The 144,179-nt window shown below is 38.5% G+C and overlaps 1 protein-coding gene across 5 annotated transcripts; it reads left to right on the forward strand.

Annotated features, from left to right (window-relative positions):
• The first annotated feature begins 526 nt into the window (after positions 1-526).
• CTH (cystathionine gamma-lyase) lies at positions 527-83,490 on the forward strand. 5 transcript variants are annotated; one of them, XM_049879565.1, is made up of 12 exons: positions 527-794; positions 920-1,093; positions 5,114-5,195; positions 7,572-7,667; positions 9,369-9,478; positions 11,833-11,964; positions 15,283-15,340; positions 15,792-15,869; positions 17,331-17,483; positions 19,348-19,469; positions 21,074-21,126; positions 25,025-25,808. In XM_049879565.1, exons 2-12 carry the CDS (start codon positions 926-928, stop codon positions 25,200-25,202), a joined length of 1,230 nt encoding a protein of 409 aa, XP_049735522.1. In that variant the 5' UTR covers positions 527-794; positions 920-925; the 3' UTR covers positions 25,203-25,808. The 5 variants fall into 5 exon arrangements, with proteins under 5 accessions (XP_049735522.1, XP_049735524.1, XP_049735525.1 ...); XM_049879567.1 differs by adding an exon at positions 83,011-83,490 and having other exon boundaries at positions 775-1,093; positions 25,025-25,163; XM_049879568.1 differs by adding an exon at positions 26,356-26,475 and having other exon boundaries at positions 775-1,093; positions 25,025-25,163.
• The last annotated feature ends 60,689 nt before the right edge of the window (positions 83,491-144,179 follow it).

Below are 144,179 nucleotides of genomic sequence, written 5' to 3' on the forward strand. Positions count from 1 at the left end.
GTAAGGATTTGAGGCTCCATCAAGTTTTACAAAGCCACACCATCTTTCTCATCAGGGAGAATTTCTTCCAGTACTTCAAAAGATAACGATGCTTGAAAAAACTGCAAACTTTGAACGCCTTTAAGGAAGCTGCAGGAGTTCTGCTTAGACGCCTCGGCCACAGTAGCTTCGCTATTACTTAAGGAAAGTATCACCCTCGCTCCGGTTCCAATCATCAAAAGCACTGAGTCATTACAGAGTTCAGTGTACCTTAAAAGGCAGGCTGCTTGCGATTAATGAGAATCCAAGCTGCAAACCTGGCAGCTCGGGCCACGGTTGTCAAAAGGAGTTTCCATTTTGTTTTAGGGCACTGTCGTTTGCGTCCGTCAGTACCGCCCCCAGGACAAAGGGTGGCCGGTCAGGGCCACTGGATGAAGTAAGAGGGGCTGACTCGGTTTCAACACCAAGCCCGCCTTTCTCCACTTCTCGAGCGAACCTCCCGCTGAGGTCACACAGACGCCTGGGGGCTCACAGGAGCCAGCACAGCAGCTTCCTCAAGGACCCACCCAGTAGGGCAGGACTCAGGAATTTCGCCCGCAGAGACCAAAGCCACGTGAACCCACCGACTCTGGCTTCTCTCGGCTTTCGGCACTGGGAAGGGAGGTAGCGGCGACGCTCTAGGCAACGCCTATGCTGCCAGCCAATGAGGAGCGGAAGCTGCGCCGGGGCCTTCGCTGATTGGGCCGAGATGTCTACGCCCCGCGACAACCACCACCCATCAGGGTGGCTATTAAAGTCTCAGTACCAGAGCCGCGGTATGCGTTTGGGTTTGCGGGAGTGCTTATTCTCCCTTTTTTCCTAATTCTGCTTTCTCCAACCCTGACGCCTTAGTTTCCGAGTTTTACCTTCCTCGCTCTTTTCCTCTTTTCTTCCTTCGCAGCTCAACATGCAGAAAGAAGACGTCTCCCCACAGGGTTTCCTGCCTAGCTTCCAACATTTCGCTACGCAGGCCATTCATGCGGGTCAGGAACCGGAGCAATGGAACTCCAAGGCTTTGGTGCCCCCTATTTCACTGTCCACGACGTTCAAGCAGGGGGCGCCCGGTAGACACTCGGTGAGCTGGGCCTGGGGCCATTAGGGGTGGGTCGGGAAAAGAGAGTTGGCTTATAAAGTAGAAAGGCAAGCGAATAATTTTTAATATGGCTTATTTTTATACACTGGAAAAACACCTCGAAACGATATTTCCTGTACTCGTAATCTTCCTTGCAGTGAAGTTTTGTATTGCATGGCCCAACGATCACATCTTTTGATAAACCAGACGGAGGGAACAGTTTGTCAAATAGTTGCGCTTGAAATTCATGTAACTTTGCAAATTTTCAATTTGAAAACTAAGGGCCGTAATGTTCTAGAATTACCATTAGCAGCAAAAATTATAGCGGTGTAGTAAAGAGTCGGAAACCCTGGTGGCGTAGTGGTTAAGTGCCACGGCTGCTAACCAAAGGGTTGGCAGTTCGAATCCCCCAGGCGCTCCTTGGAAACTCTGGGGCAGTTCTACTCTGTCTTATAGGGTCGCTATTAGTCGGAATCGACTCGATGGCACTGGGTTTGGTTTTTTGTTTTTTTAGTAAAGAGTCAGATAAAAAATTTAAGGGTCTGATAACTTGCCTGTAATGAAGATCATTCCCGATTGATGAATTGAGTAATTAATAGTTACTGAGTATTTACTGTATGGATACATTTTTTTAGATACATACTTATATGTATTATATCCTGTGTATTACATGTATTATCTCATATAATTGTAACAACCCTAGTCTGAACTACAGTCTCATTTTTCCAATGAAAAAATTGAGGATTAAGGTTAAGTAACTAGCCTAAGGCCAAATGGCTAGTAAGTGATGAAGCTGGGATTCAAACTCTTTTCTAGAACTGTCCACGTTTAGCCACTAGGCTGTACTCCAGTAATAATAGCAATAATATAACTCATTGCATCATTTAAGCAATGTGGCTTAGTGCTTAAGAGTATAAATTATGTAGTCAGAAGACCTGGGTTTGAATTCTGGCACCACCTCTTTTGAGCTGGGTGACCATAAGCAAGTTACTCAAGCCTCAGTTTGATCCTGTGTAAATGGGTAATAATAGTACCTAGGACATAAATTGTTGAGATGAATATAAAATTGCATGGTGCATAAGTCGTATTTAACAGCCTGATCAGAGGTCAGGGCAGGTATTAGACACTTTTTACAGAAAAGGAAACTCGGAGTCACCCATAAATGACCTGTGCCAGGCCTCTGGGAGCCCTGGTTAAGAGCTTTGCTGCTAACCAAAAGGTCGGCAGTTTGAATCCACCAGCCGCTCCTTGGGGCACTTCTACTCTTTCCTGTAGGGTCGCTATGAGTCAGATTCCATTTGATGGGAACGGTTTTGGTTTTGATCAGGCCTATGAGAGAGCCCCATTTACTAATTGCATAGCTTCCTCGCCCCCTTTTTATGGCATACTTAAAGAATCTTAAAGTATTTAAAAGTTGCTGAGTTTTACAAGAAATCATTTAAACTGCGTAGATCCCAAACCTTTATTATGCTTCAAAAACCTCTTTAACATATTACATAAGTCCAGGAAAATTCTTAGACTTAGCCCTTTGTTTTGTGAGGTGTAGTTCTAAGGGCATTTCTGTAGCTGGTTTAAGATTCTCCTAGCTCCTGTATTTTGGAATCAAAGTATGTACACAACCTGTCTTCCAAGCATGCAGTTTTTCTTGGTGTAAGGTTTAAGTAAGTCTAAACTTTGGAACTAAATACAAAAGTTAACCATTCAGTCATGATAAACCAAACCAAGCCACGCCACGCCATGCCACGCCACGCCAGCCAAACCCAGTGCTGTCGAGCCAATTCCAACTCCTAGCGACCCTATAGGACAGAGTAGAACTGCCCCATAGAGTTTCCAAAGAGCGCCTGGTGGATTCAAACTGCTGACCGTTTGGTTAGCAGCCGTAGCACTTAACCAGTCCACCACCGGGGTTTCCTCAGTCATGATATTAATAAATAATGGTTTCACAAAGCCATCAGGGTTAGTAAAACCTACAAGACCATGCTTAATAGCTTTAAAAAATCAATTAATAGCCCTAAAGGGAATTTGGGAAACCCTGGTGGCATAGTGGTTAAGTGCTATGGCTCTTAACGAAGAAGTCAGCAGTTAGAATCTGCCAGGTGCTCCTTGGAAACTCTGTGGGGCAGTTCTACTCTGTCCTATAGGGTCGCTATGAGGTGGAACTGACTCGATGGCAGTGGTTTTTTAGTGGGTTAAGGGAATTTGAAGTGCTACGAGTAGGAATTGACTCCATGGCAACAGATTTTTGTTGTTGTTGTTGTTTGTTTTAGAGAGTGATTGAATGGGCCTGAGAGTGGACATTTGCCACTGAACCTTCAAATATTCTTTCCTGCCCCTCTACAAAGTTAAATATCTGCCATAAATATTTATAGAAACATGGGTAGCTTACTGTGGCAGTCACCATATGAATGCAAACATTTTTTTCTCTCTGGAGGGTATATAGCTGCAAGTAATGCCAAAGAGGTGATGTTGGGGTATGATAAGGATGTCCTAGATTCCTATAAAATATGTCTACTCAGTTTGACAAGGAGCCCTGGTGGCTCAGTGGTTAAAGTGCTGGGCTGCTAACTGAAGTGTCTGGCAGTTGGAACCCACCAGCTATTCTTCCGGAAAAAGATGTGGCAGTTTGCTTCTATAAAGATTTATAGCCTTGGAAACCCTATGGAGCGGTTCTACTGTGTCCCGTACAGTTAATATGAATCAGAATTGACTTGATGGGAATGGATTTGGTTTTGGTTTTAGTATTCAGTTTGACAAAAACAAGGAAACAAACAAAGCAACAAAGCATTTTTTAAAATTATTATTATTAGAAACCTTGAGAACTGCTCTGTTTTGTTAGTGTTAGTGTTATATGAGGCGCATACCACACACAGCAGTTGCTGGTTCATGGCGACACCATGTGTTTCAGAGTAGAACTGTGCTTCATAGAGTTTTCAACGGCTGTGACTTTTGGAAGCATATTGCCAGACTTTTCTTCCAAGGCACCTCTGAGTGGGTTTGAATAGCCAACCTTTTGATTAGTAGCCTAATGTTTAACCTTTTGCACTACCTAAAAAAACCCAGTGCCGTCGAGTCGATTCCGACTCATAGCGACCCTATAGGACAGAGTAGAAATGCCCCCATAGAGTTTGCACTACCTAAGGACCCCTTTATATGAAGCAGGGGGAGGAAAGTATAGGACTTTTAGTCAGTGTTCAAATCCTGGGTTGAATTCTGGCCCTGACCCTCCCTAGGTTACTATGATGTTTGGCTTCAGTTTCCTCAAAGCAGGTCGTGAGGATTAAATAAAACGACTATTTGAGCACAGCTTTTTAGTACAGTACCGTACATGTGAAAGGAACATAATGCAAATTTTAAAAGTATTATGTGGAGCTACCTTGCTCAGAATTACTTACTATTTTTTTAGTCACGTTTATAGAACCAAAACCTGAACTTGGAGCATTTGAAGGTTCTATTCATTTTTTCATGTTGTGTGCTAAATAAAACTTTGCATTATTTCTTAGGACCTGAAATACAGGTTGGAATTAGGTTCTCTGTTAACTCATGTGGTGCCCCTTTTCCTAATGTCTCCAGATTAATGGGTAAAGGTGAGTCTAACAAAATAACAATGCTAGTAATAAAGGCTGTCATTTACCCGGTGGTTACCATTTGCCAGATTCCATATAGAGAATTTATCATACATTATCTCATTTTGTCCTCAGAACAATTTTACAAAGTACGTGGTGTTATCATTCCCATTTTACAGATATTGAGATTGACTCTTGGAAATATTAAGTAACTTACCTACTGGCACACAGCTCTTACGTGGCAGACACAAAATTGTGATCCAGTTTGGTCGACTTCAGAGCCTCTCCTTGTCGTTACAGCTGTAACCCTGTCATGGCTCTGAGGGCACCACATGCCATGACTAAACAGTAGAGTATCATTGTGGCAGGCTGAATCTCAGGGTAGTTGTGGAGATGTCTATGTTGGGACTCTGGTATTAAACTAAGTCTTTTAGGATGAAATTTAGCTTCCTTTCTTCAGGGTTTTGAATATAGCCGTTCTGGAAATCCCACCAGGAATTGCTTGGAAAAAGCAGTGGCAACGCTGGATGGAGCTAAGTACTGTAAGTAATTTACATTTCAAAGCTTGTAAAGTCTAGAATGCATTCTTAAGTATGTAGAGAAAATCATGGAAGCACAGAATATAGAATTGGAAGAATATAAAGATTGTTGTCGTTTGTTGCCATCAAGTTGATTCCAACTCATGGCGGCCCCATATATATCTGAATAGAGCTGCTTCGTAAGGTTTTCTTGGCTGTCATCTTAACGGAGGCAGATTGCCAGGCCTTATTTTCCATGGTACCTGTGGGTGGGTTGAAACTGCCAACTTCTTGGTCAGCAGTAGAGGGCAAGCTGTTTATACCACCTAGGGATCTTAAAGTAAAGATTGGCTAGTTCAAAACTCTTATTTCATTCAGCAAAACACTGAATCATTTGTCTAATGTCACACAGCTGGTGTAATATACATAGTGTAATTATTAGGTAAAAACAAACACAAATAGAGGTAAAATGTCAGCATTTGCCATTTAGAATTCATGTAAGTACACTGTTCATCTGACACTGTCACTATAAATAGATAAACATTAACTCAGTTTTATAACACTACCAATGAGAGTATAAACTTTCTTACTCTGATACATTCATTCTGATAATTTGTGCCTGAGAATAGCACCAAGGTATATTTTTAAATAGCTAGGTGCCCTTGGTAATGTGCTCTTGAGATTAGGGATTAACTAATTAAATCTCTCTTTTTTTTTTTAATTAAGGGTGTAGATTGCAGTGAAATCATCTTTATGTAATGTTTTATTGTGTTTTCAGTGAACGTTTACACAGCAAATTAGGTTTCCATTTAATAATTACTACAAAGATTGTTCAGTGACATTGGTTACATTCTTCATATTGTATCAACATTCTCATTCATTCCATTCTGGATGTTTTGTGTACAGTAACTTGGTTGTTTCTCTGTCCCCTTACCCTTTAAACTTTGCTTTAGAGTAATTGGTGACCATTCAGTCTCATGCAGATGATTTTTTAAAGGTGCGCAGTTCTCAGTGATCATATTCTTTATCATATCAGCCAGTCCGTTATTTAGCTGGCTAAAAGGTGACCTCAAGGGGTAGTTTCAGTTCAAGGTTAAGAGAGTATCTCAGGGCAATAGTCTTGAGGAGTCCTCTAGTCAACTAGTCCAGTAAGTCTGGACTTTCTAAGAATTTGAGTTCTGTTTCACATTTTCCCCCCTTCCATCAGGATCCATCTACTGTAGCCCCGATGAGAATGGTCACTAGTGGTAGCGGGCACTATCGAGTTCTTTTGGTTTCAGGGTAGATGAGGCCGGGGTTCGTGTAGACTTTTAGTCCTGTAGGCTAGTTTCTTCTTTGAGTCTTTGGTTTCCTTCTTTCTCTTTTGCTCTGGGTGAGAAGAGACTGGCAGTTATATCTTCTTTATACATTTTTTTAAATAAATGATTCTAAATAAGGTCAGAGTGGAGCTTTGGTGGCCTGAGGTTAAGAGCTTGGCTGGTAAACCAAAGAGTGGCAGTTTGAATCCACCAGCCATTGCTTGGAAGCCCTAAAGGGCATTTCTACTCTGTCCTATAGGCTCACTATGAGTCGAAATCATCTCAATGGCAATGGGTTTAGTTTTTTTTTTTTTGGTTAGTGAATGGAAAATAAGAGTCTTATTTGTCCATCATTATTAAATAAACTTATCGGCCACATCTCAAGTCTGATTTTGAGTTTTTAAAAAATATTTTCTGAGTTGTATATTCGTATAATTAGTGAATTAATCATATCTTGGCTCCATTCCATAAGTTTGAAATTTCTTTAGAATTTGACGCTTTGAAAATGTAAGTTAATTGACAGTAGCCCTTTATCTCAGACTTTTATAAAGAATTATTTCCTCAGAGTGTTTCAGAGAAATGTTATAAACAAGGCAGAATTGATATAACACAAAAATATCTGCCCACATTGTATTTTTTATTTTAAAGACCTTTCAATTTTGCAATAAAAAGGGAGATTCTGTAATGGTATTAATCAGGTGACATCTGGAGTCTCAGAAGAGATGGCTCTCCCATCAGCAGAAAGAAGGAGATAAATGGAACCTTTTTAACCAGTGTTGTTGTTAGCTGCTTTTGAGTCATCCCTCAGCTCACGGCAAAACATAAACTGGTGTGATCCACGAGGTTTCCATTAACTGATTATCAGAAATAGACTTCCAGGCCTTCCTTCTTAGTCCGTGGTAGCCTGCAAGCTCTTCTGGAATCTGTTCAGCATCATAGGAACATGGAAGGCTGCACTGACAGGTGGGTGGTAGCTGTGTGTGAGGTGCACTAGTTGAGAATCGAACCCTGGTCTCCTGTATGGAAGGCGAGAGAACTCTACCACTGAACCTCCAATAGGTCTGACTTCATGGTTTATTCTAACTTGTTTTTTTTATTTTAGGTTTGGCCTTTGCTTCAGGGTTAGCAGCCACTGTGACTATCACCCATCTGTTAAAAGCAGGAGATCACATTATTTGTATGGATGATGTATATGGAGGTAGGTGACTCTTTTTGTTCGTATTGTTTCAACTGATATTTTAAAGAAAATAAAGTGAGTCCTGAATTATATTAATAATGTTACCAGTATCACTGATTGTTGTCTTTTAAAGGTGTGATGGGTACCTCTGTGCTGGTCAGACTTGGCAAAGAAAGAGCATAACTACTTGGGATCCATGCATGTAACAAGAGATTGCTTAATAAGAATTTCATTTAAAATGCTTTGGAATGAGGATATAGACCTTGATCATCATTCCGCTCTAGAGGAGATTGTGTTTAGAAGAGAATGTTCTAGTGTAATTCAAAATTTTTATCTGCAATAAAGATGAACTATGATAAGGGCCATTCTTAAACAGCTTAACCCTGCCTCCTTTTCTTTCTCTTTTTTTTTCCTGGGGGGAGGTTTCAGGGGACCTTTTGAAAATCCATTGAAACCCCCTTGGAAAATGTACTAAGACTAACCACACAACATTTAGCATTTAATTTCAGGGATCTCATAGATTGACTCCTTGAAACCCTCATGCTTTTAAGTTTAAGAACTTCCATTCTAAAGAGCTTAAATGTGAGTTATTTAGAGTGGTGAGTGGAGAAGAAAAGAGGCTTGTACATACCTTTAAGCAAGGTTGATTTTCATGTTCAAAACAACAAAGAATTTTGTAAATATACACGTATGTTCTGCACTCTCCCAAATAAAAAATGTGGCTTCTGGAATGTTACTATCATTTTATATCTCTCCTATTTGAACAAAACTTTAAATCTGTAAGTTTTTTGAAGGAACAGACTCACTTTTATTAATCATTTTCTTTTTTGGAGAAATTTGTACAAGCTTTATAATTTAACTTAGATCGTTTTACTAATTGAATTGAAATGAAAGAAATCCCTTTAGTTACTTTGAACCAACACAATGCATTATGAAAACCTCATGGTAAACATAGGTACAAAGTTCTGAAAATTGCTATAGGTTTTCAATACATCTTTATATTTATTATCAAATCTCATATAAACTAGGGTCAGTCTACATAACATCAAAAGTTCAGTGTATCTTTGGTTATTCAGTTTTTTGGTTGATTATCAATAACAATTTTCCCTTTAAATTTTCATATATAAAAATTAAATCCAGGGCAGTGTTTATAAAAATAAAGATTCTAAGTTGAAGGTTAATCTTCTTTTGGTTTAAAAACCTAGCAGTTTGATTTACATTGTCTCATTTTATCTTAAAGATTTCAGAGCCACATAAAAAGATTGAGAAAGTACAAAGAATATGTGACCAATTTTTTTCTATTACCCAAGTATACACAGAATAAAAATTTGTTTTGAACATTTTATAGACATTGGTTCATTTATTTTAGATTCAAGCACTAGGAAGAAATCATTAACAGAGACAGTGATGTTTCAGGGAGCATGCCACTTAATGTTTAAATAGTAGAGATGATGTGTTTTAAGAATCATTTTCTGCTCCATGCCATTTGGTGTGGATATCAGGTGTGTTTTATTTGACTCTTGAACCTGTAATTTAAAATCCAAGCATCATCTTCTTTACTATGCAAGACAGCCAAACTATTTAACCAAACTAAAATCGCATTTAGATCTATTTTTATTGGGCATTGAGAATTCCTTGTATGTTTCAGATGTTTATACCTATCGGGAACAAACATTTCTTACTACAATGTTCTCCATTTAATCTGATTCTTTTCTGCCTCAGGTACCAACAGATATTTCAGGCAGGTGGCATCTGAATTTGGATTGAAGATTTCTTTTGTTGATTGTTCCAAAACCAAATTGCTAGAGGCAGCAATTACACCAGAAACCAAGGTACTCAGTTAATTTTCAGGTTTGTCTGTTTTCCCTGTAATGTTTTGTTTTCTTCATTCCCTTTTACTACAGGATATAATTTAAATCTGAATAACACATTTTGTTAAAAGCCATTGGAACTGATCAACAAAATTAAGAGAAATCTGGCATCTCCCAGGCAGTGAAGCCTAATTGTTAATAAGTTGAATTCTGGAATAGGATTGAAACCTTAATGCTGTATCATACTTAGTGAAGTATCTTGGCAGAATTATTTAACCAGTCTTGGTTTCTTCCTCTGCAGATGGGTGTTATCTTACTTGCTTTATGGGAAGGTGGTTGTGAAAATTAAATGAGATAATGCATGTAAAATATTTTGTACACTACCTGATACATGATAATTGTTAAAACATTTGTTAGCGGAGAGGATGCAACCCATAACTGCTTTACCCAGCTAGTACCGATAACCGGAAGTCATCCCAAAGACGGCATTAGAGAAAAGGAAGCTTATCAAGCCCCCAAACCCTAAGTACGGTGACATTTTAAGGGTTGTAAGGAATACTTCAGCACAATAAGAGAAGTAGAGAGTGGGGCAGAAGCGATCTTTAGCCTCTGTCCTGGGAAGCTTGTATGCCACTGGAAGGTGTTTTGTGTCTCAGTGAATGACATATGTGATATTCTTGAGACCTCGTTTAAATCCTGAGTGTGTACAAGAAAGACCAGTGTCTTATATAAGGCAGCTTTTTCAAACTTTTTGCTAATGATTAAAGGGTTTGACTTATACTTAAAATTTTGTTGCAGTGGATGCTAAAAATGAAAAATCTTTTTGAGCACAGATAATTAGTTTGGATATTAAGACAGGGGTACGCTTTGAGTGGTTCAGGTTTGTTTTCAAAGGAACTCGTTTATCTTCCTTGGGGGAAAGACAGTTATGAAAATGGCTGATCTGAGTCTAAGGGTGGACAGCAAATATTAAGCCTTGACAACAGAACCTTTTATTGTAACTCTTAACCAACTGGAATTAATACTCCTGGAATATTTGAATCCTCATTTGAAGTAGAATTTTAAAGAGTCTGTGTAAAATTTTCTTCGTTTCTACTATTTATTTATTTATTATCAGTGGCAATAAATTCTGGCCAAGGAGTAATTTTTATAGCTTCTTTAAATAACTCAAGATTCTTGTAGGATATATATTATCCTAACCACCTTACTTTTTCTACAGTAAAACTCTAGGAACAGAGTATTAAAACAGATCTCTTGACCTTTTTAGAAAAGGAAAAATCATTAGTCTTTTAAAAAGAATGTTATAGGTAATTCAATACAGTGACACCTTGATTAACAAATAGAAATATCTTCTTTTCTTTATTCTTTTCGCTAACTGTTGAGCCCTTACTGTGTGCCTGAATTGTGCCAAGTTTTGGTGACATACAGATAAATATGATACAGCCCCTTTCTTAAGTGAGCTGTAGCCGGTGTTTCTGTTGTTCATTCTAAAACTTCTGTTCTTCCTCAAGTCTCAGGTACATTATTTTATAGTGTCCAGTACATCAGAAAGGAGCCCTGTTGGTACAGTGGTTAAGCACTCAGCTGCTAACCAGAAGATTGGCTGTTCGAACCCACCAGTGGCTTGGGGTAGTTCTACTCACATATGGTCATATAGGGTCTCTATGAGTCAGAATTGACTCAACGGCACGCAACAACGGCACAGTACATCAGAATTATTTATGTTATTATCAAGGATATTTTTGTTATCATGGGGATAATTCTCTTTAGTGAAAACTCTGGGATGTATCTTTATACCACCTATGACATTTATCTTTGGGAAGAAAATTCCAGTCCCTAAAACATATCTTGGGATACATCCTGTTTGTTATGGAAAAGAATTACAATAATTAAATTTAGCACTTTTTTGCTCATTAAAAAAAACCAAACCCAGTGCTGTTGAGTTGATCCCTACTCATAGTGACCCTATAGGATAGAGTAGAACTGCCCCATAGAGTTTCCAAGGAGCGCCTAGCAGATTTGAAATGCTGACCCTTTGCTTAGCAGCCGTAGCACTTAACCACTATGCCACCAGAGTTTCCTTTTTTTTCTTATACCATATATATTATCTCATTTGATTCTTACAATAACTATATAAGACAAATATTGTCAACACATTCATAGATGAAGAATGTGAGGAATAAAGAGGGTAAAGTACTTAGCTATGGCCTCTGAGAAATTTGTGGGAGAGGCTAAGATACAGATTTAAACCTCATGTCTTTGTAATCTATACTTTTAATTATATAATGTAGCTCCCAGATGGTTAAAATATATGGGATATATGTTTGTGAAGTATACTTTTACAAAACTGTTGTTATATGCTGAATTATTTTTAGCTTGTTTGGATTGAAACTCCCTCAAACCCTGTTTTGAAGATGGTTGACATTGAAGCCTGTGCATACACTGTCCATAAACAAGGAGACATTATTTTGGTTGTGGATAACACTTTTATGTCAGCATATTTCCAAGTAAGTGAAAGTAACGTTTTTCTTTGGCGTTTTGTTAGCAGACTGCACAGATGCCTGTAATTAGGGAAGGAAGGACTCATTTACATCAAAAGCACTATCAAACTCGTGAAATCTAATCATAATTATTGATGAGACAAAGAATTAAATTGGATCTTTTCTACAATGAGTCGATATCGTTTTAGTCATATGTTAATATTTTGTATTGTGCTTTGTTTTTTAAATGTTCTCTCAATTAAAGCTTTCAAGTTCTCTTAGGATGTGTAGCCTCTAAAGACATGACCTTGTTATGTGACTGCATCTGCCAATGCCTTACACGTAGTAGGGATTTCAGTGCTTACGTATTGGTTAAGAGGAGTCCTGGTGACACAGTGATTAATACTATAGACTGCTAACCAAAAGGTAGGTGGTTTGAAACCACCAGTGGCTCCATGGGGTAAAGATGTGACAGTCTACTTCCATAGAGATTTACAGCCTTGGAAACCCTATGAGGTCACTTTGAGTCAAAATCGACTCAATGGCAGTGGGTGGTGGTGGTGGTATTGGTTAAAGTCAGTTATATTGTTTTTTAATGATATCTCATGTACTTATGCTTATGTATGTATTTTAATCTGGCTAAGCTTTCTATAAAAAAAGGAAAAGCCATAGCATCTCAGTATATGTCACACATACTATTTCTCCATTTCTCTTCCCTCTTTCTAGTTTCTTTTCTTTCAGTGCCCCATAGGCTACACATAGCCTTCTGCATCTTTATCTTATTTGTATTATGAATTCCTACAATGTTTTACATCATAGCTGTATGTACAGTAAAACGTTCGAAAGCTGAAACCTGTGTAAGGCAGAAACCTGTCAGAGAAGGAAAATTAAAAATATTTTCCAGCAAAACAAGCAAGCAATAGAAAACTGGTAAGACTACACCCTATCAAAGACAGAAAGCTTGTGAGGCCTGGAAAAACAAGGCAGTCCAGCTCTCACAGGTTTCACTGTATATATCTATTTTCCATCTGCCCTTTGGCATACACTGCCCCAACCCTTCCATATACCCTCCTTCTTTCCTTTTTTTCCTGATTCTTCCTTCTTCCTGTTTTTCTCCTTTGGTAGATTGTTTTGGGATCTCTCTATAATTGATCTATTGTCTACTTTTTCCTGCGTCTTCTCTCTCCCTTTGCTCTGAATAACCTAAGTCTGTTTCCCTTCCCTGGTACAATTTACCTTCTTCCTGCCCTTTTCTTCCTTCCTGTACTCTGTGGTCATTCTGATTATACTTTCTATAGCTCTTCATTATTCTTCAGGCTTCTTAAAGCTCTTGTTCATCTTCTCCAGTTCTTCAATTTGGCAGGTGTTTACAAGCTCAATTGTTTGCATTTTCCCACTTCTGTGTTGGGTCTTGAAGTTGGCACAAGCTGCTGCCTCCCTGTGAGTGGCAGATTCCGTGAACAGTTTGGGCAATCCTGTTCTCACTTCCTCTGTTTTATTCGGAAGGTACTACCTTGTTTTATTTTCCTTTCCTGATACACAGTTCCTGGTTTATCATATTCAGAAGCTTCATGAACTATCTGCCTGTGGCTTATGATATATCTTTAACTGCTTCTTATATCAGGTAAAGCAGTCTGTTATCAAGTGAAAACCCCCTGGCATCATATATTTGTCCCAGGTGATTTTCACTATTAAATTCTTTATTCCAACTCCATATCCCATGTGCTACTTACATTAGGCCAGCTCAGATATCAAAGGATCTCTTTAACTGAGTCGCAGTGAGTCCTGTGCATTTCCAAAGAGAACACATGAATTTTTTAGCCTGGTCCTGCCCAGGTTACTCATCAGGCTTAGCCCTCTTCCTCCTGTTACTGTCACTAAGATAGGTTCAGTTTTTCTGCCCTTTTGAAGCCCAAATCACATATCTTAGGCAAGGAATTGGAATTTACTTCATCTCACCTTGATTCATTCCAGCTGAATTCATTAGAACCACACCATCTCTTGGTAGCCACTTGTCTACTCTGTATATTGGTTTCACAAAATCTTCACCTGAAAAGGCCCTCTCTTTGTCTTACCCACATGAAAACTGAATATATTCTCTTTCTTCCTTGCCCTTTGTCTCCTGGACCTTCTGTAAGTCTCACAAAAGACACAATGAGCATACCAGTGTAAAGGTTCAGAGGAGAGTCTCTGGAGTCAGGTAGTCTGGGTGTGAATCCTGTCTCTACCAGCTTTTTAATCTAAATGATCATCTCACTTTTCCTGGTCTCCTTTTCTCACCTGTACAATGAGTGTCATAAAAGTCCTGATTTTATTGGGTAAGTGTTTTGTATAGTGCTTCACTGAGTTATGTACAGCATTTAGCATGTTTTTGGGCACATACAGGGATCAATAGATGTTTGCTATCTAGTTCGCTCCCCGCCCCTTTTGGCCATAAAGAATGTTAAAACTAGACAAGACTTTAGATATTATCTAGTTTGATCCCAGAGATGAGCAAACACAGATGTAGAGAGTGCTTTGGGCAATACCTCACTTAAAACATCCTGTGTTTGAAACATGTTAAATGAAAAGGTCCTATAGCTCCCCTACACTAATACCTTCCAAAGACTTCCGAAAACTCTTTGGTGTGTTTTCAGAAACTTCCCAAAACACACACACAGGCACGCACACGCACACACAAATTGGTTTTAAAGAAAATGTAAAAGGAAAGAAGTCGATGATATATTGTTTAGTGCATAAGTTGGTTAATGGATGTAAACAAAGATATTTTAAGATGCAGAAAAATTGGCTGGGAAAACAACTCAAATAAATGTCTTTATAAGTGACTTTACCCTTGGCAAAACTAGTATAATAAAAGAGTAATTAAGAATGAAGTTCTTGGAAAACCAAGTGTGAGTAATCTTAGCATATGTTGTTAGGTTTAAAAGATTAAAAATCTAAGCAGATTAGTTTTATACTTATTGACATAAGAATTGGTGAATGTTTATGTAGACTATTTTATGTGTTTAAATGAGTCATAAAATGCCCATGTGTCTGCTGTAGGTAATAAATTTAGAGGTTCTAAATAAACAGGTTCAGGAGACTTGTTGACCTGGGTTTATCTGCTCTTTCAATACACTTGTGTCTGCTAACTGAATACTGACTCCAATACTCCATACTTTTATTTGGTGGGGGGGGAGAAAAGAGGAAGATAATATCAGAGATCCTGAAAATTTTTAAGGTGTATTTATTTTTGAAAAGGTAGCACTGATTGGAATGAGAATGGAATTTGTAATAGCAAATAAGTGAGTAATGAAGCATATTTTCAAATGGTTTTTCATTTAAAATAAAAAATCTTTCTTTCAGCGGCCTTTGTCTCTGGGAGCTGATATTTGCATGTATTCGGCAACAAAATATATGAACGGTAAGTAAGATCAACACGGCCTGTGCTTTGAATGTTCTTTTCCACGGATAGATGAAAATAGCATAGGGCTTGACATTTTGATCCCTTTTCTTCTACTGTTATTCAAATTTTCTCTGTGCCTCATGTGGAAAGAAAAAAAAAATTCTGATTAAATATAGGATTTCACTCATAGTAGAGAAAACTATTCTCATTATTTATAAGGAGAAGACTAAAATTTACTATACAAGGTTATATTTTTAACTGGATGACGAAGCATTTACTTTCTATGTGATTTTTATTTTATCATTTTATGTATTGCTCTTGCTACTGTTGAATTGAATTTACTTAACCTTATTTTATAGGGCTTTTTCTCTGAGAATTTTAAGTGAAAGGCACTTTTTAAAAAAATTATAAAACGAAGTATAAACATAAATTGTTTAACCTTTCTTTTTTTTTTGCTTGTTTGCTGCAGGCCATGGTGATGTTGTAATGGGCTTGGTGTCTGTTAATTCTGAGGATCTCCATAAAAGGCTCCGCTTCTTGCAAAACTGTAAGTATTAAGAATTCCAGTTCCTCCGTGCTCATAAATATCTTTGATATTTACATTTCCTCTAAGTGTTGTGAAGTGCTAGCATTCTAATACTTTGTGAAGAAATGAGAAATAGAGGGAGATAATTCTGATTTTAGAGAAAGTAGAAAAAATTGAATAAAGATATTATAGTTTAAGCACACTTTTACAGAAGGCTTTTGACACAAGGAAAGAGTTGTGTTATTTTCAAATCGATGTTAAATTTGATCATAATATGGTAAAACTCAAGTACATTTTTAGTTTTAAGACATAACGGATTTTTTTTTTTCTTTAAAAAAAATTGCAATAATGGCTTTCATGTACTGTGCCTTTTATATCTGGAATGGTACCCCCCGAAAAACCAAACCCATTGCCATCGAATCGATTCCAACTCATAGCGACCATATAGGACAGAGTGGAACTGCTCCATGGAGTTTCCAAGGAACACCTGGTGGATTTGAAATGCCCACTTTTCGACTGCACTGGGTTCTGGGTACTTTTTGGTTAGCAGCTGTAGCACTTAACCACTATGGCACCAGGGTTTCCTCTGGAATGGTCGTTAATTTTAAATAGTACTTAAGGTAAAAACATTTTTCAATAGATGTCTAAACAGCATTTCCTGTTTATATTGCTTGGCTTTTCTCAAGTATAGATAAGGGTTTATTTAAAGAAATTTGCAGTTGACAGTAAGATACAAACATAATTAAGAATGAAAATATTCTCCTAGGAAATAGGAATTAAAGTAAAACAGACACTGAAGACAGAAATCAAAGCTTATTGCTCAATAAATGTCATTTTCTTTATAAAAAGTAGGAATGTGGCGTACAGGCCTGGAGGCATGTGAAATCATAGACTGCTTCAGACAAAGGCTAAATGCTGTGTGGAACATTTAGTAACAATGGGAACTGAACTGCCATTTTTCTCTTTATGTTCTAATACCTTTTCAAAGAAATGCAGGGTTAAACTGTGCACTATGTCATTTCATTAAAATCATCGAATATTCACTATGAAGGGACCATTTATGTTCATGTTTGAAAAGTTCATATCTTTATATTTGTATTAAAGAAACAAAAAACAGTTGCCCGTGAAGTTTATTCTGACTTATGGCAACCGCGTGTGTGTCAGAGAGGAACTGTGCCCCACAGAGTTTTCAGTGGCTGATACTTTGGAAGCAGAATGCAAGTGTTTGTGTTTAGTTTCTTCTGAATGTTTGTATTTAGCTTTAATGTATTCATTTCTCCTCCCATTTTAAAGGATATTTCTCTAAGTGCATTTTATGCTTCATTGTTATGCTTCTGATTTGAAGCATTAATTATTCCTTCTGAAACTTAAATATTGGGCTTTGTAGCTACCTTGTGAAAGTCATAACAATGAAGAAGAGGGGTTAGATTTTTCTGAGTTACCCCCTCCCTAAGACTAACCCAGGTTGTGTTCATTTTGTAGCTCTTGGAGCAGTTCCATCTCCTCTGGACTGTTACCTCTGTAATAGAGGCCTGAAGACTCTACAAATCCGAATGGATAAGCATTTCAAAAATGGAATGGCAGTTGCTCAGTTTCTGGAATCTAATCCTAGGGTAGAAAAAGTTGTTTATCCTGGTATGTTAATCTGATTTCTAAGCAGATATGCCGTGGACTAGGATTTTAAGGATTATTCTAAGCTTTCTGTTTTATAGCATTTATTTGGAAATTGGGTACTTGATTTCATATAATTTCATGTTGTTCGTTTACTATTAAACACTGCTGCGTGTCAGGCACTAGGGTGGGTCTCTGGCCCTGTGTTGCCTATGGTCTGGTAGGTGCTTGGATGCTAGAAAACTAGCCTGTAGCTTGTGTACACCTATTCTAAGATTGCTACAATGATTCCACTTTCCAGTTGATTTGCTTACAATTGTTTTGTCAATCTGCTAGTTTGCATTAGCTGTAATTGTTTTCTGATAGAGGTTTGTCCCAAGTTGAGACTTGATATGTACCCTCTAAATTCTCCTGAAGCTCTCCTTTCTTTTTGGATTCCTGCACCTCCCCCAGCGTGTGGAAATACACATGTGGAAAGAGTTAGCAGACTTACATGTTACTCTTGGGATTTATTTTTTAAATCCCTTAAACTATGATAGTCTAAGTACCGAAGTCAATCACTATTTTAGATTCTTTTGGGGTATCTATCCATGTGGTCTTAGGTATATAGGAGAACTAAGACTGGTCCCTATCCTCAAGGAACCTAGATAAGCCAAGGCAGAAACACCTGGGAGGTTAAATGCTCTATTGCACTCTGTGTGAAAAGCTGTTGACTGGTATATTTTGAATAGAGATAGAGAGAAGAAAAGAAGTTTGAGCTGGCCCTGAGGAATGGGTGACATTTGGTAGAAGGACATTGACAAGGCATTTCAGATTCATTCAACAAATGTTTATTACATGTTAATAATGAGATAGGCTTGTATTAGGAACTGGGATCCAATTATTAGCAAAATAAACATAGTTATCTCCCCATGGAGCTAGTGCAGTATATGAGACAGATGTTAAGCAAAACGTTACAGAAGGATATAATTATAAACTGTAAGTTTACAAGGAGGGTGGCCGTTGGGGAGAGTGTTCTGGTTAAAAGGAATGTGCATGTGTAGAAGTCCTGAGATGAGAGTGTGGTGAAAAGATAGCCTTGTGACTAGAGCGTGGTGACTGTACAAAGGATGAATCAAAATGAAATTGGAGAAATAGCCAGGGGCCAGAGCAAGTAGTCAGTTGTGAGTATAGCATAAATCTCATTATGAGGCTTATTTGCAGTTTACTTAAGTGGACAGTGGATCTTTTTTTTTTTTTTACCTGAAATCATACATTTGATGCTGCCTTAGTTATCTAGTGCTGCTATAACAGAAATGCCACAAGTGGTTGGCTTTAACAAACAGAAAGGTATGTTCTCACAGTTTAAGAGGCTAGAAGTCCGAATTCAGAGTGCCAGCTAAACGGGGAAGGTTTTCTTTCTCTGTTGGCTCTGGAAGAAGGTCCTTGTCTCTTCAACTTCGGCTTCCTGGCTCCTTGTAGATCTCCATGTGTCTTGGCATCTATTTTACCACATCTCTTTCTCTGCTCACTTGTTAATCTCTTTTTATATCTCAAAAGAGATTGATTCAAGATCCTGCATTGTTTACATAACAAAGACAACCCATTCCCAAATGGGATTATAACCACAGGCAAAGAAACCAAAAACCCAAACCTGTTGCTGTTGAGTCGATTTTGACTCACAGTGACCCTATAGGACAGAGTAGAGCTGCCCCACAGCGTTTCCAAGGAGTGGTTGGTGGATTTGAACTGCCAACCTTTTGGTTAGCAGCTGAGCTCTTAACTACTGTGTCACCAGGGCTCCAATCACAGGCATAGACATTAGGATTTACAACACATATTTTTGGAGTGACATAATTCAATCCATAACAGATGCTAAAATAAGACTTCGCTTATGCCTTAATTACAGGACTACCCTCTCATCCGCAATACGAGTTGGCAAAGCGTCAGTGCACAGGTTGCCCGGGGATGGTCACCTTCTATATTAAGGGCACTCTTCAGCATGCTGAGGCTTTCCTCAAGAACTTAAAGGTAAACTTTCAAAATAGGTTTTTAAATTGTAGAGGTAAGACTTTCTTTAAACCAACCCAAGCCTGTTGCTGTTGAGTTGATTCAGACTCATGGTGACCCTGTGTGTTAGAGAGGTAGAACTGCATCATGGTGTTTTCTTGTCCGTAACCTTTACAGAAGCAGTTTGCCAGGCCTTTCTTCCACAGCACTGCTGGGTTCATTCAAACCATCAACCTCTAAGTTAGCAGCTGAATACAAACTGCTTGCACCACCCAGGGACCTCCTAACTTTCTTACAGCAATTCATTCTCCCATCCTACTCAGATTAATGTTTTCGTATGTACAGTTCACACTAATAAAACCTGTTTATCGTGAAATTCATTGAGTCAGATAATGGCATGAAACAGTAATGGCACAGCAGCAGATATCTGAATATGTCCATTTGCTTAATTCTCCACATACCATAATTAGTTTGAGAGAGATGGCATATTCTAATACATTGGTTTTGACATTTATTTAAAAGTACATCCTTTTTACAAGTAAAATATTTTGTGAAACCTAGAAGTATTGTGTGATTAGTGCAATGTACAAAGTCTATTCTGAAATCCAGTGGAGCAATGGCTTTCTAAAACCTGTGCTCCCAGGCTGCCTGTGCTTGGGGTTGGAGAAGGGAAGTTTTGTTTCTCATTTGTACAAAGGCAGGAGGCTCTCAAGGGCCCTGGGTGAGAGGCCTATGTAACTTCATAATCTAGGTTTATCTTGAATCCCTACAATAGACTCTCAGGTTTAAATAGTACAGATCTAATTCTGGGTGATGCAAATGGTTGATGCACTCAGCTGCTAACCAAAAGGTTGGTGGTTGGAGTCCACCCAGAGGTGCCTAGGAAGAAAAGCCTGGCGGTGTACTTCCAAAAAATCAGCCATTAAAAATCCTATTAAGCACAGTTCTACTCTGATACACACAGTCACCATGAGTCAGAATCGACAACTGGTAAGTGGTAATGAAGAGAATAAATAGAATGCTGCTAGGTTAGTCAAACCCACCCTGGTGTCTCAAATTTGTCCACCTCTAAAATCAGAATGATAGTAATATCTACGTCATTTGATGTAATTGTGAGAGACATTTTAAAAACATTTGCAAAATTCTATGGCACTGTAGCACTAAATACAAGAACTATGTCTCTTTTGCTACTCCCATACAGGATTAAGTGGATGTATTAATTTAATAAGTGATACATATTAACAAGCAAGTATGTATAATTTCATAGATATTTAGAGATTTTTATTTAAAAGGTAACTGCAGGGCTAGGTTTCAGATGCAATATCCTGGGCTTTTAGAGCTCATGTTACATATTACGAATAGGGCCAGGTCAGGAAGATGTAGCAAATTGACTTTGATCAACTTTTAATATTTTAAAAATTTACACATAATATGTCTAACTGGTGAAATCGTTAGAGATTTTATTCTCATTTTTGTTCTGAGTTTCTTGCTTAATTTGCAGTGTATTCATAATCAATACTGTTCCTCATCACCTGTTCCAGGGCCACTTTATTTAAAATCTTTATTTTTAGACTTTGGTATTTTATTTTACTGGAAGATCTAAATTAATCTTTTGTTTGCTGTAGATATTTACTCTGGCTGAGAGCTTGGGAGGATACGAAAGTCTTGCTGAGCTTCCGTGAGTATATTTCTGTTTTTCTCAGTATTTTAACTTTGATGTTAGTTTTAACGATTGTTTGGGAAATTAATGTGATAAAATCGGGGCAACTCAAGTTATTTAACAACTGCATGTCTCTAACTAATCAGAATGGACTCCAGCACAGTCAGAATGAAAAAAAAAAAAAAACTAAACCCATTGCCATTGAGTCAATCCTGACTCATAGCAACCTCATGTGTTACAGAGTAGAACTGCTCCATAGAGCTTTCTTGGCTACAATCTTAACAGAAGCAGATCTCCAGGCCTTTCTTCCATGGTACTGCTGGGTGGTTTCAAACTCCCAACCTTTAGGTCAGTAGTTGAGCACAAACTATGCCACCAAATCTAGTGGTGGGCTACGAACTGCATCCTTCCATGTTTTGCTTGCTTTCCTGTTCTACCGGAAAGAGATCCCAGCAGTAATTGCAGCCTGTGATCTCTGACCTCTGGTCCAGGGCCACATGCCCTACCCCACTCAGCTTGATTAGAGACTATTGTAAAAGTTGATTTCAAGGCTCCCTGAGAAATAGAGACTGTGTCTCTGATACAATACCTCCTTATCAGAGAAAAGTCCTACTAGATGCTGAGAAACCCATTTATTTTCTCTTCTCCATGGGATAAGGATATGCCGTGGCTCCCTTGTTGTCTATCAAGTAAATCCAAAATCTATCTTGGTATTCCACGCCCTTGACTGTCTGATCCAGTCAATTAACCTAATCTTATCAAAGCACCAAAGGATATTAGAAATAGAAAGCAGCCTAAGGTCATGCGGTCATACACCCTATTTTATAGACAGAGAGACAAAGCTCCAGAAAGGTTAACTGGTTTACTCAAATGTTACACAGAAATATGTTAAAAAATAAAAAATAACACAGGAGTATGCTAGCAACTTCATTCTTAAGGCTTTGTATCAGAAACAGTGATAGGAGGCACAAACATTGAAAGGAGCCAGCACCTGGATTTGGAACGTGGTTCCACCAGTTGCTTAAGCTTTAAACCTCAATTTTTCATCCATAAAATGGGGTTAATAATAAAAATAATGATTATAATTTACTGATTACATTTTCCATCAACCACTCCTGAATTACGTCTTTACTGTATGTTGCTATGCCTCTTAACCTAGTGGTTAAGAACTCGGCTGCTAACCAAAAGGTCACCAGTTCAAATCCAACAGTCACTCCTTGGAAACCCTATGGGGCAGTTCTCCTCTGTCCTATGTGGTCGCTATGAGTTGGAATTGATTCGATGGCACATAACAACAACAGCAACATGACCATATATTGTAATTTTTGCAAGGGTAAATCAACACCATTACCTAATAATTTTCATCTGTACTCATGCACATGGGATGTTTCTATGTTTTAATTTTCATAAACATTTATGAAATAATTATGTTCTGGAAGCATTGTGCTGAGGAGTGTTGCCAAAATTTGGGCACATTTCCTGCCCTCTCAAAATAGTTTACAGTTTATGGGGAGAGGTCACGCAATTTTACATAGTTAAAAAAAAATAAGATGCCCAAAGAATGAATCAGAATAATTTAAGCAACAGATAGGGGTTTCTATCATACTTCCCAGAAGATTCCTGCTAGTAAGTCTGGATGCACAAGAGGGCACAGTTAGCATATAAAATAGGCTTGTTTTTCATAGCAATAAAATGTACAATAACTTCAAGGTTCTCTTCTGCCTTATTTAGGGATTTGCTTAAACTTGCTCGGGCCCAGACACTCCAGCTTAGGCTATAACCCAGATGCCAGTGGACAAGTGAATTTAGGTCAGGGCTTGTCTGTTCTATTACCCTTCATTCTGTGTCTCCCAATTCTGCCGCAACCAGTGCAGCATTGCAATAAGGGAGGAAGGAAGCTGAGCCAACATGTACTAAGTTACAGTCTGTGAGCCTAACCGCACATATTAGCTCTGTGACCTTAGAAACATTACCTGTCCTCTCTACTTCCAAGTTTCCTCAAATGTAGATAATACTGTAAGAGAACATGGGGGACAAAATCCTGAAACTAATGTCTTGATTTCTACTAAATACCCAGTAAGTGCTAGCTACTACAATGAATTATTTTTATTAGGCATCTACTATATTCCAAGTACTTTATACATGTTCCTTAAATTAATGCTTGTTTCAAATTTTTGAAATAGGTTTTAATTAACCAATTTTTATTCATTTCAAAAATGAATTAATGCACATAAATCACCTAGGTAGAGTACCTGCCTTCAAGACAAGCACATGATACAACTCTACCTGCCATTGAGTTGATTCTGACTCATGGTGACCCCATGTGTATCAGAGTAGAACTGTGCTCCATAGGGTTTTCAATGGCTGATTTTTTGGAAGTAGATCACCAGCCCTTTCTTCCAAGGCACCTCTGGATGGACTTGACCCTTCAGCTTTTCTGTTAGCAGCCAAGCATTTTAAATGTTTTCACCACCCAGGGACTCCAAGCATACAATAAGTGATACCAAAACAAAAACCAAACCCAGTGGCGTCAACTCAATTCCAACCCTTAGTGACCCTATAGGACAGAGTAGAACTGCCTGATAGAGCTTCCACTGAGTGCCTGGCGGATTCGAACTGCCGACCCTTTGGTTAGCAGCCGTAGCACTTAACCACTACGCCACCAGGGTTTCCGCAATAAGTGATAGCTATTTTTATTTCAATAAACAATTAGGCTCTCAGGACAGATAACTTTTACAAGTCCTCATAACCAGTATGTGGAAGGGCTGGGATTCATACCCAAGTCTATTGGTCTCCGAAGCTTAAGTTCTTATTTCTATCTGTGCACTTTAAAGGAATTTAGGGTCTGATCAGGGCAGAACATTTTAAGGAGGACGTTGGTGTGTAAAAACTTTATTATGATAAAAGAAGATATGCATTTACTCTGACCACAGCTGAGCTTTTCTTCCCATGGGTCTGAAGTGAGACAGGAGAAAGCAGCTTAGACAGTGGTTTTGCTGGTGGTGTGGAGGGAAAAGATGAGTGTTGGCAGGAATTAACGTGTTAAGGCTTAGTGAGGCTACAAACCTCTCCCCCATGATCTCTTTACCCACAGAGACCGCTCCCTCTGAAATTTGGCATCCCTTATTGTTCAAACTTATTTGTCAGTTGTTATCAACTGTTCTGTATTGTGAATTGTCATACCTTTTAGCTCCTGCTTCATAAACTAGGGGAAAGAAAATATCTCATTCCTTTTATTTTCTGAATTCTTACTCTAGTGCTTGACACATAATAGGAGCTTTACCTTTACACATGTTAATGACGACAATGAGTTGCTAGATAGTTTGGAAAATCCTTCCCGGTCTCTATGTCATTGGTTATACACTGGAATTCCTCATGCAAACTGATAACCCTGATGGTCTTTCCCTGATCTGCCTCAGAAGGTCCAGCTCTGTATTGATCTGTTGATATAACCCAGCCCAGTGCCGTCAAGTCGATTCCGTTGATATAGAGAGAATTAATTCTGGCAGGCTCCTGGTCTAAGAGGCCTCATGTAAATCAGAGTTTTAGGTAGCTGTCCAGCAGGTTAGTTGTAAGGTATATGACTTCTCTCCATGCCCTCTTTCAGGCAGGTCTTAAAATCCACACGCAGGTGGCTGTGTCTTTCTCGCCCTGCATGGGGGCGCTTGATTGGCATCTTTTGCACCTGGGTTGAGCATGCCTTACAGATGAAAGATTCTGGTTTTCACCTAGAATTGTGATTAGAAGAGATGCTTTTCATAATTTCTCATTTTTATCTGTGAAAAAATGTAGGGGAAAACAAAGCATTTGCTATTTGGAATAGAAAAGAATTGAAGCTAATTGCAGTGCATGAGACATAAATATTTATCCATGGACCCAATATAGTGATCAGGAACATGCTGGCTCTTTCTTTCAGGGCAATCATGACCCATTCGTCTGTGCCGAGGAGTGACAGAGATGTCCTCGGAATTAGCGACACACTGATTCGACTCTCTGTTGGCTTAGAGGATAAAAAAGACCTACTGGAAGATCTAGATCAAGCTCTGAAGGCAGCGGTAAGTTTTATTATTATTTGTGTGTGTGCTTGTGTTTGAACCTTGGGAGGGAGGGTCACTACATTGATAATGAGTGGATGAATGATTTCATGGTGAACATCAAAGGTTTTCTCTTCCTGCAATAGACAGGTTATATAAATGGTTGGTAGTATTCAGAGAAGACTTCTTGGAGGAGGTGAAGTCTTTGCCTGAAGGTTTAATAACATACTTTTCTTGCCCATGTTAATACAGCATCCTCCAAGTAACAACTAGCATTCCAGAACTACTGTTGGAGGCTGCTTCTTGAGAAGATCACGTCTTCTGAATAATCACATGGAACGTGAATTTTCAAGTGAAAATTTTAAAGCACCTTGTTACTTTCAAAACTGTACCTTTCCAGAGTTCATCTCTGTTAAAAACAGTTTCTTATTTCTCTTCTTGTAATTGACAAGTTAATGCTATTAATGCCTTTTTCTTTATTTTGGTACACATTCGCCTTTGAAGGATGTGAGATTTGTACTGCTTCTGGTGATCATGTTCTTTTTTTCATAGCTTAAGATTTATTTTGATCATGTTTACAATATAATGGTAATTCATATTTGATGTTTCCTGAAGAATTTAAATTATTAAATGCATGTTCTTAAATCAGGTGTGATTTTTGCATATCGTTGGAAACAGCGATGGTTTACACTTTATTACCATAAGCCAAAAATCAAATACTTGAAAAGCTTACTGTTAAATTCTACTGATTTAAGTTCGTACTTAATATTTTTCAAAAAAATAAATCTAGTTATCAAATCTGTCCCATGGTGATATTCCGATATTATGTGACATTAATCTGTATTACTGGGTTCTTTTGATTCCCAAATATAAGTTTCAGCCTCTTATGCTAATTTTCATAACATCATTGGAATTATCAGGCCAAAATCTTAGTGTTTGCAGATTAGTTATAATTTTTGCACATGACACTTTCCATAGAGAGAATGGCTACTTTTTTAGAGAGAAATATTACTTCTTGTATTTTTATCTGAAAACATTAAATTTATTGAGGCTGGAGGAGAGCCTGTTTAAAAACAAATCTGTTTGATTTAAGTTGATAGTAACTTATTGTCAATAAGCCATAAGTCATATACTTAGATTTTTTAAATTCTGTTATCGTTCTAAAGGCTCTCAGTCTTCTAGTATACATTACGTCTTGCTGTCATTGTTTCAGTGAAAGGAAGCCTATCACTGAGCCTGATTAACACCAGTGCTGTGTAGGAGGATAGTACCTAAGAATCGACACTCTCACATATTGTCTACATTCTGAAGTAAGTGCATAAAACCAGAACCAGTTGCCATAGAGTTGATTCTGACACATGGTGGTCCCGTGTGTGCCAGAGTAGAGCTGTGCTTCATAGGGTTCCGGTGGCTGACTTTTCTGAAGTAGATCATCAGGCCTTTCTTCCAAGGTGCCTCTGGGTGGATTCAAATCTCCAGTCCTGCAGTTGCAGCCAAGTGTGTTGACTGTTTGCATCCCTCAGGGACACCAAGTCTGGAAATTCAGTCTCTGTGGGTGGGCAGCAGCATCTTGAGGCAGGTCATATCCCACTGTGTTTTATGGCCGACCTGATTTCTTGCCATCTCAGGACCTGAGGGCATCTGATGAGCTATAAATCCTTTATTAAGTAACTACCATGCTCTGGACACTGCCCTTCACTGCCTAAGAAGGCATCATTATGTTTCCTAGGGTTTATGAAGTTTATTCATGGTTTTTGGCTATCTGCAATAATGTCTGCCTCCACTAACACACTTCACACAGAGTGTTTAAACATCCTCTTCACAGTACGCCTGGTTTTGTAGAGGAGCATGTCACTAGGCAGCCAGGTTAGATGAGATAAGGCTTCCAGAACACTGTTTTAACTGAGTCGCTTTATAGGGCACATTATGTAAAACTCCATCCTACCCTTGTTTTCACTACATTCACTATTGAAATTCCAAGAGTGAAATTATTATCTCATACCAAAGCCAGTGGGTGCTGTGTTAAGGAGGCACACAGCATTGTTTGTGTTTTATTCAGATAGATGACATTTAAGAGAAGACCTCATTATGGAGAATGTAAAGTGTAATAAGCTTATTTCTTTTCCTTGTGACTCAGTTTGCTCATGTATTTGTACTTGTGAACTTATTCATAGCTGACTTCTAGCTGGTATCAATTAGCATGATAAAAAATGGGTCTTATTCTTCTACTCAGTGTTCTTATAGTACGTTTGCTTTTAGATTTTCAATGAATTCTCTTATAGGTAAGGTGGACAATATGGTCCACTATTTTGGAATTTTGTGCAGAGACTACTACAAGCTCTGAGATGTGAGCGGTGAATAAGAAAGTAACAATGAAATCTTGAGTACTTAGAAAAAATTAAGACATTCTTTTTAACAACAGGGGAGTAAAACAGCCTGGGACTACAAATTTATTTTACGGAGAGATGAAAATCTTAATACCCTGTATTTTTGTAAAGTGAAAATTTTATTTTTACTTTTTATCTATTTATTTTGGAGCCCTCGTAGTGTAGTAGTTAAGATCTATGGCTGCTAATCAAAAGGTTAGCAGTTCAAATCCACCAGCCGCTCCCTGGAAACCCTAAGGGACAGTTCTGCTCTGTCCTACAGGATCACTATAAGTCAGAACCAACTTGACAGCAACGGGTTTGGGTTTTTTTTTGTTTGGTTTATCTATTTATTTATTTTGTATTTTTCTTAAAGTGAGAAATTTTTATAGAGCATAATACAATAATTCATTACTCAAGTGGACCTGAGGAAAATTTCAAGGAAAAGGAAATAAAGCTTATAATGTATTTTAGAAAAACATAAAAGGGAACACAAATGTTTCATTACAAATCTCCTAGGAGTCCAATATTCAAAAAAAAAAAAAAAAGTGGTAAACATAGTTAAAATAAAAGCCATCAAGGAGTCGCAAAGGCATTTTCATTCAAAATAAGGAAACTTATCTTAGGAACTACCTAAAGACAACAAGAAAAATGAATTTCCATCTTTACAACCAAAGAATCCTGATTCCATTTGCTTAATAATACAACTACAAACTTACTTTAAAAAGGCAATTGCATTTGGGAGAGAAATTGAAGATTAGGTGAGGAAAGGATTGTTTATTTTTTCTAATAAACACTTTGATTCAATATTGACTTATTCTTTGCAAAATCAATTTAAATTTGTTCCAGTGAGAACTGTCTTTTAAGTTAGCAATGGTGAGTGTAGTCCCTCCCATGCTTTGATTCTCTCTGCCTTCCATCTCATCTATCTGACCCTGCTGGAAAAAATTCTCTGCTTTTAAGGACTTACATGATTTAACTGACTTCACTAGATAATCTAGGCCATTAGCTTTAATCACATCTGCAAAGTCCCTTTTGCTATGTAAGGTAACATTCATAGGTTCCGAGGATTGAGGTATGGACATTTTGGGGGAGCCATTTATTGTGCCTACCACATCTTCCAATTCTAACATTTTCTTATTTTATGGAAACTAATGTTGAACAAAAGTAGTGAAGGTTTGGAGAAGGAACACCTAGGTTTCCCAAGTTTAGAAACAATTTTTAAATTAGTTCATACCTGTATATAGAAGTTCTTACCTGAGCAGGAGGGTGAGGTCCTGATCACATAGCTGCTTCTACACACTTGAAGATCCTCCTCTTTCTAGGAGTATTCTAGCAGTCTTGAAACTGTTGGCCAAAAGTAGAGATGGGAGTTCTGGCTAATGAGGGGTAGGCTCAGTGCTAGATCTTCAGGTTCTTTTGAAATGGCTTACAACCTACTTGCATACTTTCTAGTCTGAACTCTGGTCTCCCGGTTGCAGAATCAAGCTGATTATGTTTCCGATTGGTTATTCCTCACCAAGATTGAGGCAGTGGTCTACAGCAACATTCTTCCTTCCTATCGCCTAGTCATATTCAAGGGTGACTGAGTCTTAAGATCTGTCTCAGACCTTGGGTTCCTCCTTACTCTTCAGATCTACAGCAACAGACCCACCCCCTGTATTGAGCTGGATATAACCTGGTGGTAGGAAGGAGTAACGTTGTTTAGACCATCACCCCAATTTTTGTGAAGGATAAAATTTATTGCTGTCTAATTGATTCCAAGGATAACCACTCTGAAATACAATCAGCTTGATTCCCTAACTTGGATGCCAGATGTCAGATTTTCTAAACTCATGGAAGAAGTAGATACACCTGGAATGAGAAAATTAGAACCCTCAGACCTGGAAATCTCTTAATTGCCCCACTCATCAATTTGCTGGAAAATATGTTATTTCCAATATGGAAGGGAAGAATTGAGCTAAACAGTTTTAATATAATTATTGTGTACTGGTATTTGATGGCAGTGGATTTTTTTGGTATTATTTTAAGTTGAAAAACCACATATTTGTAGTATTGTAAAATATACCTTGTGCTATGCCTCATATGCTATGCCTATCTTTAGAATACTTCATACATTTTTCAAATACAGAATAAGGTAATGAGTATGGTTTCCAGAGCCATACTGCTTGAATTTGAATCCTGGTTTTACTACTGATATGACTTTGGGCAAATTACTTAATCTCCTCTCTGTTTCTTCATCTCTAAAATAAGACAGTAATGATATCTAACCCATAACCCATTGCCACTGAGTTGATCTGACTCATAGTGATCCTTTAGGACAGAGTAGAACTGCCCATAGAATTTCTAAGGCTATAATCTTTACAGAAGCAGACTGCCACATCTTTCTCCCATGGAGCTGCTGAGGTTAAGACACACGTCATCACCACCCAGATACCAACTCAGATAAATCTCAAAAAAGTAAAATAAATTTGCAAAACTGAAAACAGGGAATGAGAGACATCAATTTGTAAACGAGTTCAAAACAAAAAGGGCGAATAAATGGCACAGGTAAAGAACTTCCATAAAGAGAGGAAATCAAGATGATATCAAGAAACAACAGAGTGTTTTAAACTTAGGGAGATAAAGGTAAATTTTAGAGTAACCACAAAGAAAATTAATAAACCTACTCAACAAAAAAGAAGAAAATCAGTAAACACAAAAACAACAACAATAAAGGAAATGAAAAGAAATTCCATAGACAAAAAGAACTCAGCACAGAAAATTAAGTGGAACAAAGAAACTGCCAACACCACACACACACAGAAAAGTACAACAAATGGCAGCAGTAAATTCATACTTATCCATAATCGCCCTGAATAGAAATGGCTTAAACGCACCAGTCAATAGAGAGTGGCAGAACATATTAAAAAAGACATGATCCATCTATATGTTGCCTTCAAGAGACACACCTTAAACAAGAAGACAAAAATAGGTTAAAAATCAAAAAATGAAAAAAAATATATCAAGAAAACAGTAACCAAAAAAGAGTAGGAGTGCCAATATTAGTCTCTGATAAAATAGACTTTAAGTCAAAATCCATCATAAGAGGCAACGAAGGGCATTACATAGTGATTAAAGGTCAGTCTACCAAAAAGACATAACCATAATAAATATCTACACACCCAATGACAGAGTTCCAAAATACATAAAACAAACTCTAACAGTGTTGAAAAGAGAAACAGTTCCACAATAATAGTAGGAGACTTTAACACACCACTTTCCATGAAGGATAGAACATCTAGAAAGAAACAGATACAGATCTAAATAACACAATCAACCAACTAGACCTCATTAACATGTATAGAACACTCCACCCAACAGCAGCACAGTGCATATTTTTCTCCAATGCACATGGATCATCCTCCAGAATAGACCATATTTTAGTCCACAAAGCAAGCCTCAATAAATTTAAAAACATCAAAATAATATAAAGCATCTTCTCTGACCACAACACTACAAAACTAGAAACAAATAACAGGAATAACAAGGAAAAAAAAATCAGATACATGGAAACTGAGTAACACCTTGCTTAAAAACTACTGAGGAGTATAAGGAATTAGAAATGAAATTTAAAAAAATGCCTAGAATCAAATGAGAATTTAAATACAACATACCAAAAGCTTAGGAACACAGCAAAAGCAGTGCTAAGAGGATAATGTAACAATAAATGCACACATCAAAAAAGAAGCCAAAAAAGAAGAAAGGGCCAAAATCAATAGCTTAACCCTACAACTTGAACAGTTAGAAAAAGAGTAGCCAAAGAAGCCCACAGTCACCAGAAGAAAGGAAATAATGGAAGATTAGAGAAGAAATAAATGAAACAGAAAAATAATATAGAAAGAATTAACAAGACGAAGTTGGTTCTCTGAAAGGATCAATACAGTTGACAAACCACTGGCCAAATTGACAAAGGAAAAGAATGAGAAGATGCAAATAACCAAAATAAGAAATGAGATGGGTGACATTACAACAGAGCCAACCAAGATAAAAAACGATCATAAGAGAATATTATGAAAAATTGCACTCCAACAAATCTAAAACCCTAGAAGAATGGACAAATTTCTAGAAACACACTATCTAAATTAACAGAAACTTAGGTAGAAAATTTGAACAGACCCATAACAAAAGGAGGAATTAAAGAGGTCATAAAAAAAAAAAAAAAAAAAAGCCACAGCCCAAAGAGCTCCGCTGGAGAATTCTATCAAACATTCAGAGAAGAGCAGACACCAATCCTACTTCAACTACTCCAGAACACAGGAAAGGAAGGAATACTCCCTAATTCATTCTATGAAGCCAGCATAACCCTGACACAAAAGCCACACAGAGGCACCACTTAAAAAGAAAATTACAACCTATATCCCTCATGAACATAGATGCAAAAATTCTCAGCAAAATTCTAGCCAATACAATTCAACAGCATATCAAGTGGAATTCATACCAGGGATGCAAGTATGATTCAACATTAGAAAATCAATCAATGTAATTCACCACATAAATAAAAGAAAGGGAAAGAATCACATCATCATCTCAATAGATACAGAAAAGGCATTTGATAAATCCAACACCTTTTCTGATCAAAACTCTCAGCAAAATAGGAATAGGTGGGAAATTCCTCAGCATAATTAAGGGCATATATACAAAACCAACAGCCAATATTATTTTCCATGGATAGAGACTGAAAGTATTCCCCTTGAGAATGAGAACCAGACAAGGATACCCTTTATCACCACTCTTACTCAACATCGTACTGGAACTCTAGACAGAGCAATAAGGCAAGAAAGGGAAGTAAAGGACATCCAAATTGGTAAGGGCAAGTATTTCTCTTGGCAGATGACATGATCCTATAAGCAGAAAATCCCAGAGATTCCACAAGGAAGTTACTGGAACTAATAGAGGAATTCAGCAAAGTGGCACGGTACAACATCAACATACAAAAATCGGTTGGATTCCTCTACGCTGACGAAGAGAACTCCAAAAGGGAAAGCAGGAAACCAATACCATTTACAATAGGCCCCAAAAGGATAAAACACTTAGAAATAAATCTAAGTAGGACATAAAAGACTTATACAAAGATCTAAGTAGGACATAAAAGACTTATACAAAGAAAACTACAAAACGCTTTTGCAAGAATCCTAAAGAGACCTACATAAATGGGAAAAAATACCATGCTCATGGATAGAAAGGCTTAACATTGTGAAAATGTCAGTAGTACCCAAAGCAGTCAATAGATACAATGCAATCCCAATCCAAATTCCAACATTATTCACAATAGCAATGACAAAATAGAAAAATGAATCTTCAGCTTTATATGGAAAGGAACAAGAGCCTGGATAGATAAACCTTTATAGAAGAAGAACAAAGTCGGAGGCCTCACACTTCTTGATTTCAGAACGCATTACACAGCCACAGTAGTCAGAACAGCCTGGACTAACGGAACAGAACTGAGAATCCAGAAACGAACCTATCCAACTATGGACAGCTGATCTTTGACAAAGGGTCGAAGTCTATTAAATGAAGATGAGATAGTCTTTTTAACAAATGTTGCTGGCAAAACTGGATAGTCATTTGCAGAAAAATGAAACAGGATCTATACTTCACAACATAGACAAAAACTAACTCAAAATGGATGCAAATCAGAACTACAATGAGATACCTTCTCGCTCTGGCAATAATGACACTCATAAAAAACACAAACAAAAACAGAAAACAAATGCTGGGAAGGTTGTGGGAGAGATTAAAACCCAAACACTGGTGCTGGCAATGTAAAACGGTACAACCACTAGGGAAAATGGCATGGTGGTTCCTCAAAAAGTTAGAAATAGAAATACCATATGATCCAGCAATCCCATTCCTAAGCATATATCCTAGAGAAATAAAAGCTGTGACACGAATAGACATATGCACACCCATGTTCATTGGAGAATTATTCACAATACCAAAAAGATGGAAATAACCTAAATCATTGAATGTATAAACAAATTGTGCTACATACATACAAGGGAATACTAATCAAGATAAAGAATAGTGATGAATCTGGGAAACATCTCACAACATGAACGAATCTGGAGGACATTATGCTGAGTGAAATAAGTCAATCACAAAAGGACAAATATAAAGACCATTGTTATAAAAAGTTAAGAAAAGGTTTACATACAGAAAGACACATTCTTTGATGATTACCAGGGATGGGAGGGGAAAGGAGGGAGAATCACAAACTAAACAGTAGACATGTTTTAAAAATGGTGAAGGGAAAGACAGACACAATAAAGGGGAAATCAGCAGAAAGTGGCCAAGGCAAATGAAGACACTGAGAGGTATGCAAGAATAAAGGGCGACTATTTTTATGGTAAATACTTAATACTTGGGTGGGTATGGTAAATACTATAACATATACAGAAGCCCTGGTGGCACAGTGATTAAGAGCTCAGCTGTTAACCAGAAGGTTTGCAGTTCAAATCCACCAGCCACTCCTTGGAAACCCTATGGGGCAGTGCTACTCTGTCCTATAGGGTCACTACAAGTTGGAATCGACTTGACGGCAACTGGTAGTACTAGTATAGTAGTATTTAACATATATGATCCTATAACAACAGTAATATCAAACAATAATTTGTGGATGGATACATATGTGTGCTAAATAGATATGGGAGGTCAGAAGGGAGTATACCTGCATGCATATCTAGTTATGGTTATGTGTATTTCTATGCATATATTTGTAGATGCTGCCTGTATATTCATACATATAATAGAGCACATGGGAGCATCGTAATGGAAACATCTTACACAAAGTCAAACATTTCGTGGGACTAAGTTACTGGGCTTGAAGGCTAAGGACCACAGTCTTGGGGGACATCTAGGTCAATTGGCATAACATAGTTCATAAACATATGTTCTATATCCTAGTTTGGTGAGTAGTGCCTGGCATCTTAAAAGCTTACAAGGGGACATCTAAGATACAACTATTGGTCTCTTCCCGTCCAGAGCAAAAGAGAGTGAAGAAAACTGCAGACGTGGGGAACAATTAGTCCAAATGGCCCACGTGAACCATGTTCTCCTCTACCCGAGATTCGAAGAACTAGATGGTGTCCAGCTAGCACTACTGACCACTCTAATCAGGAACACAATAGAGGGTTCCAGTTAGAATAGGAAAAAAATGTAGAACAAAATCGAAATCCATAAAAAAGAGCAGACCAGTCTTACTGTTCTGATAGAGACTGTAGGAACTCTTGAAACTATAGCCCCAAGACATCCTTCTAACTTGGACCTGAAGCCACTCCCAGAGGCCACCTTTTGGCCAAATAATGGAGCAGCCTTTAAAACAAGCACTCCTCGTGGAATGTGCTCCTTAAAATGATCAACTATGTGAGACCAAAAGGGCAACATTTGCCCAAAAGCAAAGGTGAAAAGGCAGAGAGGGGAGGCAGGGGAACCAGAGGATGGAAACAGGGAAACCAGGGTGGAAATTGAGAGAGTGTTGATTCATTGTTAGAATTGGAACCAATGTCACAGAACAATTTGAGTATGAATTATTGAATGGGTAACGAATTTGCTGTGTTTAACTTTCACCTAAAGCACAAAAAATGTTAAAAAACAAAAAAACTTATCTGTCTTATGAATCCTCCACGAATAATTCTAGTACCAGTCTTTGTAGATTCACTCCATTGGAGGAAAATAAATATTATGAAAAAACACCAGTAAGTATAGATAGTCTATAAAAGAAAAAAAAATAATAAGCTTCTGATAAATTGGAAAGCCGTTCTGCATTACTTAAATAGATACTTAAGCCAGTGTAAAATTAGCCCATTTATAACTTCATCACCTATCCTTTCAAATGATGCCCTGGTTGCTTTAAGATAGAATTCATAATGCTCAATTTTTATCAGTTCTTATTTAGGAAAGCCTTCATCCAACTTATTTCAGAGCTTTTTGTTGTTATTGTGATTCTGCTGGCCCTTTCTTCCAGTTTCTTGACAATTTCTTGCCTGATGTTTTCAACTCATTCTCTTTTAAGGTCTTTTTTTTTTTAAATTATTTATATGGAAACCCTGATGGCGTAGTGGTTAAGAGGTATGGCTGCTAACCAAAAGGCTGGCAGTTCGAATCCACCAGGCGCTCCTTGGAAACTCTATAGGGTGGTTCTACTCTATCCTGTAGGGTAACTAAGAGTTGGAATCAACTCGACAGCAACAGGTTTAGGTTTTTTTTTTGGTTTATATTACATGTAGAGCCCTGGTGTTGTAGTGGTTAATGCTCAGCTGCTAACCAAAAGGTGAGCAGTTTGTACTCACCAGACGCTTCTTGGAAACTCTGTGGGGCAGCTCTACTCTGTCCTGTAGGGTTGCCCTGAGTCAGAATGACTGGACGGCAATGGGTTTGTGGGTTTTTTTTTTAATTATATATAGGTCCTCCGGGTGATGCAAATGGTTTGCACTGACTACTAATTGAAAGATTGGGAGTTTGAACCCAGCCAGTGATATTGTAAAAGAAATGCCTGGTGATCTGCTTCTGTAAAGATTACAGCCAAGAAATCCCTATGGAGCTCAGTTCTACGCTGTATGTAACACTTGGGGTAGCTATGATGGGGAATCAACTTGAAGGAAATGGGTTATGGATTGAAATTTCCACCCCCCCGCCCCAGGAATATGTGTAGTAAATCCTGATCCTTATACCTGTGAATGTGATCCCATTTAGAAATAGAATTTTATTTATTTAAATTAGACTATATCAGTATAGTGCATGGACTGTCTCCAGAATATAAACGGATATTCTGGCAGAGCTCTGTATCTCTTTGACACTGCACTCTTCTCCCGTCCTCTTGACCTACAGACCTTGGGAGGTAAATCTGCAGAAGTCTCTAGCCTACTCCCCGACCTATGGATTTTGGACCTGCAGCCCCAGAATTGTGTGGGCCAATTCCTTGAACTAAATTTCTTTCTCTCTCTCTCTCTATATGTATATATATATACATCTCCCTGATTTTGCTTCTCTAAAGCACCCAACAAAGACAAGGTCAATGTCTAGTATAGCAGATGAATTGCAAAACAAGTGTAGAAGGGGAGAGAACATAGTGGATTAGAATTATTTAGGAAGGCAGATAGATAAACTTTCGATCTGGTACCTAGAACCCAAATTCAAATCACTGTGTCCTTAAATGGAAAAGTGATACATACCAACATGATTCTAAGCCTGGGTATCCTAGGAAGGAGACTACCAGATTTCACAGAAAGTTAAAAAATGTCTGCTTTTGTGAGCACAGAGCTGCTCTTTGTGGCTGTACTCGGAAGTAAGCCCTGTTAAGATAAATTCATGCTGCACGTGACACAGAAGTCCACAGTCTGTTCTCACAGGGAAAGAAGATGAATAATCCCATGCAGACACACTTCTGTGTGCTCAGACAAGATGAAGAAAAGCATCCTTTCATGTGGGTGCTTCAAGATGCTTTGCATTGACTTCATACAGCAACATCAAAGCACCTCCCTGTCAAAGGTAATTAACTCCAATTTGCAGAATACAACACAGTCTTTTCACAGATTGCACAGTACCCTGGAGTCTACTGGCCGGTTGGACATGGACACTGGACAACACTTCATTTTTAGTACTGGAACCAAGTTCCTGATGCAGCTTTCTAGGGAGGAAGAGGAATAGTTTCAATTGGAGGCTTTCTAAAGAGCTATGCCCTTGGAGTTGAAACACTAGTCGCAGTGATCTAAGAACCCAAATAAGTACAACTTGAAATTAAAAATCAACCCTAATTCTCAGATAACTGAAGTAAGATCCTAGTGTGTGGGACAATGGTTGTGACAACTCGTATGAGCAGGTCAATCTTAATATTAGATAAAACCAAAAACCAAACCAGTTGTCATCAAATTGTTTCCAACTCATGGTAAACCCACGTATGGCAAAGTAAGATTGTGCTCCACAGTGTTTTCGATAACTGACTTTCAGTGGAAGTAGATCCCCAGAACTTTCTTCTGAGGTGCCTCTGGGGGGACTTGAACCTCCAACCTTACAGTTCGTAGCTGAGCACTAAACTGTCGCTCAGGGACTCCTAGGGTTAGATAAGATAAAATAAACTAATAAAATGGACAAAATAGTTGGGCAACATTAACTCAGTCTGGTGACAGAAGTATTGATGTAACAAACTGCTTCTTTCTTCATAGTATCAATTTATGGCTGTGAAACAATCAAAATGTAATTAAAACATCTTATTCAAGGCAATAGGACTTCTTTTTCAATATTTTGAAAGAGAAACAATAAAATAAGAAAGAATTTCTTGGATCCTTTCTAGTTCTTTTCTAGTTCTACTGTGTCATTTTATATGTAAGGATTTTGATCATTTTAGTGGATGCTGTTAAAAGGCATGAAAACTGTGTGGTGGCTCTGAGCTTTTCCATTATAAGCCGACTTTCCTAGGATTTCTAGATTTTATTTTCAATTATCATATGTGCTTCACACCCAAATTCTTGGAATAACTGCTAAATTTCTACCACTGTCTCTTTTAGGTAGAACTGATTTGAAGTCAGCAAGACTCCTTAATGAATTTCAACTACAGATTATACACAGATCTTTTTTCCAGTGGATTGCTTTGATTAATTCTAATTTTTTTCAAAGTATTACATTTATAAACATTTTTTATATTTATGCAATTGTAAAAGGCTTCTAACAAAAAAGGAATAGCAGTTCCATGTTCTCCTTGCCTGCCACCCTTCTTGTCCTGTTTGTTTTAATATTTCTTTAATATTTACTTTCAAATCTCTAAATAATATGTATATATTACTATCTCCCAATTCATTAGTTTTTAAATGTTATTTACTAACTTTCCAATCTGGTAAATGATTTTTTTCTTATTCTTCCCTATAAAATTATTTTCTTTCTGCTCCATTTCCTCCCTCCCTCATTTAAATTAAGGGGAGAGTTTTAATTATAATAATTATGTAAAAAGTCATCACTGCTGAGTCAAGTAGAGTATTATGATTACGTTTACTTTCTTGCACAAATCTGTGTTCCCAGGAATTGATGATAGCCTCATTTTTTTTCTTTGCTTCATTTCTAGCACACGCCAATAGCTCTATAAAATTCGATGCAATACAATTTTGAACTTGACCAAACTTGCCAGATAACTCCTCAATTCCATACGTTTTGCTGGAGATAGTCCTGTAGCTGTCTCCCAGATCCGTGGCCTCAGCTCCCCTCCAGGCCAGACCAACTGCTCCTTAGGCTGGCATCTTGAAAATTCCCTTCACCACTCTCATTCTGGATATGCTGTTAGCTAAAATATATGTATATATGTATATATATATATATATATTTTTTTTCCTCTTAGTTTACCCCCTTACTTAGTTGAAGCACATTTCTCAGTATTTTTCTGAGGAAGGGCATGGGAGGTAAAGATTTGGGGGCTTACATGTTTGACAACTTTGTTCCATTATAACACCTGATTTATAATCTGTTCTGTATAAAATTATAAGTCTTCTAACTTTCAAAGTTCCTATTGAGAAGTTTCATGCTACTTGATTTTCTGATGCTATTCTTTGTAAGTAAACTTTTTTCCCTCTGGAAAATTTTAAGATTTTTTTTCCCTTGTATTGAAAAGCCATGACAATTAGCCTTGGAAAGAGTTTGTTATAATTTTTTTGAGCCAGAAATTTGGTAGGCTTTTAAAATCTAGAGTCACAAGTGCTTCAATTCTGGGATATTTTCCAGTATTATTTAATTGCTAATTTCTTTCATTCTGTGTATTCTATTCTCTTTTGTTGAAACTTTTATTGGTAGGATGTTGAAACTCCAAGGTTGATCATCTTATTTTTTTATCTTTTCCTTCCAATTATCCATTCCTTTGTCTTTTAATTGTTCTAGGAATTTCTTAACTTTATCTGCCAACTTGAGTTTCTTTTGAATTTGTTTTAATTTAGCCTTTAGAGTTTTAATTTCTTAGAGTTCATTTATATTCTGAATGCTCCATTTTTTTTTTTTTTTTAAATAGAATCCAGTTCATGAGTAATGGATGTTGTACTTTTCTTACCTTTCTAAAAACAATGGCTGGTAACAGGTTAACAGGTTTAGTGTCTAAAGTCTTCTTCTGTGCCTTGCATCATCTCTGTTTCTCCAATGACTTCTTTTTTTTTTTTTAATGTTGGTTTGTTTTGGTCTCTCATGAGAAGACTTTTCTCACATATCTAGTGTTCCTTAGCTGTTAATTCTGGGCTCAGCAATCTACAGTCTGGAACTAAATCCAGTACACCACCTATTTTACAAACCCTTTGCAGGTTCAGTTTCTCCAGAGACTAAATCTTCAGGCTCCTATAAGAGTGAAAAGGATAGTAACCTGTGTAGCCAGCATGGGAGAGGAGGCCATGGCAATCTAACTGCTGCTCCTTTTACAGACTGTTAAATAATTCACCAGTTTGGGGCCCTTTTACATACCACTTTGCCCCTACATTATGGATTATCTGATCTCTCCAATCTCTCCAGGGTTCTGAAAGGCAAATTGACTTGCTCATCCAAAGGGAAATTGCTGTTCCCACTGGAGATGTGAAATTCACTCAGAACACCCACACACCTTCCTGACACTTGGAGAGTCTGGGAAAATCTCAACTATATAACCAAGAAGGAGCCGTGGTGGCACAATTGTTAAACACTTGGCTGTTAACCAAAAGGTTGGAGGTTCAAACTCATCCAGTGGCTCCCCAGGAGAAAGACCCGGTAATCTGCTTCCTTAAAGATTTCAGCTAAGAAAACCTTATGGGGAAGTTCTACTCCATCACATGAGGTCACTATGAGTCAGTACCACCACCACCAACACTATATAACCAAGAGCTGCCATATGTGCTAGAATTACTGTTTTAAGAAGCCCAACTCAAAACCAATACATTCTGGGATTCAAAGATTTACTATAGGAATAATTGTTGTTTCCTGTAGACAAAACTCAGTAAAGATGATTAGACAGATAAATATTAGAAGATAACCAGAATGAAGCCATCTAATAGTGATGTTGCCAAACATAACCCAGGCAGTAATTGGACATGTGCTTAATGACCTTTGAGAGCTCCAGGGAATGTTTTTTCTGCCACCGAGGTGAAGATATCACTAACTACATCGCAAATAGCCAAGAATATGGCCAGAGGAATGACTTTCTAGTTAAGTAGAGGCCTCTTGAGTTATCATACTAAATTAGCGGATATTAGAGAAGTGATGCTAATGGAGATCATTGAAAATAAAGAGAACACTAATATTAACATCTACACTAACAAACTCCATACCCTAGTCTGAAAACTACACCAAGCTTAGAAATGTTGCCTTCACAACATGTAAAACATTTCACCCAATTTTGGTTCTAGTTAGCAGAGTTGGGGGGGGAGGGGAGGATTTAATAAACAATGACTGAGAAAATACAGCAATCACAGACTCCCATTCAGAAACAATATTTTGGAATGCTTAAGAGGCACTAAAAAAAAAAAAAAAAAAAAAAAAAAAAAATTTTTTTTTTTTTTTTTAAGAGGCACTAAGTACATAGTGGAAGTATAAAACAAGAACCTTGCTTACATTAAGCCTACAGCCTAGTATAAGGAGATAAAATGTGGTTATAAAATGGTACAACCACTATGGAAAATGGTATGGCACTTCCTCAAAAAGCTAGAAATAGAAATAACATATGATCCAGCAGTCCTACTCCTAGGTGTATACCGTAAAGAAATAAGAGCCATGACACGAATAGACGTTTATACACCCACTTTCATTACATCATTATTTACAATAGCAAAAAGATGCCCATCAACCTAAGTGCCCATTAACAGATGAATGTATTAACAAATTGTAGTACATACACACAATGGGATACTATGCAAAAACAAAGAATAATGACGAATCTTTGAAACATCTCACAATGTGGATGAATTTGGAAGATATTATGCTGAGTGAAATGTCAGTCATAAAAGGACATATATAGATAACTATTATAAAGTAACAACAAAAAGTTTACACACAGAAAAAAAAATTATTTGAAGCTTACCGAGGGAAAGGAGGAAAAATCACCAAGTAGATAGACGACATGTGTTAATGTTGGTGAAGGGAAAGGCAATACACAATGTGGGAGAAGTCAGCACAACATGGCCAGGACAAGAGAGGGCACTGAGAGGAATGCAGGAATAAAGGGCAACTATTTTTTTTTTTTAAGGTAACTACTACAGCATAGATAATCCTGCAACAATAGTATTAACCACTGATAATTTATGAATGGATATATAGGTAGATAGATATGCCAAAAGATGTGAGAGAGTGTAAGTGAGCACACCCACCAGCAGATACAGGTTTGGTGGTAGATATTTCTACATTCACGACTATAGGTGCTCCTCATATATTAATATAGACAATAGAGCACACAAGGTGCACAGTCAAGGAAACCTCTTAGATGTAACCAAACACCACATGGGATGAAGTTCCTAGGCTCAAAGGAAAAGGACAATAAACTTGGGGGACATCGACATCAATTGGCACAAAATAGTTCATAAAGACAATGGTCTATATCCTACTTTGGCGAGTTGCCACTGGGGTCTTATAAGCTTGTGAGCTGCCAACTAAGATACAACTATTGGTTCCTTCCCATCTGGAGCAAAGGATAATGAAGAAAACCAAAGACTCAAAGGAGCAATTAGTCCAAAGGACAAGTCAACCACATGAACCACAGCCTACACCACACCAAGACCAGAAGAACTAGATGATGCCCAGCTACCTCTACCAACCAATTGACTAGGATCACAATGGAGGGCCTAGACAACATGGGTGCTGTAAACAAAAGCACCATGATACCCCTCTGCAGCAAAAAACCAAAAAACTAAGTAAAACAAATATAAACATCAACCCTGGAGAATTAAGCACCACATGAAGCAATAGAGAACTTGATCGAGCACCAAATGGAATAAGAAACTGACAAAGAAGAGAGAATGAGAAGAGCTATGGAGTAGAGGTACCCTGCCAGCTAACACAGCACGGAGTCTCCATCTTGGACTACAGCCACCAAGGGACACAGGCAGGGTGTACAGGAAGGCAACTTCACAGAGCTCCCAGAAGGAAACAGGGCAACCAACAACCAGGGATGTATGCTTTCCCATCCCCACCCTACTTCCTTGTTTGTGGTCTCTGCCTCTTTCCAACAAGCATGGTCACTTGGTGCGAGAGACACCAGCTCACTGCCACCTGGATTTGCCACTTGAACCTCAGCCACCAAGGACCACTGACAGGGAGTATAGGAAGGCAACTTATGGAGCTACCAACAGGAAACAGAACACCCACTCTGCACATTGCATCCTCTCCTTTCCTGCCTGCCCGTCTGCACCATATGCCAAGTGCCATGCTCCGGAATGGCACCAACGTGGTCCCCCAGGCCCACCCTGCACTGCCTCCTGGCTATGCCCCATTGGCCCCAGGCCTTGTAACAAAATACCCATCCCTGCCCCTCAACCCCCGCTGGACACATCCTGCTGCACCATAGCTGAGTGACTGGCCCTGTCCACCTGGACAAGGTGGTGAGAAGTATCATGCTCATAGGTGAGCAAGAAACAAAACAAGCCCAACCCACCTGCCCAGACATAACCAAATAAAACAAAAAAGCAAGATGAAACAATCAAATCTACAATCAAAAAACAAAGAAAATAATTCCTGAATGTCCTAGAGACAGCAAAGAATATCAAAACATATTTAAAAAATGGAGAGGCTGGCTCCAGAAAGCTACAAAAATAAAACATCAGATGATCTTCTGGTAGAAGAAAAGACACTGGAACTACTTGATAGGGAATTCAAAATTCTAATATTTAGGATTCTCCAACTGATGAAGGAAAATGCAGACAAAAATATGTAAAAATAGACAAAATAATGGGTAATACAAACAAAATCAGGGAAAACAGAAAAAGGAATGGAAGATTTCAGGAAAATAATAAACCCAACCCAGTGCCATTGAGTTGATTCCGACTCATAGTGACCCTATAGGACAGAGTAGAACTGCCCCATGGAGTTTCCAAGGAGCGCCTGGTGGATTTGAACTGTCAACGCTTTGGTTAGCAGCCATAGCACTTAACCACTATGCCACCAGGATTTTGTAGGAAAATAATACAGGAAGAAAATGTCAAATTTATTATTTCTAGTTTTTTATTTATTTTGAAATTTTCTTCCAGGAAAATAATACAGGAAGAAAATGTTAAAATAAATAAACAACTAGAAATAATACAAAAACAGCAATTAGAAATACAAAACATAAACAACAAGATTTCAGAAATGGAGAGTGCAATAGAATGTTTTAGGAGCAAATTTGAAACAATGGAAGACAGGAGCAGCAAAATTGAAGACAAATTCTTGTATATCACTTTGTTTGAGGAAAATCAGAGAAAAGAATGAAGAAAACCTGAGAGCAATGTGGAATAAAATCAAGAGCAAAAATCTGCATGTGATCAGAATTCCAGAACAAGGGGAGAAAATAGAAGACACGAGAGGATCATTGACTATTTCCTGACAGAAAACTTCCCTAATATCATGAAAGATGAGAAGTTGACCATCCAAGAAACTCAGTGAACCCCATATAGGATAAACCCCCCCCAAAACACAAAAGCTTATCATAATCACACTTGCTGAAATCAAAGACAAAGACAAAATACTGAGAGTAGCACAAGAAAAATGCAAAGCCACAGACACAGGGGAAACAATAAGACTAAGCTCTGATTACTCAGCAGAAACCACGCAGGCAAGAAGGCAATGGGATGACACATATAAAATTTTGAAAGAAAAAAATTGCCAAACAAAAATAATATATATCCTGCAAAACTCTCTCTCATATATGATGGCGAAATTAGGACATTTCCAGATAAACAGAAATTAAGGGAATGTGTAAAAACCAAACCAAACTTACAAGAATTATTAAAGGGAGTACTTTGGTTAGAGAACCAACATAGACAACAACTTGAATCTAGGACCTAAGACAACATCAGCCAGATACCAATCTAGATAATGAACTCTCAAGGATAAAACAAAACTAAAAAATTTACAACAGGGAACCAGAGAAGTCAACCTGAAAGTGACAACAATAAAAGAGGGAATAAACTAAGTAGGTATAGAATTTTCAAATGGAGAGGAAGTCAAGTTGTTATCAAGCAATAAAAGACTGGTTTAAACTTAAGAAGCTAGAGGTAAATTTCAAGGTAACCACAAAGAAAGTTAACAAACTTACTCATCAAAATAAAGAAGAAAAACATAAAGTCTCAGTAGATACAAAATCTATCTATTGCTAGGGCAATAAGGCAAGAAAAAGAAATAAAGGGCATCCAAATTGGTAAGGAAGATGTAAAACTATACCTATTTGCAGATGATGTGACACTATATATAGAGAACTCAAAGGACTCCACAAGAAGACTACTGGAACTAACAGAAAGATTTCAGCAAAGTAATGGAACACAAGATAAACATACAAAAATCAGTTAGATTCCTGTACACCAATAAAGAAAACTGTAAGAAAGAAATCAGGAAGACAATATCATTTATAATATCCCCTAAAAAAAATAAAATCTAACCAGGGACGTAAAAGACCTATACAAAGAAAACTACAAAATGCTATTGCAAGAAACTAAACAACACCTAAATAAATGGAAAAACATAATCATGCTCAAGGATAGGTAGACTCAACATTGTGAAAATGCCAGTTCTATCTAAAGCAATCTACAAAAACAATGTGATTCTGATTCAAAATACCAACAGCATTCTTTAACGAGATGGAAAAACTAATCATTAACTTCATATGAAAAGGAAAGAGGCCCCAGATAAGTGTGGTGAAAAAATACAACCCTGACACACACCTTTCTTGACTTTAACCACGCTGTATTACCTTATTCTGTTCAAACGACTGCCTCTTGATATATATACAGGCTTCCCATGAGCACAATTAAGTGTTCTGGAATTCCCATTCTTTACAATGTTATCCATAATTTGTTGTAATACACGCAGTCGAATGCTTTTTCATAGTCAATAAAACACAGGTAAACAACTGTCTTAGTTATCTAGTGCTGCTAAAACAGAAGTACCACAAATGGATAGCTTTAATAAAGACAAATTTATTCTCTCACAGTCTAGTAGGTTGCTGTTGTTGTTGTTAGGTGCCGTCGAGTCAATTCTGACTCATAGCGACCTTATGCACAACAGAATGAAACACTGCCCGGCCCTGCGCCATCCTTACAATCGTTGTTATGCTTGAGCTCATTGTTGCAGCCACTGTGCCAATCCACCTTGTTGAGGGTCTTCCTCTTTTCTGTTGACTCTGTACTCTGACAATCATGAAGTCCTTCTCCAGGGACTGATCCCTCCTGACAACATGTCCAAAGTATGTAAGACGCAGTCTCGCCATCCTTGCCTCTAAGGAGCATTCTGGCCGCACTTCTCCCAAGACAGATTTGTTCGTTCTTTTGGCAGTCCATGGTATATTCAATATTCTTCGCCAACACCACAATTCAAAGGCGTCAACTCTTCTTCGGTCTTCCTTATTCATTGTCCAGCTTTCACATGCATATGATGCAATTGAAAATAACATGGCTTGGGTCAGGCGCACTTTAGTCTTCAGAGTGACATCTTTGCTCTTGAACACTTTAAAGAGGCCCTTTGCAGCAGATTTGCCCAATGCAATGCATCTTTTGATTTCTTGACTGCTGCTTCCGTGGATGTTGATTGTGGATCCAAGTAAAATGAAATCCTTGACAACTTCAATCTTTTCGCCATATATCATGATGTTGCTCATTGGTCCAGTTGTGAGGATTCTTCTATTCTTTATGTTGAGGTGCAATCCATACTGAAGGCTATGGTCTTTGATCTTCGTTAGTAAGTGCTTCAAGTCCTCTTCACTTTCAGCAAGCAAGGTTGTGTCATTTGTATAACGCAGGTTGTTAATGAGTCTTCCTCCAATCCTGATGCCCCGTTCTTCTTCATATAGTCCAGCTTCTCTGATTATTTGTTCAGCATACAGATTCGATAGGTATGGTGAAAGAATATAACCCTGACACACACCTTTCCTGACTTTAAACCAATCAGTATCCCCTTGTTCTGTCCGAACAACTGCTTCTTGATCTATGTAAAGGATCCTCATGAGCACAATTAAGTGTTCTAGAATTCCCATTCTTCACAGTGTTGTCCATAGTTTGTTATGATCCACACAGTCAAATGCCTTTGCATAGTCAATAAAATACAGGTAAACATCCTTCTGGTATTCTTTGCTTTCAGCCAGGATCCACCTGACATCAGCAATGATATCCCTGTTTCCATGTCCTCTTCTGAAACCAGCCTGAATTTCTGGCAATTCCCTGTCGATATACTGCTGCAGCCATTTTTGAATGATCTTCAGCAAAATTTTGCTTGCATGTGGTATTAATGATATTGTTCTATAATTTCCACATTCAGTTGGATCACCTTTCTTGGGAATAGGCATAAATATGGATCTCTTCCAATCAGTTGGCCAGGAAGCTGTCTTCCATATTTCTTGGCATAGATGAGTGAGCACCTCCAGCGCTGCATCTGTTTGTTGAAACATCTCAATTGATATTCCATCAATTCCTGGAGGCTTGTTTTTCGCCAATGCCTTCAGAGCAGCTTGGGCTTCTTCCTTCAGTACCATCGGTTCCTGATCATATGCCACCTCTTGAAATGGTTGAATATTGACTAATTCTTTTTGGTATAATGACTGTGTATTCCTTCCATCTTCTTTTGATGCTTCCTGCATCATTTAATATTTTCCCCATGGAATCCTTCACTATTGCAACTCGAAGCTTGAATTTTTTCTTCAGTTCTTTCAGCTTGAGAAACGCTGAGCGTGTTCTTCCCTTTTGGTTTTCCATCTCCAGCTTTTTGCACATGTCATTATAATACTTTACTTTGTCTTCTCGAGAGGCCCTTTGAAATCTTCTGTTCATTTCTTTTACTTTATCAATTCTTCCTTCTGTTTTAGCTGCTTGATGCTCAAGAGCAAGTTTCAGAGTCTCCTCTGACATCCATCTTGGTCTTTTCTTTCTTTCCTGTCTTTTCAATGACCTCTTGCTTTCTTTGTGGACGATGTCCTTGATGTCATTCCACAACTCGTCTGGTCCTTGGTCATTAGTGTTCAATGCGTCAAATCTATTCTTGAGATGGTCTCTAAATTCAGGTGGGATATACTCAAGGTCATATTTTGGCTCTCTTGGGCTTGCTCTGATTTTCTTCAGTTTCAGCTTGAACTTGCATAGGAGCAATTGATGGTCTGTTCCACAGTCGGCCCCTGGCCTTGTTCTGACTGATGATATTGAGCTTTTCCATCTTCTCTTTTCACAGATGTAGTCAATTTGATTTCTGTGTGTTCCATCTGGTGAGGTCCATGTGTATAAAAAAAAAAAAAATGTGTATAGTCGCCATTTATGTTGGTGAAAGAAGGTATTTGCAATGAAGAAGTCATTGGTTCTGCAAAATTCTATCATTAGTTCTCAGGCATTGTTTCTATCAGCAAGGCCATATTTTCCAACTACTGATCCTTCTTCTTTGTTTCCAACTTTTGCATTCCAATTGCCAGTAATTATCAACGCATCTCGATTGCACGTTCGATCAATTTCAGAAAAATAGAAATCTTCTATTTTTTCATGTTTGGCCCTAGTGGTTGGTGCGTAAATTTGAATAATAGTCATATTAACTGGTCTTCCTTGTAGGCGTATGAATATTATCCTATCACTGACAGCGTTGTACTTCAGGATAGATCTTGAAATGTTCTTTTTGACAATGAATGCAACACCATTCCTCCTCAAGTTGTCATTCCCAGCATAGTAGACTATATGATTGTCCAATTCAAACTGGCCAATACCAGTCCATTTCAGCTCACTAATGCCTAGGGTATCTATGTTTATGCATTCTGTTTCATTTTTGAAGATTTCCAATTTTCCTAGATTCATACTTCTTACATTCCAGGTTCCGAATATTAATGGATTTTTGCAGCTGTTTCTTCTCATTTTGAGTCATGCCACATCAGCAAATGAAGGTCCCAAAAGCTTTACTCCATCCACGTCATTAAGGTCGGCTCTACTTAGAGGAGGCAGCTCTTCCCCAGTCATCTTTTGAGTGCCTTCCAACCTGGGGGCTCATCTTCCAGCACTATATCAGACAATGTTCCGCAGCTATTCATAAGGTTTTCACTGGCTAATGCTTTTCAGAAGTAGACTGCCGGGTCCTTCTTCCTAGTCTGTCTTAGTCTGGAAGCTCAGCTGAAACCTGTTCTCCATGGGTGACCCTGCTGGTATCTGAATAGTGGTGGCATAGCTTCCAGCATCACAGCAACACACGAGCCTCCACAGTACAACAAACTGACAGATACGTGGGGGTCTAGTGGGTTACAAGTCCAAATTCAGGGTGTCAGCTCCAGGGGAAAGCTTTCTGTCTTTGTCAGCTCTGGAGGAAGGTCCTTGTGCTCAATCTTCCCCTGGTCGAGGATCTCAGGCACAGGGACCCCTGGGTCCAAAAGACACGCTCTTCTTCTGGTGCTGCTTTCTTGGTAGTATGAGGTCCCCAACTCTCTGCTTGCTTCCTTTTCCTTTTATCTCTTGAGAGATAAAAGGTGGTACAGGCCACACCCCAGGGAAACTCCCTTTACACCTAATCAGGGAGGAGACCTGAGTAAGTGTGGTGTTGCAATCCCATTCTTATCCTCTTAATGTAAAATTACAATCACAAAATGGAGGATAACCACAATACTGGGAATCATGGCCTAACCAAGTTGACACATATTTTTTGAGGGACAGAATTCAATCCATGAAATACCATATTTCTGGTATTCTCTGCTTTTAGCCAGGATCCATCTGACATCAGCAGTGATATCCCTCATTCCATGTGCTCTTCTGAATTTGGCTTGAATTTCTGACAGTTTCCTGCTGATGTACTGCTGCAGCTACTTTTGACTGATCTTAAGCAAAATTTTACTTGCGTGTGATATTAATGATGTTCGATAATTTCTGCATTCGGTGGATCACCTTTCTTAGGAATAGGCATAAATGTGGATCTTTTCCAGTCAGTTGGCCAGGTAGCTGTCTTCCAAATTTCTTGGCATCAAATCCTGGAGACTTGTTTTTCACCAAAACCTTCAGTTCAAGTTGGACTTCTTCATTCAGTACCATTTGGTTCATGATCATATGCTACCCCCTGAAATGGTTGAACTTCAACCAATTCTTTTTGGTATAGTGACTCTGTATTCCTTCCAACTTTTTTCATGCTTCCTGCATCATTCAATATTTTCACCATAGAATCCTTCAATATTGCAACTTGAGGCTTTAATTTTTTCTTCAGTTCTTTCAGCTTGAGGAATGCTGAGCATGTTCTTCCCTTTTGGTTTTCTATCTCCAGGTCTTTGCATATATCATTATAATACTTTGTCTTCTCTGGCTGCCCTTTGGGATTTTCTGTTCAGCTTTTTTACTTCATGATTTCTTCCTTTCACTTTATGTACTTGACGTTCAAGAGCAAGTTTCAGAGTCTCTTCTGACATCCATTTTGGAAGTTTCTTTCTTTCTTGTCTTTTAAATGACTTTCTGTTCTATGTATGATGTCCTTGAAGTCATTCCACGTCTCGTCTGGTCTTCAGTCATTAGTGTTCCATGTGTCAAATCTATTCTTGAGATGGTCTCTAAATTCAGGTGGGATGTACTCAAGGCTCTACTCTAGATCTCACAGACTTGTTCCAATTTTCTTCAGTTTCAAGTTGAACTTGCTTGTGAGCATTTGATGGTCTGTTCAGCAGTCAACCCCTGGCCTTGTTCTAACTGATGATATTTAGCTTTTCCATCTTCTCTTTCTACAGATGTAGTCGATTAGATTCCTGTGTATTTCACCTGGAAAGGTCCATGTGGATAGCTGCCATTTATGTTGGTTAAAAAAGGTATTTGCAATAAAGAAGTAGTTGGTCTTGCAAAATTCTGTGATGTGATCTCTGGCATGGTTTCTATCACCAAAGCTATATTTTCCAACTACCAATTTTTCTTCTTTGTTTCCAATTTCCACATCCCAATTACTAGTAATTATCAATGCATGCTGGTTGCATGTTAGATCAATTTCAGACTGAAGAAATTGCTAAAAATCTTCAATTTTTTCATCTTTTGCCTTAGTGTCTGGTGTGTAAATTAAAAAAAAAACTTATAGTAACTGGTCTTTCTTGTAGGCATATGGATATTATCCCATCACTGACAGCGTTGTACTTTAGAATAGACCTCGAAATGTTCTTTTTGATGATGAATGAAACATCATTCCTCTTTAGGTTGTCATTCCTGGCATAGTAGACCGTATGATTGTCTAATTCAAAATGACCAATACCAGCCCATTTCAGCTCGCCAATACCAGTATTGGAGCCCTAGTGGTTAAGAGCTAACCAAAAGTTCAGCAGTTCTGACCCATCAGCTGCAACTTGGAAACTCTATGGGCCAGTTCTACTCTGTCTTATTGGGTCATTATAAGTCAGAGTTGACTCCATGTCAAAAAAAATTGTTTTTTTAGTTATTTTTTATGCCTAAAATATTCATGTTTATGGGTTCCATTTCATTTTTGACAATTTCCAATTTTCCTAGATTCATACTTGGTACATTCTACATTCCGATTATTGATCTCCCATGTGTCTGGTTTGACATACTGTGGGGGCTTAAGTGTTGCTGTTATGCTGGAAGCTATGCCACTGGTATTCAAATACCAGCAGGATCACCTGACAGACAGGTTTCAGTGGAGCTTCCAGACTAAGAAAGACTAGGAAGAAGGAACCAGCGGTCTTCTTCTGAAAAGAATAAGCCAGTGAAAACCTTATGAATAGCTGTGGAATATTGTCTGATATAGTGCTGGAAAATGAGCCCCTCAGGTTGGAAGGTGGTCAAAATACTACTGGGAAACAGCTGCCTCCTCAAAGTAAAGAGGACCTAAATGATGTGGATGAAGTCAAGCTTTCGGGACCTTCATTTGCTGATGTGGCATGACTCAAAATGAGAAGAAACAGCTGAAAACATCTGTTTATTTAGAGATAATAAAAAAGCCTCAATGTAAGACACTTTTTGAATAAAATCCCCAGGAACAATTATCTTTCCACCACCATGTACCCCAAATAGACCCTGGGATACAACAAAAACAAAGGAAGATAAAGTCATATGGCATGTTCAGGGAGAATAAATGTGATACTGGTTACAGAAATAGATAAGGCAGGTATTATGGATTAAGTTGCCACCCCAAAGAAGATATGCTGAAGTCCTAACTCCTGTATCTGTGAATGTGGCCCTGCTTGGGGAAATAGGATACTTCATTGTAGATTTTGTCAGTTTGGTTAACAAAGTCTTACATAATAGGGTGAGTCCTAATTCCTTACGAATTTTGTCTTATGTAAAAGGAGAATAGACACATTATATATTGCCTTCAGGTCAGTTCTGACTCATAGTGACCCTATAGGACAAGGTAGAATTGCCCCATAGGTTTCTAGGCTATAGTCTTTACAAAAGCAGACTGCCACATCTTTCTCCTGCAGAGTGGCTGGTGGGTTCAAACAGACTACCTTTCAGTTAGTGGCTGAGTGTTTAACAACTGCACCACCAGGACTCTTCCACATTTGTATAAAACAAACAAAAAACCCCTTGCCATCGAATCAGTTGACTCATAGCAACCCTATAGGACAGAGCAGAACTGGCCCATACGGTTTCCAAGGAGCATCTGGTGGATTTGAATTGCCGATCTTTTGGTTAGCAGCCAAGCTCTTAACCACTGCACCACCAGGGCTCCGACATTTTTATAGCTGGCACATATTTCCAGAGCAGTTCAAAACAGGCCACTTGGCAGTCTTATTGATAGATAAGGAGGGTTGGGCTCAGAGATTAGATAACTTGCCTAAGGTCATGTAATTTGTTAATGGAAATATATTCAGGACTGTATCCCATGCAAAACTTGCACCAAACCCTTCTAGGACATTCTCTACAGTTACTGAGAACACCAAGCATTTAAGAAAGCTCAAGCAGCATAAGAAGGCTCAAGCAGAAGTACTTAACAGGGGCCCTCAGAAATAGAGTTGATGAAGGACTTAAATGCGTCTGGAAATGGAAGGAAGGATGCCAAGGGGACATGATGTAGAGGTGAGTCTCCAAGGGTGAGATTTCCCAGTTGACAAAGTGAGGAGAAGGGGTGTCCCAGGAAGGGAAATATGTGTTAAGGAAGAATATGAGAAAAGGCTTGCTCTAGTGATAAAATTGGAACTTGCGTGGCATAACTGGAACCCAGTGTGGGTAAGATGGGAGGTTGACCAGGACAAGTGAGCCTGCTGGATCCTCATAGGCTGATCCTGACATACTAAGGAATATGGGAAATATCGTCTCAGAGTAGGAATTTATGTGTTAAGATGTGAATGTGAAAGACACATCTCCCCCCAAGGTCCCCTAGAGAACTCTCATTTTTAAAGGTTTTTATCTTCAATTGACAGACTTAAACTTTATTTATTTGCCAAGTCTTTGGAGATATGCACAGAAAGATAATACTTTTTTCTACCTTACTCCAAAACTATTACCTGGAGCATCTTGAGTATAATTATTGGTAATATTTTGAAACACAATTTTACTTTAAGTTGGAAAATTTTCTTTTAAATTAAATTTTATTTTTTGACGAAGTAATACATATGCAAATAGTAGAACATTCAAAAGGTAAAGTAAATATACAGTTGAAAGTTAATTCTTCCTTTTGCCTATGCCCCAGCTACTCAGTTTCTCTCCTCTGATGCAGCCATGTTAGCAGATTCTTTGTGTCTTCCACACATGTTAATATTCTATACATATAAGTGTCTCTGCGTGTGATTTTTATTTTTTAAATCCAAATTATAACTCAATATTATTATTTTTTTTTTTATTATAGCTTGTCATAACTCAGTTATAACTTCAGATTAGACAGCTAACAGTTCTAATAATGTTTTGTCTCCTCTTCTGTGGTAATGAGATTCCTGAATTTTGATATAAAAACATGTATTATTGACCACCATGTTATTGACCACACTTCCAGCCTCTCTTACATCTTTATGTGGCCAAGGGCTACGTGGTGGCCAGTGAATTAGAGTGAAAGTGATACGTGCGACTTCCAGATTGTGTTCTTATAAGGCTGATGCTCTCCCATTCTTTTCCCCCTCCATTTTGATTGGAGCAGAGTGAGCCATATGCTACAGATGACAAAACAACAAGAGAGAGGGAACCTGAACCCCTGACACTTAAATTCACGATACTAGCTGTGGATACTTATCTCTGGACTGTTATGTAAGAGTTTATTTAATGGTTGTGTTATGTAATGGTTTATTTAAACCATTGTTATTTTAATGCTTTTTATACCAATAGAGCCTATACTCTACCTTATTAATATAATACGCTCTGAGCTTTTCTTTTTTCCACTCAGTAGAGAGTGAAGATTGTTTCACATTATTACGTAGAAAGGTGTCACATCCTTTATGATCTGCATAGAATTAATTTTATGGTGTATCAAAATCTGTTTATTTACTATCCAATTGGAGACCCTTTAGGTTGTTGCAAATCTTATTTTACAAACCATGTTGCAATTAATATCCTTCTAGAAATATTATTTTGTATAAGTGTGGTAATATGTGAAGCCTAAATTTTTAGAAGCACTGTTTCTAGATTAGAGGATATGTGCTTTTTAATACATAGACAGATTTTCTAATTGGCTTTCATAAATGTTTTTTGTCATTTTCACTCCCACCAGCAATTTATTTATTCATTCATTTCTTGATGGATATTTGGGATGTTTCCAGTGTTGGGTTATCACAAATAAAGCCTGTATGACCATTTATGTACAAGTCTTTGTGTGGGTATATGCTTCTCTTTCTCTTGGATAAATGTCTAGGTGTGGAACGCTGGATCATATAGTGTATGTATGTTTAACTTTTTTTTTTAATTGTGCTTTAAGTGAAAGTTTACAAATCAAGTCAGTCTCTCATATAAAACCTTATATACACCTTGCTCTATACTCCTAGTTGCTCTCCTCCTAATGAGACAGCACACTCCTCCTCTCCATCCTGTGTTTCTGTGTCCATTCAGCCAGGTTCTGTCCACCTTGGCCTTCACATCTCCACTCCAGACAGGAGCTGCCCACAAAGTCTTGTGTGTCTACTTGGTCCAAGAAACCCACTCCTCACCAGCATCATTTTCTGTCTTATAGTCCTGTCCAATCCCTGTCTGAAGAGTTGGCTTTGGGAATGGCTCCTGTCTTGGGCTAACAGAAGGTTTGGGGATCATGACCTCTGGGGTCCCTCTAGTCTCCATCAAATGATTAAGTCTGGTCTTTTTACGAGAATTTGGGGTCTGCATCCCACTGTTCTTCTGCTACTTCAGGGATTCTCTGTTGTGCTCCCTGTCATGGCAGTCATCTGTTGTAGCCAGGTACCATCTAGTTCTTCTGGTATCAGGCTGATGTAGTTAGTCTTTGATTCTTGCGGCCCATTCTGACTCTTGGACTCATACTTACCTTGGGTCTTTGGAGTTCTTCATTCTCCTTTGCTTCATGTGGGTTGAGACCAATTGTTGCATCTTGGATGGCTGCTTGCTAACGTTTAAGACCCTAGATGCCACTCTCCAAAATGGGTTGCAGAACATTTTTTTAATAGTTTTCATTATGTCAGTTGACCTAGAAAAAAAAAAAAGATGTCCCCTGAAACCATGGCCCCAAAACCCCTGCCCCTGCTATGCTGGCCTTTGAGGCATTTGGTTTGTTCAGGAAACTGCTTTGCTTTTGGTATAGTCCAGTTGTGCTGATCTCTCCTGTATTGTGGTTTGTCCTTCCCTTCACTGAAATTAGTTCTTGTCTATCTAATTAGTGAATCCCCCCTCCTTCCCTCCCTCCCCCATCTCATAACCATCAAAGAATATTTTTTCTCTGTTTAAACTACAATATTTGTCTGTTTGCAACTGACTACTTTCACTCAGCGTAATGCCACCCAGATTCCTCCATGTTATGAAATGTTTCACAAATTCATCATTGTTCTTTATTGATATGTAGTATTCAATTGTGTGAATACCACAATTTATTTATCCATTCATCCATTGATGGGCACCTTGGTTGCTTCCATCTTTTTGCTATTGTAAACAGTGCTGCAATGAACATGGGTGTGCATATATCTGTTCGTGTAAAGGCTCTTATTTCTCTAGGATATATTCCAAGGAGTGGGATTGCTGAATAGTATGGTAGTTCTATTTCTAACTTTTCAAGGAAGCACCAAATCAATTTCCAAGTGGCTGCACCATTTTACATTCCCACCAGCAGTGTAGAAGTGTTCCAATCTCTCCACAACCTCTCCAACATTTATTATTCTGTGTTTTTTGAATGAATGCCAGCCTTGTTGGAGTGAGATGGAATCTCATTGTAGTTTTCATTTGCATTTTTCTAATGGTTAATAATCATGAGCATTTCCTCATGTATCTGTTAGCTGCCTGAATGTCTTCTTTAGTGAAGTGCCTGTTCACATCTTTTGCCCATTTTTTAATTGGGTTATTTGTCTTTTTGTTGTTGAGTTTTTGCAGTAACATGTATATTTGAGAGATCAGCCACTGATCAGATGTTTTACCTTTTAAGAAATTGTCAAACTGTTTTAGAATGTGGTTGTACCATTTCACTTTCCCACCAGCAATGTATGAAAGTTCTACTCTTTCTACTTCTTTTCCAACATTTGGTATGTTGTTGTTGTTGTTAGTTGCCATTGAGTCCATTCCGACTCATGGCAACCCCATGTGCAACAGAATGAAACATAACCAGGTCCATCTTCATGATCATTGTTATGCTTGAGTTAATTTTTGCAACCACTGGGTCAATCCATCTCGTTGATGGACTTCAACTTTTTTGCTGACCCTCTACTTTATACCAAATATGATATCCTTCTCCAGGGACTGATCCCTCCTGATAACATGTGCAAAGTATGTGAGACGAAATTTTGCCATTCTTGTTTCTAAGGAGCATTCTGGTTGTACTTCTCCTTCTCTTGGGTCAGTTGCACCTTAGCTCTTAAAGTGACATTTTTGGTTTTCAACACTTTAAAGAGGTGTTTTGCAGCAGATTTGCCCAATGCAGTGCATCGTTTGACTTCTTGACTGCTCCTGCAGGAAACTGTACATAGATTCCATTTACAACCATGGTATTAACTGAAGATTCAAGTAAAATGAAATCCTTGACAACTTCAATCTTTTCTCCATTTATCATGGTGTTGCTTATTGGTTCAGTTGTGAGGATTTTTGTTTTCTTTATGTTGAGGTGCAATCTGTACTGAAGGCTGCAGTTTTTGATCTTCATCAGTAAGCGATTCAAGTTCTCTTTGCTTTCAGAAAGCAAGGTTATGTCATCTGCATAATACAGGTTGTTGATGAGTCTTCCTCCAATCCTGATGCCCCATTCTTCTTCATATAGCCCAGCTTCTCAGATTATTTTCTCAGTATACAGACTGAATAGATAGTGTGAAAGAATACAACCCCGACACACACCTTTCCAGACTTTAAACCACGGAGTATCCCCTTATTCTGTTCAAATGACAACCTCTTGATCTGTGTACATGTTCCTCATGAGCACATTAAGTGTTCTGGAATTCTCATTCTTCACAACGTTATCCATAATTTGTTGTGATACACGCAGTCAAATGTCTTTTCATAGTCAATAAAACACAGGTAAACATCTTCCTGGTATTCTCTGCTTTCAGCCAGAATCCATCTGACATCAACAATGATATCCCGTGTTCCATGCTCTCTTCTGAATCTGCTTTGAATTTTTGGCGGTTCTCTGATGAAGTACTGGTGCAACCGTTTTAAATGATCTTCAGCAAACCCTGGTGGAGTAGTGGTTAAGTTTTATGGCTGCTAACCAAAATGCTGGCAGTTCAAATCCACCAGGTGCTCCTTGGAAACTCTATGGGGCAGTTCTACCCTGTCCTATAGGGTCGCTATGAGTCGGAATCGACTCGACGGCATTGGGTTTGTTTTTTTCTTGTTTTGTCAGCAAAATTTTACTTGTGTGTGATATTAATGATATAGTCCATCTTCTTGGGTTATTTGCTCGTTTTATTAAAAAAAAGACCTGTCTAGGCTTTGGCTGAAGAACGCACTTCAGGAGTGACTTTGGTACTCAGTTAAAAGGGTGTCCAGGGGCATACGCTTGGGGTTTCTTTAGTCTCTTTCTGGCCATAAGTCTGGTCTTTTTTTGTGATTTTGAATTTTGTTCTACTTTTTTCTCTAGCTCTGTCTGGGACCTTCTATTGTGAACCTGGTCAGAGCAATCATTGGAGGTAGCCGGGTACCATCTAGTTGTTCTGGCTCAGTCTGGTGCAGGCTGTGGTAGTTGTGTGCTTCCTCAGTCCTTTGGAATAATTTGTCTACATTCTCCTTTTTTTCCAGATAGGGTGGCACCAGTAGATATCCTTAGAGGGCCGCTCATAGGCTTTTAAGGTCCCAGACTCTACTCACTACAGTCAGATGTAGAACATTTTCTTTATGAACTATGTTATGCCAATTGAGCTAGATGTTCCCTGAGACCATGGTCCCCAGCCCTCAGCCCAGTAATTTGGTCCCTCAGAGAGTTTGGATGTGTCTATGAAGCGTCTGTGACTTTTCCTGAGTCAAAGTTGTGCTGTATTATGTGCTGTCTTAACATTCACCAAAGTTACCATTACCTATTATCTAGTTAGTGTTTTTCCCTTCTCACCCCTCCCCTCCCTAGTAATCATAAACTATTGTTTCTTTCTTCATGTAAACCTTTTCATGGGTTTTTATAATAGTGGTCTCATACAGTATTTATCCTTTTGTGATTGACTCATTTCACTCAGCATAATGCCCTCCAAATACGTTCATGTTGTGGGAGTTTTTGCAGATTCATCATTGTTATTTATTGTTGTGTAGTATTCCATTGTGCGTATGTACCATAGTTTGTTTATCCATTCATCTGTTGATGGGTACTTAGGTTGTTGCCATCTTTTTGCTATTGTGAATAATGCTGCAATGAACATGGGTGTGCATATGTCTATTCTTGTGATGGCTCTTATTTCTCTAGGATGTATTCCTAGGAGTAGGATAGCTGGATTGTATGGTATTTCATTTCTAGCTTTTTACGGAAGCACCATATCGTTTTCTGTAGTGGTTTTACAATTTTACATTCCCACCAGCAGTGTATAAGAGTTCCAGTCTCTTGCAACTTGTCCAGCATTTGTTATTTTCTGTTTTTTTGGTTAGTGTCAGTAAAGTCAGGGTGAGACGGTGCCTCTTTGTGGTTTTGATTTGCATTTCTCTAACAGCTAATGATCTTGAGCATTTCCTCATGAATCTGTTAGCTGCCAGAATGTCTTCTTTTGTGAACTGTGTGTTCATATCCTTTGCCCGTTTTTTAATTGGATTATTAGTCTTTTTGTTCTAGAGATGTTGGATTTCTTATAGATTTTAGAGATTAGACCTTTGTTAGATTTGTCATAGCTGAAATTTTTTTCCCAGTCTGTAGGTTCTCTTTTTGCTCTTTTGATGAAGTCTTTTAATGAACGTAAGTGTTTAATTTTTAGAAGATCCCGGTTATCTAGCTTAGATGATGTTTGTGTATTGTTAGTTATGGTTTGTATCCTGTTTATGCCGTATATTAGGGCATATTTTTGACCCTATTTTTTCTTCTATGATTTTTATAGCTTTTGGCTTTATATTTAAGTCTTTGATCCATTTTGAATTAGTTTTAGTGTATGATGTGAGTAATGGGTCCTGTTTTATTTTTTTGCAGATGGACATTCAGTTTTGCCAGCACCATTTGCTAAAATGATTGCCTTACCCCACTTACTGGACTTTAGTCCTTCATCAAAGATCAGGTGACCTTAGGTGGATGGATTTACATCTGGATTCCAGATTCTGTTCCATTAGTTAATGTTTCTGTTCTTGTACCAATACCAGGCTGTTTTGAATACCGTGGCTGTATAGTAGGTTCTGAGGCCTGGCAATGCGAGGCCTCTTACCTTGTCCTTCTTCTTCAATAATGTTTTACTTATCCTGGATTTCTTTCCTTTCCGTATAAAGTTAATGATTAATATTTCCATCTTGCTAAAGAATGCTGTTGCTATTTGGATATGGATTGCATTGTATTTGTAGATTGCTTTGGGAAGGATTGACATTTTCACAGTGTTGAGTTTGCTATCTATGAGCATGATGTATTTTTCCATTTATGTAGGCCTCTTTTGGTTTCTTGCAGTAGTGTTTCATAGTTTTCTTTGTATAGGTCTTTAACGATCCTGGTTAGATTTATTTCTAAGTATTTTTTTTTTTTAAGGGTTATTATAAATGGTATTGCTTTCCTGATTTCCTTTTCGTAGTTCTCTTTATTGGTGTATAGGAATCCAACTTATTTTTGTATCTTTATCTTGTATCCTTCCACTATACTGAATCTTTCTGAAGCCAACCTGAATGGCTGCTATCTGAATAACTTCAACCTTAGGACTCTTTTGTCCTACTGAGGACTAATCGTTAATGATTGTTTTGGACTGGTAAAATTAATGAGAGGGGAAAGTTAATCCTTCAAGTATGAAAGGATCAATTGCTAGAAGAGCCAGGGGGTGGCCTGTGGTGAAATGAATTACTTAACATGGCCCTTGTAGCCATGGTCTTTGTGACTCACACACAATAGTGAGTGGGACTATGCAAATAAGGTGTATGGTACCTGTGATGATCGGGGTTATGTGCCAGTTTGGCTAGGCCATGACACCCAGTATTGTGTGATTGTCCTCCATTTTGTGTGTTGTGGATCCTGACCTCTACATGTTGATGAGGCAGGATTGGTGTAAGGTGTGTCTTGGGCTGAATCCTTGAAAGCCCCACGCTTACTAAAGTTATGCCTTTCCCTGGGGTGTTGCCTGCATCTAAAATATATGTGTGTGTTCTGGCGGGGCTCATCTGAATCCTGAGTCCAGTTCATGATCTATTGACTCCCCAGAGGCCTGAAGTCTGACCTGTTGATTCTGGGATTCGCTGGCCTCCACAGTTCTTGGGCTGGCGGACTATCTTGTGACCTGATTTGCCAGCTTCCACAGCCTTGAGAGCCAGCAGCCTGTGATCCAAACTGCCAGTTTGGGTTCATCAGCCCCTGCAGCTCCGTGGGTCAGGAGAAACCTATGCCTGCGCATGAATTTGGAACTTCCAGTAGTTTTCTTGTGGCGCGTTTAGAGTTCTGTATGTTTAGTACTCAAAAGGTTTTCACTGGCTAATGCTTTCCAGAAGTAGACTGCCGGGTCCTTCTTCCTAGTCTGTCTTAGTCTGGAAGCTCAGCTGAAACCTGTCCTTCATGGATGACCCTGGTGGTATCTGAATACTGGTGGCATAGCTTTCAGCATCACAGCAACAGGCAAGCTCCCACAGTACAACAAACTGACAGACATGTGGGGGCTCATGCTCCTCAGAAGCAAGGATGGTGAGACTGTGCCTTTCATACTTTGGACATGTTGTCTGGAGGGGTCAGTCCCTGGAGAGGGACATCATGCTTGACACAGTACAGGGTCAGTGGAAAAGAGGAAGACCCTCAATGAGGTGGATTGACACAGTGGCCACAACAATGAGCTCAAGCATAACAACGATTGTGAGGATGGCGCAGGACCGGGCAGTGTTTGGTTCTGTTGTACATAGGGTCACTATGAGTTGGAACCAACACAACGGCACCTAACAACAACAACAACATGTTTAGTATCATATCATCAGTGAATAGGTATAGTTTTACTTCTTTCTTACCTATTTGGAGGCTTTTTATTTATTTTTCTTGCCTTATGGCTCTAGCTAGGATTTACAGCACAATGTTAAACAGGAGTGGTGATAAAGGGCATCTTTGTCTTGTTCCCATTCTCAGGGGGAATGCTTTCAGTCTCTCTCTGTTGAGAATGATGTTGGCTATTGGTTTTGTAAAGATGTCCTTTATTACATTGAGGAATTTCCCTTCTATTTCTATTTTTTTGAGAGTTTTTATCAGGGAATTGGTGTTGGACTTTATCAAATGCCTTTTCTATGTCGATTGAGATGATCATGTGATTCTTTTGTTTTATTTATGTGGTGAATTACATTTATTGATTTTCTAACGTTGAACCATCCTTGCATACCTGGTATGAATCCCACTTGTTTGAAGTGTATTATTATTATTATTTTTTATATGATGCTGCGTTCTATTGGCTAGAATTTTGTTGAGAATTTTTGCATCTATATTCATTAATGGCAATGGGTTTTTTTTTTATATTCATGAAAGATATTGGTCTGTAGTTTTCTTTTTTTGTGGTGTCTTTGCCTGGTTTTGGTATCAAGGTTATTCTGGCTTCATAGAATGAATTCAGAGTATCTCTTTTTCTATGTTCTGGAATAGTTCGAGTAGTACTGGTGTGAAATCTTCTCTGACTGGTAGAATTCTTCAGTGAAACAATCCGGGCCAGGACTTTTTTGGGGGGAGTTTTCTTTTTCAGTTACCTTTCAATCTCTTCTCTTGTTACGAGTCTGTTCAGATTTTCTACCTCACATTGTGTTTTTTAGGTAGGTAGGTAGCGTGTGTCTATAAATTTTTTTAATTTCCTCTAGGTTTTCAAATTTGTTGGAATACACTTTTTCATAGTATTTTGCTATGATTCTTTTTATTTCAGTAGAGTCCATTATAATGTCCCACATCTCATTTCTTTTTTTTTTTTTATTAACTTTTATTGAGCTTCAAGTGAACGTTTACAAATCCAATCAGTCTGTCACATATAAGTTTACATACATCTTACTCCGTACTCCCACTTGCTCTCCCCCTAATGAGTCAGCACTTTCAGTCTCTCCTTTCGTGACAATTTTGCCAGCTTCCAACTCTCTCTATCCTCCCATCCCCCCTCCAGACAAGAGATGCCAACACAATCTCAAGTGTCCACCTGATATAATTAGCTCACTCTTCATCAGCATCTCTCTCCCACCCACTGACCAGTCCCTTTCATGTCTGATGAGTTGTCTTCAGGGATGGTTCCTGTCCTGTGCCAACAGAAGGTCTGGGGACCGTGGCCGCCGGGATTCCTCTAGTCTCAGTCAGACCATTAGTATGGTCTTTTTTATGAGAATTTGGGGTCTGCATCCGACTGATCTGCTCCCTCAGGAGTTCTCTGTTGTGCTCCCTGTCAGGGCAGTCATTGATTGTGGCCGGGCACCAACTAGTTCTTCTGGTCTCAGGATGATGTAGGTCTCTGCTTCATGTGGCCCTTCCTGTCTCTTGGGCTCTTAGTTGTCGTGTGACCTTGGTGTTCTTCATTTTCCTTTGATCCAGGTGGGTTGAGACCAATTGATGCATCTTAGATGGCCGCTTGTTAGCCTTTAAGACCCCAGACTCCACATTTCAAAGTGAGATGCAGAATGTTTTCATAATAGAATTATTTTGCCCATTAACTTAGAAGTCCCCTCAAACCATGTTCCCCAGACCCCCGCCCTTGCTCTGCTGACCTTTGAAACATTCATTTTATCCCGGAAACTTCTTTGCTTTTGGTCCAGTCCAATTGAGCTCACCTTCCATGTATTGAGTGTTGTCCTTCCCTTCACCTAAAGCAGTTCTTATCTACTAAGTAATCAATAAAAAACCCTCTCCCTCCCTCCCTCCCCCCCTTGTAACCACAAAAGTATGTGTTCTTCTCAGTTTTTACTATTTCTCAAGATCTTATAATAGTGGTCGTATACAATATTTGTCCTTTTGCCTCTGACTGATTTCGCTCAGCATAATGCCTTCCAGGTTCCTCCATGTTATGAAATGTTTCACAGATTCGTCACTGTTCTTTATCGATGCGTAGTATTCCATTGTGTGAATATACCACAATTTATTTACCCATTCATCCGTTGATGGGCACCTTGGTTGCTTCCAGCTTTTTGCTATTGTAAACAGAGCTGCAATAAACATGGGTGTGCATATATCTGTTTGTGTGAAGGCTCTTGTATCTCTAGGGTATATTCCGAGGAGTGGGATTTCTGGGTTGTATGGTAGTTCTATTTCTAACTTTTTAAGAAAACGCCAGATAGATTTCCAAAGTGGTTGTACCATTTTACATTCCCACCAGCAGTGTATAAGAGTTCCAATCTCTCCGCAGCCTCTCCATCATTTATTATTTTGTGTTTTTTGGATTAATGCCAGCCTTGTTGGTGTGAGATGGAATCTCATCGTAGTTTTAATTTGCATTTCTCTAATGGCTGATGATCGAGAGCATTTTCTCATGTATCTGTTAGCTGCCTGAATATCTTCTTTAGTGAAATGTGTGTTCATATCCTTTGCCCACTTCTTGATTGGGTTGTTTGTCTTTTTGTGGTTGAGTTTTGACAGACTCATATAGAGTTTAGAGATCAGGCGCTGGTTGGAGATGTCATAGCTGAAAATTCTTTCCCAGTCTGTAGGTGGTCTTTTTACTCTTTTGGTGAAGTCTTTAGATGAGCATAGGTGTTTGATTTTTAGGAGCTCCCAGTTATCGGGTTTCTCTTCGTCATTTTTGGTAATGTTTTGTATTCTGTGTATGCCTTGTATTAGGGCTCCTTGGGTTGTCCTTATTTTTTCTTCCATGATCTTTATCATTTTAGTCTTTATGTTTAGGTCTTTGATCCACTTGGAGTTAGTTTTTGTGCTTGGTGTGAGGTATGGGTCCTGTTTCATTTTTTTGCAAATGGCTATCCGGTTATGCCAGCACCATTTGTTAAAAAGACTATCTTTTCCCCAATTAACTGACACTGGGCCTTTGTCAAATATCAGCTGCTCTTACGTGGATGGATTTATATCTGGGTTCTCAATTCTGTTCCATTGGTCTATGTGCCTGTTGTTGTACCAGTACCAGGCTGTTTTGACTACTGTGGCTGTATAATAGGTTCTGAAATCAGGTAGAGTGAGGCCTCCCACTTTCTTCTTCTTTTTCAGTAATGCTTTGCTTATCCGGGGCTTCTTTCCCTTCCATATGAAGTTGGTGATTTGTTTCTCTATCACCTTAAAAAATGACATTGGAATTTGGATCGGAAGTGCCTTGTATGTATAGATGGCTTTTGGTAGAATAGATATTTTTACTATGTTAAGTCTTCCTATCCATGAGCAAGGTATGTTTTTCCACTTAAGTATGTCCTTTTGAATTTCTTGTAGTAGAGCTTTGTAGTTTTCTTTGTATAGGTCTTTTACATCCTTGGTAAGATTTATTCCTAAGTATTTTATCTTCTTGGGGGCTACTGTGAATGGTATTGATTTGGTGATTTCCTCTTCGATGTTCTTTTTGTTGATGTAGAGGAATCCAAGTGATTTTTGTATGTTTATTTTATAACCTGAGACTCTGCCAAACTCTTCTATTCTTTTCAGTAGTTTTCTGGAGGATTCCTTAGGGTTTTCTGTGTATAAGATCATGTCATCTGCAAATAGAGATAATTTTACTTCCTCCTTGCCAATCTGGATGCCCTTTATTTCTTTGTCTAGCCTTATTGCCCTGGCTAGGACTTCTAGCACGATGTTGAATAAGAGTGGTGATAAAGGGCATCCTTGTCTGGTTCCGGTTCTCAAGGGAAATGCTTTCAGGTTCTCTCCATTTACAGTGATGTTGGCTGTTGGCTTTGCATCAATGCCCTTTATTATGTTGAGGAATTTTCCTTCAATTCCTATTTTGGTGAGAGTTTTTATCATAAAAGGGTATTGGACTTTGTCAAATGCCTTTTTTGCATCAATTGATAAGATCATGTGGTTTTTGTCTTTTGTTTTATTTATGTGATGGATTACATTAATGGTTTTTCTGATATTAAACCAGGCTTGCATTAAAAAAAAAAAAAAATTTTTTTTTTTTCCACCTGGTATAAATCCCACTTGATCGTGGTGAATTATTTTTTTGATATGTTGTTCAATTCTATTGGCTAGAATTTTGTTGAGGATTTTTGCATCTATGTTCATGAGGGATATAGGTCTGTAATTTTCTTTTTTTTGTAATGTCTTTACCTGGTTTTGGTATCAGGGAGATGGTGGCTTCATAGAATGAGTTGGGTAGTGTTCCGTCATTTTCTCTGCTTTGAAATACCTTTAGTAGTAGTGGTGTTAACTCTTCTCTGAAAGTTTGGTAGAACTCTGCAGTGAAGCCGTCCCGGTCAGGGCTTTTTTTTGTTGGGAGTTTTTTGATTACCGTTTCAATCTCTTTTTTTGTTATGGGTCTATTTAGTCGTTCTACTTCTGAATGTGTTAGTTTAGGTAGGTAGTGTTTTTCCAGGAATTCATCCATTTCTTCCAGGTTTGCAAATTTGTTAGAGTACAATTTTTCGTAATAATCTGATATGATTCTTTTAATTTCAGTTGGTTCTGTTGTGATGTGGCCCTTCTTGTTTCTTATTCGGGTTATTTGTTTCCTTTCCTGTATTTCTTTAGTCAGTCTAGCCAATGGTTTATCAATTTTGTTAATTTTTTCAAAGAACCAGCTTTTGGCTTTGTTAATTCTTTCAATTGTTTTTCTGTTCTCCAATTCATTTAGTTCAGCTCTAATTTTTATTATTTGTTTTCTTCTGGTGCTTGATGGATTCTTTTGTTGCTCACTTTCTATTTGTTCAAGTTGTAGGGACAGTTCTCTGATTTTGGCTCTTTCTTCTTTTTGTATGTGTGCATTTATTGATATAAATTGGCCTCTGAGCACTGCTTTTGCTGTGTCCCAGAGGTTTTGATAGGAAGTATTTTCATTCTCGTTGCATTCTATGAATTTCCTTATTCCCTCCTTGATGTCTTCTATAACCCAGTCTTTTTTCAGGAGGGTATTGTTCAGTTTCCAAGTATTTGATTTCTTTTCCCTAATTTTTCTGTTATTGATTTCCACTTTTACGGCCTTGTGGTCTGAGAAGATGCTTTGTAATATTTCGATGTTTTGGATTCTGCAAAGGTTTGTTTTATGACCTAATATGTGGTCTATTCTAGAGAATGTCCCATGTGTGCTAGAAAAAAAGTATACTTTGCAGCAGTTGGGTGGAGAGTTCTGTATAAGTCAATGAGGTCAAGTTGGTTGATTGTAGTAATTAGGTCTTCCGTGTCTCTATTGAGCTTCTTACTGGATGTCCTGTCCTTCTCCGAAAGTGGTGTGTTGAAGTCTCCTACTATAATTGTGGAGGTGTCTATCTCACTTTTCAGTTGTGTTAAAATTTGATTTATGTATCTTGCAGCCCTGTCATTGGGTGTATAAATATTTAATATGGTTATGTCTTTCTGATCAATTGTCCGAGGTATTATTTTTTGATATGGCATTGAGTTCTATGAGCTAGAATTTTGTTTATAATTTATGTGTTTATGTTCATGTTCTGTAGCTTTCTTTTTTTGTAGTGTCTTTGCCTGGCTTTGGTATCAGGATTATGCTAGCTTCATAGAATGAGTTCAGAAATATTCCTTCCTTTCTTTTTTTTTTTCTATGTTCTGAAATAGTTTGAGTAGTATTGGTGTTAGTTCTTCTCTGAAAGTTTAGCAGAATTCTCCAGTCAAGCCGTCTGGGATTTTGTTGTTGTTGGGAGTTTTTTTAAAATTATCTCTTCAATCTCTTGTTTTGTTATGGGTCTGTTTAGTTTTTCTACCTCAGTTTGCGTTAGTTTAGGTAGGTAGTGTGTTTCAAGAAATTTGTCCATTTCCTCTAGGTTTTCGAATTTGTGGGAGTATAATTTTTTGTAGTATGCTTTTATGATTCTGCTAACTTCATTTGGGGCTGTTGTGATATCACTCGTCTCATTTCTTATTTGGGTTATTTGCTTCCTCTCTTGTTTTTCTTTTGTCAGTTTGACCAATTGTTTATTGATTTTGTTGATCTTTTCAAAGAACCAAGTTTTGACCTTGTTAATTCTATTTCATTTATTTCTGGTCAAATCTTTATTATTTCCTTTCTTCTGGTGCCTGAGATCTCCTTTTGCTGCTCTCTTTCTGTTTTAGTTGTAGGGTTAATGTTTTGATTTTGTCCCTTTCTTCTTTTTTGATGTGTGTGTTTATTACTATAAATTGACCTCTAAGCACTGCTTTTATTTATCTAAAAGGTTTTTGTAAAGTGTGTTTACATTTTCCTTTGATTCTGTGAATTTTTTTATTCCATCCTTGATTTCTTCTATTACCCAGCAGTTTTTAAGCAAGGTGTTGTTCGGTTTCCATGTACTTGATTTTTTTTCCTTGCTGTTTCAGTTACTTATTTCTGCTCTTATGGCATTATGATCAGAGAGGATGCATTGTATTATTTTGATGTTTTGGATTCTGTTAAGGCTTCCTTTGTTGCCTAAAATGTGATCTATTTTGAAGAATGTTCCATGTGTATTGGAAAAGAATGTATACTTTGCTGATGTTGGGTGGAGTGTTCCGTAAATGTCTGTGAGGTCAAGTTGGTTGATTGTGTCATTTAGATCTTCTGTATCTTTATTGAGTTTCTTTCTAGAGGCCTGTCCTTCACTGAACGTGGTATGTTGAAATCTACTACTGTTATTGTGGAACTGTCTATTTCTCTTTTCAGTGCTGCTAGAGTTTACGTATTTTGGAACCCTGTCGTTGGATGCTCATATTTTTATTTTGGTAATGTACTCCTGATGTATTGACCCGTTGATCCTTATATTGTGTCCTTTCTTATCCTTTATGGTGGATTTTGCTTTAAAGTCTATTTTATCAGAGCTTAATATTACCACTCCTGCTCTTTTTTATTGTTTGCTTGATTATTTTCCCCCATTCTTTGAGTTTTAGTTTGTTTATGTCTTTGTGTCTAAGATGTGTCTCTTGTAGGCAATGTGTAGAAGGATCATGATTTTTGTTTTTTAAATCCATTCTCTGCCTCTTTATTGGTATATGTAGACCATTTACATTCAGTGTAATTACTGTTATGTATGAGTTTACTGCTGTCTTTTTTTGTGGTGTTAATGGTTTCTTTGTTCTGCTTAATTTTCTGTGCTTTCTTTTTGCTTAAGGATTTTCTCTTCCATTATTATTGATTTTGTGTTTGCTGAGTCTTTATGTTTTTATCCTTATTTATTTTGGCAGATAGGTTTGTTAGCTTCCTTGGTGGTTACGTTGAAATTTACCCTTATCTTCCTAAGTTTGAACCAGTCTTTTATTACTTGATATCACCTTGACTCCTTCACCTTTTGAAAGTTATGTGCCTACACCATTTATTCTCTCATTATTGTTCTGATGTTGTTGTTATTTACAGATTGATATCTCTGGTTCCCTGTTGTATATGTTTTAATTTTGTTTTATCCATGGCAGTTTGTTACCTAGGATGGTATCTAGTTGATGCTGACCTGTGTCCCAGATTCACGTTGTTTTCTGACATTGCTAGTTCTCTAACTGAAGGACTCCTTTTAATAATTCTTGTAAGTTTGGTTTGGCTTTTACACATTTCCTTAATTTCTGTTTATCTGGAAATATCTTAATTTTGCCATCATATATGAGAAAGTTTTGCAGGGTGTATTATTCTTGGTTGGCAATTTTGTCTTTCAAGGTTTTATATATGCAGTTTCCTTGCTTTTTTGCCTGTATGGTTTCTGCCAAGTAACAAGAGCTTAGTCTTATTGTTTCCCCTTTGTATGTGACTTTTCATTTTTCTCAAGCTGTTCTCAGTATTCTTTCTTTGTCTTTGGTTTTGGCAAGTATGATTATGATAAGGCTTAATGATTTTCTTTTGCCGTCCATCCTATATGGATCTCATTGAGCCTCTTGGATGGTCAGATTTTCATCTTGCATTATTTAGGGAAGTTTTCTGTCAGAAAATCATCAGTGATCCTTTCTGTGTTTTCCATTTCCCCCTCGTCCTGGAACTCTGATTACATGCAAATTTTTGCTCTTGATTGTATCCCACATAGTTCCTAGGTTTTCTTCATTTTCCTTCATTATTTTCTCTGATTTTTTATCAAATAAAGTGGCATCCATGAATTTGTCTTCAGTATTGCTGATCCTGTCTTTCATTGTTCCAGATTTGCTCCTAAAACCTTCTATTGCCTTGTCCATTTCTGAAATTTTGTTGTTTATTATCATGGATTGAGTTATGTCCCCCTAAAAATGTGTGTATAAGTTTGGCTGGGCTGTGATTCCCAGTATTTTGTGGTTTTCCTCCATTTTTGATTGTAATTTTATGTTAAAGAGGATTAGGGTGGTATTGTAACTCCCTTACTAAGGTCATATCCCTGATCCAGTGCAAAGGGAGTTTCTGTGGGGTGTGGCCTGCACCACCTTTTATCTTACAAGAGATAAAAGGAAGGGAAGTGAGTGGAGAGTAGGGAACCTCATACCACCAAGAAAGAAGCACCAGGAGCAAAGCATGTCCTTTGGACATGGGGTCCGTGTGCAGAGAAGCTCCTAGTCCACGGGAAGATTGACAAGAAGGACCATCCTTTAGAGCCGACAGAGAAAGAAAGCCTTCCTCTGGAGCTGACTCCCTGTATTTGGGCTAGTAGCCTACTAAACTGTGAGAAAATAAATTTCTCTTTGTTAAAGCCATTCGCTTGTGGTACTTCTGTTGTAGCAGCACTAGATAACCAAGACATGTATTTTTTGGATTTCTAATTGATGCTTTTGCATAATTTCTAATTGTCTATTTTTGACATTTTGTTCTTGTATTATTTTCCTGAATTTTTCCTTTTTATTGTCTATGTTTTCCTTGATTTTGGTTATTTTTCATTGATTTGTGTGTATTTTCCATGATTTTGTCTGTTTTTTCCTTAGTTTTTTTTCTGTATTTCCTTGATCTCTTTTCTAATCTCTGGGAGAGCCCTAAATATTAGACTTTTGAATTCCCCATCAGGTAGTTCTAAGTGCCTTTTCTTCTACTGGAAGGTAATCTGTTGTTTTATTTTGGTTGCTTACTGGAGCAATCCTGTCCTTTTTTTAATATGCTTTGATATCGTCTGCTGCCTCTGAGACATTCAGGTTTTGTTTTCTTTGTTTATTGATTGTAGGTTTGTTTGTTTCATACTGCTTTTTTGTTTTGTTTGGTTGTCTGGGAGGGTGGGCTGGGCATTTTTTATTGCTTGCTCATCTGTAGGCATGATAGCTCTCACTACCTTGTCCAGGTGGGCAGGGCTGGTCTCTCAGCTATGGTGCAGCAGGGCAGGTCCAGCAGGGGGGAGGGGCGGGGGTGGGTTGTTTGTCTGCCCTGAGAACTGGGGCCAGCAGGGTGGCTTCTGCAGTTCTGGGCTGGTCCTGCTCTGGTGTGTAGCACTCAGCAGGTCAGAGCTGGGTGCAGTGGGAAGAGGTCTAGGGGCCTGGGGGTTCAATCCAGTTTGGCTCAGGGCCAGGTGCTTGGTGGCGTGGGGCTGGGGGTGGCAGGGAGGGGTCTGGGTCTGAGATGGTCCTGTTAGGGGTTTTAGAGCACAGTGGAGTGGGACCGAGGGTGGCAGGGAGGGGTCTGAGTATCAGGAGATCCAGGCCAGCCCTGCTTGGGGATGTGATGCTGGGTGTGGTGGGGAGAGGGGCGGCAGGGTCTGTATCATCTTAGGTGAAGTGTTTATTCAAATCTTTTGCCTATTTTTTACTGAGTTGTTTGTTTTCTTATTACTGAATTTTGAGAGTTGAAAGATGTTCCAGTCTGCTTCCTTAAGACATTTACAGCCTTGGAAAACCTATGGGGTCACTATGAATTGTAATCAACTCAATGGCAGTGGGTTTGGTTTTTATATTCTGGATACAAGTCCACTATAAGATATGTAATTTGCAATTTTTTTTTTTCCAGTGTGTGGCTTGTCTTTTCATTATCATAATGAAGTAATTTTAATTAAAATGAGAAAGAACTCAGAGAAATGATTACTGAAGTAAAACTTGAAGGGCAAATTGGAAGTAGCCTGGTAAAAATGTGTGTGTGTTGTAAAGCAGGCTACCATTAAAATCTTGACATGAATTTTTTTTTCAGATTATTTTATTCCAGGACAGGCTAGAATCTAAGCAACATAAAAACTTGAAGTACTCTAGGAAAGAAGGGTTAATAAAAGGGTGATGTGAAAAAGAAGTGGATGTTTAACAGAAATTTCATATACTTCATTCTTAGGTCTGTTTCCTCACTATTCTGTTTCTTGTTTTAGACTGGCAAGTATCAACTAGCTGGGGACTAGGAAGTGCCCAGATATGATGGAAACTTGGCAATTTCATCTTTTAATTTATAGTGATTTGTGTTTTTAAAATGCAAATTGCCATGAGTACTAGTTACTATTAAGCCAGGACAAAGAAGACCAATAGGATTTGTTAGAGGCTTCTGATTCCATTGCCCAAAGCTCACTGGCAACCAAACAACTCTTCCAATAATATTGCTAGGTCAGAGTAAATCCACCTAAGCTCCTGAGTTGAGAAGGAGAAGAATATGATTTCCATCTCAGCAAATTGAATTATCCAGATCTGCCCAACTGCCAATTATTGCCCCCTCTCCCAGCCAGATCTGGGTAATGGAGCCAGGTACTCTGAAGTAAGGAGGAAGAATTCTGTTTATGAGTCACCATTTGCATAAAGATCAGCACATCCAGAAACAAACTGTGTCTTTGAATCTGGCAACCAAGGGCATTAACTACATTAGTGGCTCTTGCATTAGCATTAAGTTCCCAGCACATCACTGGTTATTGAGTTATACATACTAAGTAAAAAAATTCCTTTTCTTCTAAGAGGAGGAATACATCCTGGCTTGAACCCAAATGATGGCCACTTATATATAAATGTTGGGGTTATGAAAAAAAAAAATTGTGAAAACAGGTGATTCTAAAAAAATGATAATATAGTAAACATTTTAACTTATGAGTACACATTCAGTTTATGAATAATTTGTGTAGGGCCAAAGTCTATTCTTTACTCATTCATTAAATAAGTATTTATGAAACTCTTACTATGTACCAGACTCTGTTCTAGTTGCTAGAGATAAAATAATAAGTAAAACAGATAAAAATCCAGGTCATATGAGTTTAAGTGGGCATAGAGTGAGAGTATGTGGTGGCCATGAAAATGCTTCTCCCAGACTTTCTACTAAACCAAACAAAAAATCAATTGCCATATTATAAGTCTGCTCCGTAGGGTTTTTAAAGGCTGATGTTTTGGAAGTAGGTCACCAGCCTTTCTTCTGAGGTACATCTTGGTGAACTCAAACTGCCAACATTTTGGATAGCGCTGAGCGCTTAATCAATTGTACCGCCCAGGGTTGACTTCCTATTGCAGGAAACATAATTGAGCCCCAGCTGCCATTACATCTGTCTGCATCCTCCTTCCCTTCCTCCTGCTCTTCCTCAAATATTTATAGAATTCCTCTTATATTCAGGCACTCCTGGAGCTGAGGTTACCGTGGTAATCAATGCACAATTACTACTTTAAAGGAATGCTTAACTTTGGGGAAACAGACAGCTAAATGAATAATTACTGTACATGATATTTACATACATGCTAGAGATTTGAATGAAGTGCTATAGGAACCAACAAGAGGAAGTGACCATGTTTGGAAGGATGAAGGAAGTGGGGCAGTGGTTAAAGTGCTCTGCTGCTGAAAGTTCAGGGGGTTTGAACCTGAGACAGACAGAACCCCCACAGTGTTGCATTCTTTACCTGGCTTCCTCCCCTACATTATAATATTAAAAAATTGTTTCCTTTGCTGAGCTCCCCCCATCCAAGTTTTCATCTGAATCCTGCTTTTGTTCGAAGGTTATAGGTAAACCCCATTGTGCCTGTGTAGTATGATTAAGAATGTTGCTGATGTAATTTGTATGAACTCCCTACTTGTAAATCCCTTTAAAAGTAATCTGCCTGCCCACCCTTAGTCAGCAGTCTTGGCAGCAGTAAGCACCAGCAGACTCCATTGCCTTGTACAATGAAATAAATGTGTCTTTTTTTCTCTCACCTTGGTCTCTTGTATATCGGCCAATACAAATCATGCCGAGTAAGAACTTGGGGTTTCACCTGGTAACAAACCCACCAGCCACTCCAGGGGAGAAAGATGTGGCAGTCTGATTCCGTAAAGATTTACAGCTTTGGAAACCCTATGGGGTGGTTCTACTTTGTCCTATAGGGTTGCTATGATGACAATAGGTTACATAGAGAAGGTAACATGGAACTGCGCTTTGAATAATTTTGGGAGTTTGTCAGGAGGACCTGAGGGATTGACTGTTGTCCCTCCAAAATGAGAATTACTGCAAGTTCAGGAAAGAGCAATTAGGCAGTCCCATGTTACGTTTTAGGTGCTGTGTAAGAAAGTGGAGAATTAAAAACAAATTATGATTATGAAGGAATTGCTTTTAATGTTTTTTTCTGATAGTGCTAGTATAGTTAAGTTTTTTAAAAATGAGGTTTTATCTTTTTAAGATCAATACTAAAATATTTGCAGGTAAAATTACATGGTATCTGGGATTTTCTTCAAAATTATATGTTGGTAGTGGGGTGGAGGAACAGGTAGGGTTTAGGTGACCGGATTTGTCATAAGCTGATAATTAGTGAAGCTGAGTGATAAGTACCAGGGGCTGATTAGTCTGTTTCTATAATAAGAGTAAGAACAAAACAATGAGACTTGGTTTCTGACTTTGGAGAGCTCATAGATTCCTGGAAAGAGACCTCTTTAAAGAGAAAATTTAACACATTGTCAGTAGAAACATGACCCAGTACTAAAGGATGTATAATGTTACAGAGTAGAATAATAGTTTTTTTTTTTTTTTAACTTTTATTGTGCTTCAAGTGAACGTTTACAAATCAAGTCAAACTGTCACATATAAGTTTATATACACCTTACTCCATACTCCCACTTGCTCTCCCCCTAATGAGTCAGCCCTTCCAGTCTCTCCTTTTGTGACAATTTTGCCAGCTTTCAACTCTCTTTATCCTCCCATCCCCCCTCCAGATGGGAGATGCCAACACAGTCTCAAGTGTCCGCCTGATACAAATAGCTCACTCATCATCAGCATCTCTTTCCTACCCACTGCCCAGTCCCTTCCATGTCTGATGAGTTGTCTTCGGGAATGGTTCCTGTCCTGGGCCAACAGAAGGTTTGGGGACCATGACCGCCGGGATTCCTGTAGTCTCAGTCAGACCATTAAATATGGTCTTTTTGTGAGAATTTGGGGTCTGCATCCCACTGATCTCCTGCTCCCTCAGGGGTTCTCTGTTGTGCTCCCTGTCAAGGTAGTCATCGGTTGTGGCCGGACACTATCTAGTTCTTCTGGTCTCAGGATGATGTAAGTATCTGGTTCATGTGGCCCTTTCTGTCTCTTGGGCTCATAGTTATCGCGTGACCTTGGTGTTCTTCATTCTCCTTTGCTCCAGGTGGGTTGAGACCAATTGATGCATCTTAGATGGCCGCTTGCTAGCATTTAAGACCCCAGACGCCACATTTCAAAGTGGGATGCAGAATGATTTCATAATAGAATTTTTTTGCCAATTGACTTAGAAGTCCCCTTAAACCATGGTCCCCAACCCGCTGCCCTTGCTCCACTGCCCTTTGAAGCATTCAGTTTATCCCGCAAACTTCTTTGCTTTTGGTCCAGTCCAGTTGAGCTGACCTTTTGTGTATTGAGTATTGTCCTTCCCTTCACCTAAAGCAGTTCTTATCTACTAACTAATCAGTAAAAAACCCTCTCCCACCCTCCCTCCCTCCCTCCCCCCCTCATAACCACAAAAGTATGTGTTCTTCTCAGTTTATGCTATTTCTCAAGATCTTGTAATAGTGGTCTTATACAATATTTGTCCTTTTGCCTCTGACTAATTTTGCTCAGCATAATGCCTTCCAGGTTCCTCCATGTTATGAAATGTTTCACAGATTCATCACTGTTCTTTATTGATGCGTAGTATTCCATCGTGTGAATATACCACAATTTATTTACCCATTCATCCGTTGATGGACATCTTGGTTGCTTCCAGCTTTTTGCTATTGTAAACAGAGCTGCAATAAACATGGGTGTGCATATATCTGCTTGTGTGAAGGCTCTTATTTCTCTAAGGTGTATTCCGAAGAGTGGGATTTCTGGGTTGTATGGTAGTTCTATTTCTAACTTTTTAAGATAATGCCAGATAGATTTCCAAAGTGGTTGTACAATTTGACATTCCCACCAGCAGTGTATAAGAGTTCCAATCTCTCCGCAGCCTCTCCAACATTTATTATTTTGTGTTTTTTGGATTAATGCCAGCCTTGTTGGAGTGAGATGGAATCTCGTCTTAGTTTTAATTTGCATTTCTCTAATGGCTAATGATCGAGAGCATTTTCTCATGTATCTGTTAGCTGCCTGAATATCTTCTTTAGTGAAATGTGTGTTCATATCCTTTGCCCACTTCTTGATTGGGTTGTTTGTCTTTTTGTGGTTGAGTTTTGACAGACTCATATAGAGTTTAGAGATCAGGCGCTGGTTGGAGATGTCATAGCTGAAAATTCTTTCCCAGTCTGTAGGTGGTCTTTTTACTCTTTTGGTGAAGTCTTTAGATGAGCATAGGTGTTTGATTTTTAGGAGCTCCCAGTTATCGGGTTTCTCTTCGTCATTTTTGGTAATGTTTTGTATTCTGTTTATGCTTTGTATTAGGGCTCCTAGGGTTGTCCCTATTTTTTCTTCCATGATCTTTATCGTTTTAGTCTTTATGTTTAGGTCTTTGATCCACTTGGAGTTAGTTTTTGTGCTTGGTGTGAGGTATGGGTCCTGTTTCATTTTTTTGCAAATGGCTATCCGGTTATGCCAGCACCATTTGTTAAAAAGACTATCTTTTCCCCAGTTAACTGACACTGGGCCTTTGTCAAATATCAGCTGCTCATACGTGGATGGATTTATATCTGGGTTCTCAATTCTGTTCCATTGGTCTATGTGCCTGTTGTTGTACCAGTACCGGGCTGTTTTGACTACTGTGGCTGTATAATAGGTTCTGAAATCAGGTAGAGTGAGGCCTCCCACTTTCTTCTTCTTTTTCAGTAATGCTTTGCTTATCCGAGGCTTCTTTCCCTTCCATATGAAGTTGGTGATTTGTTTCTCCATCACATTAAAAAATGACATTGGAATTTGGATCGGAAGTGCATTGTATGTATAGATGGCTTTTGGTAGAATAGACCTTTTTACTATGTTAAGTCTTCCTATCCATGAGCAAGGTATGTTTTTCCACTTAGGTAGGTCCTTTTTAGTTTCTTGTAGTAGTACTTTGTAGTTTTCTTTGTATAGGTCTTTTATATCTTTGGTAAGATTTATTCCTAAGTATTTTATCTTCTTGGGGGCTACTGTGAATGGTATTGATTTGGTGATTTCCTCTTCAATGTTCTTTTTGTTGATGTAGAGAAATCCAAGTGATTGTTGTATGTTTATCTTATAACCTGAGACTCTGCCAAACTTTTCTATTAGTTTCAGTAGTTTTCTGGAGGATTCCTTAGGGTTTTCTGTGCATAAGATCATGTCATCTGCAAATAGAGATAATTTTACTTCCTCCTTGCCAATCTGGATGCCCTTTATTTCTTTGTCTAGCCTAATTGCTCTGGCTAGGACATCTATCACAATGTTGAATAAGAGCGGTGATAAAAGGCATCCTTGTCTGGTTCCCGTTCTTAAGGAAAATGCTTTCAGGTTCTCTCCGTTTAGAGTGATGTTGGGTGCTGGCTTTGTATAAATTTTTTTTTTTTTTTTTTTAATGTAGATACTCTTTATTATGTTGAGGAATTTTCCTTCAATTCCTATTTTGGTGAGAGTTTTTATCATAAATGGATGTTGGACTTTGTCAAATGCCTTTTCTGAATCAATTGATAAGATCATGTGGTTTTTGTCTTTTGTTTTATTTATGTGATGGATTACATTAATGGTTTTTCTGATATTAAACCAGGCTTGCATACCTGGTATAAATCCCACTTGATCAGGGTGGATTATTTTTTTGATATGTTGTTGAATTCTATTGGCTAGAATTTTGTTGAGGATTTTTGCATCATGTTCATGAGGGATATAGGTCTGTAATTTTCTTTTTTTTGATGTCTTTACCTGGTTTTGGTATCAGGGAAATGGTGGCTTCATAGAATGAGTTGGGTAGTATTCCGCCATTTTCTCTGCTTTGAAATACCTTTAGTAGTAGTGGTGTTAACTCTTCTCTGAAAGTTTGGTAGAACTCTACAGTGAAGCCGTCCGGGCCAGGGCTTTTTTTTTGTTGGGAGTTTTTTGATTACCGTTTCAATCTCTTTTTTTTTTTATGGGTCTATTTAGTCGTTCTACTTCTGATTGTGTTAGTTTAGGTAGGTAGTGTTTTTCCAGGAATTCATCCATTTCTTCCAGGTTTGCAAATTTGTTAAGAGTACAATTTTTCGTAATAATCTGATATGATTCTTTTAATTTCAGTTGGGCCTGTTGTGATGTGGCCCATCTCGTTTCTTATTTGGGTTATTTGTTTCCTTTCCTGTATTTCTTTAGTCAGTCTGGCTAATGGTTTATCAATTTTGTTCATTTTTTCAGAGAACCAGCTTTTGGCTTTGTTAATTCTTTCAGTTGTTTTTCTGTTCTCTAATTCATTTAGTTCAGCTCTAATTTTTATTATTTGTTTTCTTCTGGTGCCTAATGGATTCTTTTGTTGCTCACTTTCTATTTGTTAAAGTTGTAGGGACAGTTCTCTGATTTTGGCTCTTTCTTCTTTTTGTGTGTGTGCATTTATCCATATAAATTGGCCTCTCAGCACCACTTTTGCTGTGTCCCAGAGGTTTTGATAGGAAGTATTTTCATTCTCGTTGCATTCTATGAATTTCCTTATTCCCTCCTTGATGTCTTCTATAACCCAGTCTTTTTTCAGGAGGGTATTGTTCAGTTTCCAAGTATTTGATTTCTTTTCCCTAATTTTTCTGTTATTGTTTTCCACTTTTACGGCCTTGTGGTCTGAGAAGATGCTTTGTAATATTTCGATGTTTTGGATTCTGCAAAGGTTTGTTTTATGACCTAATATGTGGTCTATTCTAGAGAATGTTCCATGTGTGCTAGAAGAAAAAGTACACTTTGCAGCAGTTGGGTGGAGAGTTCTGTATAAGTCAATGAGGTCAAGTTGGTTGATTGTAGTGATTAGGTCTTCCGTGTCTCTATTGAGCTTCTTACTGGATGTCCTGTCCTTCTCCGAAAGTGGTGTGTTGAAGTCTCCTACTATAATTGTGGAGGTGTCTATCTCACTTTTCAGTTGTGTTAAAATTTGATTTATGTATCTTGCAGCCCTGTCATTGGGTGCATAAATATTTAATATGGTTATATCTTCCTCATCAATTGTCCCTTTTATCATTATGTAGTGTCCTTCTTTATCCTTTGTGATGGATTTAACTTTGAAGTCTATTTTGTCAGAAATTACTATTGCTACTCTTGGTCTTTTTTGCTTATTGTTTGCTTGATATATGTTTTCCCATCCTTTGAGTTTTAGTTTGTTTGTGTCTCTAAGTCTAAGGTGTGTCTCTTGTAGGCAGCATATAGACGGATTGTGTTTCTTTATCCAGTCTGAGACTCTCTGTCTCTTTATTGGTGCATTTAGTCCATTTACATTCAGTGTAATTATAGATAAGTATGTGTTTAGTGTTGTCATTTTGATGCCTTTTTGTGTGTGTTGTTGACAATTTCATTTTTCCACTTACTTTTTTGTGCTGAGACGTTTTTCTTTGTAAATTGTGTGTTCCTCATTTTCATAGTATTTGACTTTATGTTTGCTGAGTCGTTACGTTTTTCTTGGTTTTTATTTTGAGTTATGGAGTTGTTATACCTCTTTGTGGTTACCTTAATATTTACCCCTTTTTTTCTAAGTAAAAACCTAATTTGTATTGTCCTATATCGCCTTGTATCCCTCTCCATATGGCAGTCCTATGCCACCTGTATTTAGTCCCTCTTTTTGATTATTGTGATCTTTTACATATTGACTTCAATGATTCCCTCTTTTGAGCATCTTTTTTTTTTTATTTAATCTTAATTTGTTTTTGTGATTTCCCTGTTTGAGTTGATATCAGGGTGCTCTGTTCTGTGAGCTTGTGTTGTGCTGGTATCTGATATTATTGGTTTTCTGAGCAAACAATTTCCTTTAGTATTCCTTGTAGCTTTGGTTTGGTTTTTGCAAATTCTCTAAGCTTGTGTTTATCCGTAAATGTCTTAGTTTTGCCTCCATATTTCACAGAGAGTTTTGCTGGATATATGATCCTTGGCTGGCAGTTTTTCTCCTTCAGTGCTCTGTATATGTCATCCCATTGTCTTCTTGACTGCATGGTTTCTGCTGAGTAGTCTGAACTTATTGATTCTCCCTTGTAGGAGACCTTTCTTTTATCCCTGGCTGCTTTTAAAATTTTCTCTTTATCTTTGATTTTGGCAAGTTTGATGATAATATGTCTTGGTGTTTTTCTTTTTGGATCAATCTTGGATAGATATCCTTTCGTCTTTCATGATGTCAGGGAAGTTTTCTGTCAGCAGATCTTCAACTATTCTCTGTGTTTTTTCTGTTGTCCCTCCCTGTTCTGGGACTCCAATCACACGCAAGTTATCCTTCTTGATAGAGTCCCACATGATTCTTAGGGTTTCTTCATTTTTTTAAATTCTTTTATCTGATTTTTTTTTCAGCTATGTTGGTGTTAATTCCCTGGTCCTCCAGATGTCCCAGTCTGCATTCTAATTGCTCGAGTCTGCTCCTCTGACTTCCTATTGCGTTGTCTAATTTTGTAATTTTATTGTTAATCTTTTGGATTTCTACATGCTGTCTCTCTATGGATTCTTGCAACTTATTAATTTTTCCACTATGTTCTTGAGTAATCTTTTTGAGTTCTTCAGCTGCTGTACCAGTGTGTTCCTTGGCTTTTTCTGTAGATTGCCTTATTTCATTACTGAGGTCATCCCTGATGTCTTGACGCATTCTGTAAATTAGTTTTTTATATTCTGTATCTGATAATTCCAGGATTGTATCTTCATTTGGGAAAGATTTTGATTCATTATTTTGGGGTGTTGTAGAAGCAGTCATAGTCTGCTTCTTTATGTGGTTTGATATCGACTGCTGTCTCCAATCCATCACTAAGATCTTGTAGTGATTTATTCTATCTTTGCTCACTGAGTCTTATCTTGTTTTGTTTTCTTTCAATATACGTGGATGGGCTACTAGATTGCGCTGTCTTGATTGTTGTAGCCCTTGACTTACTTATGACCTATTACCAGCTGGTTTGGGCTGTTACCAGATATATATGCCTGAGTCCATTCACTATTCTTGAGTAGAATCTGATTTTGGGTCATCAAGTGTGTGATGCACACTGTCACCTATTCACCTTGAGAAGTAGTGGTGATAGTTGTGTGCACCAGATTCTGTTAGTAGCTGGGGGACAGGATGCTGACAGGCTTCCCCCAAGTGTCAGTAAGGTAGGTGTGTCTCTATTGCTAAAACACCTTGGTGGGTGGGCTCTGCAGCTTTACCTTAGGCCTCCAATGCAAGTACCTTGACAGATTGGTAGGTGTCACCCTCCTTAGACCCCTAAGGCAGGAGACTAGGTGGTCTGGGGGGAGCTTCAACCCTCAGTTCCCTGTTGTGGGTCAGTGAGGGCTCTGTTGAATACGCAGAGATATCAGACCTGGGAAACTTGTCTTTCCAGTAAATCAGCTAAAACAAATGCAGTCAGATCCCTATCAGAAATGCCTTTGCATTATAATAGCCACCTTGTTCCCTGTAGGGATGAAAGCCTGAGACTGTGGATCACATATGCTTGGCTGGAGCTGGTTCTGTGTTTTTAGTCCAATTAGGGAAGGATTTTTGGTCCCTGGGTTTTTTGTGGTTGCTTCTCTGAGGCCAGAGAATGGGTTAGGAAAAGACCAAAAAAAAAAAGAAAAGAAAGGAAAAGAAAAACTGCGGAGCAGTTCTCCCTCTGGCTCAGGAAATTCCAGTGTTAATGAAGCCGCCTGGGAAGGGGAGGGGAGGGTTCAGAAAAACAGGAGAGAGTAGCACCCCAGAATATAGACAAAGTTACTTATCTTGTTTTGGATTACTGTTTTATCTGAGATTCTGGAGGGGCATGTAGCCTGTGTTCGCAGGTCGGGTAGAGATTGCCCCCGAGGGTCAGGCCCGCATCCCGTGTTTGCGCTGTCTCAGAAGCCGTGGTCAGTTCCTCCGGTGCCAGTCCAAAGCCCAACGTCAAGGTTCCCCAGCTGGGATGCTACACTCCTGGCTCCAAAACCAGTTGCTGCCTCCAGGGGACTTCTCCTCCTGCCAGCCGTGTCTCCGCGCTGCCCGCGCTGACTGGCTGGGCCCCCTCCCAAGGTCAGTTCAGGGGGGTAGGGCTGCACCCCGTGTTTGTGCCATCACAGGATGCAGTGCTCGGCTCCCCTGCGCCTAGTCCAAAGCCCCGCGCCAAGGTTCCTCGGCTGGGATGCTGGCTCCAGGCACCGAAAACAGTCGTTGCTTCCCCGTAGTTGTTCGTTCTCGGTCTCTGTCACTCAGGTCAACTCTTTAAATCTGTGTTTGTTGGTCAGGGTTCCTAGATTGTCATGTGTGTGATCAATTCACTTGTTTTTTCGAGTCTTTGTTGCAAGAGGGATCCGAGGTAGCGTCTACCTAGTCAGCCATCTTGGCCCCCTCAATAGTTTTTTTTTTCTTAATCAGAATTAACTCTAGCTACTTCTACTATGTAGGGGTGGTAGCATAATTCATATTAATAGGAAAAGAAAGGGAGAAAAGCTAGTTTGAGATAAGATGTCCTATGTTACAAAAGCATATGAATAAATCTTTGGATATACAAAAAGAAGTTGCCCCCCAAAACAAACAAACAAACAAACAAAAAAAACCCAAAGCCATTGCCCTCAAGTCCATTCCGACTCCTAACGACCCTATAGGACAGAGTAGAACTGCCCCATGGAGTCTCCAAGGAGCACCTGGTGGATTCAGCTGCCGACCTTTTGGTTAGCACCTGTAGCACTTAACCACTATGCCACCAGGGTTTCCTAAGAAAAGCCCAAACCAAACCAAAACCAAACCAATTGCTGTCGAGTCCATTCCAACTCATAGCAACCCTACAGGACAGAGTAGAACTGCCCCATAGAGTTTCCAGGAAGTGCCTGGTGGATTCAAACTGCCAACCTTTTGGTTAGCAGCACCAGCTCTTAACTACTACACTACCAGGGTTTCCAGAGGTGATATTTTTGAAATGCTAAACCAAAACCCATTGGGTTGAGTGGATTCCGACACGTAGTGACCCTATAGGACAGAGTAGAACTGCCCCATAGGGTTTCCAAGACAGTAAATCTTTATGGAAGCGGACTGCCACATCTTTCTCCCATGGAATGGCTGGCCGGTGGTTTCAAACCACCAACCTTTTGGTTAACAGCCAAGAGCCTAACAACTGCACCACCAGGGATCCTACTGAAATGCTGATAATCAATAGAGAGAAAGACAGGGGACTGAGGAACATTATAGGATGCTTCAGTCAAAGCTGGTGGAAATAATCCTGAACTTTGCTAGTGTATGTTACTTCTATATAACCTCATCCATTGCACCCAGACTATCACGATATGCTGCCACACTAATGGCTTGTTTTTTTTCTTTTTCTATTTTCTCTTTTACAGAAAACAAGAAAATAAACTTGAGTTTCACGTGATGGAACACTTCAGTCATGGAAGATGATATTGAAGAACTCTTGGGAGCAGAAACTCTGACGCATTAGTGGCATGAGAAGAGTAACCTTGGACATGCATAGAAATTCTGGAAGGAAGGATCCAGGATCGGGGCAGATGTTGAATGTGCTGACATCTGGGTTAAAATTGGAATTAAGTGTATGAAAATGGAAGATGAAGCTATTTAAGTAACTAATATTTTATTGAAAGTAGTAATAATAAATAATAAATGCAGATACTTTATTCTGTAGAGCAAGGAGTAAGGGTTGTAGACAACAATACCCTAGATGCCCATGGGTATTTCTGAGAAGAGGACAGAAAATGTTCTGAAAGTATCAAAAGTGAGACTTTGTTTTAAATATGAAACAAATATTTCTAATATTTCTTATTAGAAAGAGACAGACAATTGACTTTGAGGGTCTAGCAATGACCTCCGCAGAAAATTATAATTACCATCCAATTGAGATATTCACTTTCAATGCCTGTTTGCTTTGAACGTGCTTTAAGCAAAACTAAATCAATAGGGAATCCCTTCAGGAATTTTAATTCTCATCCAACTATTTTAACGGCTTAAATTATGTAATTTAGCTTTACGCACCTGTGTTTGAACTGACTCTTAGCCAAAATTGTGCAGGTCAATGAAATTTCTCAATCTGCTTACTAGGCAATCATACTATTAAAGAAAAAAAAAATTTGCAGCAAAATCTTCATACCCTCTGGTGTGCCCTACAGCCACCACCTGACCTCCAGTGTGTCCAGGTGTTAAATCCTGCTTCTCTAAAAGGAACATCGAGAATCCAGATTCCAGAGCGATTTGTGCATGTACCCTCAAACACATTTGAAGTGTCAACTAAGGATATTAATTAAATGGGCACTTATACCAAAATAATAATTAAAAAAAAAACCAAAATAAGACACCTGCAAATCCCTGATTATTAAGCTTCAAGTAGGGTGCTCTTTTGAGGTGGCCAGCGTATTTGTGTCTTGAATATAGACCAAGGATTACAGCCTGCTCCCGTCTCATGACATTTACTATTCTGAATCATAGCAGCAGAAACTCAGGAAGATCATATTAGCAGAGGCCAATGGTGGTTCTGAATTATTTTTCCAGCATGCTTTTAAATATAGGAACCTCCGGATGTGATAAAATTGCATCTATGTTTATTGCACTATGCACTTTTAGGAGTCCCTGGGTGGTACAGTTAATTTGTTCAGCTGCTTAACCCAAAGGCTGGAGTTTCGGGTTCCCCCAGAGGTGTCTCAAAAGAAAGGCCTGGAAATCTACTTCTAAAAAACCAGCAGTTGAAAACCCTGTGGAGCACACTTGTACTCTGACACACTTGGGGTCACCATGAATCGGGATCAACTGGATAGCAATTGTTTTTTTTTAGAATGCACTTTTATACCTTTTTGTGCTATGCTGTTATGGCAAATGTTGGCATACTACAGCCAAAAACATGGTTATGTTTTAGTTTCTTAAAATGTTTCTTTATCTTTTAGGGATTTATACTAAAATATTTATAGGTAAAATTATCTGATATGTGGGATTTTATCAAAACACAGCTATGCTCAGTTGTCTATGACTGCTTTTGTGCTTTGATGGCTGTTGAGTGGTTGTGACAATTCCCTATGGCTTGTGCTGACAAGGCCTAAAATATTTACTATCTTGCTCTTTAGAAAACGGGTGCTGTCACATAGGTTATAGTCCTGACTGAATTTTCATATATGGATTAAGAAATAAGGTTCTCATATGTTTCAGAGAGCATGAGGTCTTTCTTTGGTGCCATCTTGAGGCCACATTATCACACTAGCTTTTACTTAGAGCAATTTGGGCACTGCCTATACTACTTTCCATGACTCACTTAGCTCAATGATCTGTCCAACAGACATTGCTACAGTAGAATGTGTCTTCAGGTAGATTAAAAAATATTTATATAATAACAAATAGTTGGTAGATACCTGTGAAGACTTCACGATATGCTGATGTGTTCTGTTACCTGTCAATTTTTGACTAGACCTCAGATACATGCTAGATACGTAAAATATTATAGTAGATAATCTGTTTATTTCCCACTCATCATTTATTCTCCTTTCATCTGGTTATAGTGCCTTGATTTACTTTGGAAAACATTTTGGAAAATGCATACTTGTGTACATGAAGCGGTTGGATTCTGACGTATTTTGAAAATGGAACCAATAGAATTTACTGATCAATTAGATATGGCATATGAGGTCAGCAGTTTGAATCTACCAGCCACTCCTTGGAAACCCTACGGTGCAGTTCTACTCTGTAGGGTTGCTATGAGTCTAAATTGACTCGATGGCAGTGGGTTTGGTGTTTTGGTTTATGAGGAAAAAAGAGTAGTCAAGCAAGACTACAAAGATTTTAGTATGATCTACTGGAAAAAAAAAAAGCACTTATTACCATTTGACATAATACATGCTTATTTATTTGTTTTTGCCTTCTTCCACTGGTAGTTTGTGATCAAAATCTTGCTCTTTATTTCCAGCAGCTGGAAAAATACCTGGCATGTAACATGCTTTCAATAAGTATTTACATGAATAAGTGTGTATGTCCATGGATTTTGTAGATGTGGTTAGTTAGAGCCAAAGAGAATGTACACGTTTACTTTTGATACATCCTGTTGAATGTCAAATTACCCTCAAAAACTAATTTACCAATTACAATTCCTCTAGCTGTATGTTGGAATGCCATGTCTACAAATGAATGGGCAGTGCATTAGGCAAAATAACGGCCCCCACAAATATGTTCACGTCTTAATCCTTGGAATCTATGAATATGTTACCTTACATGGCAAAAGAGATTTTGGACATATGATTAAGGTTAAGGACCATGAGATGGAGAGAGGCTGTGGTCAGAGAGAAATGTGACAACAGAAGAAGGATGAAAGAGATGTGATGTTGATGGCTTTGATGATGGAGGAAGTGGGCCGTGAGCCATGGAACTTTTGTACCTCTAGATGCTGGAAAAGGCAAGAAAACAGATTCACCTACAAGCCTCCAGAAAGGAGCACAGCCCCAGTAAAACCTTGATTTTAGCCCAAAGAGACTCACATTGGAGTTCTAAATTACAAGACTGTGAAATAATAGATTTGTATTGTTTAAGCCACTAAGTTTGTGACAATTTTTTGGAACAACAACAGAAAACTAATACAGGCAGCATATCAACAGGGAGACGAAGGATTGTGGGGATTGTAGCCTCTCTGATGAAAAGATGAGAATGAGCAAAATATAGGAAGAGAAAAACACTGAGAGCAAATAGGGAAGAACCTTATGTAGAGTATTAGTAACACTTCTTGAATGGTAGTTTAAGGCCACAGCATTGAAGACATTGAATGCCAAGCCAAGAGGTTATAGTTTAGTCAATGACTAATTCTGACTCATTAAAGATTTTAGAGCTACGGAGTGATAAAACTGAAGGAAAATTGTAAGAATATTAACTTGGAAATAGTGTTTAAGAAGGTTCAGGTAGTGGCCTTGGGAGAGGCTGGACCCAAGGAGACCAGTAAAACGTTGTTACAGTACATCCATTCCTCACTTACAGTCATGTCTAGGCTCTAAAGGCCAGGTTGTTATGTGAAAATCTGCATTATGTGAAAATGGAGGATGACCACAGCAGATCCCAAAATAGAGGATGACTACATCATTACTTAATTCCCAAATTATATCATTACATAACTGCCAAACCACTGAGAATCATGGCCCAGCGAAGTCGACACATAACATCACAGCCAACGTTACTCTTGCCTCACACCTCGGCGTTCATTAATGACGTGCATCGGTAACGAGCAAAATAGTTGCATAGTAGATTTTTTACTATTGTCATAAATTTGAAATGTCAGATAACAAGATAGTTAATAAGTGAGGAGTAGGTGTAGTTATAATAATTAATAGTAGAAATACTAATAAAGTAATACGTTTTTGTAATAGCTGACATTTGTTGATTACCTGTACTCAGTGCTACGATCTTGCCATGGATTATCTCACAGACTTTTCCTTACAACCCTGTGGGATAGATATTGTTGTTATCTTTAATTTGTAGCTAAGGAAATGAAAACTTAGAAAGTCTCTGCAATTTTTCATGATTATACCGGTTGTCAAATGGTAAGACTGGAACTGGAATTCAGTTTCTCCCGAAGCCTGGCTCTTACCTGTGCTCCTAAGGATTGAAACAAGAGTGGTGGCCCTGAGAAAAAAATGCACATTTTTTTTTCTATTCTTCCGAGATTCTATAAATGAGACACATCTTCAGTGACCTGGTGGAATATTTTCTTAAACTAGAACAGTGAAACCATGTGCCTGTGTTCCTTTTTTTCCCCTGACATTTGTTCCTTAGGTTTTTAGTGAGGAGGTTGGTTCATGTGATATCTTTTAACCTGAATGTCATGTAATGTGGATGCAAATATAAACTTTGGGAAGTGAGAGCTGCCAGAAAGGAGAAAAAGTATTTTCTAACACACGAAAGAGGTAGGATTGTTATATATATGTCAGTAACAAAGCTTTCAGTTAATGCTATATATAAATTTAGCTGAAGAGCTTCTCATATCAAATTAACAGATATTTATTGATTACTGGATGTAAGGCAGACACATCAATTCAATTCTGCTGAGCATTTAATCATTTGCTCTCTTTCTCTCAAGGTGTGTGTGTGTATGTGTTTTAAATTAGGGATTGATCACGTTTTAGTAAGGGGGATGTTATTTCAAAAGGTACTTTGAAGTTTAATGCTTATGATGAAAGCTTTGCCTTTGTAATGTATTCATTTTCTGCTAAGTTAAATGAATAATCAATTTGAAGCACTGACCTTCCTTATTTGTGAACGTAGTAAAACCCAAAAAACCAAACCTGTTGCTGATGACTCGACCCAAACAGGACAGAGTAGAACCGCCCCAGACTTTCCAAGGATCACCTGGTGAACTTGAACTGCTGACCTTTTGGTTAGCAACCACAGCTCTTAACAACAAACCCATTGGGGTTTCCATGAATGCAGTAAGTAGTTAGCAATATCATTTGATTAGAAAAGCCCTGGAAAGGCTGCCTTTCTCAAAATACTTCCCACCCCAAATGCTATCTGAAAGTACTAACATTGCACCCTCTCTCCCACCCTTTCTCCCTCTCTTCTTTTCTTCTATAAATATTTAGTGGATGCTTTTTATGTTCCAGACATCTTAAGAGTGGAGAAACTTGGAACATTGTTGTAAAGTAGATGTGGTTCTTTTCCCTAATTGTAAAAAAGACACCTAACAACTTACATGAAAAGATTGCATTGTTACAACAAAACTGTGAATAAATAACTGCAGGTGCCCAGAGGCAGCTTTGTAGAGGATATAATATTTGAACATTAGGAGTTAGGGTTAAAAATAGATTAAATATTGACCTCTCAACATGAAAATATTTCTGACATTTGAAAAGTTCAGAAAACACTTATTAAGTACATCTTATAACAAAAAATTCTGGAAAGTATGTGGTATGAGGGAGGAACTGAATTAACAGGTTAAAATTGGAATTAATGGTGAGAGAGGGGAGACAATAGATGCTTTAGTCATTAATAAATTAATGCGAATTAGTTTATCTATTGCTTTACCCCATGCCCTAGGCAATATCAAGTATCAAAGTCCAGACATCTGTGAAATGAAGGCTCTCTAGAGAAGGTGGGCAATGTAAGACGACTGTAGGAAAAAGGAGGGGGTAACAGAAACTTTGCTCACTTCACTTCTTTCATAGTTAAGACAGGACTCCATGGGCCGGTGATCACTTCTTATGTCAGGCAGGAATCCAAGGAATTGAATTCAAGGGCCCACCCATGTCTCCTGCAGGAAATTTGCTAGCCCTGGTGGTGCAATGGTTATGTGCTCTGCTGCTAACTGAAAGGTCAGAGATTCGAACTCACCAATGGCTCTGAGGGAGAAAAGACCTGGCAATCTGCTCCCTTAAAGGTCACAGCCTAGGAAACTCTATGAGGCAGTTATACTCTGTCCCCATAGAGTTTCCAAGGAGAGTCTGGAGTTGACTTGAATCAGAATTGACTTGACAACACACAACAACAATTTAGAAAATTATTTGTTTTATATGCTTATTTGTTTTTAAATATAATAAAATCAATATGGTACACTTTGGGATTTTGATTCTCAGTTAACTATTGATGCAAATGAGGTAATGTAGTTCTGTACACCTGATTTCATACTAGCTCTTGAGCCTGAGCTGTGGAGGTCAAATAAATTATCTGGAGGTTGTGGACAATCTTGCCAATAAGGAATTAAGCTCACTGGCAATCAAGTAATATTCTAACTATCATCAACAGATTGCAGTTAATCAATACGGATGTTTGGGTCAAGGAATAGAGGAGAGATTTAGCATCTATCCAAATATTCACTCCAGCCCTCTTTGGTGTTGTTAGCTGCTCTGCTGTCAAGTCGGCCCCTGACTCGTGACAATTCCAAGCACAATGGAATGAAATGCTGTCCGGTCCTGCAATATCCCCGTGATCAACTGATTGTTGATTAGGCCGTTCTAATCAAATACTTCAAAATTTGCTGATTATTGATCGACTCATTGTGATCCATGGGATTTCCACTGGCTGATTTTTAGAAGTAGATCACCAGGACTTTCTTTCTAGTTTGTCTTTGTCCAGAAGCTCTGCTGAAACGTGTTTAGCATCATAGCAACACCCAAGACTCCACTGACAGAGGAGTGATTGTTCCACACGGGGTGAATTGGCTGAGCCCTCTTTACTCGCCATGAAACTCTGGTATTAAATCCTGGGACTCTGAAATAAAGATCAAGTGTTCAGATAATACTTCAAGTAACTTATGCAACAAACGAATACAGACACATTGGACAGAGAAGCTGGCATCCGAGGACATCAAGCTGGCTGAGATACTGGAAAATGATCCCTGGAGATAATCGATTATATAGCTCCCAGAAACCCCATCTCTGGAGCTAAAAGAACACATCATAGTTTGAACATAGGCCATGGGTAGGAGCTTACTGTTGCTTCATGACACTTGCAGATCTGAATCACAGCATAAGAGCGCAGGGGGAATGACCTATTAGCACAGCCCATGCAGGAGTTGGGTTAAAAGCCTCTATTTAGAACAATGGCTCTAAATATCTGTTGAGTTTACAGATCATTGTTTAATCCCAGAATTTTTTTTGGCATAATTCATGGAATTTGCCTCCGTAGGCAAATTATCTTATTTCATTTTCATTTGTTCCAGTCCTGCATTGCTATTTGATTGATGTTGTTATTAGGTGCTCTCGAGTCGGTTCTGACACATAGAGACCCCATACACAACAAAATGAAATACTGTTTGGTTTTGCACCAACCTCACAATCATTGCTATGTTTGAGCCCATTGTTGCAGCCACTGTGTCAATCACTCTCGTTAAGGATCTTCTTCTTTTTTGCTGACCCTCTACTTTGCTGAGTATGATGGTTAAGATTGTGTGTCACCTTGGCTGAGCCATGATCCTCAGTGGTTTGGCAGCCCTGATGCTGTGATCACTTCCATGATGAAATTTGATATAATGTGATTACCTCCATGACTTGATCTGCAGTAAGTAGCCAATCAGCTGAAAGGGAGTTTCCTTGGGCATATGGCCTGCATTGAATGTAAGTGACACTCTGGCGAGGCTCACTGGCTTTTGCTCGCTCTGGATCCTGCAGCTAGCTTCTGTTCATCTGACTCCTGATTCTTGGACCTTGAGCTAACAGGTTACCTGTGGTTTTGCCTGCCGATCTTGGGATTCATCTATCTTTGCAGCCTCTGAGCAAGAGCCCTGATGTCTGACCTGCTGAATTTGGGTTCACCAGCCCCTGCAGCTACCTGAATCAGGAGAAGCCTGTACCCTGATCCAGGGACTTGGGATGTTCCAGCCTCTACGACCGCATGAGCCATTTCCTTGATATAAAGCTCTCACTCTCTATATATTTACACGTTTTACTCATTTTTCTTCTCTAGAGAACCCAGGCTAAGACACTGAGCACGATATCTTTCTCTAAGAATGCTCCCTCCTGATAACATGGACAAAGTGAGACAGAAGAAGTGCCACTATCCTCACTTCTAAGGAGCATTCTGGCTCTACTTCTTCCAAGACAGGTTTGTTCATTCTTCTGGCAATCTGTGGTGTATTCGATATCCTTCACCTGCACCATAATTCAAAGGCATCAATTCTTTGGTCTTCCTTATTCATTATCCTGCTTTCCCATGAGTATGAGGCAATTAAAAATACCATGGCTTGGGTCAGGTGCACCGTAGTCCTCAAAGTGACATCTTTGCTTTTTAACACTTTCAAGAGGACTTTTGCAGCAGATTTGCCCAATGCAGTGTGTCTTTTGATTTCTTGACTGCTGCTTCCATTGACTGCTGCTTCCATGGGCATTGATTGAGGATCCAAATAAAATGAAATCCTTGACGACTTCAATCTTTTCTCTGTTTATCATGATGTTGATTATGGGTCCAACTGGGAGGATTTCTGTACTCTTTATGTTAAGGTGTAATCCATACTGAAGGCTGTGGTCTTTGATTTTCATCAATAAGTACTTCAAGTCCTCCTCACTTTCAGCAAGTAAAGTTGTGTCATCTGCATAATGCAGATTGTTAATGAGTCTTCCTCCATTCTGATCCTGTGTTCTTCTTCATATAGTCCAGCTTCTCAGATTGTTTGCTCAGCATACAGATTGAACAAGTATAGTGAAAAATACAACACCGATGCACAAATTTCCTGACTTTAAACCATGCAGTATGCCTGTGTTCTGTTTGAATGACCAACTCTTGGTCAATATACAGGTTCCCATGAGCACAATTAAATGTTCTGGAAGTCCCATTCTTTGCAGTGTTTTCCATAATTTATTATGATTCACACAGTTTAATGCTTTTGCGTATTCAATAAAACATAGATAAATGCCTTTCCGGTATTCTCTGCTTTCAGCCAAGACCCATCTGACATCAGCAATGATATCCCTCCTTCCATGCCCTCTTTTGAATCTGGCTTGAATTTCTGGTAGTTCCTGTCAATGTACTGTTGCAGCCTCTTTTGAGCGATCTTCAACAAAATTTTACTTGCTTGCGATATTAATGATATTGTTTAATAATTTCCTGGTTCTCTTGGATGACCTTTCTTTAAAATAGGCACAAATATGGCTCTCATCCAGTTGGTTGACCAGGTAGCTGTCTTGCAAATTTCTTGGCATAGATGAGTGAGCACTTTTAGCATTGCGTTGATTAGTTGAAACATTTCTATTGGTATTCAGTCAATTCCTGGAGCCCTGTTTTTTGCCAATGCCTTCAGTGCAGCTTAGACTTCTTCCTTCACTACCATCTGTTCTTGATCATATGCTACCTTCTAAAATGGTTGATCATCAACCAATTCTTTTTGGTACAGTGACTGTGTATTCCTTCCATGTTCTTTTGGTGCTTCCTGCCTTGTTCAATATATTCCCCATAGAATCCTTCAATATTGCAACTCGAGGTTTGAATTTTTTCTTCAGTTCTTTCAGCTTAAGAAATGCCCAGTGTGTTCCTCTCTTTTGGCTTTCTAACTCCAGGTCTTTACACATTTCGTTATAGTACTTTCCTTTGTCTTCTTGAGTCACCCTTTGAAATCTTCTGTTCAGCTCTTTTACTTCACTATTTCTTCCATTTGCTTTAGCTATTCTACATTCAGGAGCAAGTTTCAGAGTCTCTTCTGACATCCATTTTGGTCTTTTCTTTCTTTCCTGTATTTTTAATGACCTTTTGCTTTCTGCTTGTACGATGTCCTTGATGTCTTCCCACAACTTGTCTGGTCTTCAGTCATTAGAGTTCAATGTGTCAAATTCATTCTTGAGATGGTTTCTAAAATCAGGTGAGGTATATTCAAGGTTGTACTTTGGCTCTTGTGAACTTGCTTTTATTTTCTTCAGCTTCAACTTGAACTTTCATGTGAGCAATTGATGGCATGTTCCGCACCCAGCCCCTGGCCTTGCTCTGACTGATGATATTGAGCTTTTCCATCATCTGTTCCCAGAGATGTAGTCGATTTGATTCCTGTGTATTCTATCTGGCAAGGTCCACATGTATAGTCACCATTTACGTAGTTGAAAAAAGGTATTTGCAATGAAGAAGTCATTGGTCTTGCAAAATTCTATCATGTAATCTCAAGCATCATTTCTATCACCAGGGCAATATTTTCCAACTACTGAGCCTTCTTCTTTATTTCCAACTTTCACATTCCAATCACCAATAATTATTAATGCATTCTGATTGCATGTTTGATCTATTTCAGACTGCAAAAGTTGGTAAAAATCTTCAATTTCTTCACCTTTGTCCTTAGTGGCTGGTGTGTAAATTTGAATAATAGTCATATTAACTGGTTTTCCTTGTAGGTGTATGGATATTATCCTATCACTGACAGCATTGTGCTTCAAGATAGATCTCAAAATGTTTTTTTTTTTTTTTTTTTGGTGGTGAATGCAATGCCATTTCTCTTCAAGCTATCATTCCCTGCATAGTAGGCCATATGATTGTCTGATTCAAAATGGCCAATATGGGCCCATTTTAGCTTACTAATGCCTACAGTATCAAGGTTTATGCTTTCCATTTCATTTTTTGACAACTTCCAATTTTCCTAGATTCATATTTTGTACATTCCACTTTCTGATTATTAATGGATGTTTGCAGCTGTTTCTTTTCATTTTGAATCATGCCGTATCAGCAAAAGAAGGTCCCAAAAGCTTGACTCCATCCATGTCATTAAGGTCAACTCCACTTTGAGGAGGCAGCTCTTCCCCAGTTGTCTTTTGAGTGCCTTCCAACCTAAGGGTCTCATCTTCTGGCACTGTATCAAACAATGTTATGCTGCTATTCATAAGGTTTTCACTGGCTAATCCTTTTCAGAAGTAGACTGCTGGGCCCTTCTTCCTAGTCTGTTTTAGTCTGGAAGCTCAGCTGAAACCTGTCCACCATGGGTGACCGTGCTGGTATTTGAATACTGGTGGCATAGCTTCCAGCATCACAGCAACACGTAAGCCCCCACTACACAACAAACTACAGACACACATACGTATAGCTATAATATTCTATGAAAACCGGAAAATCGACATGGATATATTACTGTTAACTGGACTGTTAACTGTTAACTAGACTATCACTGAATGACCTGCACTTACTTGTATGTGAGTGTGTGTAGTTCTATGAAATTTAATCCCATGTATCGACCCATGTAACCACCACTACAATCAAAATACAGAACTGTTACATCACCACAGATATGCTCCATCATACTACCACAGTCACAACTCACCCCCTCTCCCTCAGTTCCCTGGCAACTGTTGATATGTTCCCTATCTCTATAGATTTCTCATTTTGAGAATGTTATGTAATGGGATCACACAGAACGCAAGCTTTTGAAATTGACTTTTTTTTCTTCCACTCAGCATAATGTCCTTAAAGTCTTTCTAGGTTGTTGCATGTATCAATAAGTCATTCTTTATTATTGCTGAGTAATATGACATTGTATGGATGTATCAGGCTTTGTTCAACCTTTTACTTATTGAAGGACATTTGGGTTTCTAGTATTTTGCTCTCACAAATAAAGCTGTTATGAACAATTGTGTCATGTTTTTGTGTGAACATAGATTTTTATTTCTAACTAATTTATTTTCAACTTATTTCTAACTTATTTTCAAACTCTAAAATATTAAAACTTTCTTTTCCTTCAAAATTCTCTTACTATTGTGTTCAAGCATTCTTGAAGACTGCTGTGATTGCTATTTTATGTATCAGATTTGACAGTGGGAACTGTCCTAACTGAATTAAGACACCTAACTACAGTGGGGCTGATTGGACTCCATGGCAGTAGAGGACAAGTGGCTGCACTCAATCAACACAGACATGGTGGATGTGGTTACAGGTAATGGACAGTGGAGTCAAAGCAGTAATCACAATAGTCTGACCTGTATGGATGAACTCATAAGGTTGGCTACTTAGTCATGGTGTCCCTAAGAGTGAAATAGATAGGAAATCTACTAAATATTTACTTGATCTGTACAAATGGATGAATTTTAGGTTAGGCAAACAGCATTCTAACTCGAGTAGCCAGAATAGCCACAGTCCCTCAATCAATTCCCAGACTTGAGTGAATTTAAAGACCCACAACCCCTTGAATGAAGCTAGGTCCGCTTGAAGAAGGACTCCAATACACTGCCAAAAATGTATACTGTTAATCTCTCTCCCAGCCTTCCCCAAAGAGATCTACAGCATTTTACTGCAGTGACTATTCATTGGGGGAAAGGAAATAGTTAGACTTTTTGGGGATTACTGGATACTGGCTCTGAACCAACACTAATTCCAGGAGACCCAAAATGTCATTGTGGCCCACCTGTCAGAGTGGGAGCATGTGGAGGTCAGGTTATTAATGGAGTTTTGGTTCATGTCCATATCACTGTAGGTCCAGTGGGACTCCGAACCCATCCTACAGTGATTTCCCCTGTTCTAGAATGCATAATTGGAATAGATATACTCACCAACTGGCAGAACCCCCACATTGGGTCCCTGACAAGTGGAGTAAGGGTTATTATGGTAGGAAAAGCCAAATGGAAGCTATTAGAACTGTTCCTACCTAGGAAAATAGTAAACTGAAAGCAATACCATGTTCCTGGAGGGATTGCAGAGATTAATGTCACCGTCAAGGACTTGAAGGATATAGGGGTGGTGATTCCCACCACATCCCCATTCAACTCGCCTATTTGGCCTGTGCAAAAAACAGGTGGATCTTGGAGAATGACAGTAGATTACGGAAAACTTAACCAGGTGTTGACTACAAGTGCAGCTGCTGTTCCAGATGTGGTTTCACTGCTTAAGCAAATTAATACATCTCCTGGTAACTGGATGTAGCTAGTAATCTGGCTAATGCCTTTTTCTCCATACCTGTTTCAAAGGACCATTGGAAGCAGTTTGCCTTCTGTTGGCAAGGCCAGGAATACATACCTTCAGTTGCCTACCTCAGGGATACATCAACTCTCCAGCCCTATGTCATAATTTAGTCCGGAGGGACTTTGATCACTTTCCCTTCCACAAGACATCACAATGGGTCCACTACATTGATGACATTATGCCGATTTGACCTAGCAAGGAAGAAGTGTCAATGACTCTGGGCTTATTGGTAAAATATTTGCTTGCTAGAAGGTGGAAAATTAATCCCACAAAAATTCAGGTACCTTCTATCTCAGTGAAATTTCTAGGGGTTTCCTTTTGAGAAACAGCTTCTGGCTTTTTACTTGGCCTTAGTAGAGACTGAATGCTTAGCCATAGGACACCAAGTCACCATGCAGCCTGAGCTGTCCATCACAAACTGGGTGTTGTCTGACAAACAGAGTCATAAAGTTGGACATGCACAGAAGCACTCCACCATTAGATGGAAGTGGTATATATGAGATATGGCCCAAGCAGGAACTGAAGGCACAAGTTGCATGAGGCAGTGGCCCAAATGCCCATGGTCTCTGCTTCTGTCACATTACCTTCCATCTCCCAGTCTGCACCTATGGCCTCGAGGAGAGTTCCTTATGATCAGTTGATGGAGGAAGAGAAAACTCATTCTGGGTTTATAGGTGGTTCTGTACAATATACAGGCACCACTTGAAAGTAAATAGCAGCAGCACTCCCGCCCCTTTCTGGGACTTCGCTCAAGGAAAGTCATGAAAGAAAATACTCCCAATGGGCAGACCTTTGAGCAGTGCACCTGGTTGTTCACTTTGTTTAGAAAGAGAAATGGCCAGATATGTGATTGCATACTGATTCAAGGGCTGTGGCCAATGGTTTGGCTGGATGGTCAGGGACTTGGAAGGAACATGATTGGAAAATTAGAGACAAAGATTAATGGGGAAGAGGTACGTGGATAGACCTCTCTGAATGGGCTGAAGAAGTGAAGTTATTTGTGTCTCATGTGAATGCTTACCAAAGAGTGACCTCAGCAAAGGATAATTTTAACAATCAAGTGGATAGGATGATATATTTTGTGAAAACCAGTCATTCTCTTTCCCCATCTACTCCCATCATTGCTCAATGGGCTTTTGAACAAAGTGGTCATGGTTGCAGGGATGGAGGTTATGCATGGGCCCAGCAACAAGAACTTCCACTCACTAAGGCTGACTTGGCTACAGCCACTGCTGAGTGTCTAATCTGCCAGCAGTAGAGACGACCATTGAGTCTCCCATATGGCATCATTGCTTGGAGTGATCAGCCAGCAACCTGATGGCAAGTTGATTGCATTGAACCACTTCCATCATGGAAAGGGCAGTGTTTTGTCCTTACTGGAATAGACACTTACTTTGGTTATGGGTTTGCCTTCCTTGCACATAATGCTTCTGCCAAAACTATTATCTGTGAATTTTCAAAATGTCTTATCCACTGTCATGGTATGCCTCACAGCATTGCCTCGGATCAAGGGATTCACTTAGTGGCAAATGAAGTGCAGCAGTGGGCCCAGGTTCATGGAATTCACTGGTCTTATCATGCTCCCCATCATCTTGAAGAAAGTGGCTTGATAGAAGGTTGGAATGGCCTTCTAAAGACATAATTATGGCACCAGATAGGTGGCAATACCTTGTGGAGTTAGGACAATGTTCTCCACGAGGCTGTGTATGCTCTAAACCAGTGTCCAGTATATGTTGCTGTTTCTCCCATAGCCAGGATTCATGGATCCAGGAATCAAGGGGTGGAAATGGGATTGGCACCATTCACTGTTATCCCCAGTGACCCACTCTCAAGAATTTTACTTCCTGCACCTGAGACCTTATGCTCTACAGGTCTAGAGGTCTTAGTTCCAAAGGGAGGAATTCTCCTACCTGGAGACACACCACTGATTCCATTGAACTGGAAGCTAAGAATGCTGTCTGGCTACTTCAGGCTCCTTATGGCTCTGGATCAACAGGCAAAGAAGGTAGTTACCATACTGGCTGATGTGATTGATTTTGATACTGAATTGATATTACATAATGGAGGTAAAGCAGAGTATGTCTGGAATGCAGGAGACACCTTAAGGCATCTCTTAGCACTACCGTGCCATGTGATTAAAGTCAATGGAAAACTACAGCAACCCAATTCTGACATGACTGCTAATGGCCCAGATCCTTCAGGAATGAAGGTTTGTGTCACCCCACCAGTCAAAGAACCACAACCAGCTGAGGTGCTTGCTGTGGGCAAAGGGAATACAGAATGGGTGGTAGAAGAAGGTAGTTCTAAATACCAGTTGTATCCATGTGACAAGTTGTAGAAATGAGGACTGTAATTGTTATGAGTGTTTTTGGTTTGTATGTGTGCATGAAATATTTTTGTTTTCTTCACTTATAAAGTATAAGGTGTAAACAGGGCTAGTGCATTTTGGGTTATATAAATGTTCATTGTATCATGTTAGGTGCAAGTATGACTTTATAATTGTCTTTATTCAGAGATTATGTGTGGTTTAAGGAGATGGATACAGGAGCCAAGTTGACAAAGGGCAGACTGTGGTGGTTAAGATCATGTGTCAACTTGACTGGGCCATGATTCTCATTGTTTTGGCAGTCATACAATGTGATCACTTACCTGTTGAGATTTGATATGTGATCACCCCCATGATGGGATCTGCTGTGAGTAGCCAATGAGTTGAAATGGAGTTTCCTTGGGCTCGTAGTCTGCATCTGAATTTAAGTAGATGTTCTGGTTTTTGCTTGCTCTGGGTCCTACAGCTGCCTCCTATTCATCTGAACTCTGGTTCTTGGGACCTGAGCTAGCAATTTACCTGTAGTCTTGACTGCCAATTTTGGGATTCTTCGGTCTCCTCAGCCTGTGAGCAAGAGCCCTGTTCTCTGCCTGCTGATCTTGGGTTCGCCAGCCCCTATGGCTACGTGAATTGGTGAAGCCTCTCTTCTGATCCACAGACTTGGGATGTTCCAGCCTTTACAACTGTGTGGGCCATTTCTTTGATATAAATCTCTCTCTATATATATTTAAATGCTTTACTGGTTTTGCTTAGAGTTAGAGGACTCTGTCTGAGACACAATGCCTGATGCTTAATAAGAGTTCCGAAATGGCACTTATTATTAATGAAAAAATGTTGTCCTCTCTGTCACTCACTGTGACTTCTAGCTCAACTCATCTCTGAAATAGTACAGATGATCCAGAAATAGAGAGAATGCAAGTTGAACTGATAGAGGATAGTAGATTTTGCTTGCCACTTTACTCCAGACTATTTCACTTTGGACAACAAAAAGAACTAGGGAGGTCCTTAAAATTTCTTGTTTGGTTAAATTGTTGGAAACAGGGTAGGAATAAATTAAGAAGGGATGTGGGAGACCTTAACCCATTCAGATTCATTCAGGTAGAATCCAGTCAAGTGACATGTCAATTTTGAGCATATCAACCATCTTTGTTTGGTTAAAGCCACTGGAGGGTTCAGTGTTCTATTTCTGACACCTTATCCAAAGCAAAGCACTAATCTTCACTCTGAGTGGTGGATGTGGCTAAAGGGTGAGACTTAAGACTCTCTGAAGAAAACACATTAACCAGGATTCAGGAATGCACACCCAGTGGCCTGTATTTTGAATAGGAAGCTGAGATTTGAAGTTTATCCTACTACTGTTCTCTGACAAAACTCTGGACCTTTGTGACTTTTGTTTCCAGGATATGCTTACCTCCTTTTTGTGCATTGGTTGTGCTTATGGCTGAATCTAAGTTTTTTTTTTTTACTTCTTTCCTCTTTTATTTTGTTTTCCAAAACAAAAAGTTGTTTTCCAAAGGTCCTCTTCACTAAATTAATTAGAGCTGTCCATAGTTCCAACTCCCAATGAATAATTACTCTTTGTATATTTATTCCAAGATTATAAATTTTGGTTATTATTAGTACTATCTTTTCTGGTTCAAATAGAAGTCCTGTGATCAAGTTCTTCTCATCATTCATCCCTATTTTAGAACTACCAAATGTCATAGAATGACTTACCCTTAAACTCATGTCAGTGTCAGGACTTGAACCCATGACTTCTGGGCCTTCTGACTCTTGTACTAAAAGACACAGATTCCTCTGTCATTCAGGAGAGCAAGATCCATCCTAGAATGGAGGTTATATAGTCCACTGCTTCCCTTCCAAACAACACAATCCAGGGAAATAAAATAAAATGACATTTAAGTCTGCCTATCAAAGCCTCTGTTTTTTTTTTTTTTTTTTATCAAAGCCTCTTACTGCGGACATGATTGAACCAAATACGGTGTTTACTTTATACAGTTTTACTCTCATACTAGCCAAACTGTTGAGAAGGACTTGATGATGGGAAGTTTTATCTAAACAGAAGTAAAGTCCCAATCACACATTCTTCATTTTCTTTCCTCCTCAACATAGTCCTGGTTCTTGTCTCGTGCTGCTGTCAGGCTGCCTGGAAGCCAGCACACTAGGCAGAAAGCTGGGCTGTTATCCAGAGCAGGGGTCTTTTCTGTGTAACTTTCACGCATTTTTGCACACTGAAAGCAGGAATTTTTCTGGCCAAACAAGATGGCTGGTTACTGCCCTATCTTCCTTTAGTGTTACTTCAGACAGGCTCAGCATTTTTCATCTTACAAGACCTACGTGGAGTCATTAATAATATATTCTCTTTATATTTATTCATCTGGTCAGTTTTTTCATAGTTTATTCTCTGAGATATTTGAACATCATTCATTAAAAATGTCCTATTTTCTGTTGAGATCAGCTTTTACTACCTCTGCTTAGAAAGTTGCTATACATTTCCTTAAAAATAGCTAGAGAGTCCCTAAATCCAATAATGGAGAACTTGATGAAGTTCAAAGATAGTGCATTTATATTTTATCTTATGAGGCTGCCAGTGGGTGGTGATAATTTGTATGCCTGACTTTTCAAGGTCTGCTGAAATTCTGGAAATCTGTAGTAACTGTGAGTGTTTTACACTGCCAGTTTTGAACATATTTGTCATTTAAATAAGGCATAAATTAATGATAAAAGGTGAGTATATTAAGGAAAGAAAAAAAATTCCAAATGACTGAATTCATATTTGTTTTCAAAGAGACTCCTATCACATTTTAAAGGATGAGAAGCAACCAAATAACCTGTCACTTATGTAAGATTCAGGTCTGTTCCTGGTATTTCTACCATTCCAGTAAGCTTGTCTGTGCCTGCTCAGTTCCACTATATGTCAACCGATATTGCTTTGTAATATATTTTTGTATCTAGCAGAGCTATTTTTCACAAATGTAGTATAACTTTTCAAAATGTTCTTTCAAGTGGCTTTTTATTCTTCTATATGAATTTTCAAATAATTATGTTATTTTTCTTCCAGTTTTCCAGGAATTTTGTTTGAATTTGTTATTTTGTAAAAGACAGCAGATAAACCCCGAAAGGCTACATACTATATGGTTCCATTTACATAACACTATTGAAATAACAGGAGCCCTGGTGGTGCAGTGGTTAAGAGCTCAGTTTGTATCCACCGGTCTCTCCTTGAAAACCCTATGGGGGGGCTCTACTCTGCCCTATAGGTTTGCTATGAGTCAGAATCGACTCAATGGCAATTTTTTTTCTTGGATTACTGAAATAATAAACTATAAAAATAGAATACAGATCAGTAGTTGCCAGGGACTAGGAATAGGGGAGTAGGCGTGCCTAAAAAGGAAACATGAAGGATTCTTGTGGTGATGGAAATGTTCTGTATCTTGACGGTATCAATGTCAATATCTTGGTTATCATATTGTACTATAGTTTTGAAAGACATCACCATTGGGGAAAACTGGGGAAAGATTACAGAGCATCACTCTGTATTATTTCTTACAAATGTATTTGAATATCAATATCTCAAACAAAACAAAGCAAAATTTAATTAAAAAACAAGAGAGAACAGATACTTATAAAATTTGCATCCTTCTCATCCAATAAAATTTAAAATCTCTCTATTTAATAAAATCCTGAACTTTTCCAGTAGGATTATTATTACTGTCTATTTCAATAATCTGACACAAAAAAAGGAAAAATAGTTGCTATCTCTGCTTTTATGGAGTTGTCATGTCTTAAGATTTGAAAAATAATTCTTATTTATGCTTTTCTTAGTAAGAAAATGCACCATTTATTAATAAAAACATTGTCCAATCAGAAAATGCTCTAACAGCATATGTGTTTCTAGTGATCATTATTAAGAGTCGAAATTCTTTCAAGGAGTAGTTTAGAAATATTTGTTGTCTCTCTCTCTCTATGTATATAAATAAATAAATAAAACCCAAATCCTTTGCTGTTGAGTGGATTCTGACTCTCAGTGACCCTATAGGACAGAGTAGAACTGCCCCATAGGGTTTCCAAACAGCGTCTGGTGGATTCGAACTGCTGACCTTTTGGTTAGCAGCCGTAGCTCTTAACCACTATGCCACCAGGGTTTCCATATACGTATATACACACATGTTAAAAATATGAATTGATGTTATTCCTTTGCTTAAAACTCTCCAAGGCTTTCTGATGGTACTTGAATGAAATCCAAACTCTTTACTTTGATCTATGGTCCCTAATGATTTATCCCTTGTGCACTTCTCTTGGAAACCCTGGTGGCGTAGTGGTTAAGTGCTACGGCTGCTAACCAAAGGGTTGGCAGTTCAAATCCGCCGGGCGCTCCTTGGAAACTCTGTGGGGCAGTTCTACTCTGTCTTACAGGGTCGCTATGAGTCAGAATCGACTCGACGGCACTGGGTTTGGTTTGGTTTGGGCACTTCTCTAACTCCATCTCATCCCACTCCCTACTTACTTACTATGCCCTAGTCAAGCTGGAAATTTTTTAGTCATTGCACGTGCCAAACTTATTTCTGCCCTAAGCAATTGTTCTTGCTTCCCTCTAGGTGGAACTTCCTCTCCCAGGATTTCCCATGGTTGGCTGCTTCTTGGCATTCAGACCTGGGCTACTCTCCAGTATTTCAGAGGATGGTACATACTTTGTTGACTGCCCTGAGGAGCTGAGGAGGATATCCAAGTGTGAGCTATGGTCACTCCTCCTGAGATTTATGTACTATTGGCCTCTCTTGTGTACTAGAAAACACTCTTTAGTGGGAAGGCATTCAATACAATGGAGTTTATCAACTCAAGTATTTTTCTGGCTCTGATTGTTCTGCTGATGTGTATTCTCCCCCCTTTTTATAGGGAAGCCTCTATCTATACCCCAATGTCAGTCCCAGTAGCTGATGTGAGAAATCTGATTGTGATACTTTTTAATTATATTTTTCTTAGCAATAAAACACACTATTATTAATAAGAACATAGTTTGATTAGAAAATACTTAATCTGACAGCATATGTGTTTCTAGGTGATAATTATTATTAAGAGTCAAAATTGTTTTGAGAATAGTTCAGAAGTATTTTCTGCCTTTGCAAGATCCTACAGTATATTTTTTCTTAGTTCAACATGATTAAAAACCTGTATTATAACTTTTGGAATTTTACTTTAAAATATTAAGTCTTAATGTACATCTATGGCTTATAGAGAAAAGATCCAGGACAGACGATGAAGACTTGATTACACATTTCATTTATTTGTTGAGCACAGGTAATTTTTTATTATGTGCTGTAAGTTACCTGGTTTGCTGCCTTTTTAAGAAAAAGAATGGGGATTAAGGATTGTGATAAAATAAATAAGGATATTTATGGTTTTTCAAATGAAAATCTAACTAATTTTGGATTACTAATAACTTAGTGTGCAGAATGGAGGTTGGGGTAATCCACTTTTCTCTTTCTTGGATAGGGCAAAAAGGTTGAGTTGTGAGATATTTGAACTTAGAAGAAAGTGAACAAGTTATACTCTAGCTAGAGTCTTGGTGAAGATTGGACTTAGGGTAAATATGATCAGATAAGCAGAACACAGGGTTGGAAGGCAAGAGAGTTACCTTCAGACAGAAATTAGGGTCAGAGAAGCAGACAAGGCAAACTTGGATAAAGCGCAAGACAAGGTTATAGAAAGATGCTGCTTAGGTGAAGATGTAGTCAGACAAACAGCAGATATAGGTACATGTTTTGGTAGAACTATAAGTATGTTAGTCTATGAGATGATAAAGGCAGTGATGACAAAGTAGGATATTAATGGTTATAATTCAACATGGCAGAATGAAGAACCCGGAAGATGTTGCCCTTTCTATTTTCTTTCACTCCTCACATCCAGTTTGTCAGCAATGACCTTCAAAATATGTCTCTAATATAGTCACATCTCTCCATTGCCACTTTTATCGTATTAGTCCACATAACGACCAGTAAGATATATACTCATGTTTTAAAAATATGAATTATATGCAACCTGTTTGCTTAAAAGTCTCAAGGTTTTCTCATGGCATTTGAATAAAACCCAAACTCTTAACTTTGACCAATGGGCCCTAATGATTTGTCCCTTGTGAACTTCTCCAACTTCATCTCATCTTACTCCCTACTGGTGACACAATGGTTAAGCACTCGGCTGCTAACTGAAAGACTGGTGATTTGAACTCAACCAGAGGCTGTGTGGGAGAAAGACCTGGAAATCGGCTCCTGTAATGATTACAGCCTAGAAAACCCTATGGGATATTTCTACTCTGTCACAATGTGTCACTATGACTTGAAATTGACTTGACGGCACATACCAACAACAACAGGATATGTTAAGGCCTTCTGGAAGTCAAAACCTAGAAAACATTGCTCCAGCTATAAAAAACAAACAAACAAACAAACAAAAAACCCAGTGTGCTTGAATTGGCAAGGTTAGTAATTCCTTCTATGACTCTTTAAATGGATATGGTCTACTCAAGCAACAGTCAGTTTTCATACTGTCCCTTGAATTCAAATATTCATAGTTGTAGGTTGGAGAGCTTTCCATTGAAGGCCAGATTTGGAGAAATTCTCAGAAGAGGCCAGGTCACCCATGAGTCTCTATTGGGATATGAAGATCAAATGTACATCGTTATTTATAAAGTAGATGACCTTTTAGATTGGTCAGTCCATAAAAAAAATGATGATCAAATCATTGTTAGTAATTCGTGAGTAATCAATGGATCCAACCAAAGTGGCTTAGTACATTCACTCATTTTTATATTCTAATATTATAGGTGCACATAGTGTCAAGCTCATTATAGGTGCACAATAATCAAATGGATGAATATCGCTATTTGGGAATGAGTGGAACTTGTCCTAGATAAAATTGTGACATAAATATATATTTTTTGACATTGTAATTTTTGTCTCCCTTTCTTACCCTTTCCATCCTCACTTAGGCACATATTACTGTGTCTTCCTAACTCTCTATAAAAACTTTTTATTTTGCATTAAGGTAAAGTAACCCATAACAGCTTAAAGGGGAGCATTCGTTGGGCAATCAGTCCCTTTGGGGGGGTTTATTTAAGTGAAAATCAACATATTATACTACAAAATACCGTATTTTACACTATTAGATGAAATTGTAACAATACAAAAATTTTTTTTGTGGCCTGCCATTTTCCTAATACTATGGAATTACATTATTTGGGGAGTGACTTATGTTCCTATGTGTAATCATGCCCATATATCTGGACCCAGGCAGGAGGAACAAAAGCAATGGAAGAATCTCTTCCTCCCCAGTTGGAGGTCCCTAATATTTTCTCAGCGTAGAATCCTAATCTGCTAGTCAAGACGTCCCTCTTATACTTGCTTGAACAGAAGAATAACAGTCTTCTTCTCAACACACCAATGGGGAATTATGGTTTCTAGGAGAGCATTAGTTGGGTAATCGGGAATCATGAAATCCATACTTGGCTATGATAGAAATGGAGAAAGACACTAAATTTTTAATGCCTTGGTTTCTCCTTGCTTAAGATGATTTAAAAAAACCCCAAACCTCTAGTTCTTTCATTCAACAAAAATTTATTACACACCTACTGTATGACCAAGCCTCTACTGCACACTATATTAAAAAAAGGTATGCAGAAATAAGATATAAATATGATTATGACACAGCTCCTCTCTTTAAGGGTGGTATAACTGACACAAAGGTAATCATAACACAGAGTGGGAAGTGCTGTGGGAGAGGGATGCAGAGCACTGAGGAGGGCCCTTGAAGGCCCCTGATTCAGTTAAGGATAGACGGTGGTTTCCGTGATGATTTGTCAGAGGCTGAAGCATGACATGATTCTTGAAGGATGAGTAAAATTTACACATGTAGAAAAAAATTGAAGACAAATTTTTAGAAAATTCTCTCAAAAAAGAAAAAAAAAAGTCTTCTGAGGTTCAATAAAATATTGATTTGCATGTTATGTTAGCTTGTGAGCACCAAATTCCTATAAAACCCAAAGGATTATCAATACTCTGGTGGCACAGTGGTTAAGGTGCTCAGCTACTAACAAAATGTTAGCGGTAGGAACCCACCAGCCGCTCTGTGGGAGGAAGATGTGGCAGGCCGCTTCCATAAAGATTGCAGCCCTGGGAACTCTAGGGGGAAGTTCTACTCTGTCCTAGGGTGGCTGTGGGTTGGAATCGACTCCACTGCAGTGGGTTTGTTTTTTTGTATAGGGGACTGGCTGTGTTTGTTTGCAAGAGCCATCTTTGCCTTTTGTCTCCTTTTTATTGGACTTTGTTGCAAGGGGGGAAGATAACCTTAAAGAGATAGGTTTAGTTACTTTTCATTAAAACCCTAGGCCAAGATAATTGTGTTGTATTTTGCAGAATTTGAAATTTAATATTCATATTTCCCACTGGGCAAAGTAAAACTAGATGAAACTTGTGACAGATAAGTGAATAATTACAGGACATTATTCAACTCTTTACAAACACGGCAAAACAAATTGAACAAGTCATGAAAATGCACTCATTCTCTCCCAAGATCTTGAAGATGTGCCATAAGAAGAGATCAAAGGAGCTCTGTGAATGATTCCTACTAAAGCAGTCAGTAGTGATTATAAGCAGGGTGGAAAGTGCCACCTTGTGGTCTTTAAGGGAATTATGGAAAACAAACTTAGAAGGCTGCAACTATTTCGTTTACCAAGCTTTTACACTGCACTTTCTTGGTTTCCTGAGTTGCAAGTCATTTAAATCTGCCATATTATGACAACATGTTTGTAATTTCAAACTGTATTTCTCTGATTCTTGCTGGTGGAAAGGAACAGGAGACCTCAGGTGTTGAGAATTACGGAAAGGTTATATACAACTAAGAAAGGAGATACAGGAAACTGAATTAGTGGTCAAACAGCTAGGCCTCTTGGATAACTGGAGCAACAATCTCATGTTAAAAATTTACAGCAGTTCTAGTGACTTAATGGAGTCCCTGGATGGTGCACATGATTAACATGCTTAGCTGCTAACAAAAAGGTTGGAGGTTTCAGTCTGCCCAGAGGTTCCTTGGAAGAAAGGCCTGGACATCTACTTAAAAAAAACCCAGCTATTAAAGACACTAAGGAGCACAGTTCTACTTTGACACACCCAGAGTCTATTCAATGGTAACTGGTTTTGTTTTTAGTGACTTAATAGTCACTTTGGTCATCTTATTATCATATCAGTGGCATGGTCATTGTGTCGACCCTTAACCATCGTGCAGAACACCAGCAGTTAGATATCTACCCTCTAGGCAAGGGATTCAAGATTTCTTCCCTTGAGAAATTTAACAGCACCATAGAAAAGATCTCTACATTCTCAGGGCCTCCCTGTGTGAAGGCTTGCTCCTCTTCAGGCAAATCAAAAGCAAAGCCTGCCAGTCTCAGCCCTTCTATGCTGTTCTCAAATTCTGTGTGCGTTAGAATCACCTGGAGGGTTTATTACAACACAGATTTCTCGGTCCCCTTCTCAGGGTTTCTGATTTACTAGGTCTGCTAACTTGGATGAAGCCAGAGAATCTGCTTTTCTAACGAATTCCCAGGTGATGCTGATATTCCTGGTTACGGGTTCATACTTTGAGAACCACTCATGTGGTTAGTGACCTCATCCAGCTTTTCAGAGCATTGTTCTTAAGTATAAGTAAAGAATAATCATTATTGTGTGGATAAATCTCAAATTAAATAAAAAATATCCGTTGTCTAAGTGGACATACGGACAACCCGGTGGCATAGTGGTTAGGTGCTACAGCTGCTAACCAAAAGGTCAGCAGATCAAATCCGCCAGGTGCTCCTTGGAAGCTCTACGGGGCAGTTCTACTCTGTCCTATAGAGTCACTACGAGTTGGAATCGACTTGACAGCAGTGGTAAGTGGACATAACAAATCCCCACTTTCCACTTCTCTGTTCAGTCTTGACGCCGGTCTTCTGACCCTAACCACCTGGAGTTAGGTCAGATCTCACAAGTAACGGACACAGTCCTCCAGACTGCCAAGTAGGCCTAACACTTCAGATGCCAGCTGCAAGTTTGGGAGTCCACACATCTCTCTCACTTCTGACTTGCTGGGTACAAATTCGAGGGTTCCATCTACCCCACTCAGGAAACCAACCATAAACTTAGGGGTTCCCAGCCTGCTCACTTCTGACCTGCTGGCTCCTACTATTCTCTTGGGTTCAATAATTTGCTGGAATTACAGGACCCACAGAAAATGTTATACTTACTATTACAGTTTTATTGTAGGAAAAAAGGATACTAACAAAGAGATGCATAGGGTGAGGCCTGGGAGGGGTCCCAATGCAGAGCTACCATGTCCCGTAAAGGGTGGTACTACCTACCCATGTGCATCGATATCTGTCACTAATCAGGAGCCTCCATGTACAGAGTCTTTATTGGCTTCCTTATGTGGCCACGATTGAGGCCTTATTGCATAGATGTGATTGGGACCTCACTGAAAAAAAAAAATTTTTTATTGCAAAGGCATGATCAATTCAATCATGCCCCTCTCTTTCCTGAGGTCAGGTGATGTCAGGCCACCTTCCGTCTCTGTAGCTTGGTCGGACCCATCTCATTAGCATAAACCCGCAAGTGGCTTAAAAAACATAAAACCAAAACCAAACCAAACCCAGGGCTGCTGAGTCGATTCCGACTCACAGTGACCCTATAGGACAGAGTAGAACGGGCACAGAGTTTCCAAGGAATGCCTGGTGGATTTGAACTGCCAGACCTTTAGTTAGCAGCCATAGCACTTAACCACTACTTAACCAGGGTTTCCTTAGATAACATATGTACCTCAATTACTTGGCAAATTACAAAGTGTTAGAGTTTTCTCTCAGGAAAAAAAAAGGCAAAGACCAAATTACTTTGGGTAAAGTTAAATTCTTTCCTCTGCAGCTATGTATTTGGGGGCAGGGGGAACCTTCAACAATGAAAGAGAGATTAAAAAGCAAAGAAACAACAAACAAAAGTAAAAATATAGATATGGCAGAAACAAGGGAATTAGAGAGAGATTTGTAAAGATATTCATTCATTCATACATTCAACAAGTATTTATTCAGCGCTCAATACGTGTCAGGCACTGTTCTAACAGGTGCTAGGGATATAGCAATGATATAGCCTTCAGAAATTTGAAGGAAAATGACTTCAACTAAGTATTCTATACTCAACCAAACTGTAAATCCAAGTGGAAAGGTAGATTAAATGAATTCTCATGTATGCAGGAAGAGTCTTCCCTGCATGACTTTTATTTATCAATGATGTTTGGTGAGAATATACTACAGCAGAATCAGGGTTTTGAACCAGTTCTTCCCAGTTCAGACATGGCCGAGGAAACAACATGAGAACAGAATTTTAAAAATTTGGATCTAACAGAACCAGTAAAATTACAAGTCCAAGTCCTGCTATAAACTTAATCTCCCTTTTAGGAAACAAGGGCAGAATATGCATTGCATAGCAGCCATATCTCTTGCCTGTTGAATTTGGTGCAGAGTCGGGAACAGCGGTGTCCTGCTCAAAGACTGCTGCTGGTTGCACCACTTTGAATATGTGTTGCTGTCCTCAGACCTGGCAATAATCCAATCTCACATGTCAGGCTCCTGAAAGGGCTCACTATGCCTCTTCCAAGTCTCCCATTCCAGGGCTCTGACCTGTCATTTTTTTCCTTCCTGTTATGGCTCCAGATCACCCAAATTTAAAAATCTGAGTCTGTTTGTTTTGCTTCTTTGGCCATGGATGAACCGGTTTGAACCGGTCTGAAGCCCTGGACAAAATGAGTTGTAAACTAACAGGGAGGAAAAATGAAATCAGGAAGATGTCTGAGAAAATTCTTAGAATGACAATTACAAAAAAGTCTGAGAAATTGCCCGGGTTGCAGCAGAATGATAGAAGACTCTAGGAGGGAGGCCTCTGAAAAAATAGAGATTTCATACAGATGCAGGAAAAGAAGAAAAATAATGAGAAACTCCAGGAAATCTGTACAGGAATAGAAATATAATCACTGTAAAGTTCTTGGCTACAGAAATTCACAAAAGTATAAACAGAAGTTAACAATTTTAACAAAAACTTTGCTTTGTGTTAGGAGGAGGGTGGAGAATAGATGGTGTGTGGTATAACAGATCTAAATACTCATACATTATAGTTCAGAATAAATAAAACTTAAAATAACTAAAGTAAAAATAGCAGCCTAAAAATATTATTTAGAGATTTGTCAAGAACTACCAAAATAAATGGTTAAATAAATTAACAAGTGTTCCTCATAAAGAGTGGGATGGATGAGTGAGGAGAAATGACATAGAAGTTAATTGCTTTCTTTAAGATACTTTTGACCGTATTTAATTTTGAAACTCGATTCATGTATTATTTTGATTAAATATTTGTTTATGAAAATGAAAAGCAACAGTAGGTAGAATTAATATATTTTACTTTAGGAATTTCCTTGTACTAGGAAAATTTGTCTTTATTCTTATCTTTATTAATAGAAAGGGGAGAGTTCTTTTGTTCAGAAAGAAAGGGATTTGACATTTATAATTTACAGCAATTATCTTCTCTTCAATCAGATTGGATTTAGACAAATAAATACAAGAAGAAAATATTGGAGCCTACTAGACTTTTACTACAATACACCTAACCATACTCTGAAATTTGACCCAAGGTGGGCTTATCTAAGGCTTTGTCCAACTCTTCATTCAACAAGTATTTATTATGAATGTGATCTGTACCTGGCATCGTAAACCTAAGGAATTTCTTGTTATTATAAAAATGTTATTCTACTTATGTCAGGATATTTTCACTCAGAAAATCAGAAACTGAGGAGAACTGGGATTTAAAGCCCTGGTGGCATAGGGTTTAAGAGCTTAGTTGCTAAACAAAAGATTGGCAATCTGAAACTACCAACCTCTCCTTGAAAATTCTATGGGGCAGTTCTACCCTGTTCTTTAGGGTCACTATGAATTAGAATAGACTCGACAACAATGGGTTTGGTTTGGTTTGGGTAGGATCATTTCAGTGTCTTCAGGAAAGAGAAGGCAGGTGTCTTCAGATGGGAGAAAGGGCTGTTTTCACTAGCAAGGAAAGTACAGTGGCTTGGGAACCTAAATTTCTCAGATTCATCTGAATCTACTCAAATTTTCCATTGCAACTCTGACAGGCAGCATACTGCAATTCTGTAACCCAAAGGATGACTGTGGGACTGAACACCAAAAATCAAACTACCTGTGACATGATCCTTTGACAAGATCCTCAAGGAAAGCATTGTGGCCATTCTTGTATTTAAGAAGAGTTTCAAAATGGTTTGACAGAGTTAGTCTTTCTGTGTAGAATTGCTCTTTAGAAGATGGTTGGCAGGCAATTTTCTATTCCCTATAACTGTATTGCCACCTACTGCTTCTTTGTCTACTTAGGGAAACATAGTACAAATTAAGCCCCTCTTCCTTTGATAAATTGTTCTTTAATTTATCATTTCTTCCTCGTTGTCCCCATTGCATCTACTATCTGCTTGTGTTACTGCCAATAATAACACCGAAAGCTAAGCAGGTGAAATGAGGCTGTTGTTTTCTATTTAAAATACAGTAAAAGGCATAGTACTGTGGAGCATTTCAGAGGAAACGATTTTAAGGACAGCTTGTATGTGTAATACCTCTGCTGCAAAACAGTGATATTTACTTTTTTTGGAAATCCTGGAATATCTAGTACTACAATTTGCAAGAAGCTTTTTTTTTTTATTAACTTTTATTGATCTTCAAGTGAACGTTTACAAATCAAGTCAGACTGTCACATATAAGTTTATATACACCTTACTCCGTACTCCCACTTGCTCTCCCCCTAATCAGTCAGCCCTTCCAGTCTCTCCTTTTGTGACAATTTTGCCAGCTTCCAACTCACTCTATCCTCCCATCCCCCCTGCAGACAGGAGATGCCAACACAGTCTCAAGTGTCCACCTGATAGAATTAGCTCACTCTTCATCAGCATCTCTCACCTACCCACTGTCCAGTCCCTTTCATGTCTGATGAGTTGTCTTCGGGAATGGTTCCTGTCCTGGGCCAACAGAAGGTTTGGGGACCATGACCACCGGGATTCCTCTAGTCTCAGTCAGACCATTAAGTATGGTCTTATTATGAGAATTTGGGGTCTGCATCCCACTGATCTCCTGCTCCCTCAGGGGTTCTCTGTTGTGCTCCCTGTCAGGGCAGTCATCGATTGTGGCCGGGCACCAACTAGTTCTTCTGGTCTCAGGATGATGTAGGTCTCTGGTTCATGTGGCCCTTTCTGTCTCTTGGGCTCTTAGTTATTGTGTGACCTTGGTGTTCTTCATTCTCCTTTGTTCCTGGTGGGTTGAGACCAATTGATGCATCTTAGATGGCTGCTTGTTAGCATTTAAGACCCCAGATGCCACATTTCAAAGTGGGATGCAGAATGTTTTCATAATAGAATTATTTTGCCAATTGACTTAGAAGTCCCCTTAAACCATGGTCCCCAAACCCCCGCCATTGCTCTGCTGACCTTTAAAGCCTTCAGTTTATCCCGGAAACTTCTTTGCTTTTGGTCCAGTCCAGTTGAGCTGACCTTCCATGTATTGAGTATTGTGCAAGACGCTTTTATAAGCTTTTAACATCTAGATATCTTTTTACTATAAACATCAAAAGCAGTTATAAAATACATAGTAAAATACCTCTTCTGTTACTAAAGCCAATATTTATTTTTTCTCTGCTTACCAAGAATTACAGGGTTTGAGAATTTTGATTTATTTATCCAGCCAATTCATTTAAACGGTAATTTTGACTCAGCATTTCCCCACCCCTGACCATTTCACTGTTGTGTAAACTCACTGGGTTTTATTTATTTATTTAATTTTATTATGTTTTAGGTGAAAGTTTACAGTGCAAATTAGTTTTTCATTCAAAAATTTATCCATAAATTGTTCTGTGACATTGATTGCAATCCCCCAAAGTGTCAGCACTCTCTCCCTTTCCCTTTTCACCCTGGGTTGTCTGTATCCATTCATCTAGTTTTCCTGTCCCTTCCTGCCTTCTCGTTTTTGCATTTGGGCAGTTGTTGCCCATTTGGTCTCATATACTTGGTAGAACTAAGAAGCACATTCATCATGCGTGTTACTGTTTGTTTTATAGGCCTGTCTAATCTTTGGCTGAAAGGTAAACTTCAGAAGTGGCTTCAGTTTCGAGTTAGCAGGATGTCTGGGGGCCAAGTCTCTGTGTTTCCTCCAGTCTCTGTCAGAACAGTAAGTCTGGTCTTTTTTTGTTAATTGGGATTTTGTTCTACATTTTTCTTCTGCTTTGCCTGGGACCCTCTATTGTGATCCCTGTCAGAACAGTAGGTGGTGGTAGCTGGGTACCATCTACTTCTGGGCTCAGGCTGATGGAGGAAGCTGCTGCTGATGTGATCTGTTAGTTCTTTGGACTAATATTTTCCTAATGTCTTTGATTTTCTTTATTCTCCTCTGCTCCAGATGGGGTGGGACCAATAGATGTATCTTAGGTGGCCACTTGCAAGCTTTTAAGACCTCAGACATTATTTATCAAAGTAGGGTGTAGAATATTTTCTTTATGAACTATGTTATGTCAATTGACCTAGATGTTCCCTGAGACCATGGTCCCCATCCCTCAGCCCCAGTAACTTAGTCCCTCAGGATATTTGGATGTATCTAGGAAGCGTCTATAACTTTGCCTTGCTCAAATTGTGCTGACTTTCTCTATATTGCGTATTGCCTTCTCTTCACCAAAGTTAAGACTTTTTCACTATTTAGTTAGTGATTTTCCTTCCCCACCTCTTCCCTCCCTGGTAACCATGAAAGATCGTTTTTTTTTTTTTTTTTTTCCTGTGTGTAAACCTTTTCTTGGGTTTTTATAAGAGTAGTCTCATACAATATTTGCCGTTCTGTGATTGACTTATTTCACTCAGCATAATGCCCCTCCAGATTCATCTATGTTGTGAGATGTTTCTCAGATTCGTCAGTGTTCTTTATTGTTGCTTAGTATATTCCATTGTGTGCATGTATATGGTAATTCGTTTATACATTCATCTCTGGATGGGAATTTAGGTTGTTTCCATCTTTTTGCTATTGCAAGTAATGCTGCAATGAACATGGGTATGCACATGTCTATTCCTGTGGCAACTCTTATTTCTTTAGGATGTATTCCTAGGAGTAGAACTGCTGGATCACATGGTGTTTTGATTTCTAGCTTTTTAAAGAGGTTCCATAACGTTTTCCATAGTGATTTTACCTTTTTTACATTCCCGCCAGCAGTGCATAAGAGCTCCAATGTCCTTGCAACCTCTCCAACATTTGTTATTATTATTATTATTTTTTTTATTAGTACCAGTACTGTTGGGTGAGAAGGTATCTCACTGTAGTTTTGATCTGTGTTTCTCTAACGGCTAATGATCGCAAGCATTTCCTCATGTGTCTGTTAGCCACCTCAATGTCTTTGGTAAAGCGTCTGTTCATATCCTTTGCTCATTTTTAAATTGGATTGTTTGTCTTTTTGTTATTTAGGTGTTGAAGCATTCTATATATTTTAGAGATAAGATCCTTGTCAGATACGTCATAACCAAAATATTTTTCCCAGTCTGTAGGTTCTCTTTTTACTCTTTTGGTATGATGTCTTTTGATGAGCATACGTGTTTAATTTTTAGGAGCTCCCAGTTATCAAGTTTATCGTCTGGTGTTTGTGCATTGTTAGTTATGGTTTGTATTCTATTTATGCCACATATTAGGGCCTCTTGTGTTGTCCCTATTTTTATTTCCATGATCTTTATCGTTTTAGGTTCTGTATTTAGATCTTTGATCCATTTTGAGTTAGTTTTTGTGTATGCTGTGAGGTATGGGTCTTTTTTCATTTTTTGCAGATGTACATCCAATTTTGCCAGCCCTAGTTGTTATAACCCCCACATGTCTGTCAGTTTGTCGTACTGTGGGGGCTTGTGTGTTGCTGTGATGCTGAAAGCTATGCCACCGGTATTCAGATACCAGCAGGGTCACCCATGGAGGACAGGTTTCAGCTGAGCTTCCAGACTAAGACAGACAAGGGAGAAGGACCCAGCAACCTACTTCTGAAAAGTACTAGCCAGTGAAAACCTTATGAATAGCAGGGGAATATTGTCTGATATAGTGCTGAAAGATGAGTCCCCCAGGTTGGAAGGCAATCAAAAGATGACTGGGGAAGAGCTGCCTCCTCAAAGTAGAGTCAACCTTAATGGCGTGGATGGAGTAAAGCTTTCAGGACCTTCATTTGCTGATGTGGCACGACTCAAAATGAGAAGAAACAGCTGCAAACACCCATTAATAATCAGAAGCTGGAATGTACGAAGTATAAATCTAGGAAAATTAGAAATTGTCAAAAATGAAATGGAACCATAAACATTGATATTCTAAGCATTAGTGAACTGAAATGGACTGGTATTGGCCATTTTGAATTGGATAATCATGTAGTCTACTATGCTGGGAATGACAACTTGAAGAGGAATGGTGTTGCATTCATCATAAAAAAGAATGTTTCAAGATCTATCCTGAAGAACAACGCTGTCAGTGATAGGATAATTTCCATACACCTACAAGGAAGACCAGTTAATACGACTATTATTCAAATTTACGCACCAACCACTAGGGCCAAAGATGAAGAAACAGAAGATTTTTATCAGCTGTTGCAGTCTGGAATTGATCGAACATGCATCAAGATGTGTTGATAATTACTGGTGATTTTAACGTGAAAGTTGGAAACAAAGAAGGATCAGTAGTTGGAAAATATGGCCTTGGTGATAGAAACAATGCCAGAGATTGAATGATAGAATTTTGCAAGACCAACGACTTCTTCATTGCAAATACCTTCCTTCACCAACATAAGTGGTGACTATTTTTTCTATACACATGGACCTCTCCAGATTGAGCACACAGAAATCAAATTGACTACATCTGTGAAAGGAGACGATGAAAAAGCTCAAAATCATCAGTCAGAACAAGGCCAGCAGCCAACTGTGGAACAGACCATCAATTGCTCATGTGCAAGTTCAAGCTGAAACTGAAGAAAATCAGAGCAAGTCCATGAGAGCCAAAATATGACCTTGAGTATATCCCACCTGAATTTAGAGACCATCTGAAGAAAAGATTTGATGCACTGAACACTGGTGACCGAAGACCAGACGAGTTGTAGAATGACATCATGGACATCATCCATGAAGAAGGCAAGAGGTCATTGAAAAGACAGGAAAGAAAGAAAAAACCAAGACAGATGTTGGAGAAGACTCTGAAACTTTCTCTCGAATGCTGAGCAGCTAAAGCAAAAGGAAGAATTGATGAAGTAAAAGAACTGAACAGAAGATTTCAAAGGGCGGCTCGAGAAGACAAAGTAAAGTATTATAATGACATGTGCAAATTGCTGGAAATGGAAAACCAAAAGGGAAGAGCATGCTCAGTGTTTCTCAAGCTGAAAGAATTGAAGAAAAAATTCAAGCCTCTTGCAATAGTGAAGGATTCTATGGGGAAAATATTTAATGATGCAGGAAGCATCAAAAGAAGATGGAAGGAATACAGTCATTATACCAAAAAGAATTAGTCGATGTTCAACCATTTCAAGAAGTAGCATATGATCAGGAACCGATGGTGCTGAAAGAAGAAGTCCAAGCAGCTCTGAAGACATTGGCACAAAAACAAGGCTCCAGGAATTGATGGAATATCAATTGCGGTGTTTCAACAAATGGATGCAGCACCGGAGGTGCACACTCGTCTATGTCAAGAAATATGGAAGATAGCTTCCTGACCAAATGACTGGAAGAGACCCATATTTATGCCTATTCCCAAGAAAGGTGATCCAACTGAATGTGGAAATTATAGAACAATGTCATTAATACCACACACAAGCAAAATTTTGCTCAAGATCATTCAAAAACGGCTGCGGCAATATATCGACAGAGAACTGCCAGAAATTCAGGCTGGTTTCAGAAGAGGACATGGAACCAGGGATATCATTGCTGATGTCAGATGGATCCTGGCTGAAAGCAGAGAATACTAAAAGGATGTTTACCTGTGTTTCATTGACTATGCAAAGGCATTCGACTGTGTGGATCATAACAAATTATGGATAGCATTACGAAGAATGGGAATTCCAGAACACTTAATTGTGCTCATGAGGAAACTTTACATAGATCAAGAGGCAGTTTTTCAGACAGAACAAGGGGATACTGATTGGTTTAAAGTCAGGAAAGGTGTGCGTCAGGGTTGTATTCTTTCACCCTACCCATTTCATCTGTATGCTGAACAAATAATCCGAGAAGCTGGACTATATGAAGAAGAACAGGGCATCAGGGTTGGAGGAAGACTCATTAACAACCTGCGTTATGCAGATGACACAGCCTTGCTTGCTGAAAGTGAAGAGGACTTCAAGCACTTACTAATGAAGATCAAAGACCACAGACTTCGGTATGTATTACACCTCAACATAAAGAAAACAAAAATCCTCACAATTGGACCAATGACCAACATCATGATAAATGGAGAAAAGATTGAAGTTGTCAAGGATTTCATTTTACTTGGATCCACAATCAACAGCCATGGAAGCAGCAGTCAAGAAATCAAAAGATGAATTGCTTTGGGTAAATCTGCTGCAAAGAACCTCTTTAAAGTGTTGAAGAGTAAAGATGTCACCTTGAAGACTAAGGTGCCCCACCCAAGTCATGGTATTTTCAATCGTATCATATATATATGAAAGCTGGACAATGAATAAGGAAGACCGAAGAAAAATTGATACCTTTGAATTGTAGTGCTGGCGAAGAATATTGAGTATACCATGAACTGCCAGAAGAACGAATGAATCTGTCTTGGAAGAAGTACAATCAGAATGCTCCTTAGAAGCATGGATGGCGAGACTGCATCTTACATACTTTGGACATGTTGTCAGGAGGGATCAGCCTCTGGAGAAGGAAATCATGACTGGCAAAGTACAGGGTCAGCAGAAAAGAGAAAGACCCTCAATGAGGTGGATTGACACAGTGGCTGCAACAATGGGCTCAAGCATAACAACGATTTTAAGGATGGCGCAAGACCAGGGAGTGTTTCGTTTTGTTGTGCGTAGGTTCGCTATGAGTCGGAGCCGACTTGACGGCACCTAACAACAACGATTTGTTATAAAGTCCCCGTTTAATGGACTTTGGTCCTTTATCAAAGATCAGCTGACCATAGGTAGATGGATTTACATTTGGGTTCTTGACTCTGTTGCATTGTTCTATGTCTCTGTTGTACCAGTACCAGGCTGTTCTGACTAACGTGGCTGTGTAGTAGGTTCTGAGATCAGGTAATGTGGGGCCACCTAATTTGTTCTTTTTCTTTAATAATACTTTGCTTATTCAGGGCCTCTTTCTACTTCATGTGAAATTGGTAATTAGGTTTTCCATCTCATTAAAGAATGTCGTTGGTATTTGGATTGGGATTGCATTGTATCTGTAGATTGCTTTGGGGATAGAGTTGCTATTTTCACAATGTTGAGTCTGCCTATCCGTGAGCATGGTATGTTCTTCCATTTATGTAGGTCTCTATTTGTTTCTTGCAATAATGTTTTGTAGTTTTCTTTGTACAGGTCTTTTACTCCCCTAGTTAGATTTATTCCTAAGTATTTTATCTTTTTAGGGGCTATTGTAAATTGTATTCTTTTTCTGATTTCCTTTTTGAAGTTCTCTTTTTCGTTGTATAGGAATCCAACTGATTTTGTATGTTGATCTTGTATCCTGCTGCTCTGCATAATCTTTCCATTTGTTTCAGTTGTTTTCTTGTGGAATCTTTGGGGTTCTTTATGTATAGGATCATTCTTTGAAAAATAATTGGCAGCTGATTTTCTACTCCCTATAACTGTAATGGAGCCCTGGTGGTACAGTGGTTAAAAGTTTAGCTGCAAACCAAAAGGTTGGCCATTCGAATCCACCAGCTGCTCCTTGGAACCCTAAGGGACATTTCTACTCTGTCCTATAGGGTCATCATGAGTTGGAATTGACTTGATAACAATGGGTTTGGTTTTTGATAGCTGTAATGGCTGCTTAAACAAAAATGATTCCAATTAAGTCCTTCTTCTTCTTCTAAGATTGTGCTTTAATTTATTATTTTTTCCTTGTTGTCCACATTACATCTAGTATATGCTTGTATTAGTGCAGATAGTAACAGTGGCAGATGTAAATTCAAATAAGTAAGTGAAATGAGGATATATATTCCATTTAAAATACTGGAGACTGTAGCCAAGAGGTTAGCAGCCAATCACATTAACTATTTGCACCAATAATGACTTACGCCCTTTAGTGGAGGGGTTAAGAGCTTTGCCATTTATTAGTACTAAAGTTTGCTAAGCCTCTGTTCTATCCTTTGTAAAATAAGAGTAATAGTTCTGAAAGTGATCTTGGGCTTCATTGTAGCCTATTGAATTAGAAACTCTGAGCCTATAGGCCTGAGTTTTAAAAAATCCCTTCAGTGATTTTGATGCCTGCTAAAGTTTGAGAATGGAGCCCTGGTGGCACAGTGTTTAAGATCTTGGCTGCTAACTAAAAGTTTGGCAGTTCAAATCCACCAGCCGCTCCTTGGAAACCCTGCAGGGCAGTTCTACTCAGTCCTATAGGGTTGCTATGAGTCAGAATTGACTCAACAACAATGGATTTTGGAACTTTGAGAACCACTGTTATAAGGTTTAAATTAGATAACCCGAGTTTGGTTTAAGTTAGATAAGTGTAGTTTAGTACATATTTAAAGTAGCTCTAATGGTTGTTAATAACGTGAAGAAGGATCGGGTCAGCCTATTACCTCCAATAGCTACGAGTGAACTGGCGTTCTAGTTTCCAGGCATTTGTATAGTTTCATCAGTGTTGCTTTTCATATGTATATGGAAAAACTGGCTAAGATTGTCTGATGCCTTGGATTCTAAGTTTGGTTAAGAGAATTCTTTAAAGCCAAGGATCATGACAGGTAACATGGTAGACATATTCATTCTTTGTTGGTTACCTGAAAAATTTATTGTGCATCAAAATGTACATGAAAAACACTTGAGATTGTTTCTGTTATCAAGAAATACACAATAGCAGCACTAGATGACTAAAACAGCTCATTATCCACAAGATGATATCTAAAAATAGATTAGTGATCTATACCAAAAACAAAATTTAAGAAAATTCAAAATCAGACAGCAATCGAGGTCTACTGATTTAGGGAGGAATTTATGAGTCCCGTGATATACTAATCTTTTTGCAAAAAGAAACATCTTATAATTTATTTATGATTAAAAGGTCATTGCACCACTCGTCTGCCAGTTTGTTGTACTGTGGGGGCTTGTGTGTTACTGATGCTGGAAGCTATGCTACTGGTATTCAGATTCAGAAGAGGATGTGGAAGGAGGGATATCATTGCTGATGTCAGATGGATCTTGGCTGAAAGCAGAGAATACCAGAAAGATGTTTACCTGTGTTTTATTGACTCTGCAAAAGCATTTGACTGTGTGGATCATGACAAATTATGGATAACATTGCAAAGAAAGAGAATTCCAAAACACTTGATTTTGCTCTTGAGCAACCTGTGCATAGACCAAAAGGCAGTCATTTGAACAGAACAAGGGGATACTGCATTGTTTAAAGGCAGGAAAGGTGTGTGTCAGGGTTGTATCCTTTCACCATACTTATTCAATCTGTATGCTGAGCAAATAATCCGAGAAGCTGGGCTATAGCAAGAAGAATGAAGCTTCAGGATTGGAGGAAGACTCACTAACAACCTGTATTATGCAGATGACACAACCTTGCTTGCTGGAAGCAAAGAGGATTTGAAGTACTCACTGATGAAAATCAAAGACCACTGCCTTCAGTATGGATTACACCTCAACATAAAGAAAACAAAAATCCTCACAACTGGACCAGTAAGCAACATAATGATAAACAGAGAAAATATCTATGTTGTCAAGGATATTACTTCACTTGGGTCCACAATCAACATGGAAGTGGCAGTCAAGAAATCAAAGGATGCATTGCATTGGGCAAATCTGCTGCATAGACCTCTTGAAAGTGTTGAAAAGTAAAGATGTCACCTTGAGGACTAATTTTTGCCTGACCCAAGCCATGATATTTTCAATTGGCTTATATATATGTGACAGCTGGACAATGAATAAGGAACGAAAAAGAACTGATGTCTTTGAATTATGGTGTTGACGAAGAATAATGATTATACCACGGACTGCCAGAAGAATCAACAAGTCTGTCTTGGAAGAAACACAGCCAGAGTACTCTTTGGAAGTGAGGATGGCAAGACTTTGTCTCACATAATTTGGACATGTTATCAGGAGGGATCAGTCCCTGGAGGAGGACATCGTGCTTGGTAAAGTAGAAGGTCAGCAAAAAAGAGAAAGACCCTCAAAGAGATGGATTGACACAGTGGCTGCAACAATGGAATCAAACATAGCAATGATTGTGAGGATGGTGAAGGACCGGGAAGTGTTTTGTTTTGTTGTACATGGGGTTGCTGTGAGTTGGAAGTGACTGGAAAGTACCTACCAACACCAACAAGCACAGTCATTGTAATGCATTTGGAACATACAGAAAAGCAAAGATAAAGATAACCCAGTTACAGATTCTACCACTGTTAGGATTTGATATATGTGTGGCTAGCATTTTCTGTCTTTGCTTTTCTTCTTTTATCTTTCACTAAACACAGGTCTAGTAACCCTGAGGTGACAAGCGTGAGGACAAAAGTTGGCATAGTAATCATGGTAGAGTGCAAAAGGAAACACACAACATTGTTGATCCTTTGCTGGTCCTGAACTGTTTAATCCTGGACCCCCAGTTACAGATAAGTGTTAAAAATGTACTTACCACCCCAAATCAGAATACATATCCCAGTGACCCCTATTCAAGGTTTTCTTGGCTTCTGAGTTGTTGGGTAAGCCATATAAACCCTCTATTTATTTAAGCAACTGTTAGTTGGGTTTCCTGCTACTTTCAGTTCATGAAGGTGTTCCCACTTGATACTAAATCTCATGTTAATAATTTCCAAAAGATTAGCCAACTGATCCCAAACAATTTATTGACTAATCTGTACTGCCTCCCTGATTTTAAATGCACTTTTGTCGTGTAGTAATTCCTATGTACGCATGGGCCTGTTCTAAAAGTATCGTTCTTTTTTTTTAATCTTTCTGTTTAGTACCATGTCACTACTGCACTGTTTTAATTGCTGTGATACTGATACGTTCTTCCTCCTTCCACTCTAACTCCTTGGTTTTGTCCTTGAATTTTTTTTTTTTTTAACAATTTTTATTGTGCTTTAAGTGAAAGTTTACAAATCAAGTCAGTCTCTCACACAAAAGCCCGTATACACCTTGCTACACACTCCCAATTACTCTCCCCCTAATGAGACAGCCAGCTCTCTCCCTCCACTCTCTCTTTTCATGTCCTTTTTGCCAGCTTCTAACCCCCTCCACCCTCTCATCTCCCCTCCAGGCAGGAGATGCCAACATAGTTTCAAGTGTCCACCTGATCCAAGAAGCTCACTCCTCACCAGCATCCCTCTCCCACCCATTGTCCAGTCCAATCCATGTCTGAAGAGTTGGCTTCGGGAATGGTTCCTGTCCTGGGCCAACAGAAGACCTGGGGACCATGACCACCGGGGTCCTTCTAGACTCAGTCAGACCATTAAGTCTGGCCTTGTGAGAATTTGGGGTCTCCATCCCACTGCTCTCCTGCTCCCTTAGGGGTTCTCTGTGGTGTTCCCTGTCAGGGCAGTCATTGGTTGTAGCTGGGCACCATCTAGTTCTTCTGGTCTCAGGATGATGTAGACTCTGGTTCATGTGGCCCTTTCTGTCTCTTGGGCTTGTAATCACCTTGTGTCCTTCGTGTTCTTCATTCTCCTTTGATCCAGGTGTGTTGAGACCACTTGATGCTTCTTAGATGGCTGCTTGCTAGCATTTAAGACCCCAGAGGCCACTCTTCAAAGTGGGATGGAGAATGTTTTTTCAATAGATTTTATTATGCCAATTGACTTAGATGTCCCCTGAAACCATGGACCCCAGACCCCTGCCCCTGCTATGCTGGCCTTCGAAGCGTTCAGTTTATTCAGGAAACTTCTTTGCTTTTGGTTTAGTCCAATTGTGCTGACCTCCCCTGTATTGTGTGCTGTCTTTCCCTTCACCTAAAGTAGTTCTTATCTACTATCTAATTAGTGAGTACTCCTCTCCCACCCTCCTTCCCTCCCCCCTTTTGTAACCACAAAAGAAAATTTTCTTCTCAGTTTATACTATTTCTCAAGAACTTATAATAGTGGTCTTATACAGTATTTGTCCTTTTGTATCTGACTAATTTCACTCTGCATAATGCCTTCCAGGTTCCTCCATGTTATGAAATGTTTCACAGATTGATCATTGTTCTTTATTGATGCGTAGTATTCCATTGTGTGAATATACCACAATTTATTTACCCATTCATCCGTTGATGGACACCTTGGTTGCTTCCAGCTTTTTGCTATTGTAAACAGAGCTACAATAAACATGGGTGTGCATATATCTGTTTGTGTGAAGGCTCTTGTTTCTCTAGGGTATATTCCGAGGAGTGGGATTTCTGGGTTGTATGGTAGTTCTATTTCTAACTGTTTAAGATAACACCAGATAGATTTCCAAAGTGGTTGTACCATTTGACATTCCCACCAGCAGTGTATAAGAGTTCCAATCTCTCCGCAGCCTCTCCAACATTTATTATTTTGTGTTTTTTGGATTAATGCCAGCCTTGTTGGAGTGAGATGAAATCTCATTGTAGTTTTGATCTGCATTTCTCTAATGGCTAATGATCGTGAACATTTCCTCATATATCTGTTAGCTACCTGAATGTCTTCTTTAGTGAAGTGTCTATTCATATCTTTTGCCCATTTTTTATTTGAGTTATTTGTCTTTTTTGCAGTTGAGTTTTTGCAGTATCATGTAGATTTTAGAGATCAGGTGCTGATCAGAAATGTCATAGCTAAAAACTTTTTCCCAGTCTGTAGGTAGTCTTTTTACTCTTTTGGTGAAGTCTTTGGATGAGCATAGGTGTTTGATTTTTAGGAGCTCCCAGTTATCTAGTTTTTCTTTTACATTCTTTATAATGTTTTGTATACTGTTTATGCCATGTATTAGGGCTCCTAACGTCCCTATTTTTCTTCCATGATCTTTATCATTTTAGATTTTATATTTAGGTCTTTGATCCATTTTGAGTTAGTTTTTGTGCATGGAGTGAGGTATGGGTCTTGTTTCATTTTTTTGCAGATGGATATCCAGTTATGCCAGCACCATTTGTTAAAAAGGCTGTCTTTTCCCCATTTAACTGTTTTGGGGCCTTTGTCAAATATTAGCTGCTCATATGTGAATGGATTTATGTCTGGATTCCCAATTCTGTCCCATTGGTCCAGGTATCTGTTGTTGTACCAGTACCAGGCTGTTTTGACTACTGTGGCGGTATAATAGGCTCTAAATCAGGTAAAGTAAGGCCTCCCACTTTGTTCTTCTTTTTCAGTAATGCCTTATTTATCCGGGGCCTCTTTCCCTTCCATATGAAATTGGTGATTTGTTTCTCCATCTAATTAAAGAATGTCGTTGGGAGTCCTTGGGTTTTTATTCGTATTTTATTGTTAAATTATTATTTTTACTTTGTGCAGCTTTTCTTTCAAGAATTACAACTATGCAGGCTCCTTGGTAACCATAATTGTTGCAGTCATTGGGTTTTCTTTCTATATTTCAATGGGTTCAATACTCCTGACTTGTCCTCCTCCGTGACTTATCCAAGGAGCCCTGTTGGTGAAGTGGTTAAAGTGCTCAACTGTTAACCAAAACGTCAGCAGTTTGAACCCACCAGCTGCTCCATGGGAGAAAGATGTGCGAGTGTGCTTTTGTAAAGATTACAGCCTTGGAAACTCTATAGGGCAGTTCTACTCTTTTCTAAAGTGTTGCTATGAGTTGGTTTTTATGATTTATCCATTTGTATGTTACTTTGAATGACATATTTTAGAGGGTTGTGGGGGTTAATAATATTATTTTTTTAAAGTAGATTTTTTAGGAAGGATGTGTGGGTGGTATTTTCCTGAGTTCTTGTATATTTTGGAATTTTTCTGTTCCTGAGACCAGAATGACCTGAGAATGGCAACCTGGTTAAATATAGAATTCTTGGTTCATACATTCTTGCTCCATCGGAATTCTTAAGGTGTTGCTTCATTGTCTTCTGATGTTTAACACTGTTGAGGAGTTGTCTCTGGTCAAACTGACTTTTTGGGGGGAGGGAGAGTTGTGGCCGGTGCAGGGGGATGACATGTTTTTGCATTTTCTTTCTGTATGCTGATAGGATAGTTTTATCTTTGCCGTTTGAGAGCTTCCATAGGTAAATCTTGCTATGTTTCTGAATTTTCCTGGCACACTATGTATGATTTCTTTTGATGGGTAAATCTGTGTTTTCTTCTATTTCAGGAAAGTTTTTTCTATTTAATTTTATTCAGGCATACAAAATATATTGTTTTCTGTTTTGATGATATTCTTTGTATATATTAGTCTCCTTCTAGCCACCTTTACTTTTTTTTTTTTGGTTTGCTATTTTCCCACTTTGTGTGCAACTTTTAAAACCTTTATTTGATTTTCTATTGTATTGATTCTGATCGTTGGTTTTGAAATTGGCAAGGTTATTGCTTTGCTCAATTTACTTTTTGGCTCTATCAATTCTCTTTTCATGCTATTGTTTAATTTTATCAGTCCTTTTTCACAAACTCCAGAATTTGAACAGTTTTCTTAAGGTAGTGAGGTAGTTTCATGTTCGGTTGTGTACACATTCTGAAGATTTCATCTATCTTTTGCATATGATATTAATTTTCTTATTTTTGTATCATTATTACCACTTTTTGCTGTAGAATTTTTACACTGGCCTTATGCTGATTTTTTTTTTCTTCTTTCTTACGAGTTGTTAGGCTTTTTTCCTCTTGTCCTGTTATTTTCCCCAGATTTTAATGTAGGAAGAATCTTTTGAATTCTTTCTCTGTATACCAGGGCATCATTAGAACTCAGCCTTAGCTCTAATGCTGAAGAATTGGCTACTTATGGTAGGCATTCCCTACTTAACTCTGTAGTTTCTTAAAGGAAGTAGAGAACAGTTGAGGCTTAGACAGTCACAGGCAGCATTGTTCTGTATCTTCCCTTTGAATTGAGTGAATGTTCTGAGCCTGGTTCGAGTCCACTGGCTTGAGAGGTGCCCTTTGGATTTCGGTTTATTCTCCCTTCCATTTTAGTAGGAATTTGGGCTACAGTGGATCATTAGAGACATGGGAACATTTAATTTTGTGGTTAAAACATATTTTTCTTTACACTGTTACCTCTTTTAGCTGCAAAGTAAGCTTGTCTTCATATTTCTCCTTTCCCAGTTAGCAAGTTTCACGAGAGAGAAAAAAATGTAGCAAAAGAGAGAAATGATAGATGCTAGTTGCAACCCCAAGTCCAGCGGTAGCAGTGAGGCTCCAGGTACTCTTACTAACCTTTCTCTTTAGGGTCTGGCTTTACTACAGATTCTAGAGTCCTTTTTCTTGTAGTGTAGTAGTCAACCACCAAGATGATCCTTAATAATCCCCACTTTTTGGTATCCATACCCTTATGTAGTCATCCCCCACATTGTACCAGATTAGGTCTGTGTGACCAACAGCGCACAGCAGAAGTAATGGTTTGTCAGCCTTTCAAGATTAGGTTATTAAAGACTGAGTCTCCTATCTTGGTCTCTCTCTCATTACTTACTCTGGAAAAAGCCAGCTGCCATGTTAAGAGGATATTCAGTTGCCTTATTGAGAGACCCGTAGGGAAAGTAATGTAGACCTTCAACCAACAACCAGCAAGAAACTGAGGCCTGCCAAGAACCATGTAAGTGAACTTTTTCAGCCTTGAGATAACTGTTGTCCCTAGCAAGAGCTTGACTGTAGTCTTGTGAGAGACTGATCCAGAACTGCCCTCATAAACCAATCTTAGATACCTGACCTGTAGAAACTTAGGGAGAAAATAAATATTTGTTGCTCCAAGTTGCTAAGTTTTGTGGTATTTCTTATGCAAAATAGATAACTAAGACACTCAGCTAGCAACTCTGCTGGTCTAGGTTGCTGCTCAATGTACCTGAGGCCGTCGAGTTGCTTCTGACTCATAGCAACCTTATAGGACAGTGTAGAACTGCCCCATAGGATTTCCAAGGCTGTAAAGCTTTACGGAAGCAGGATGCCACATCTTTCTCCTGTGGAGATGACAGTGAGTTCAAACTGTGAACCTTTTGGTTAGTCCAGAAAATCCAGTGCCATTGAGTCGATTCCGACTCAATACTGACCCTATAGAACAGAGTAGAACTGCCCCATAGAGTTTCCAAGGAGCGCTTGGTGGACTCAACCTACCAACCCTTTGGTTAGCAGCCGTAGCACTTAACCACTACACCACCAGGGTTTCCATTTTGGTTAGTAGCACTGCACAATATAATGGTTGTTAATTAGGGTGTGTTCTGCATCCTATGAGATGGCATTCCATTCTCTGTTCTGGTGCTTAATCAGACGTACAATACGCTGTTTCATTTCTAATTTAGACTAGCAAATTCTGGTTGATACAATATATGATATGAATATGAATCCCATGGTCATGCGCTTACTCCCACACCCCCTTTGCTAAAAGGTAGCCTCCTTGGTCTGGTGCAATACTGTGCAGGATCCTATGGCGGTACATCAAGTGCTCTGCAAATCTTAGAATTGTGGTGCTGGTTGAAGCTCTATGAAAGTGAACAGCAAACCCATACCTGGAGTATGTGTTGATTTGAGTTTTCCGTTAATGCTGTAACACATTGCCATACACTTGTTAGGTGCTGTTGAGTCGGTTCCCACTCATAGAGATTCTATGCACAACAGAACGAAACACTGCCTGGTCCTGTGCCATTCTCACAATCATTGCTATGCTTGAGCCCATTGTTGCAGCAACTGTGTCAATCCACCTCACTGAGGGTCTTCCTCTTTTTTGCTGACCCTCTCCATTACCAAGCATGATGTCCTTCTCCAGGGACTGATCCCCCTGACAACATGTCCAAAGTTTGTGAGACATAGTCTCACCATCCTTGCTTTTAAGGAGCATTTTGGCTGTACTTCGTCCAAGGCAGATTTGTTCGTTCTTCTGGGAGTCCATGGTATATTCCGTATTCTTCGCCAACACCATAATTCAAAGGTGTCAATTCTACTTCGCTCTTCCTTATTCATTGTCCAGCTTTCACATGTATATGAGGTGACTGGAAATTCCATAGCTTGGGTTAGGCTCGCCTTAGTCTTTAAAGTGACCTTTTTGCTTTTAAATACCTTAAAGAGGTTTTTTGCAGCAGATTTTCCCAATGCAATGCATCATTTGATTTCTTGACCGTTGCTCTCATGGCTGTTGATTATGGATCTAAGTAAAATGAAATCCTTGACAACTTCAGCCTTTTCTCTGTTTATCATGATGTTGCTCATTGGTTCAGTTGTGAGGATTTTTGTTTTCTTTATGTTGAAGTGTAACTAATACTGAAGGCTGTGGTCTTTGATTTTCATCAGTAAGTGCCTCAAGTCCTCTTCACTTTCAGCAAGCAAGGTTGTGTTATCTGCATAAGGTAGGTTATTAGTGAGTTTTCCATCAATCCTGATGCCCCTTTATTCTTCATATAGTCCAGATTCTTGGATTATTTGCTCAACATACAGATTGAATAAGTATGATGAAATGATACAACCCTGGCACACAACTTTCCTGACTTTAAACCATGCAGTATCTCCTTGTTCTTTTTGAATGACTGCTTCTTGGTCTATGTGCAGGTTTCTCAGGAGCACAATCAAGTGCTCTGGAATTCCCATTCTTTGAAATGTTATCCATAATTTGTTACCATCCACACAGTCAAATGCTTTTGCATAGTCAATAAAATGCAGGTAAACATCTTTCTGATATTCTCTGATTTCAGCCAGGATCCATCTGACATCAGCAATGATATCCCCTGTTCCACGTCCTCTTCTGAATCCAGCTTCAATTTCTGGCAGTTCCCTGTTGATATACCGCTGCAGCCACTTTTGAATGATCTTCAGTGAAATTTTACTTACGTGTGATATTAATGATATTGTTTGATATTTCCACATTTGGTTGGATCACCTTTCTTTGGAATAGGCATAAATATGAATCTCTTCCAGTCGGTTGGCCAGGTAGCTATCTTCCAAATTTCTTGGTATAGAAAAGTGAGCACTTCCAGTGCTGCATCTGTTCATTGAAACATCTCAGTAGGTAATTCCATCAATTCCTGGAGCATTGTTTTTGCCAATGCCTTCAGTGCAGCTTATACCTATGCTTAGGAAATAGGAAGCCTTTCTATTTTCCTCTAAAATATGGTATTTAATTTTTATGTTTCTAATAATGGCCTCATTATTCCAGGAACCCAGATCCAAAATTTTGGATTCATAATTTTTCCTTTCTCTTACATTTAATCCTTTAGAAGCCTATGTTTCATTTCTTTTTCACTGCATTGTTTCACTTCTTTTTCCACTACCCTGACCCTGTTCTGACCATTTTAAAAATCTTCTTCTCTATTATCTTCTTATTAGGTTCTTCACTTACACTTCTCTTAATTCTGCTCATTGTTACATTAATTTTCCTAAGAAGAGGCACCTCTCTTTTGCTTAAAAACCTTGTGCTGGATATTTTCCTTTTATTTTTCTAGCTCTACTTTCTACCTTTCTCTGCCTTATTCTGTGCCCTGGGAGGAGGACCTGCTTGGACTGCACATTGATTGGCTTCCAGTTGGGTTCAACCAATAGAAGGCATCATCAGGAGACCATAGGGAGTAAGTAAGGAGTCAGGTTGAGTATTTATTTTTCCAGCTCTCTCTCTGCTCAGCCTCATGTTGGATGCATTTCTCCAAAGAAGGCCCTGATCTCCCTTCCCAGATACTCTTATGCTTTCTTTCTGTGGATTCCAGTAATGTCTCCTTCCTCTTCCCCCTTCAGAACTAGTGGAAGTTACCCTTTCTGCCGTTGCTGGCAAGATATTGTTTACCATCCCTGTTAGTATATCCCTTACTCTGCCCACACCTTTGTAACTAGTCTTTTCATTAAACTTCCCCCATTTATCCCATTTCAATGTACTGCTTGCTTCAGACTCTTACTGCTACAAACCTTAAATGCCTTTCTATTACCTACTGAAATAAGTATGACTACCCTGCCCCAAGGTAGACATCAAATTTTAAGCTGTTTTCCTACTTCATCCCTATGTTCCAGTAAAATAGGTTAGTCACAGCTTCCTGAGTAGAACTTAAAGAGCACATTGTGCTGTCTTTGCTTGGAATACCTTATTTCTCTAACATCATCTGTCAAAGTCTTTCTGCCATTTTGAAGTGTATCTCAAATTTCACCTCTTCCATGACACTTTTGTTAGTTGTGACACTCTCAGTTAGATATGATGTCTCCCTTTAAATTTCATCTTTTAGTTAATACTTGTATATTTCTTTGGCTTGTGATGCCTATATTTTCCCTTGCTTATATCTATTAATGTACTTGTCTCTCCTATTTTGTAAGCCCCTCAAGGGGCAGGGCTGATTGTTATATTCCTATAGTATTTTCTGCATGGCCAGTGTTCAGTAAATATGTAGTGTGTCTTAGCAAGCTGTACTGGCTAAATTTAAAGATTCAGATTATTTTAGGGTAGAACCAATGTATGGTTCAAATCAGGTAGAATATTAAAAAATTTCAGGTATTATATGATGACCACAGGGGAACACACAGCTTTGATTGACATGGAAGTAGACGATGAAGAAAAATCAAGAATATATTTTTCATCATTCACTTATAAAATATTAACTAAATATCTATTTTGGATCAGGTCCTTTGCTGAGTATTACAAAAGGTCTCAGTTGATGCCTGGTAACATTAATAAAAAAATAATGGTCTTTAAAAATTAATGGAATACAAGAGAATGTTAAGATTTATGATAATTTACTAATTTGTAATTTCATAATTATATGTATTTTTTGTTATTCTCATTAAAAGTATGCCTGACTTATTCCAACAGTTATCAGGATGTTAACAAAAGTATAAAATTTTTCTCACTATGTATATTTGACATCAATTGCAGTGTAGCTGAAAATTTTCCTGTGTTTGCAGAAATATATCATAATTCACAAGAGGACTAGCTAGATATAGTGTTGTTTTTGAGACTTAACAGAGACAGAGCAGCCAGATACTGGTTAAAAAAACCCTACCAGAATATACATGATGGCATTTTAATTTTATTGTTATAATTCTTACATTATAAATTGTGGATTCTTTTATTTTTCTAGTTGATAAACAAAAACTGATTCCTGGGGAGATTAATGATCTTTTCCAGCAAATAAGGGGTAAATTTAGACTATAAAAAAAAAAAAAAAATTTTTTATACCAGTGTCCAAAAGTATTTCTTTTCAAAAAGAGTTTCCATTCTATTATGCTGCCCTTAAAATTTTTTTTTTTTTTTTTTTTAAGCAAACTGTAGTGTTTTGCTCTTGAAGAATGGAATGGGCAGGCCCAACAGAACTGTTGCAAGATAAAGATTCTTATTTGGTCACAGAAATACCAAAATGCTGAAGTATGCATTAATCGTATTTTTCAGGTCCTTATGCTCAGGAACTGTAATGAGTTCAGTTTTAAATGTGGAGAGTGTTAAGTGCCTGGGGTAACACAGAGATCCAGGGGCAGCATGAAAGTACTGTTTGCTGCTCAGTCTTGTTCATTTTAAGTTTGTAAACTTCCGACTTCTTGGACCCTCGAGAGCTGTTTCAGGCTTGACCTGAATCCTCCCCAGGGTTGTGTGTATTTTGGCACCACTTTTTTATTGATTGGTGTAAAAATTAAAGATCCATTTCACGGGAAGTTAATTTTATGCCCTTCTGTGGCTGATTGTCTCTAATAAGTTAAGTTTATGGAGTTATAAACTTAATTTTTTTTCTGACTGGAGCTGATTACACAAAATAAAAATAACTGAGGGACAATAAAAATAATAAATAGATAATCTAAGAGGATACAGAGCAGTGCATAATCCAAATGAATCCCTATCTTTAAGATTCTTAAAGTTTCAACCATGACTTTGCAAATTTACAACATAAGATACATTATTCTCCACTTGAAGCAATGTAGATCTCAAATGTGAGATAGGATTTTCCACTCCCTAAACCAAACCAACCACACCACACCAAACCACATCACACCACGCCATGCCACTCCACACCACACCATACCACTTTTAAATTTTTGCTTTTGAAAAGAATGATAAAGTTTAGTATTTGTTTAATTTTTTTTTTTTTCCTTTTGGCTCTTCTGAAGGATTTTGCTAAGAGGGTGGTGTTGATTCTGAGCCACTCATTCAATGAGTTTTTGGGAGTGAAGTGAACAGTTAATTCTGATGGACTAAAAAGAAATATTTTACATTAGCTTCAAATACTGGGTGCTTCAAACAATATTTTGCTCTAAACCTTGCAGTTTCTCTATTTTTTTTTTTGGTTAAATAACAATGTCATTATCTGCCTGCTTCTGCTTGGAATCTTTCTTTATAAGAATTCTTCTGTGTTTATGTCTTAAAAATTTTGTGTTTATTTAACTTTAGAAGTGATTCCCTTATAAGGGTAAACATATGTTGTATTTGATAAACAAATTTGAGACAGTAGAGCTTGCTACCTTAATTGAATCACAATGGCTCAGTTCAGTTGAATTTTAAAAGCTCATTTCTTTCTTTAACAAAATGACGATCTGATTTTTTCACATTTTTGAATATTATATGACCATTATGAGATGTGGCTTAGTTATGTAAGAACAGGGCATTTTATTAAACAGTGATTTTTTTTTTCACTAGCACAAGTTAGATAAGTTAAAGTTGATCTTTTTCCTCCTTTTTTTTTCACAATGCTTTTTGCTTAAAAAATAAATCATCTACACTAAGTTTATGACCAATATTCATTTGGCAACCTGAATGGATTATTGAAATGCTGTTAGGAATTAAGAATTTGGTTAAAGTTATTTACAACCATGTTAATGATATTTGTGCTTTGATTACTTGGGGCGCTTTCAAATTAGATATCTCACGGAAATTGCTGGTAGTAGGAAGGTCCAAGAAGTCCACCCACATAGTGGCATAATTTGACAATGAACCCAAATACCACCTGAGAAAGTTGACAGGATTGGAGGAGGGGATAAAAAGCAAAGGACAGTAGTTTGTGTCCTTTGTATCTTCAATGTAATAGTGGGCTCCATCACTGACAAAGCTCCCTTCATTTTCCAATGAGGGTGTTATTTGGTTATTAGATTTGTTTTTTCAATTCCAGCTTTATGTCATGGATTCCCAGTTCTTTGTACCTCATTCCTCACAGTGCTAGTCACCTTTTGAGCCCTAATACTAGAATCTGTATTGCTTCTAAAGAAAAAGATAGAATGCATTTAATTCAAAAAGCTGAAAGATGCCCTTACTAGTCCTTTGAGGTCCCAAATAAAAAGGTAGGTTTCTACAAATGCCAGTTCATTTAAACTGCCTCACAGGTTTGTCTCAGCGGTTTGTTTCAGTGTCCTACAAAGATGATTAGAAACCAAAATGAAAGTCACAGGAAGAAGGAAAAAAGGATTTCCAGAGCCTCTCCAAGGAACAATGGAGAAATATTTAACTGTTGAATCAATTTTAAAGTATTTTGAAATTTCACAATAGCTCGATGGCATATCTAAGGTATGGCATGTACAGCAGGTACCCTGGGAGCCACTTGAAGCTTTTATTAACCATCACAGTTTCCATCACCAGCTGTGAGATGTCATTCATCAAGTTAAAACTAATACTTTCATATTTGAGAGCCTCCATAAGTCAAGGCAGACTGTGTGATCTTGCTTTGCTGAGTGCAGAAAGAGAAGAAACTGAAAATAATGACTTTGAGCACATCAGAGACAAATTTTTATCAGTAAAAGCAAAGAAGGTGCAGCTATAATTTTCATGTGGTGCCATAATGTCTTAAGTAAAAGATTAAGGAGCTTGATTTGTATTTTTGAGCTGATAGTATAGTAAAATTATCTAAAAGGTGGGTGTCAGATGTTTGGACAGGGGCACAATTTCAGTGCTTGCCATAGGCACTATTTTCCATAGATGTGGTGCTGAGTCACTCACAGTGAAATCCCTGTGCAGTAAATCTTGTAAGATAAAGTGAGAAGACTGTAAAGTGTATTTTAAAGTCTGTTATATAGGATAGAAAATGTGTCCATTTAGTGATAATACCAAATACAAAAGCCAGCCTGAGAAAATTGCAAATTCTATTAAAGTATTGATTTTGTTCCAGGCAGTGTGGTTATGTGTTTCAGGGAACACACATCAATAACATATTTTTCTTGCTCTCAAAGAGCTCATGATCCAATGGCGATGATGGAAATGGGCGCTGAGTGGTGGTGGTGATGGGAGTGGGTTGCTGTTTTAGGTGCGTTGAGTCAGTTCTGAGTCATACCAACACTGTAAACAACCGAAGGAAACCCTGCCCAGACCTGAGCCATTCCTCACAATCGTTGCTGTGCTTGAGACTGCTGTTGCAGCCACTGTGTCAATCCGTCTTGCTGAGGGTCTTCCTCTTTTTCCCTGACCCTCTGTTTTACCAACCATGATGTCCTTCTCCAGGGACTGGTCCCCTTGATAATATGTCCAAAGTACGTGAGATGAAGCCTTGCCATCCTTGCTTCTAAGGAGCCTTCCGGCCATACTTCTTCCAAGACAAATTTGTTTGTTCTTCAGGCAGTCTGTGGTATAGTCAATATTCTTCAATGACACTGTAATTCAAAGACATCAATTCTTCTTTGGCCTTCTTTATTCATTGGCCAACTTTTGCATGCATATGAGGTGATTGAAAACACCACAGCTTTGTTTAGGAACACCTTAGTCCTCAAAGTGACATCTTTGCTTTTTAACACTTTAAAGAGTTCTTTTGCAGCAGATTTACCCAATGCAATACATTGTTTGATTTCTTGACCGCGGTGTTAATTGTGGATCCAAGTAAAATGAGACCAGGCATTAGGTCTCAAAAGAAGTCTCAATGAAGGTCAAAGCATGCCCTTTGAACACAGTGCATTAAAGTAGAAGCAAATAATAGGAAATTATAGGGAAAGAATAGAAATGTCCCATAGGCTGTAAACTGAAAAATACTGCCACATGAACCCAATGGAAATTACAACCTATTTAGAATTGAATGACAATGAAAATTCTACTCCTCAAAGTTGCTTTAAAAAAAGTATATATTCATTCATAGCTTAATATCAAAATAATAAGGTTAAACATCAGCTCAAAAAACTAAAGAAAGGTGAATAAAGGAAATCAAACAATAAGAAGAGAAATGAAGAAAATAGGAAACAGGATAAACAAAAGCAAAAACTGGTTCTTTATTAAGATTAAGACTTTATTTATAAAAAATTTGGTATAAGTGAAATGTTACCTTATTATTGCTCGGTCATAGCAGCAGAGAGGGGAAAGATATGCATTCAAAAAGATTTTCCAGAGTTTTTGAGTGAATTTTTAGTCTTTGTTGTCATATTATCTAACCATATAAATACCTTCCTTTCCTTTCCAATGTTAGCTTACATTGGAGAAATAAGAAGATAGTTTCCCTTTTGGAGTTCATGTGGCTTAGGAAATGAATGAATTGCCTAATACATTTCACAAGTGTTATGGATTGGATTGCATCCTCCAAAAATGTGTGTCAACTTGCCTAGGCCATGATTCCCAGTATTGTGTGGTTGTTCACCATTTTGTGATCTGATATGATTATTCTATGTGTTGTAAATCCTAACCTCTATGGTGTTAATGAGGCAGGATTAGAGGCAGTTAAATTAATGTGGCAGGACTCAGTCTATGGGATTAGGTTGTATCTTGAGTCAATCTCTTTTGAGATATAAAAGAGAGTATCAAGCAGAGAGGACGGGGACCTCATTACCATCAAGCAAGAAGAGCCAGGAGTGGCGCTCATCCTTTGGACTCATGGTCCCTGTGCTGAGAAACTCCTAGACCAGGAGAAGATTGATAACAAGAACCTTCCCACAGAGCCAACAGAGACAGACAGGATTTCTCTGGAGCTGGAGCCTTCAATTCAGACTTCTAGCCTCCTAAACTGTGAGAAAATAAATTTGTATTTGTTAAAGCCATCCACTGGTGATATTTCTGTTACTGAGCACTAGATAACTAAGACAAGTATGTTAGTCTCAATACAAATTCAAAGCTAAATGTTTAAGACAAAATAAATATAAATGTAAATATTTATATTTAAGGCAAAAAGAGTTGTACATTGCTCACAGAAGAGTGGAATGGAATGTACATATGGAAAAAAACCCAGATCCTGCTCTCAGTGTGAATTGAGGTGCCTATGAAATGCTTCAGACCTACATATAAGAATGGGTGCAATGCTCTTAATAAAGAAAAAAAATATTTTTGCTAAAATTTTAGGATTCAGCTTTTGTTTACTTGTGTTTTAATATTTTGCAGCTATATCTGTTCTTTTTAAAGGAGCCAAGTCTTTGATATTATCTAGAATGATGCCACTTGTTTTATTGTTAGGGATGTTACTAATGGGAACTGTCTGTGTATAGACTCATTTCATCTAGGTGATGTACTAATAAATTCTTGGGGAAAAATTGTGTATTTTACTGAATTAGTTACATTTATGTAACTAAAATTACTGCTATTGTCTCCTCTGTGAAGCCTTAGTTCCCTTGTTCAAATTGTTTAAATAGGTTACCATTGAATGCTCTAAAATAGGTAAAGAAAGTGAGTTTTGTAGTCATAGAATGTCTTGTTGTCTTTATTTAACACAATCATTTTGGACATTAAACCAGATAGACTCATGATCTCTCTTCGGTATGCCTCATTGGTAAGGAAAAATTAGTATTAATCTAGACTAAGAAAGTCTTATTCTTTCTTAATTTAAAACTTGTACTTGCCTTTTTCATTAGAATTAGCTCTGCTCTCATGGTCTGTAGATTTCCAGTCTCATGAATTCATTACATTGTCACTTACTTTCAGAAACAGGCTATATGTCCTTTAGATTATGTTAGAATGAAATTGGCTTTGCTAGTCATTGCTAAAAGGAAATGGAAAACATTAGAAATTAAGTTTAATTTAGTAGGTATTTACTGGACATCTAACATATGCTCATTTTTGTGAGGGAAAAAAGAATAAACAACTTATTTCATTCAAAATTGATATGAGTAATTAATTGTTCAAATGAACAGTGCAAACTCTAAGTGCTAGTTTTGGAAATATCAGTTTTTCTCTTGTCTAACAGGAGATTATCAACATAAAGGATTAAATTTTGGGTCAATCACACACAAATGCTTCATGAGCACCTATCATAAGTTATAGGATATGGTCGTGAAAAACAGAAGTATCCTCTGTCTGCACGAATCTGGGAAAAACTCAGAAAGGGTTTTACAGGGAACTGTCAAATAAAAAACAAATCCAGTCTTTAATGGGGAGAAGGTTAATTTAGAAAGATAAAGAGAAAAGGACTAGTACAATAGAGGAAGAGGTCTATTATAATAGGGAGAACACTGATTATAAGATCTACAAGACTCTCAAAGAGTTAGGAAGAAAGCATTTTTCTTTTATGGAAACAGAGTAAACAAGGCTAGAAAAAAATCCAGGTTTGGGAAAGTCAAATTAAAGGGTGACTTAATCATACAGTAAATTAGAATGTTTTGCACTGAGGCCAACCTATTCTCTTGGAGGAACTTTTATAGAGAGGTAGTATGTTGGCTCAATGGAGTCCCTGGGTGGAGAAAAGGTTAAGTGCTTGACTATTAGTCCAATGGTTGGCAATTTGAACCTAGAGGGTAATGAGCACCCAGGGCAATCTCTAAGTTGCCACCTCGCCAATTTTAAGATGAATAGATGTTGACGGCAGCGAGTCATCAACAGAAACGTATTTCCCCCTCTTTTCCAGCTGCCTCAGTAGGTGCCTTTCTATTTGTAGTGCCTGAGAATGTCATTCTGCACCTTGTCTGGTGCCCCACCTTGGACGTGTGCCTGGGGGCAAGTGTCCAGCCCCTCCCTGCACCCCCCATCCAGGTGCCTCTAGAGGTGTCTAGGAAAACAGGCAAGATGATCTGCTTCCAGAAGGTCACAGCCTTGAAAACGCTAAGGTACAATTCTATTCTGCACACATGGGGTCACCAGGAGTTGGAATCAACTCAACCACAACCAACAGTAAAAACAGTATGTTGGGTCTGGCTGATGGTGGGCCAAGGTTAAGGGACTTGGGGGAGAGAAGCTTAACCAAAGTTTGGTTAAGAAGTATTTTGTTTCTGGTTGATCAGAGGGGACAAACAACTCAGTTACTCAGGGAATAGGAATTTGGAGGGTCTGTATCTAGTGTTATCATAGGTAAATAAGGAGGCCTCCATGAGTCTTATCTAAGTCTGATGAGGGGTTTGGCTATTTGTATGACTGAACACAATAAGTGAGAGGATTTAATCATCGCTGATTTCCAGTACCACAGGGTTCAGGTAGAATCCAACAGCGTCAGAACAGTCTTCTACTCAGAGGCATTTTTCTGAGATTTAAAAAAGGATGACTAATGTGGTACTTTGTCGAAGCTCAAAAGAACCCTGAGGGGAGACCTGTGATCTCAGGCATGCCCTCCCTTGTCTGCATTGCTCAGTGAGAGAAACTTCGTTGATTGATTTCCCCGCTTGCTGGGGCACTTGGCTCCAAATTTGTCAAAAGCTGCTGTTCAGAGTCTCACCCTACACCAGCATGCAAAACATGTGGATTATTAAACCCAGGCAAAAATGAGATTGTGGTTAAAACACAGCAAAACTTTATACTGTTCTTCAGGGCAAGTATTTTTATTCTTAAATAGAAAAAAAAAAAAAAAGGCTGGTGTAGCTGGAAAGCTTACAATAAATCAGTAATCTGCTGTTAAACTAAGTGCTACAGAGCAAGTATGGTATAAATATTTCAAATCTTCAGAGAAAATAACTTGCACTGAACTCGTGCATCATAAAATTGTATCATTTTTGAGGGGTGGAAAAGCTAACCTGGGGTCCCTGAGTGGAACAAATGGTTAATACACTCAACTACTAACAAAAAGGTTGGTGGTTCAAGTCTACCCAGAGGAGTCTTGATAGAAAGTCCTGATGATCTACTTCCGAAAAATCAGCCATCGAAAACCCTATGGGTACAGTTCTCCTGGGACACACATGGGGTCTCCATAGGTAGGAGTTGACTGGATGGCAGCTGGTTTTTTTTTTTTTTTTTTTTTAGGGGAGGAGGCTTAAAAGTGAAACTGGTGAATTTTCTTTCTTGTGGTAGCTAGATCTTGTATTTATAAACATAAATATGTGCATATCAGACACTGTGTCTATATGTCAGATCGTGAAGATCTTATCCTGTGCCAGGTACTTTGCTAAGTACTTTACATACATTATCTAAGTGTTAATTTAATCATCATAGCAAGCCTGGAGATAGTTACTGCCATAAGGGAGATTTTATAGATGAGGAAGTTGTTGCTTACAGAAGTGAAATAACTTACTGAGTTTCATAGAACTATCAAGTGGCAAGTTCTGGTCTGTAAGCCAGATATTCCCAGTTCAAAAGCCTGTCCTCTTAACCTTCCTGATGTAGTATGAATATTAGTTTGTATGGCTACTGTAACAGAGTACCACAAACTACATAGTTTATAAGAACAGGAATTTATTGTTTCACAATTCTGGAGCCCAGAGGTCTGAAATCAAGGTGTTGGTCATATTGGTTTATTCTGAGGGCTGTCCTCTGAGGGAGAATCTGTTTCATACTCATCTTCTAGCTTCTAGTGATGACTGGTGATCCTTGGTGTTTCTTGGCTTGTAAAATGCATCATTCCAATTCTGCTTCCATCTTGATATGGCTGCCTTCTGTCTGTTCTCCTTGTTTGTAAGAACACTACTTACATTGGATCAAGACCCATCCTACACCAATATATCCTCATGTTAACTAATAATTAATAACATCTTCAAAAACCCTGTTTCCAAACTCGGGCACATTTACAAGTACAGGAGGTTAGGATTTCAACATATCTTATTGGAGGATATAATTCAATTAGTATTGTTGTTGTTAAGTGCTGTCAAGTCAGGCCTGACTCGTAACGACTCCATGTACATCAGAATGAAACACTGCCTGGTCCTGCACCACCCTCACAGTACAATGGAACAAAATACTGCTTGGTCCTGCACCACCCTCACAGTCATTGCTACATTTGAGCCCATTGTTGAAGCCAGTGTGTCAATCCATCCTATAGAGGATCTTCCCTTTTTTCGCTGAGCCTCTGCCAAGCCTGGTCCCACCTGATAACACGTCCAAAGTATGTAAGACGAAGTCTCACCATCCGCTTTTCTAAGGAGCATTGTAGCTGTACTTCTTCCAAGACAGATTTGTTCATTCTTTTGGCAGTCCATGGTATATTCGATATTCTTTGCCAACACCATATTTCAAAGGCATCAATTCTTATTTGGTCTTCCTTGTTCATTGTCCAGCTTCCGCACCCATATTGAAAGTGCCATGGATTGAGTCAGGGATACCTTAGTCTTCAAAGTAACTATTTAAAGTTTTGTTCGTCTAGTTTTCTTTGGCTGGATCCTCTAGAGAAGCAAAACCAGTATAGGGTATAAATACGTATATAGTGAGATTTATAACAAGGAAATAGCTCATGCAATTAGTGTATACCACGTTTTCTCTATTTTTTTCTCCTCCAAACCTGGCCTACCAGTTTTATTTTCTCTCAACCCCATGCTTAATATTTTATGCTTTCCAATGACTAGCATTCTGGAAAATTTCTGGGTTTTTCCCTAGAGCAAAAATACCCAACTGCTGGTTCATAGTTGAAATTGGATTTGCAGACTTGGTATGTTTAACTTGTGCATTGTTTTTAAGTCTTTTTTTTTTTTTTAAGCCAATAGTTAAAATTGAGGAAATTTCATTTAGGCCATTCCTAAATATTCACAGACACTGAAGAATTAACAAATGGAATTAGGGCTAACCAACCAACCAACAAACAAACAAAAAGAACCAAACTCGTTGCCACTGAGTCAATTCTGACCGAATCATAGCGACCCTACAGGACAGAGTAGAACTCTCCCATGTGGTTTATAAGTTTGTAATATTTACAGAAGCGGACTGCCACATCTTTCTCCCACAGAAGCTGGTGGGTTTGAACCACCAACCTTTTGGTAAGCAGCTGAGCACTTAACCACTGTGGCATCAGGGCTCCTTGAACGGCTAGAGTTACCTAAATTTTCTTTGATTTGCAGTCTAATTTCTTTAGGGTCACCCACACTTGGAAGTTTTAATATATAAGCCACAAAGCTAACTGAATGGTTGAGCAAACTTCTTTTGTGAAGAATTATGTGTAAAAGTTGTACCCTCCATTATTTATCTTGACAAATTTTATAAAATTTCTTCTTTTTTTAAATAAAAGAAAATAAATTTTACCTGTGGTATATAGGATCTGGAGCCCTGATGAGACGGGGTTAAGAGCTACAGCGACCTACGGCTGCTAACCAAAATGTTGACAGTTCAAATCTACCAGCTGCTCCTTGGAAACCCTGTGGGACAATTCTCCTCTGTCCTATAGGGTCACTATGAGTTGGAATCGACTCAACGGCAACAGGTATATCGCATCCAATTATAAATTAATTACGTAACCAATATCCCTCCCTTCCTTCTCCTTTACTCACAGAATCCTTATTCTTTTGAAGCAGAAATGAGTCCAGTGAAAAATATTCATCTCCCAGACTCCTTTGCAGCGAAGAGTAGTCATATAACCTGGACAATGAGATGATATAGAATTCCACTAGATAGAGCCTCTGAGAAAGTTATTATTATTTTTTTTGTTATTATTAAGGGAGAGCCTCAGTTGGCATACTCTTTTTTTGTACTTTATCTTTAACTTTCTTCCTGCCTAAAATGCATATGCAGCTTCTGAAGATAGAGGAGCCATTTTGTGACTATGAGGACAAAAGCCTCGCGCTAAAATTGAGTGAGAAAAAGTTAGAGCCTAAATTCTTTACATGTTTATGAAGTTGCCATGACAGGCTTGGACTACCTACTTTCACATTTCTAGTTACATGAGAAAAATATCCCTCTATTTGCTTTAAGTCTCTATAATCAGCTTTCTGATGTATGCAGCCAAATGCAATTCATAATTAGTAAAGAATTTGAAATCCGGAAGTGGATTCTTATCGATAACAGATCTTATAGAGTAAACAGTGCTTTGGAAAGTGATATTGCCTAGAAAACTGGTGATGCTTGTGATGTGATAGCAAAATACTTGGTCAAACTCTTGCTCGCTCTAACTTGGTCACGTATCATGTGCAAATTGAGGCTGTAGTGTGAAGGGGAATTACAGGAGAAATTCACAACCGCAGCTGTGATCACTTCTAGGAAAATCCTGAAAGAGGGACCCGACTATCTGTAAGCTTGTGTTATGAACTCATTTCAGTTTGCCTGGAACTATCCCGATTTTAAAACTGGAAGTCTCATGTCCTGGGAACCCTCTTAGTGTTGGGCAAACTGAATGCTTGGTTGCCTTACTTCAAGCAGGGGTGGAAGGATGTAGGCCTTTAGTAAGGGAGATACTTTTGGGCTGCAACCTTCAATCTATATTGACTGAGTGCTTTGGAAAAAGAAAAAAAATTCAGCTGTTTTTCTCTTTATCACTAAAGTCAATTCAGGAAAAACTGCACCCTTAATAGAGGATAGTATTTAGGCTTCAAGTCTGTCTTAAGCAACTTCCCTTAATGTTTCTCAGCCAGACAAGGGGTGTGAGCCCACCAGCCACTGTTTTGAACTTACTTAAAATAGTGGCCATTGAACAGTGGCCTAGAGAGGAATGGCTGAGCACTGAGGCCAGAGGGTAAAAGAAGGGAAATCAAATCTTAAAGATCGTGTCTACACATGATCTTTTGTTGTGATTGTTCTACAAGGAATTGAACAGAGCAATGCTTATTTTTAGAGGGAATTCTATTGCCAGAGACCCACAAACTTGACAAGCAATGGCCTGTTGCTTAATTCAACTCCTTAAGGCTATGCGTGGGCCTCTCAGTATACACTAAGTATGATTAGGCTGTGAAAACTGTATAGCTCCAGGTAAGGCATTCTCACTAAAGTCTACCTCCAATATAGCTTTGGAAGGTAATAAACAAAGAGAATCCCTGTGGGGGCCAAACTGAGATCCCTGGAGGTCAACGGATAAGGAAGAGGAGCGAGAGTTTCACCGTCTAATACTGTAGCCACTAACTACATGTGGCCATCAAGAACTAGAAATGTGGCTAGAACAAATTAAGATGTGCTGTAAATGTAACATACACACTATATTTCAAAGACTTTAGTATGAAGGAACACATATGAAATATCAAATACTTTTTTCATATTGATTACAAGTTGAAATAATAAGATTTTAGATACATTGGGTTAAAATGAATTATTAAAATTAATTTCACTTGTTTCTTTTTACTTTTTTAAAAAGGAGCTACAAAAAAAAAAAGTTAAATTACATATATGGCTAGCCATTGTGGCTCATGTTATATTCTTATTGGATGGTGGAGGTCTAGAGTGTAACTAGATTCAGGGCTGCCAGACTGGATAATAAAAATTTTGCTTCACTGCCCTGTAAAATTAGATATTTTCTATGGACTGTTTTCCATTCTCCTCTGTTCAGAATGTTTTAATTTTGGTTATTGTTTTTCTAACTTGTCTGTTAATTCATTAGAGACAATTAGCTTAAGCCTATTCTATCATTAAAAAATCATTTAGATCACTGAATATCGCC

Source organism: Elephas maximus, chromosome 3 (genome assembly GCF_024166365.1).
Source record: "Elephas maximus indicus isolate mEleMax1 chromosome 3, mEleMax1 primary haplotype, whole genome shotgun sequence".
Taxonomy (NCBI): Eukaryota; Metazoa; Chordata; class Mammalia; order Proboscidea; family Elephantidae; genus Elephas; species Elephas maximus.

What these genes read in the sequence shown, in the direction of transcription:
- CTH (XM_049879565.1), top strand. Translation starts at nt 926, where the DNA reads ATGCAGAAAGAAGACGTCTCCCCACAGGGTTTCCTGCCTAGCTTCCAA. An exon ending in TTATGTCAGCATATTTCCAA is followed by an intron (nt 11,965 to 15,282) that starts GTAAGTGAAAGT and finishes TCTTTCTTTCAG; the next exon opens with CGGCCTTTGTCTCTGGGAGC. An exon ending in CTTTCCTCAAGAACTTAAAG is followed by an intron (nt 19,470 to 21,073) that starts GTAAACTTTCAA and finishes TGTTTGCTGTAG; the next exon opens with ATATTTACTCTGGCTGAGAG.